The sequence below is a fragment of the Podarcis raffonei genome, chromosome 18 (genome assembly GCF_027172205.1).
Source record: "Podarcis raffonei isolate rPodRaf1 chromosome 18, rPodRaf1.pri, whole genome shotgun sequence".
In the NCBI taxonomy this organism is placed as follows: Eukaryota; Metazoa; Chordata; class Lepidosauria; order Squamata; family Lacertidae; genus Podarcis; species Podarcis raffonei.
The window spans coordinates 10,293,625-10,434,027 of record NC_070619.1 but is presented as its reverse complement, the minus strand read 5'-3'; the positions used below and the strand labels follow the sequence as shown (position 1 = coordinate 10,434,027).

Below are 140,403 nucleotides of genomic sequence, written 5' to 3'. Positions count from 1 at the left end.
CATACAGAGATACAGCGGGCAAACTCTCCCAAAGGGGTGTGGCTATAATCGCCCACCGCCCTCCAAAGCTCGACTGGGGGGGGCCCGGAGACCCTAAACAGCCACTGCCGGACTTTACTGAGCTAGGTGTTCTGACAGTCCGCCTTAGCGCGAGGCTGCCGGGGACTCGTCCATAGATACAGCGGGGAGCCTCTCCGCACTGGAAGCGAATCAACACCCCCCCCCCCGGGAAATACAGGACAAAAAGCGGCCGCCATTAGCAGGGGGGAAAGCTTGCCTCCTTGCACAGCAGAGACTCGCCGAGAGAGGCGACAGGGAACCTCTCCTACCTCCAAGGTCCTCAAATCACCCCTGATCTGAGAATGAAACCTTAAAAAACAAAATCCAATGTATGGAATCAGGAGGATATACAGAAGCAAGCAATTTTCTCCTGAAATGATGAAGCGCTTGTTTTCAAACTACTCCTGCCACTTTGCTAATAATAATAATAATAATAATAATAATAATAATAATAATAATTAATAAATAAATAAATAAATAAATAAATAAAATAAACTTCTCTCTCTCGCTCTCTCGTCCCATCTGGATTCCATCTGCTGCTGTTTGGTTTGCGGCTGATTCTTCTCCCCCCAAATTCCCAATGTATTTACAACTCGGACATCAAAGGAAGGCCAGTCCTCTAGGGAGAAGGCCCTTGCAAAGAGAGCGATTTCCTTCTCTTAACTCTACAGCTTTCCTGATTCAATACCCAGACCGCTGATCAAACAAGGAGCGAGAGCGCCTGTCGGAAAGAAAGGAAGCGTTTCTTTCTCCACAAAAAAAGGAAAAAAGAGTAGATTTTGGGGTGGGGGAGGTCAGAGCCGCTAAATTACTGCTTTCTCTTCCTCTCTCTCTCTCTGTGTTTCTGATCAGTTTGTTGCAAACGACATCTCTTGCAATAATTGCCGGCAGGAAAAAAACAGAAGAGAGAGAGAGAGAGAGAGAGAGAGGGAAAGGAAAGAGAGAGAATGAGAGAAAGAAAGAAAGGAGAGAGAGAGAGAGAGAGAGAGAGAGAGAGAGAGAGAGAAAGAGAGGGAGAAAGAAAGAGAGAAATAAAAAGAAAGAAAGGAGAGAGAGAGAGAGAGAGAGAGAGAGGGAGAAAGAGAGGGAGAAAGAGAGAAAGAGAGAGAGAGAAAGAGAGAGAGAGAGAGAGAGAGAGAGAGAGAGAGAGAGAAAGAAAGAAAGAAAGAAAGAAAGAAAGAAAGGAGATTCACGCAGATAACCGGATGCCTTGCAGGCCGCAATTCCAGCTATGTGACGAACGTTTGTCGAAATGCAAACTTCTCCGCGCAGCGTGCAGTTATGCTGCGAAGCTTGCTCTTTGCAGGAGGCGCCGATCAGCCACGCACCTCGACGGGTTCGAAATTCAAACCCGCAGGGAAGGAGAGAGCTCGCTGCGACCCAATATCCGAAGAAGCAGCGCCCAGTGCGATCCGAAAGCCCGCTACGCTGAAGAAGAGCTCTGTGCGATCCGAAAGCTTGCTAAACATGAAAATGTGGGCTATTTCCACACACACCCCAGGACGCCAGAAACACATGCGCCGTATCAAGAACGTCAAGAAAAGCACCATCTTATAATGCCCAGCTTTTCTTATGTTCTTAATACCTTGTGTGCATTCTGGCATCGTGGGGAAAATACCCCTGTTTTTATTTCAGCAAGCTTTCAGGCTGCACAGATCTCTTCGTCAGTGCAGCAGGCTTTCGGATCACACAATGCGCTTCCCCAGAGCAGCAAGCTATCGGCCGCAGAGAACTCTTTTTTCTCCGGACGCTGCCGTTCAAAGGGACCCAAAATGCTTTCTTTATAAAATAAAATACGAAAGCCAATCCCTATATTTTTGCTATATTTATGCTGTATGTTTGCTAGCTGAGATTAGAAAAGGGGACCTTTAAGGAAACCCAAGAACACCTATTTAAACTTCAGCACACATAAAGCAAAGTTGCGGGTCGAGGCAAAACCCGGCCGAGCTTGTTCCAAACAACCGTGGCGTTGTTGTTTTTTATTGCGGCACCCAGGAAAGTCTGGCTGACGCCGGTCCGTTTTGCCAGGGGATAAATATTTCCAGACTAGCAAGATTCTCCCCCCACACACACACTCTCGCGGACTTTGACACGGCTGAATTTCAAATGGAAAAATTCGGCTTATCTTTGTCGTAAACACACACACACACATGGTCTTAGCAAAAGCCACACAAAGGGAGGAGAGGCCGAAGAAGCCTTTTCAGATTTCGACAATCTCCCTTCAAGCCCCAAACCTTTATAAAAAAATACTGGGTTCACAAATCCCATCGCACCCACCCAGCGGGAGTTGTAGTTCCAATCGCAGCCCGCCGACAATCTGGGGGTGCGAGTCGGAGAAAGCAGCCCTCGGAAAATGCAGGTTTTGCAGAGCCCCTGGGCCCGTGCAGAGTGCTTTTCAGCAGTAATAATAATAATAATTTATTATTTATACCCCGCCCATCTGGCTGGGCTTCCCCAACCACTCTGGGCGGCTTCCAACAAAACACTAAAATACAATAACCTATTAAACATTAAAAGCTTCCCTAAACAGGGCTGCCTTCAGATGTCTTCTAAAAGTCTGGTAGTTGTTTTTCTCTTTGACATCTGGTGGGAGGGCGTTCCACAGGGAGGGCGCCACCACCGAGAAGGCCCTCTGCCTGGTTCCCTGTAACTTGGCTTCTTGCAGCGAGGGAACTGCCAGAAGGCCCTCGGGAGATGGACCCCGGTGTCCAGGCTGAACAATGGGGGTGGAGACGCTCCTTCAGGTATACTGGGCTGTTTAGGGCTTTAAAGGTCAGCCCCAACACTTTGAATTGTGCTCGGAAACGTACTGGGAGCCAATGTAGGTCTTTCAGGACCGGTGTTATATGGTCTCGGCGGCCGCTCCCAGTCACCAGTTTGTAGTTTCCGGGTCACCTTCAAAGGCAGCCCCACGAAGAGCGCATTGCAGTAGTCCAAGCGGGAGACAACCAGAGCATGGACCACTCTGGCCAGACAGTCCATGGGCAGGGAGGGTCTCATCCTGCGTACCAGATGGAACTGCCCTGGACACAGAACTGACCTGCGCCTCCATGGACAGCTGTGAGTCCAGAATGACTCCCAGGCTGCGCACCTGGTCCTTCAGGGGCACAGTCACCCCATTTAGGACCAGGGAGTCCCCCACCCCCGCCCACCCCCTGTCCCCCAAAAACAGTCCTTCTGTCTTGTCAGGGTTCAACCTCAATCCGTTAGCCGGCATCCATCCTCCAACCGCCTCCAGACACTCACACAGGACCTTCACCGCCTTCACTGGTTCCGATTTGAAAGAGAGGTCGATTTTGGCAGTATCCCGCCCTCCCCAGCCAAAGCCCGCCGAAACCTGGAAGGGAAAAAAAGAGAGTTTCCCGCGGAAACTTACCTGCTTGAACTGTTCCTCGTAGGTCCAGTCGCCGTGGTCCAGGGGTTGGGTCGGCACCTGCGACAGGTGGGGCAGTGAGGCCGAAAGTCTGTCGGGACCCCCGGCCAGCCTAGACGTCTCCCCTTTGTAGGGCAAGTTGGGCTGCTGCTTGCGGAGAAGCGGGGGGCCGGGGCTCGAGCGGGCAGCCTCCCCGGACATGGGGACCCCTTCCTCCTCCGCCATCTCCTCGTCTTCGTCGTAATCGTCCTCTTCCTCCTCGCCAAGGTCTTCGTCGAATTCCTCGTCGGCCCATTTGGCTTTCCTGGGGGGGGGGGTCCGGAAAGAGGAAGAGGTCAGGGGGGCGAAGGAACGTCTAGCTCTGCTGAATGGTATCAATAATAATAATAATAATAATAATAATAATAATAATAATAATTTATTTACACCCTACCCATCGCAGCCCGCCGACAATCTGGGGGTGCGAGTCAGAGAAAGCAGCCCTAGGAAAACGCAGGTTTTGCAGAGCCCCTGGGCCTGTGCAGAGTGCTTTTCAGCAGTAATAATAAAATAATAATAATAATTTATTATTTATACCCTGCCCATCTGGCTGGGTTTCCCCAGCCACTCTGGGCAGCTTCCAACAAAACACTAAAATACAATAACCTATTCAACGTTAAAAGCTTCCCTAAACAGGGCCGCCTTCAGATGTCTTCTAAAAGGTCTTTACCTCCTTGACACCTGATGGGCGCCACCACCGAGAAGGCCATTTGGCGATTAGCTTTTATATCTATCTATCTATCGAAAAGTTTGGGAGGAACCTTCCATAGCTTGAAACGCCTAATAATAATAATTGTTTTATTATTTATACCCCGCCCATCAGGCTGGGTTTCTTCAGAAGGTCGCAGGCTGTGTCCTGCGCTTAAAATTGACTTAATTGCAACCCTGAGGACCAGAAACTTGGAAAGGCGAAAGGTCGTTTTTTTAACGGCCGGGAGAGCTGTTGCCGGTCTGTGTAGACCAGGGGTCAGCAAACCTTTTTCAGCCGGGGGCCGCTCCCCTGTCCCTCAGACCTTGTGGGGGGGGCCAGACTATATTTTGGGGGGGGAATAAAATAATGGACGAATTCCTGTGCCCCACAAATAATTGAAATACATTCTAATACATCTAAGGGAATTTCCCTTTAAAAAAGGGAAACGTTGACAGCTATGATAATAAATAATAATAATAATAATAAACACTTAGTTGTTGCTTGGGTTTTTCCGAGGGGAGGGGAAATCTCTCCAAACTTCGGAAGACCCAGCCTCTTTCAAAACAGCTGGAAATTTTTCAGAGAGGGATCAGGAACTTAAATCGAAAGCTCTCCGGGCATTTAAGGGGGTGGCAGTGAGGGGGGGGCAGAGAACCTGCCAAACTGGTCTCTCCTCCCTGTTTTTATTGTCTCCTGACCCCAAGCAGATCAGGGTGGGGCAACGAAGCGGCAGAGAAACAGGAGGCCACTCGGGGAAACTGATTTTTCAAGTTATTTCCCAAGGATCCGAACTCCCTTTGCCCCCCCCTGCGATTTTCCCAAGCTGGGGAACAAGAAACCTTATTAAATTACCAAATCTGAGTCTTTTAAAAAACTTTTCTTCTTCTTAAATTAATTAAAATTAATGAATTTTATAATGAATGATTTTAGAGTGTTGTTTATGCTGTACTTTTGTACTGCTTTATTGTTGTTAGCCGCCCTGAGCCCGGCTTCGGCTGGGGAGGGCGGGATATAAATAAAAATTTTTATTATTATTATTATTATTATTATTATTATTCTCTCCTTTAGAGAAACACTTTCCAAAATAAATTAATAAAAATAAAAATCTGAGTCTTTTAAAAACTTTTCTTCTTCTTCTTCTCTCCTTTAGAGAAACACTTTCCAAAATAAATCAATTTTTTTAAAAATTGGGAGAAATACAAGCTTATTTTGTTTCCCTCCAACTCCGATCTTTCTCCCCCAGAAGCAAACGGCAGGTTATCCACCTTTTAAGGCGGCCTTTCTCAACCTGTGGGTCCCCAGATGTTGTCGGACTACAAATCCCATCACCCCTAGCTAGCAAGGCCAGAGCTCAGGGATGATGGGAGTTGTAGTCCGACAACATCTGGGGACCCACAGGTGGAGAACCACTGAGCTAAGAGGATAGAGGGGATGCTCTTCCACAGAGTCTGCATAAGCCGTAGGTCCTCCAGATGTTTCGAGACTACAATTCCCATCACCCCTGACCGCTGGTCCTGCTGGCAAGGGATCATGGGAGTTGTAGTCCCAAAACATCTGGTTGAGGAAGCCTGGTGTAAGCTGAGCTTAAGGCAGCCTTTCTCAACATCCCCAGGTGTTGTTGAACTACAACTCCCATCGTCCCTAGCTAGCAAGGACAGAGCTCAGGGACGATGGGAGTTGTACTCCAACAACATCTGGGGACCCACAGGTGGAGAACTGCTGTAATAACAGTTTTGCAATTCTTTTTATTGCAGCGAGGAGGGGAGATTCTCTGCGGCCAGGCCTGTTTATTACACGTATTCAGTGGGGCTCAGAAGTGCCTCGTTCTAAACCAAATCATGGGTCCCACCCATCACGCCCGCTCTGGCTGGCAGAGGCTCTCCAGGGTTGGAGGCTGCTGGGAAAGAGTTCCCGGCCCTACCGTTGGGGACTGAACCCGAGGCCTCCTGCTCGAGAAAGCTGGTGCTCAACCGTTGAATATGCAGCCCGTGATCAAAGCATCAACTAAGGCTGTAGTCCTCATTGTTTTCGGCTGGCTTCATAGGACGCTGCCTCTTCTGGAGCCAGCCCTAACCAGAGTTGCCGCCGGGGTCTTTGGAGAGCGCAAAGGTACAGCGGTACCTTGGTTCCCAAACTTTAATCCGTTCCGGAGGTCCGTTCCAAAACCAAAGCGTTCCAAAACCGAGGCACGCTGCTTTCCCATAGAAAGCTATGCAAAACAGATCGATCCGTCCCAGACATTTAAAAACAACCCCCAAAACAGCAATTTGACGTGAATTTTGCTATCTAACGAGACCGTCGATCCATATAATGAAAGCAATATACGATGTCCTGCAGTCACAAAAGCAATCAGGAGCTGAACTGGGTTCCACACAGTCACACACAAAAAAAGAGCCGCAAAAACAAAAACGCAAAATAGCAAAAACAGACAGACCTCAGCGTAACACTCAAAGTGGAGCACGTTTCATGGACCTAATAGGTACCGTATTTTTTGCTCTATAAGACTCACTTTTCCCCTCCTAAAAAGTAAGGGGAAATATGTGTGCACCTTGTGGAGCGAATGCAGGTTGCGCAGCTATCCCAGAAGCCAGAACAGCAAGAGGGATTGCTGCTTTCACTGTGCAGCGATCCCTCTTGCTGTTCTGGCTTCTGAGATTCAGAATATTTTCTTTCTTGTTTTCCTCCTCCAAAAACTAGGTGCGTCTTGTGGTCTGGTGCGTCTTATAGAGCGAAAAATACAGTATCTAACCAGTGATATTTTGGGGAGCAGGCTAGCAGGCGGGGCCCATGACTTACATCCTAGGAGCCTACGCAACACAAAACACTGTTCCTGGATGTAGGTCTTATTTCATTTGTTTTTTATCTTATATTTTGGGAATGTACATCCAGTTTTCTTTTCCCATTAAATTTTTTTGGGGGCCCCCAAGAGAGCGGGGCCCTAAGCTACAGCTTGTTTAGCTTATACAGTGGTACCTCGGGTTACATACACTTCAGGTTAGAGACTCCGCTAACCCAGAAATAGTGCTTCAGGTTAAGAACTTTGCTTCAGGATGAGAACAGAAATTGTGCTCCCTTGGCGCGGCAGCAGCAGGAGGCCCCATTAGCTAAAGTGGAGCTTCAGGTTAAGAACAGTTTCAGGTTAAGAACGGACCTCCGGAACGAATTAAGTAAGTAACCCGAGGTACCACTGTACGTAAATCCGGCACAGCCGGTCCTCATCGCTCCGGGATAAAGGCCAATACTCACATCTCCTCGTCTTCGGAGACCGTTTCCCGCGGGAACACCCCTCCATCGTCTTCCTCGTCCTCCTCCTCCTCTTCTTCCTCCTCCACTGAGCCGCGACTGGCCTCTGACGGGCCAGGGCTCGACGACTGGCTCAGGCCGGCAGCCGCCTCCCGCATGGCCGCCAGCGCCGCCATCTGCGCCCGCTGGATCCGGGCACTCTCCGGTTCCCCTGCCTCCTCGGTGGCGGCGGGCTCCTGGCTACGGCCGCGGGAGAAGGCCGTGGCCGCGGCAGGAACCGGAAGCGCGCCCGGCGGATCGGCCGGCGGAGGCTGGCGCGACTCCATTTCCTGCTGGAGCCGGGCTCTCTGTTGCCTCTGCAGGTTCTCCATCACCGCCTGAAGCTTCATGGCCCGGCCGGCGGTGGGCTTGGCGGGGGCCGCCACCGAGAAGCCCTCGCCCTGCAGCGGGGGCGCCGGAGGGCAGCGTCCGGGCGGAGGCAACGCCGTGGGGGACGCCGTCGAGGGGCCCTTCTGCCCCAGCGGTCCTCGGTGGCTGTGGGAAAGGAGTGCCGAATGGTGCCAAGCGGTTCCTCGCGGGGTTCAGAGGCCGGCCGCCATCCCGCGCCGGGGGTCCCCTCCGCGTCCCAGCCGGCGGGGCGGTCCTGAGGTGCTCCCGGGGGCTTTCCCGAATGGGGTCTTGGGTTCGAGAGGCGTGCTTCGAGGCCGGGGCCTCTTCTGCGTCATCTAGGCGTCAGGGAATGTGCTGCCTGGAAGAAACAGGGAGGTGGCAGAGAGAGACAGAAAAAACAGGCACATTAGCACACTGAGGACTAGAATCCTGACTTCGTTTCCCCCTCCCCAAGCGACAGGGACTAGAAACTTGATTTACAGCCGCTTCGTTGGGTTAGGGAACGAACACACCCAGAGCAAACCTCGACATTTTTCGCACAAAAAGAGGAAGGAAAGAGAGAGAGAGGGGAGGGATAATTTTTTTCTTTTCGTTTTTAACAAAAGGGAAGGAAGGGGAGGTTCGGCTTGGGCAGGAAGGAACGGACAGACGGGGCGACTCTAGTCGCCGTTTGAAGTTAGCAGAATCTGACCTTTCAACCCATGCTAGAGACTGAGATGGATAGATAGATAGATAGATAGATAGATGATAGATAGATAGAGATAGGTGACAGATGACAGATAGATAGATAGATAGATAGATAGATAGATAGATATAGAGATAGATAGATAGATAGATAGATAGATAGATAGATAGATAGATGACAGATGACAGGTGACAGATGACAGATAGATAGAGATAGATAGAGATAGATGACAGATGACAGATGACACGTGACAGATAGATAGATAGATAGAGATAGATGACAGGTGACAGATGACAGATAGATAGATAGATAGATAGATAGATAGATAGAGATAGATAAATAGATATAGAGATAGATAGATAGATAGATGACAGGTGACAGATGACAGATAGATAGATAGATAGATAGAGATAGATAGAGATAGATGACAGATGACACGTGACAGATGACAGATAGATAGATAGATAGATAGATAGATAGAGATAGATGACAGGTGACAGATGACAGATAGATAGATAGATAGATAGAGATAGATAAATATAGAGATAGATAGATAGATAGATAGATAGATAGATAGATAGACAGAGATAGATGACAGATGACAGGTGACAGATGACAGATAGATAGATAGATATAGATAGAGATAGATGACAGATGATAGATAGATAGATAGATGATAAATATAAAAGCTAATTGCCAAATGGCCTTCTCGGTGGTGGCGCCCATCCGATGTCAAGGAGATAAAGACCTTTTAGAAGACATCTGAAGGCAGCCCTGTTTAGGGAGGTTTTTAATATTTAATGCTGTATTGTTTTTAACACTTGAAGCTGCCCAGAGTGGCTGGGGAAACTCAGCCAGATGGATGGGGTATAAATAATAAATTATTATTATTATTATATTATCCCAACTTTTTCTGCAAGGAGCCCCATGGTTCGCCCCAGTTCCTCACTTAATTCCTACAACGGCCCACGAGCTAGGCCGCTCCCAGTCCCCAGTCTGGCTGCCGCATTCTGGATTAGTTGTGGTTTCCAGGTCACGTTCAAAGGCAGCCCCAGGGAGAGCGCATTGCAGTAGTCTAAGCAGGAGATAACCAGAGCATGCACCACTCTGGCCAGACAGTCCGTGGGAAGGGAGGTCTCATCCTGCGTACCAGATGGAGCTGCCCTGGACACAGAACTGACCTTCGCCTCCATGGACAGCTGTGAGTCCAAAATGACTCCCAGGCTGCACTCCTGGGGCACAGTGACCCCATTCAGGACCAGGGAATCCCCCACACCTGCCCGCCTCCTGTCCCCCAAAAACAGTCCTTCTGTCTTGTCAGGATTCAACCTCAATCTGTTAGCTGCCATCCATCCTCCAACCGCCTCCAGGCACTCACACAGGATATAAAATGCAGCGAATAATCTCTTTTGGCTGAGCCGCTTAAGAAAGCTGGAGAAGGCAGACAGGTCGCCAAAACGACAACCAAAATCTCCATGTGGTCACAACTGGACCCGCGCCAGTCATAAAACGCCAGTCGCTTCTCAGCTTCTGCGTAAAACAGGTTTCGAGAGTCGAAAGCCATTAAGCAACTGGTCCGGCTGGTGAGTCCAGAATTAAGTCGCCGGATCTCAAGGAATGCTTTTTTGACATGCACTCTCTCCTCTAATATTTATCCCAGAGGGCAGCTGGCAAACCAAAGACAGACACATAATTCTGCTCTGGGGTCCCCTGGAAACCCGTTGCTTCTCGCCATAGGCGACCGAGCCAAGCGGCCATATTTTCAAATATCCTGGACGGTTTCCTCTTTGGAAAGAGAACAGTCTCAAGGACAGTCTCCTGAAACCTCAGTTTTTCTGAGATGATGTTCCTCACCAGAAAGAGGAAAGATAATGTATGTTTTCATGTTTTGTTTTGTGTGTGTGTGTGTTTTTAAATATATCTTATATAGGTACAAGGGACGTGGGTGGCACTGTGGGTTAAACCACAGAGCCTAGGACTTGCCGATCAGAAGGTCGGCGGTTCGAATCCCCGCAACGGGGTGAGCTCCCGTTCTGAGCGCATTGACAAAGCGCATCTTATGGCACACCCTATAATAAGAGAGTTACTCAGAGGAGGACCCATTGAATTTAATGGGCACCTGCGTTAGCCGAGGCCATTTCATTTCGACGAGTCTCACAGCATTGGATACCTATGTTTATATATATATAGACGTGGGTGGCGCTGTGGGTTAAACTACAGAGCCTAAGACTTGCCGATCAGAAAGCCGGTGGTTTGAATCCCCGCGACGACGGGGTGAGCTCCCGTTGCTCGGTCCCTGCTCCCGCCCACCTAGCAGTTCGAAAGCACGTCAAAGTGCAAGTAGATCAATAGGTACCGCTCTGGCGGGAAGGTAAACGGCGTTTCCGTGCGCTGCTCTGGTTCGCCATAAGCGGCTTAGTCCTGCTGGCCACATGACCCGGAAAAACTGTCTGCGGACAAACACCGGCTCCATCGGCCAGTAAAGAGAGATGAGTGCCACAACCCCAGAGTCGGCCACGACTGGACCTAATGTTCAGGGGTCCGTCCATACACACACACACACACACACACACACACACACACACCATATTTTTTGCTCTATAAGACTCACTTTTCCCCTCCTAAAATGTAAGGGGAAATGTGTGTGCGTCTTATGGAGCAAATACAGGCTGCGCAGCTATCCCAGAAGCCAGAACAGCAAGAGGGATTGCTGCTTTCACTGCGCAGCGATTCCTCTTGCTGTTCTGGCTTCTGAGATTCAGAATTTTTTTTGTTTTGTTTTCCTCCTCCAAAAACTAGGTGCGTCTTGTGGTCTGGTGTGTGTCTTAGAGAGCGAAAAATACGGTATATATGCAGCCTGTAAATTTTCAGAACAGATAAAAGCATTGGGTGGCCTCTGCCAAGCAAATCGGCTATGGATACGAACCGGTTTTGATCCCGCGCGCAAGAAATAACATGGCCACACACCTCCTCCTCTTTCGCACAACTGCCACGGAAGGCGACCACGAACCTTTCTGATGTCAGAGGGCGCTGCGGCCAATCGGAAGCTTCCCCGCCTCTCCACTGACCGTGGCCAACAGCTTTCATTGACGGAGCCTCCCGAAGACGTTTTGAGGTTTCCGCCCTGCTTAACTTATATCAGGGAAGGTTATCGACGCCTCTGGAAAAATACCCAGCAGCTGGGAACTGCGATCGATAACAGTCACTTCCCAGTGGCTGAGCATCCAGTATCAGAGGCAATCTACCTTCCCAAAGGGACGCGGGTGGCGCTGTGGGTTAAACCACAGAGCCTAGGACTTGCCGATCAGAAGGTCGGCGGTTCGAATCCCCGCAATGACGGGGTGATCTCCCGTTGCTCGGTCCCTGCTCCTGCCAACCTAGCAGTTCAAAAGCACATCAAAGTGCAAGTAGATAAATAGGTACCGCTCCGGCGGGAAGGTAAACGGCATTTCCGTGCGCTGCTCTTGTTCGCCAGAAGTGGCTTAGTCATGCTGGCCACATGACCCGGAAGCTGTACGCCGGCTCCCTCGGCCAGTAAAGCGAGATGAGCGCCGCAACCCCAGAGCCGGCCACAACTGGACCTAATGGTCAGGGGTCCCTTTACCTTTACCTTCCCAAATATCAGCTGTTGGCAATCCAACCCAACCCAAGGCAGAATTGGTGCAGGTGCGCTCAGAGCCAGCTTGCAAATAAAACGAGCCACCCCCAAAGTACTGGTTATTCTCTAGCAGGGATCAGCAAACTTTTTCAGCAGGGGGCCAGTCCACTGTCCCTCAGACCTTGTGGGGGGCCGGACTATATTTTTCTTTGGGGGGGGGAATGAATGAATTCCTATGCCCCACAAATAACCCAGAGATGCATTTTAAATAAAAGCACACATTCTACTCACGTGAAAACACCAGGCAGGCCCCACAAATAACCCAGAGATGCATTTGAAATAAAAGGACACATTCTACTCATGTAAAAACATGCTGATTCCCAGACTGTCCGCGGGCCGGATTGAGAAGGCGATTGGTTCGGATCTGGCCCCTGGGCCTTAGTTTGCCTGTTCTTGAGTAACACACAGCTTTTAAGGTTCTCATCCGGTTGGCAGATTCCGTTTCTAGTTAACTATGCAATCTTCTTTCTTACAACCACCTGGAACCGACCAATTTATAAGTCCGCTTCACACCCCAAACCAGGCATAGGCAAACTCAGCCCTCCAGATGTTTTGGGACTACAATTCCCATCATCCCTGATCACTGGTCCTGTTGGCTAGCGGTCATGGGAGTTGTAGTCCCAAAACATCTGGAGGGCCGAGTTTGCCTTTACCTTTACCCCAAACCTTAAAATACAACTTGTTTCAGTGGGGGGGCACTCTTAGGAACAGCCTCGGCCCAGTATACTTGAAGGAGCGTCTCCACCCCGGACACCAGGGTCCAGCTCCGAGGGCCTTCTGGCGGTTCCCTCCCTGTGAGAAGTGAGGTTACAGGGAAGCAGGCAGAGTTTCAGTGGTGGCGCCCGCCCTGTGGAACGCCCTCCCACCAGATGTCAAGGAAACAAACAACTATCTGACTTTTGGAAGACATCCGAAGGCAGCCCTGCTTAGGGAATTTTTTAATGTTTGATGCTTTATTGTGTTTTTAATACAGTGGTACCTCAGGTTAAGTACTTAATTCGTTCCAGAGGTCTGTACTTAACCTGAAACTCTTCTTAACCTGAAGCACCACTTTAGCTAATGGGGCCTCCTGCTGCCACCGTGCCACCGGAGCACAATTTCTATTCTCATCCTGAAGCAAAGTTCTTAACCTGAAGCACCATTTCTGGGTTAGCGGAGTCTGTAACCTGAAGCGTCTGTAACCCGAGGTACCACTGTATCTGACTTTTAGAAGACATCTGAAGGCAGCCCTGCTTAGGGAAGTTTTTAATGTTTGATGCTTTATTGTTTTTAATATTCTGTTGGGAGCCGCCCAGAGCGGCTGGGGAAAACCAGCCAGATGGGCGGGGTATAAATAATACAAGTATTCTTAGTATTACAGAAAATCTGCAGATTTCGCACCCCGTAGGTCCCCTCGAATCCTCTGTACCTGGGACTCCCCAGCTGCTCAGTTCAGAAAAAAGAAGGAGGAAGGGAAAGAGAGAATTTAAAGAATGGCGGAGCTGGCTCAGTAGGAACATCTCTCTCCTAAACCACCCCGCGTGCTAAAGACATTAATTCTTTAATGATCTTGTAGGAGGCAGAGCCGACAGACAAAGGGGAACTCACAGAAGCCCCTTGCTAGCTTTCAAAAAAAGAAGAAAAACCCTACAGGCGTTTCCGCTTTTCCAGCAGAGTCCAGATGTTAAGCCCCTAGAGTGCGAAATAAGTTATAAGACATCTGGGAAGAGTGTGGTCTGAAAGAGTCCATCGCTCTCCCAGCTTTCAACTAAAGCTAAATAAAAATCGGTTCGACGGGCACAAGGATTCTCCCCATCTTCCCAATTCCAAAACGAATCACTTTTGAAATATTCCAAGCAAATCCTGTTGTTGTTGTTGTTGTTTAGTTGTTTAGTCGTGTCCGCCTCTTCATGACCCCCTGGACCAGAGCACACCAGGCACTCCTGTCTTCCACTGCCTCCCCCACTTTGGACAAACTCATGCTGGTAGCTTTGAGAACACTGTCCCACCATCTCGTCCTCTGCCGTCCCCTTCTCCTTGTGCCCTCCATCTTTCCCAACATCAGGGTCTTTTCCAGGGAGTCTCCTCTTCTCGTGAGGTGGCCAAAGTCTTGGAGCCTCAGCTTCAGGATCTGTCCTTCCAGTGAGCACTCAGGGCTAATTTCCTTCCGAATGGAGAGGTTTGATCTTCTTGCAGTCCATGGGACTCTCAAGAGTCTCCTCCAGCACCAGAATTCAAAAGCATCCATTCTTCGGCCATCAGCCTTCTTGATGGTCCAGCTCTCACTTCCATACATCACTGCTGGGAAAACCAGAGCTTGAACTATACGGACCTTTGTTGGCAAGGTGATGTCTCTGCTTTTTAAGATGCTGCCTAGGTTTGTCATTGCTTTTCTCCCAAGAAGCAGGCGTCTTTTAATTTCGTGGCTGCTGTCACCATCTGCAGTGATCATGGAGCCCAAGAAAGTAAAATCTCTCACTGCCTCCATTTCTTCCCCTTCTATTTACCAGGAGGTGATGGGACCAGTGGCCATGATCTTCGTTTTTTTGATGTTGAGCTTCAGACCATATTTTGCGCTCTCCTCTTTCACCCTCATTAAAAGGTTCTTTAATTCCTCCTCACTTTCTGCCATCAAGGTCGTGTCATCTGCATATCTGAGGTTGTTGAAATCCCATTGACGGACCCCTAAAAAGCATGTCACTTTGAGATCAGGGTTCGTAAATGGAATTCAGGCCGGAAAACAGGACGGGGGAGATGCGCTGAGATCGGCACATGCTTCAACTGTGAACACAAAGCCAAGCCAGCATTCTCCTGCTCCATTCATCGGCCCAAACCTCCTGGTTGGCGGCCTTGCCCCTGCCTCCTGTGGCAGGCAGTTCCACCGTTTAACTCCGCAAAGAAACCCTTCCTGAATCTTTATTAGCTTTATCGGACGGCCACAAATTCTAGTCTTAGGAGAGAGGCAGGAAAATTCTTCTCTGTCCTCTTTCTCTACGCCGGTATTAATTTTAAAGCGCAAAGAGGGCCCCTTGTTGTTGAAAACAGCTGTATTTCCCGCACTGCAAGGGGGCTGGACTAGATACCTCTGTGGGTCCCTTCCGATTTGGTCCCTTCTGTTTTTGGTGCCGGCCACCCCACAGTGGCGGCGAACATAAGGAGGGTTGCACATAGAAGACACCACTTCTTCTACTCTTTGGCAATCCCTCGTAGCCGAGTAAGATTGTCTTCCATGAACACAGTTTTAACAATGAGTCCGTAAGTGACTGTGGAGGCCAATTCTGGATCCCCACGTCCTTCCACAGTGGGGACATTGGTTTCTGGGCGGGAGTTGATCCCGGTGAGGGTTTGCCAAGCGTGCCTTCCTCTTAGCACGTTTTTCCCTTGCGTCCTGAGTTTGAGTCTCTTCAAAGCCCACGACACCTTTGGTAAAGGCTGTTCTCCAACTGGAGCGCTCGCAGGCCAGTGTTTCCCAGTTGTCAGTGTTTATACTACATTTTTTAAGATTTGCCTTGAGAGAGTCTTTAGACCTCTTTTGTTGACCACCAGCATTACGCTTTCCATTTTTAAGTTCGGAATAGAGGAGTTGCTTTGGAATACGATTACACAACATGAACAATCCAACAAAGTTGATGTTGAAGAATCATTGCTTCAACACTGGTGATCTTTACTTCTTCCAGTACACTGGCATTAGTTCGCCTGTCTTCCCAAAGTGATGTGTACAATTTTTTGGAGACACCGTTGATGGAATCTTTCAAGGAGCTGGAGACGGCGTTTATAAGTGGTCCGTGTTTCACAAGCATACAGTAAGGTTGGCAGTACAATAGCTTTGCAAACAAGCATTTTGGTTTCCCTGCCTAAGATAAAACAGGCAGCCATGCGCAGAGTGCATTCTCCGGACAGAGGAGATATTTTCACTGTCGAAATGGCGGGCCTCCCGTGCCGATTCTGCGCCGACTTGTAGGACCAGCTCAGTTTTAAGAGTCAGTTAAGAGGAGACGATTGCACCCAAGGAGGATGATTTTACTTCCTGGCTCGGACGGAAGTGTACCATTTCGAGAGCCGCATGGCGCACAGAACGTCCCCTCAAGTGGTTTGTTTAATTTTAGCTTCGGCCACGAGCCGGTTTAAGAAACAGGCCCAGAGACAGGAGTTTGCTTCCCTGCTCAGGTCCATATGCAAATGTCTCTAGCTGACACCTCAAGGTCTTTTCTCTGCAAACATCCATCTTAGAATCATAGAATCATAAAGTTGGAAGAGACCACAAGGGCCATCGAGTCCAACCCCCTGCCAAGCAGGAAACACCATCAGAGCACTCCTGACATATGGTTGTCAAGCCTCTGCTTAAAGACCTCCAAAGAAGGAGACTCCACCACACTCCTTGGCAGCAAATTCCACTGTCAAACAGCTCTTACTGTCAGGAAGTTCTTCCTAATGTTTAGGTGGAATCTTCTTTCCTGCAGTTTGGATCCATTGCTCCGTGTCTGCTTCTCTGGAGCAGCAGAAAACAACCTTTCTCCCTCCTCTATGTGACATCCTTTTATATATTTGAACATGGCTATCATATCACCCCTTAACCTCCTCTTCTCCAGGCTAAACATGCCCAGCTCCCTTAGCCGTTCCTCATAAGGCATCATTTCCAGACCTTTGACCATTTTGGTTGCCCTCCTCTGGACATGTTCCAGTTTATCTGTTCAATTGTTGGATTAGACGGGCAACGATGTGAGAATTTGCAAAGCAGGGAGGGGGGTGTTGCGCGACCTTGCGGGTGACTTTTTAATATATTTCCCCGGACCTCTAATAACGTTGTAAATCATTGCCTAACCAAGATTTCCCCCGTGAGGGAAATAAATAAAAGAACACACACCCAGAGGCAGTTTCAACATTCCGTCACACCTTTGCGTGACCAATAAACCCAGGACCGGAGGGGTGGGGCTCCGCTAACTAGTTGGAGGGTCACCTTTAAACTCCGTCACCGAAGCAAGCAATGAAGAGTCACCCCTATGGAGAAATACGAAGTGGAAAATTGGGGTTGGGGGTTGGGGGAAGCCTGGCAAAAACATCCCATTCGCCACTTTTTAAAATGTGCATTTCATCTGTCTTAATATGTAGATGGGATGCGGGTAGCGCTGTGGGTTAAACCACAGAGCCTAGGACTTGCCGATCAGAAGGTTGGCAGTTCGAATCCCTGCAATGACGGGGTGAGCTCCCGTTGCTCGGTCCCTGCTCCTGCCAACCTAGCAGTTCGAAAGCATGCCAGTGCAAGTAGATAAATATGTACCGCTCCGGCGGGAAGGTAAACGGCGTTTCCGTGCGCTGCTCTGGTTCGCCAGAAGCGGCTTAGTCCTGCTGGCCACATGACCCGGAAGCTGTACGCCGGCTCCCTCGGCCAGTAAAGCGAGATGAGCACCGCAACCCCAGAGTCGGCCACAACTGGACCTAACGGTCAGGGGTCCCTTTACCTTTAATATGTAGATAAGAGACTGCACTCCCCATGGCCACAGAGATATCTGCTAGCTGGCAACAGGGGACTCTGCTTATTCTACGCTGTGGCAAGAGACACAGCACCCCCGAATTATCTCAACGTTTCCTGCCTCAGAAGGACATCGGAAGAGTCTAGCTCAGGGGTCAGCAAACTTTTTCAGCAGGGGGCCAGTCCACTGTCCCTCCAACCTTGTGGGGGGCCGGACTATATTTGGGGGGGGGGTGAACGAATTCCTATACCCCACAAATAACCCAGAGACGCATTTGAAATAAAAGCACACATTCTACTCACGTAAAAACACCAGGCAGGCCCCACAAATAACCCAGAGATGCATTGGAAATAAAAGGACACATTCTACTAATGTAAAAACACGCTGGTTCCCGAACCGTCCACGGGCCGGATTGAGAAGGCGATTGGGCCGGATCCGGCCCCCTGGGCCTTAATCTGCCTACCCATGGTCTAGCTCTTGGACCCCCAATTCCAGCATTTTGCTCTCAAATGGCGAAAACCCCGTGACTGATTCCTAGCAGCTGACATTCAGAGGCATTTATTGCCGCGGACAGATGAGCGAGAACAGAAGTCACCATTAATAGCTTTATCCTGCATGCTTGGTGTATGGAACCCATTTAGAGTGGCCGAAGTCATTGTTTAAGTCTCTACAACACCAACACACACACACACACACACACACACACACACACACGACAACAACCAGTTGACTCCTTGGCTAGAAGACTTTTAACTCTAAAAACTCCTCACCCCAAGAAATAGGTGATAATCAAACGGGAAGGAGAGGTTCCCTGCTGCCCCTCTGAATGATTCACAGAGCCAAAGGACCTCCTCACCCCTCAAGAAATAGTTGAGGATAATCAAATGGGAAGGAGAGGCTCCCTGCTGCCCCTCTGAATGATTCACAGAGCCAAAGGACCTCCTCACCCCCCAAGAAATAGTTGAGGATAATCAAATGGGAAGGAGAGGCTCCCTGCTGCCCCTCTGAATGATTCACAGAGCCAAAGGACCTCCCCACCCCCCAAGAAATGGGTGAGGATAATCAAATGGGAAGGAGAGGGTCCCTGTCGCCTCTCTGAATGATTCACAGAGCCAAAGGACTCTGGCCTTGAGGGCAAGCAGACCTCCCCAGCTCAAGACACAGCCGCTCCTCGCCTCCTCCAAGAAGGAATCGCCTCCTTCCAAAGGAGGAGTCGCCCCCCTAAGAACAGAGACTCACGCAGGAGAACGCCCCAACTTTTTACATATTAAAAATAAAAAATAAAACCACTGTTCTTGGGATCTGCCCGCTTCTCTGTTATTTAAAAAACGAGGGTGCCCACATGGTGCTAACCGCCGACTTCCTGTCTTGGCAAGTTTGGGCCGGGTGTCCTTTGAGGAAACTTTTCAACTCTAGGATATTCTATGAGATAAAGATCATGTCAGAGAAGAAAAGAGAGGGAGCGGCTGATAGGTTTTGAAAATAAAGAGTTGGTTAAAGCTGAGAAGGTTGTGGTGGTTTGTGTTTTTTCAAAAATAAAGAGAGTCATGCTCTTATCAGAGAGGGGTGTGTGAATCAGCCATGAGGCCTTTAGAATAATCCAGTATGTACATTTAATTTCCCCTTCACCCAAGAGTTTAAAATAGCTTGTGTGTGGAGAGAGAGAGAGGCCACTATATATAAAAAAAACATTAACAGAGGAAGGATACAGACCTGTATATATATAATTTGCAAATATGCAAACCTTTTGCAAATAGATCTTTTTAAAAAGCACACGTAGTAAGCCGCACATTTTCTGCAAATTATCCCCCATGGCCATTGCAAAGCTAATAATAGTAATAGCAGCATATTGGGCCTAAACTCTGCATAGGAAAGGAAACAGGGGGTGGGCTGTCTAAAATAATTGTGCCCAGAAGGGGGTGGGGTGGACAGGAGAGGTTTAGGAGTGTGTGTGTGTGTGTGTGTGTCGCCTCCCTTCCCCCAGCTTAATCACATCAGATAAATTTGATGTGAAATGTGCTTTTCTTAAAAAAACACACCACAAAAAGCCAGCCACAGGGACAGTCTTAAGGAACAATATTTTGGGGGCGTAGCTCCATTAGAACTTCCACACTCAAAGTCCCTTCCAAGAAAAGCTACACTTTCAATTTTATATATATATACACAAACCAATACAGTATTAATTAAAATATCGACTCTGCTCGCAGGATCTTGGCCGATCTTTTAATGCACGCTCGCCTCCCGTTTCTCAGAACCTCCTGGAGAGCAACCCCACTTTAGTAAAAAGCCTAACTTCGGCGGGTCTACTCTTGCGTAGGATTCAGCTCCGCGATAACTGCGCGCTTGCAACTGAAGCTTGGCAAAAATGTATCCAGAGAGCCACGCACACGTTTTTGGGCTTCGTTTAGGAAGTTATTAGCCAACAGGCTGAGAAACATTTTAACTTGGGTAAATAAACATCCTAAGCCATTGCGAGAAAGTATCGCTTTTTTGAAAAAATATAAATAGATAAATGTTGGCACGACTTCGCCAAACACACGCCCGCGCGTATTTACGCACGGCACCCTACAACCCCAGCTTTGGAGGCGGAGGAGGGGGCTGGGGGGGAGAGGAAAAAATACACACACACAAACACCCCAATTCCCGGATCCTTATTTAGCAACTTGCAGAAGAAAAGAGGGTCTCTTACCCTGCAAAGGCGGCGGCTGGAGCAGCTTCATTTTTTTCCCCTTCTCTTTTCCTTCCAAAGGCTAAAATAATAAAATTACGCACGCCCTCCGCCCAAAGCAGGTGATCCAAGAAAAGGGAGGAAAAAAACCACCTTTCCAAGAGACCGGTCCTTACTGATCCGTCGCCGTTTGCCCTTGCCCTGCGCGCCCGCGCAAGCTGCGCCTCTCTTGTTTTATTTCAGCGCAGCCAGCCTCTTTTATCGGGCTCCTTTTACAAGCGAGGAGGCCATGGCGGCTGCGGCGGCGGCGGCTGGCTGGCTCCTTTTGCCACCACCTCCTCCTTTTGGGTCGCTGGGTGCCTAAGGCGTGCTCAGCGCAGGAGAGAGAAATCATAGAATGACAAAATAGCAATCAGATGCAAATTCCTAACCTCTGAATCAGGGCCCAGACACCGGAGAGGGGTTGGGTCCTGGGGCGCAAGGGGACGTCGCCCAATTCCGCTCCTCGCGGAAGGAGCGTGCGCGCGAGAGAAAAGGGTTTTGCAATTTCATTTCCCGCGCACAAGTTTCTAGACCTCATGGTGAAGCTTCTTTTGGGCGGCGGGAATGCGCTTAAAAAAAGCAAACGCGCGCAGGCCGGGAGCTACAGGTCCCAGCACCTTTAGCAAACTACAGTTCCCAGCTCCCTTGGCACGCTGCGGCTTCCAGAGAGAAGTCCGGGAGAAACTGTGGTTCCCGGCGCCCTTAAGAAACTGCGGTTCTGGGAACGCTTAAGCTACAGTTCCCAGAGCCCTGGAGAAACTGCGGTTCCCGACACCCTTAACAAACTGCGGTTTTTGGAACGCTTAAGCTACAGTTCCCAGAGCCCAGAAGAAACGGCAGTTCCTGACGCCTGTAACAAACCGCAGTTCTCAGAATGCTTAAACTACAGTTCCCAGCTCCCTTGGCACGCTGCGGCTTCCAGAGAGAAGTCCGGGAGAAACTGTGGTTCCCGGCGCACTTAAGAAACTGCGGTTCTCGGAACACTTAAGCTACAGTTCCCAGAGCCCTGGAGAAACTGCAGTTCCCGGCGCCCTTAACAAACTGCAGTTCTGGGAACGCTTAAGCTACAGTTCCCAGAGCCCGGGAGAAACTGCGGTTCCCGACACCCTTAACAAACTGCGGTTTTTGGAACGCTTAAGCTACAGTTCCCAGAGCCCGGAAGAAACGGCAGTTCCTGACGCCTGTAACAAACCGCAGTTCTCAGAATGCTTAAACTACAGTTCCCAGCTCCCTTGGCACGCTGCGGCTTCCAGAGCCCCGGAGAAACTGCAGTTCCTGGCGCCCTTAACAAACTGCGGTTCTCGGAACGCTCAAGCTACAGTTCCCAGAGCCCCAAAGAAACAGCAGTTCCTGACGCCCTGAACAAACTGCAGTTCTCAGAATGCTTAAACTACAGTTCCCAGCTCCCTTGGCACGCTGCGGCTTCCAGAGCCCTGGAGAAACTGCAGTTCCCGACGCCCTTAACAAACTGCGGTTCTCGGAACGCTCAAGCTACAGTTCCCAGAGCCCTGGAGAAACTGCAGTTCCCGGCGCCCTTAACAAACTGCGGTTCTGGGAACGCTTAAGCTACAGTTCCCAGAGCCCTGAAGAAACTGCAGTTCCTGGCGCCCTTAACAATCTACAGTTCCCAGCTCTCTTGACATGCCCTGGTTTCCAGAACCCTGAACTACAATCCTCAGCGCCCTAAATCAGCTCCCAGCACCCTTGAACTACAGTTCCCAGGATCCTTGGTTGGGGGCGCCTTAAATGTGCGGTGCGGCTAGCGGCATTGCAAAGCCAGGCTCACATAGATCCCAAATTAAGGGCAGCTTTAAGCAGGAAGGTGGAGAGGCAGTGCTGCCTGGTGGTTAGACTGCCAGACTAGGACCTGGGTTCAAATTCCTCGCTCGGCTATGAAGCTTACTGGGTGACTGTTGGGTCACTGCTCTGCTTGCAGCCAGCAGGGCCAATGGTTAGAGGGGATTATTCATCCATAGTTGTATTCATTCAACTTGTTTTTATTATTGCTTGTTAGCCGCCCTGAGCCCGGCCTTGGCTGGGGAGGGCAGGGTATAAATAAAAATTATTATTATTATTATTATTATTATTATTATTATTATTATTATCCCATGTTGTGTTGTACTGTTGTACCATGTTGTGTTGTACTGTTCTACTGTTTTATTGTTGTTAGCCGCCCTGAGCCCGGCTTCGGCTGGGGAGGGCGGGATATAAATAAAATGTATTATTATTATTATTATGTTTCCTCCAGACGGCCTACGTGGTCGTTTTAATTTCCCCGTGGGTGAGGTTCAGAGCTGAGCAGGGAGCAGCGGAGGGGCAAGGATTCAAAAGCTTCAGTCCCAGTCCAGTGCTCTAACCACTAGACCACACTTCCGCCCCCCCAATTGGAGTCCAAAAACAGCCACAGATGCCCCATATTCTCTGACTCGCTGAGATTGCCAACTGTTCCCATTTCTCTCCCTTGTGCAAAATAAAAAAGGGGGGGAGACCATGAAAAAATGTGACATTTTTGGTTCTTTGCAGACGCTCCCTAGAAGTCCTGGCAAAGTCAGTTCCGCTTCTCTCTCTCTCTCTCTCTCTCTCTCTCTCTCTCTCTCTCTCTCTCTCTCTCTCTCTCTCTCCATTTAAAGGAGCCGCATCCCTTTTCCCACCCACTTCCGCCCCCTCTCGCAGCTTCAAAATTTCCATTAATACCTAACTAACCAACCCCATAATTGGAACTGGATTAAGTAGATAGGTTTGTTTTTATATCGTGGAAATAGACGGGAGGAAAAGTGAATTTTGCAAAGGAAAGGAATTGGATAGGCTGGCCAAGATCAAACAAAGATTATTATTTGGGTTCTTTTTAAAAAATAAAAATGCCCCCCTCATGGATTTCAGAACAAATATGTCTTTTTAAAAAAAAATTACCCAAACATTATAATGCAAGGAGTTGTAGTGACAAGGCAGGGAAATCCTACTCAGAGTAAACCTATTGGAATGAATGGATCTGAATTAGTTGTGTCCTTTTATTTCCTGGATAATTCCTAGTTAGGGGGAGGGATTGGTTTGTTTCTGTTCTTGTTTTTATTATTTTGTGTTGTTGTTATTCCACAAATCCCACATCAAAATCCGATACATAAGTTTTTCCCCTTTTGTATTATCAGCTTCCCATCCCATTTCCTAGAATTTTCTTTTCTTTTCAACCCTTAGCTGCAACTTATCTTCCCTCTTTTATATTATAACTCTAATGCTCTGTTAGAGTTAATAGAGGGGGAAACCCAGCTGGATGGGCGGGGTATAAATAAGAAATTAATAATAATAATAATATTTGTGTTTTTATCTTGTACGAAAGATAAAACTCCTGCCAACCTAGCAGTTCAAAAGCACGTCAAAGTGCAAGTAGATAAATAGGTACCGCTCCAGCGGGAAGGTAAACAGCGTTTCCGTGCGCTGCTCTGGTTCGCCAGAAGCGGCTTCTTTCTGCTGGCCACATTACCCAGAAGCTGTACGCCGGCTCCCTCGGCCAGTAAAGCGAGATGAGCGCCACAACCCCAGAGTCAGCCACAACTGGACTTAACTGTCCTTTAAAAGATAAAAACACCAAATAATTACCAGAGTTGAAGCAAGAAGGTAAAGGTAAAGGTAAAGGTAAAGGTAAAGGTAAAGGGACCCCTGACCCCTGACCTAAATGGCCCTGTATCCCTGAAGGAGCGTCTCCACCCCCATCGTTCTGCCCGGACACGGAGGTCCAGCTCCAAGGGCCTTCTGGTGGTTCCCTCATTGCGAGAAGTGAGGTTACAGGGAACCAGGCAGAGGGCCTTCTTGGTGGTGGCGCCTGCCCTGTGGAACGCCCTCCCACCAGATGTCAAAGAGAAGAACAACTACCAGACTTTTAGAAGGCATCTGAAGGCAGCCCTGTTTAGGGAAGCTTTTAATGTTTGGTGCTTTACTGTATTTTAATATTTTGTTGGAAGCCGCCCAGAGTGGCTGGGGAAGCCCAGCCAGATGGGCGGGGTATAAACAATAAATAATAATAATAATAATAATTATTATTATTATTATTATTATTATTCAAGGACCTCATTACATGCAACCTGTCCGCTTAGTTTATCCTCACAGCAACCCTATGAGGTATGCCTGGCCTGGAAAGATTGTACGTTACACACACACACACACACACACCCTTGGTTTCATGGCAGATTGGAGATTTGAACCCAGATCTTATCATCAGACATTTAACAACTGGTGCCAAACCCCTGCTGTGCCAAGAGAGAGCCCTTCAGGGCTTATAGAAATCTTACTGACAGGAAGGGAAGTTGGCACAGGAAAGGGAATGAAGGGATATATATAAAAAAATCATTAAGTAAACAAGAAATACCGGTTTCTTTCTTTCTTCTTTCGCAGTAAAGAACGATAACAACCGCCCAAAGCTCTGCAAAACTCCATTGCAAAGTACCGTATTTTTCGCTCTGTAAGACGCACCAGACCACAAGACGCACCTAGTTTTTGGAGGAAGAAAACAAGGAAAAAAATATTCTGAATCTCAGAAGCCAGAACAGCAAGAGGGATCGCTGCGCAGCGAAAGCAGCAATCCCTCTCGCTGTTCTGGCTTCTGGGATAGCGGCGCAGCCTGCATTCGCTCCATAAGACGCACACACATTTCCCCTTACTTTTTAGGAGGGGAAAAGTGAGTCTTATAGAGCAAAAAATACGGTACTTCAGATTTTGAAAGGCCATTTTGGCTGATTAATCTATCCAGGCATGTGTAACAAGACAAGAATCCAATATCTCTACTCGGACCAGGTCTCTCCACAGTTTTCAGTTTAGGAATACCGGTAAGTTTTTAATTCAGCAACTTCTCTTTTCCAGTCTATTTCTGAAGTTCTTTTGTAATAAGACAGCTGCTTTGAGATCCCTGTATTGAATGTCCTGGGTCAAGGCATGTCCAAAGTCCGTTTTGGGGGTCTAATCCGGCCCGCCGGTCAGTTTAATGCGGCCCCTGCGGCAGTTGTTTATCTCCTGAGGTAAGGTAAAGGTAAAGTTAAAGGGACCCCTGACCATTAGGTCCAGTGGTGGCCGACTCTGGGGTTGCGGCGCTCATCTCACTTTATTGGCCGAGGGAGCCGGCGTACAGCTTCCGGGTCATGTGGCCAGCAGGACTAAGCCGCTTCTGGCGAACCAGAGCAGCGCACGGAAACGCCGTTTACCTTCCCGCCAGAGCGGTACCTATTTATCTACTTGCACTTTGAGGTGCTTTCGAACTGCCAGGTGGGCAGGAGCAGGGACCGAGCAACGGGAGCTCACCCCGTCATTGCGGGGATTCGAACCGCTGACCTTCTGATTGGCAAGTCCTAGGCTCTGTGGTTTAACCCACAGCCCACCTGCGTCCCTGAGGTAAAATCCCCCCAAAAGCTCAGCAACTTAAATCATAAAAAAGATCAACAACTTTGGGGTAAAATTGTGAAAAAAACTCAACAACTTTAATCCTCGAAAAAGCTCAGCAACTTTGGTCGGCCACATGCATGTTGACTTCATCAAATCTGGAAAAAGTTTGGGTACCCCTGGAGCTAATGTTTATTATTGTTATTGTTATTATGATACCACGCACCTCTGGAATTCGAACCCATGTATTTACTTTTTAAACCCTTAAAAACCACCTTAACCCTGGGCAGGTTTGCTCGGAAAGGAAGTTCAGCGGGACTTACTTGGGAGCAAGCGTTCGTTTGGAGCCCAAAATGCACCCAAGGTTCATTAAGCAAATGATGATGATAAGAAAAAAGGTCCTTTAATCCTTTGGCAAACTTTTTCAGCAGGGGGCCGGTCCACTGTCCCTCAGACCTTGTTGGGGGCCTGACAATATTTTGGAAAAATAATAATGAAAGGATTCGTACGCCCCACAAATAACCTAGAGATGCATTTTAAATAAAAGCACACGTTCTACTCATGCAAAAACACGCTGATTCCTGGACCGTCCGCAGGCCGGATTTAGAAGGCGATTGGGCCGGATACGGCCCCCGGGCCTTAGTTTGCCTACCCATGGTTGAATGGGTGTTGTTTAGTCGTTTAGTCATGTCCGCCTCTTCGTGACCCCATGGACCAGAGCATGCCAAGCACTCCTGTCTTCCACTGCCTCCCCCACTTTGGACAAACTCATATTTGTAGCTTTGAGAACACTGTCCCACCATCTTGTCCTCCGTCGTCCCCTTCTCCTTCTGCCCTCCATCTTTCCCCAACATCAGGGTCTTTTCCAGGGAGTCTTCTCTTCTCATGAGGTGGCCAAAGTCTTGGAGCCTCAGCTTCAGGATCTGTCCTTCCAGTGAGCACTCAGGGCTGATTTCCTTCAGAATGGAGAGGTTGGATCTTCTTGCAGTCCATGGGACTCTCAAGAGTCTCCTCCAGCACCAGAATTCAAAAGCATCCATTCTTCGGCCATCAGCCTTCTTGATGGTCCAGCTCTCACTTCCATACATCACTACTGGGAAAACCAGAGCTTGAACTATACGGACCTTTGCTGGCAAGGTGATGTCTCTGCTTTTTAAGATGCTGTCTTGGTTTGTCATTGCTTTCCTCCCAAGAAGCAGGCGTCTTTTAATTTTGTGGCTGCTGTCACCATCTGCAGTGATCATGGAGCCCAAGAAAGTAAAATCTCTCACTGCCTCCATTTCTTCCTGCTTTAATGGGTAGCAACCCTCAATGCCTACAGGACAAATATCGGGTCCATTTTCTCACTTCTGACCCTTCTTGATTCCCTCATATCGGGTGGGTTGGACTAGATAACCAATGAGGTCCCTTCCAACTCTACAATTCTCTCATCTAGAATTCCGACAGGTTATACCAATAATACAAACTGCATTTTCCCAGTTGATGTATGTATGTATATATATATATATATATATATATATATATATATATATATATATTGTAAGGAAAGGCATGCGGGTTTGTTTTTGGCTATTTGGAGATTTTTGTTTGGAACTCCTGACATCCAGTGGATGATGATTGCATGACAGCGGAAGTTACAGCACTGTAACGCTTGTCTCCCTGCTTATTTAACTTATATGCAGAATTCATCATGCGAAAGGCTGGGCTGGATAAATCCCTAGCCGGAATTATGATTGCCGGAAGAAATATCAACAACCTCAGATATGCAGATGACACAACGTTGATGGCAGAAAGTGAGGAGGAATTAAAGAACCTTTTAATGAGGGTGAAAGAGGAGAGCGCAAAATATGGTCTGAAGCTCAACATCAAAAAAACTAAGACCATGGCCACTGGGCCCATCACCTCCTGGCAAACAGAAGGGAAAGAAATGGAGGCAGTGAGAGATTTGACTTTCTTGGGCTCCATGATTACTGCAGATGGTGACAGCAGCCATGAAATTAAAAGACGCCTCCTCCTTGGGAGAAAAGCAATGACAAACCCAGACAGCATCTTAAAAAGCAGAGACATCACCTTGCCAACAAAGGTCCGTATAGTAAAAGCTATGGTTTTCCCAGTAGTGATGTACGGAGGTGAGAGCTGGACCATCAAGAAGGCTGATCGCCAAAGAATGGATGCTTTTGAATTATGGTGCTGGAGAAGACTCTTGAGAGTCCCATGGACTACAAGAAGATCAAACCTCTCCATTCGGAAGGAAATCAGCCCTGAGTGCTCACTGGAAGGACAGATCCTGAAGCTGAGGCTCCAAGACTTTGGCCACCTCCTGAGAAGAGAAGACTCCCTGGAAAAGACCCTGATGTTGGGAAAGATGGAGGGCACAAGGAGAAGGGGACGACAGAGGACGAGATGGTGGGACAGTGTTCTCGAAGCTACCAGCATGAGTTTGACCAAACTGCGGGAGGCAGTGGAAGACAGGAGTGCCTGGCGTGCTCTGGTCCAGGGGGTCACCAAGAGGCGGACACGACTAAACAACAACAACAGGTGTGTTTTTGTAAACATGGGATGTAAATCTCTAAAAGCAATCAGTCAATATAATTTTCAAAAATTATATTTTAGAAAGAAAATATGTGTGTTATTTTTAAATAAATGAATAAAGCATTGTGTTTGTGCCTTGATGTCAAGGGGCAGGCAGTTCCAAAATTGTCACAGTAACTATTGTGCAAATTTTGTTTTTTGTTGGTTTAAATATGAAAGTATTAGTTTTGCAATCGCATTGATCCCAGTACAGTATATCATTGTTGTTGCGCACAAAGCACAGCCCTAAGGCATCCCCTACCTGCGGCCCTCCAGCTGTTTTGGGACTACAACTCCCATGATCCCTAGCTAACAGGACCAGTGGTCAGGGATGATGGGAATTGTAGTCCAAAACATCTGGAGGGCCGATTTTGGGGGTGCCTGCGCCAGATGTTTTGGGACTACAACTCCCATGATCCCTAGGTAATAGTAAAAGTGGTCAGGGATGATGGGAATTGTAGTCCAAAACATCTGGAGGGCGCAGGTTGGGAATGCCTGCTTTAGGTTATTGCAGATAGGTCTGCGTTCCAATAGATTAGCTGCCTGTGCTTAAGGCTAGTTTGCATTCCAGCAATTCTGTCCCAACCGAGACACCGTAGCCTCCCTTTTCCCTTGCTTTCTCCTTTCATAGAGATAAGAAAAATCAAGACTGGCTCACCTTATTTAACGGCTATAGCACTTCCTCGCCCACGCGAGTGAGGAACCCGAGGCAACCCCCGATGCCACTGGATAGAATAAGGCTTTTATATTGTTTTGGGCTTAAGTCTTGGACCTCCTTGGCTCCGCGTGAAGCTTCTTCCTTCCCACATGAATCCCGGAATTCCGTCCCCGCGTGCGAGTCTACAGGAAAAGTCTATGTTCTTTTCTTCCCTTAGGCGCCCGCAAGCCGACGGCCGTCCCGTGACCGGCCGCGGTGGCCGACGGGAGTTGCAGTCCCGCCTCCCGCGACGCCCTATGAGGGGAGCCTCTTCGAGGACTACGACTCCCAGAGGCGCACCGCGGCGAAGCGGAGGGCCGGGGGAAAAGAGCGAAGGGCGGCGTTGGCGGCGGCGGCAGATGCTGGCAGAGGCGGCGGCGGAGGTAACGGACCCGGAGCCGCGGCTCCCGCTTCCCAAAACGCCCTCAGGCCCGGGGACGCCGCTGATTGGCTGGCTGGGGGAGGGGGAGGGGCTTGCACCAGGAGCCCGGGCAAAGGGCGCGTGTTGCACGCCCGGCGCGTGTGCAAGGGGGGGGGGGCTGGGCTGGAAGCACCCAGGGCATTGCAATTCCTCTTTGCAAGGGGTAATTGCATTTGCTTCAGTTGGTTTTGCAAAGTGGTGCATTTTGAGTTTGCTGTGCAACAGTTGGTTTGGGGTATTTAATAATATTTATTATTGTTGACATCATTATTATAATTGTTACTGTTATTATTTTTGTGCAACTGTATTGGTTAGATTTGACTTTGCAGCAATAATTGCATTTGCTTCAGTTGGTTTTGCAAAGTGGTGCATTTTGAGTTTGCTGTGCAACAGTTGGTTTGGGGTATTTAATAATATTTATTATTGTTGTCGTCATTATTATAATTGTTACTGTTATTATTTTTGTGCCGTTATATTGGTTAGATTTGACTTGTGCAGAGGGGGGGCTGGGCTGGAAGCTTCCAGGGTATTGCAATGCCTTTTTGCATTTGCTTTAGCTGCTTTTGCAAAGTACAGTAGTGCATTGAGTTGGCTATGCAGCAGTTGGTTTAATTAAAATAATTTTAAAAAAATTATTAAAATATTTAATTTTAAAATATCTATTATTTTTTGTTGCCATTATTATCATTGTTACTATTATTATATTTGTACACAGCCCTGAGACAAGTTCGTATAATAGTGCAATTATATTGGTTAGTTGCATTTGCTTTAGTTAGTTTTGCAGAAGTGCATTGAGATTGCTCTGCAACAGTTGGTTTTGGGTATGTAAATAATATTATTGTTCTTGTCACTATTACCACTATTATTGTTGTCATTTTCATTGTTACCATTCTTAGTTTGTTTTGTAGCAGTGCATTTGCTATGCAACAGTTGGTTTTGCTATGTTTTTATAATATGCTTTAATAAATATTTATTATCCTTATCATTGTTACTGTTATTATATTTGTACACGGCCCTGAAAGAAGCTCATAGAATCGTGCAATTGTATTGGTGAGATTTGACTTTGCAGCAATACGGTGATACCTTGGGTTACATACGCTTCAGGTTACAGACTCCGCTAACCCAGAAATAGTGCTTCAGGTTAAGAACTCTGCTTCAGGATAAGAACAGAAATTGTGCTCTGGTGGCGCGGCAGCAGCAGGAGGCCCCATTAGCTTAAGTGGTGCTTCAGGTTAAGAACAGTTTCAGGTTAAGAACAGACCTCTGGAATGAATTAAGCTCTTAACCCGAGGTAGCACTGTAATTGCATTTGCTTTAGTTGGTTTTGCAAAGTAGCGCATTGAGTTTGCTATGCAACAGTTGGTTTGGGTATGTAAATAATATTTTTTGTTGTCATTAATGTTACTATTGTTTTGTTGTTGTTGTCATTATTATCATTGATACTATTATTATATTAGTACACTGCCCTGAGTGAAGCTCCTAGAATAGTGCAATTATATTGGTTAGATTTGACTTTGCAGCAATAATTGCTTTTGCTTTAGTTGATTTTGCAGAAGTGCATTGAGTTTGCTATGCAACAGTAGGTTTGGGTATGTTTTCATTTATGCTGGAAGTTGCCCAGAGGTGGCTGGGTACAAACAGACAAACAAAAAAATATCACCATCATTTTCATTTTCATTATTACTATTACTAATTAAGTTCTATTTGTGCCCTGAGACAAGCTCATAAAATAGATTTGCTAGACTTGACTTTGCAGCGATATTTATATTTGCTTTAGTTGGTTTTTTGCTGTGGTGCATTGTGTTTGATGTGCAACAGTCGGTTTTGCTAGTTTTTTAGTTACACTTTCAACAACTGAGGCCGTGTTTTTGCTCTATAAGGGGAAACGTGTGTGCGTCTTATGGGGCGAATGCAGGCTGCGCAGCTATCCCAGAAGCCAGAACAGCAAGAGGGATTGCTGCTTTCACTGCGCAGCGATCCCTCTTGCTGTTCTGGCTTCTGAGATTTGGAATATTTTTTTTCTTGTTTTCCTCCTCCAAAAACTAGGTGCGTCTCGTGGTCTGGTGCGTCTTATAGGGCAAAAAATACATATTTAATGCTGCTAACATTTATTTAAACATCAGGTGCTTACTGCTTTTCTAAGCACCAGGCATATTAATTATTATTATTATTATTATTATTATTATTTATTATTTATACCCCGCCCATCTGGCTGGGCCTCCCCAGCCACTCTGGGCGGCTTCCATAGAAACCAAAAATACAGTAAAATATCACACGTTAAAAACTTCCCTGAACAGGGCTGCCTTAAGATGTCTTCTGAATGTCAGGTAGTTGTTTATCGCTTTGACATCTGCTGGAAGGGCGTTCCACAGGGCGGGCGCCACCACCAAGAAGGCCCTGTGCCTGGTTCCCTGTAGCTTTGCTTCTCGCAATGAGGGAACCGCCAGAAGACCCTCTGTGTATATATGGTGTGTGTGGATAATACGTAAAAACAAGCAGTTGGGGGAGATTATGTTGACTTGAGTCTTCTCTAGGACGGCTTTCTGGAGGTGATATTGATGTCATGAGTTGAGTTTGGATCTCACTTAGAAAATCTAAGAAGATCCCTGGCTGCTGTATCCGGTCAAAGTGATGTGTTGCACATTCTTGTTAAGAGGATGAGCAATTTTGTTTTTGAGTCACGGCTTCCTCCAAGAGTTCTGCAAATCGGTTGCCAGACCAAAATCCAGTTCTCTGGAAGGAGAAGGGGGAATCTGACAGCTCGTGTGACTTTTTTAAAGTCTTGATTTTAATTTATTATTATTATTATTAAGTCTGCAGTACAGGTCGATCCTCAAAAGTTCCAGGAACAGGTTATGATCTGGAACAAACTACTAACTCCTTGCAAGCTGCATGCTTGAAAACAGCTGACTCCCCAAAACCAGGAGACCGCGCTGAACCTCATTTACTACCACAATATTTGGGGAGAAACTAGCCAGGCATATGATCCTAGACCCAGCTTTTTGGGGGTTTTCGTTCCCAGCTAGAGGGACAAAACATCGGGGCGAGTTGAGCAGGCGAATAAGTAGAGGGTATTTAATTGAATTGAACCAGATGGTGTTATTTTATTTAATTGAACCAGCTGAGGCTAATCAGGACACTGTAAACTCAGCTCCAAATCCTGGAGCTAAATTTTAGGCGCCGGAAGTCCATAGGAAAGTCAGTGCTTTACCCAGTAGAAAAATTTGGGAGGCCTTGGGCTAAAAACTCCATTTTCTGGAGGAGTAATGAGAAAACTCCTTTAATATACCGAGAGGTCTGGAGGGGAGCAACAAGAAAACAGGATTTTGGTGGATTTTTGAACGCAGCTGTCGGAGCGAATGATGACATCCTCCTCTTTCTGCATGGATTTGTCCCTGTCTTTTAAAGCCTTCCAAATTGGTGGCCATTTCTCAGTCCTGCGGGAGCAAGTGCCACATTTTGGCTGCGCGAAGGCTTGCTATAGATAAATGTGCGCGGCTTGCACGCAAACCAACGGTGGAGTTTGCTCCCTTGGTTATCTTGAATCTGGGTTCGCAGTCGTGGAAAAGCTGTCGCAAGAAGGGTTGATTCAGAGTAAGCGGAGAGTTAATTTTATCCTTAGGGGTGTGACATCTGCTGTTGAAATTCCTTCAAAGCTTCCTGTTTTTAAACAGCCTTTCTGTCTTGTATGAACATACAGGGGTACCTTGGTTCTCAAACAACTTGGAACCCAAACACTGCAAACCCGGAAGGAAGTGTTCCGGTTCGCAAACTTTTTTCGGAAGCCGAACATGCTCCGTTTTGAATGCCACGCTTCCGTTTTGTGTGTTACGCTGAGGTCTGCCTGTTTTCGCTATTTATTTTGCTTTTTCGTTTTTGCGGCTCTTTTTCGTTTTGTTCTTGTGACTGTGTGGAACCCAGTTCAGCTACTGATAGATTGTGTGACTGCAGTACATTGTTTATTGCTTTCATTTTATAGATCAGTGGCCTTGTTAGATAGTAAAACTCATGTTAAATTGCCTGTTTTAGGGGTTGTTTTTAAAAGTCTGGAAAGGGTTAATCCGTTTTGCATTACAGTGGTACCTCGGCTTACATGCGCCTCAGGTTACATACGCTTCAGGTTACAGACTCCGCTAACCCAGAAATAGTGCTTCAGGTTAAGAACTTTGCTTCAGGATGAGAACAGAAATTGTGCTCTGGCATGGCGGCAGCAGGAGGCCCCATTAGCTAAAGTGGTTAAGAACAGTTTCAGGTTAAGCACGAAACTTCGGAATGAATTAATTGGTTTGGTTTTGGAGCGGACCTCTGGGACGGATTGAGTTTGAGAACCAAGGTACCACTGTATTTATGGGGGGGGGTTATGCTTCCCCAAGGACCCTCCTGAGAGTAAAAAGGGGAAAGGAATAAACACGCACAAACAAAATATAAGTTGTAGAATGTACGAGGGGAGAGGTTTTTGCCTCAATTCATTTTGCAGGTGGAGGTCCCGGTGCCTTTCAGAGCCAATCCTCTCCGTTGGTTTACTCAAACGCAAGTCCTCACCTGGAGTACTGTGTCCAGTTCTGGGCACCACAGTTCAAGAAGGACACTGACAAACTGGAACGTGTCCAGAGGAGGGCAACCAAAATGGTCAAAGGCCTGGAAACGATGCCTTATGAGGAACGGCTAAGGGAGCTGGGCATGTTTAGCCTGGAGAAGAGGAGGTTAAGGGGTGATATGATAGCCATGTTCAAATATATAAAAGGATGTCACATAGAGGAGGGAGAAAGGTTGTTTTCTGCTGCTCCAGAGAAGCGGACACGGAGCAATGGATCCAAACTACAAGAAAGAAGATTCCACCTAAACATTAGGAAGAACTTCCTGACCGTAAGAGCTGTTTGACAGTGGAATTTGCTGCCAAGGAGTGTGGTGGAGTCTCCTTCTTTGGAGGTCTTTAAGCAGAGGCTTGACAACCATGTGTCAGGAGTGCTCTGATGGTGTTTCCTGCTTGGCAGGGGGTTGGACTCGATGGCCCTTGTGGTCTCTTCCAACTCTATGATTCTATTCTATGATTCTAAGTCCCACTGTGACCAACTTGAATCAAGAATCCTGGGAACTGTAGTTTGAAGGTGCTGGGACTTGTAGCTCTGGGAGTTCGGCACCCTTGAGCTACAGTTCCCACGTGGAGCCACGACTTTCGGAGTGGTCTGAAGAGTCCGTGTCTCCTCAGAACGGTAGTTTTCCGAGGCCACAAACCTCCCAGAGCTACAGTTCCTTCCCGGCACCCTTGAACTACAATTCCCACAATTATCTGGGGCTGTTTAAAGTAGCCGAATCCTGGGAATTGTCACTTGTAAAGGAAGCTGTGAGTCCTGGCACCTTTAAGCTGCAGTTCTGTTTATAAGAGTCATTTAAAACACATAGCGTGGGGTTGACTGATTTAAGAAGAGATGTTGCCGTCGGCCTAGCCTGCCTAAATCAATTTAAAATACAGTGGTACCTCAGATTACAGACGCTTCAGGTTACAGACTCCACTCACCCAGAAATAGTACCTCAGGTTGAGAACTTTGCTTCAGAATGAGAACAGAAAGCGTGCGGTGGCAGCAGCGGGAGGCCCGATAAGCTAAAGTGGTGCTTCGGGTTAAGAACAGTTTCAGGTTAAGAACGGACCTCCGGAACAAATTAAGTACGTAACCAGAGGTACTAAAGGACCCCTGACCATTAGGTCCAGTCGTGGCCGACTCTGGGGTTGCGGCGCTCATCTCGCTTTACTGGCCGAGGGAGCCAGTGTTTGTCCACAGATAGTTTTTCCGGGTCATGTGGCCAGCAGGACTAAGCCGCTTCTGGCGAACCAGAGCAGCGCACGGAAACGCCGTTTTCCTTCCCGCCGGAGCGGTACCTATTTATCTACTTGCACTTTGACGTGCTTTGGAACTGCTAGGTTGGCAGGAGCAGGGACCGAGCAACGGGAGCTCACCCCGTCACGGGGATTCGAACCGTCGACCTTCCGATCGGCAAGTCCTAGGCTCTGTGGTTTAACCCACAGCGCCACCCGCGTCCCTCTAACCTGAGGTACTACTGTATAGCAAAAATAAAACAGTCCTTTTAAAACAGATTTAACTGAAATGGCGTTCCCTGATCCGGCCGTTTTCCCAGAACGTGACGGGTGTTTCCTTGGCTATCGCGACCTCGGCAAGGGATGTTTTTCATTCATCCGAGATGGCAGGAAACTAGGATATCTCGAATAGACCTTTCCTTTTTAAAGCAGAAAAACAGTTTGTGTGGGGAGACTATGCTTGACAGCTAAAGCGGCAAGCGGTTTACGCAGGGGTAAACACTCAATATGCTGACACTCAATATGCCAGCAAGTTTGGAAAACTCAGCAGTGGCCAGAGGATTGGAGAAGATCAGTCTACATCCCAATCCCAAAGAAGGGCAGTGCCAAAGAATGCTCCAACTACCACACAATTGCGCTCACTTCACACGCTAGCAAGGTTATGCTTAAAATTCTACAAGGCAGGCTTAAGCAGTATGTGGACCGAGAACTCCCAGAAGTGCAAGCTGGATTTAGAAGAGGCAGAGGAACCAGAGACCAAATTGCAAATATGCGCTGGATTATGGAGAAACCTAGAGAGTTCCAGAAAGACATCTACTTCTGCTTCATTGACTATGCAAAAGCCTTTGACTTTGTTGACCACAGCAAACTATGGCAAGTTCTTAAAGAAATGGGAGTGCCTGATCACCTCATCTGTCTCCTGAGAAATCTCTATGTGGGACAAGAAGCTACAGTTTTCCCAGCCGTGATGTAAGGAAGTGAGAGCTGGACCATCAAGAAGGCTGATGGCCGAAGAATGGATGCTTTTGAATTCTGGTGCTGGAGGAGACTCTTGAGAGTCCCATGGACTGCAATAAGATCCAACCTCTCCATTCTGAAGGAAATCAGCCCTGAGTGCTCACTGGAAGGACAGATCCTGAAGCTGAGGCTCCAATACTTTGGCCACCTCATGGGAAGAGAAGACTCCCTGGAGAAGACCCTGATGTTGGGAAAGATGGAGGGCACAAGGAGAAGGGGACGACGGAGGACGAGATGGTGGGACAGTGTTCTCAAAGCGGCCAACATGAGTTTGACCAAACTGCGGGAGGCAGTGGAAGACAGGAGTGCCTGGCGTGCTCTGGTCCAGGGGGTCACGAAGAGGCGGACACGACTAAACAACAACAACAAGCGAGCGTCGGTGCAGGGCTGCCTTGGGATCATCGTGGACCCCCATAAGTCTCTGAAATGTCCAGCCCACCGAATTCATAGTGCAATAGCTGTGCAGCTGTCTTAAAGCAGCCTTCTCCTGAGTCAGGATTCCCAGACGTTGGGGGGTGGCAAATTTGAGATACACTCCCTTTACCGCATGGAAAAGATGGAGGGTTGAATCAGTTTGGGAGAGCCATTCATTCCTAAGAGAAACCTGTGTTGTTGTCATTCGTCTCCTCCCATTGGAGGAATGCTTCTGTTCGAAATAATAGAATATTCTCTGCGGTTTGGGGTTTTTATGCTAAGATTCAGCCCTCCCACCCTCTAGCAGAGCTGCTCCTGTTTGCTTGGCAAAAAATTAAAAATAAAAAAATGGCAGAGAGAGAGACACACAAGCCTCTTTGTATTACTCTCCCTGGGTGTTTTTTGGAAAAAGGCACCCAGGACAAAGGGGTCTTCTGTCTGCCCCAATGAAAGGAGGAGGCTGTGGCTGGTTTCCGCGGAGCGTGGCCGCGTTAACCCGCTGCGTGTCGGAGTTTAAAGGGAAAGGGACCCCTGACCATTAGGTCCAGTCGTGGCCGACTCTGGGGTTGCGGCGCTCATCTCGCTTTACTGGCCGAGGGAGCCGGCGTACAGTTTCCGGGTCATGTGGCCAGCAGGACTAAGCCGCTTCTGGCGAACCAGAGCAGCGCACGGAAACGCCGTTTACCTTCCCGCCGGAGCAGGACCTATTTATCTGCTTGCACTTTGACGTGCTTTCGAACTGCTAGGTGGGCAGGAGCAGGGACCGAGCAACGGGAGCTCACCCCGTCGCGGGGATTCAAACTGCCAACCTTCTGATCAGCAAGTCCTAGGCTCTGTGGTTTAACCCACAGCGCCACCTGCGTCCCATGTATACAGGTGGGCAAATTGGGGGGGGACACCCCAGTTACCAAAGACCCTTTTTCCGCAACCTGTTCCACTGCCAAATGATAGGAAGTTACAGTGGTACCTCGGGTTACAGATGCTTCAGGTTACAGACTCCGCTAACCCAGAAATAGTACCTCGGGTTAAGAACTTTGCTTCAGGATGAGAACAGAAATCGTGCAGCAGCGGGAGGCCCCATTAGCTAAAGTGGTGCTTCAGGTTAAGAACAGTTTCAGGTTAAGAATGGACCTCCGGAACGGATTAAGTTCTTAACCAGAGGTATCACTGCATTCCTGTTGTTTAGTCGGAAACTCTATTCTTCTAACTTGTCCGGATCAAGGGTAGTCTTGGCTCCATTCAGCCTTGGTCAGACCACACCCGGAGTCCCGTGCCCAGTTCTGGACACCACAATTTAAAGGAGGGTGTTGACAGGCCGGAAGGTGTGCAGAAAGTTCTGGAAACCAAGCCTGATGAGGAACGGTCGAAGGAGCTGGGGACGTTTAGCCTGGAAAAGAGGAGACTGAAAGAAGATAGGAGAGCCGTCTTCAAATATCCGAAGGGCTGTCACATGGAAGAGGGAGCAAGCTTGTTTTCTCCTGCTCCGGAGGGCAGGACTCGAACCCGTGGCTTCAGGTGACGAGAGGTGATTCCGACTCAATGTCAGGAATAACTTTCTGACAGTAGGAGCTGTTTGGGCATGGGATGGAAGGTGACGGACTCACCGTGGAGGTTTTCAAGCAGAGGTTGGACGGCCATCTGTCAGCGATGCTTTAGTCGAGATTCCTGCATTGTACGGGGTTGGACTGGATGACCTTTGGGGTCCCTCCGAACTGTAAAATTCTTGACTTTAAATCATGGGTGGGGGCCGGATCCGGCCCATTCGCCTTCTAAATCCGGCCCACGGACGGTGTTTTTACGTGAATATAATGTGTGCTTTTATTTCAAATGCATCTCTGGGTTATTTGTGGGGCATAGGAATTTTGTTCCTTCCCCCCCAATATCGTCCGCCCCCCCACAAGGTCTGAGGGACGGTGGACCGGCCCCCTGCTGAAAAAGTATGCTGACCCCTGCTTTAAATCACCTGTGTTGCTAAGAATTCGGTTCGGGGGCAGAAGAAACCCTGCTTTGCCGTTTTGTTTCTTTGCCAAGTTAACTTTCTTTCCGTTTAGGTGGATGTCCTCTGCCCCGAATAAACGATAAATGTTCTGCTGAGGCTCATAATTTTTGTTTTTTCTCTCGTAGGGTCGACTCTGACTTGAAAACCGCCCCGTGGGAAACACCCGAAGGACAAAATGGCAGGTAATGATATTCAGAGGAACGGTTTTGAGCTTTCTACCCTACCGGTCTGAAAAACAGTGTTTGATTTCAGGGGTTCGGACTAGATTATTCTTGCAACCCTGTGATTCTCAGGCCACTTCGGACACCCGTTGCACTCCTGTGTGTTTTGAGAATTGTGCAAAAAGGCCTTCTGTTCACTGGGCTGAAATGTACACGTCTCCTACAGAATGCAGTGGTACCTTGGTTCTCAAACTTAATCCGTTAATGGAAGTCTGTTCCAAAACCAAGGCACGCTTTCTCATAGAAAGTGATGCAAAACGGATTAATCGGTTCCATACTTTTAAAAACAACCCCTAAAACAGCCATTTAACATGAATTTTACTATCTAACAAAACCATCGACCCATAAAATGAAAGCTATCATTAATTTACAGTTGTACCTCGGGTTAAGAACTTAATTCGTTCTAAATAAATTATTGACGGAAAGCAGGAAAATAAATTATTGACGGAAAGCAGGAAAGGTTAAATTATATTGTTGTAATAATTTATGGATAAAAAATTGGGAAAGATGGAAAGGATTTGCTGAAACAACAAATTGAAGCAGAATACAAAAAGGGAGGTGTGAGGAGGTCAAAGAAACAAGCTAATGAAAGCTATATTATAGAAGGTTTAATCTAATTTTGTGTATTTTTTTATTCGATTGTTTATTTTTTGTATTTGTGTTTTTTTGTTGTTGTTTGTGTTATATTGTTAAAACTTTAATAAATATTTTTTTTAAAAAAAAAACTTAATTCGTTCCGGAGGTCCGTTCTTAACCTGAAAATGTTCTTAACCTGAAGCACCACTTTAGCTAATGGGGCCTCCTGCTGCTGCCACGCCGCCGGAGCACGATTTATATTCTCATCCTGAAGCAAAGTTCTCAACCTGAAGCACTACTTCTGGGTTAGCAGAGAGTGTATCCTAAAGCGTATGTAACCTAAAAAGTATGTAACCCGAGGTACCACTGTACTGTACTGTAAAATAAATAAGACAGTATTTTGGATGATAAAAATAAAAATAATTATTGCACTGATGATAGTTGTTGCTTGGATGGGGGGGGGGCTTTTATCCATTTCTGCAGTCACACAATCAATCAATCAATCAATCAATAGCTGAACTGGGTTCCACACAGTCACAAAAACAAATGAACCGAAAAAGCCTCAAAAATGCAAAATAAAGAGCTAAAACAAAAGGGCCAAACTTAATCCGTTCCGAAAGTCATTTTGACTTTTGAAATGTTCGAAAACCGAGGCGCACAAAGGGCTGGCTGCAAGTTCAATTGGAAAAATGGGAAAACTCGCAGCGGAAGCCGTTTGGAAACGGAAGCAATTTCTTCCGGGTTTTGGGTGTTTGAAAACCGAAACGTTCAGCTCCTGAGACGCTCGAAAACCTAGGTACCACTCTACAGTGGTACCTCAGGTTACATATGCTTCAGGTTACAGACGGCGCTAACCCAGAAATAGTGCTTCAGGTCTAGAACTTTGCTTCAGGATGAGAACAGAAATCGTGCTCTGGCGGCAGCAGGAGGCTCCATTAGCTAAAGTGGTGCTTCAGGTTAAGAACTGTTTCAGGTTAAGAATGGACCTCCGGAACGAATTAAGTACTTAACCTGAGGTACCACTGTACATAGTTTGTAATAGACAGTTCTTCCTATGTGTTTTGTTTTGGGGGATTTTTGAGCCGGCGGCGGCAAAAGCGCCGTTTCGCAAACCCACCCTCTTTTCCCCAATTTGGTTTTTCTCGTTCTTTTCCCAGAGAAAGTCAACAACTTCCCCCCGCTCCCCAAATTCATCCCGCTGAAACCGTGCTTCTACCAGAACTTTGCCGACGAGATTCCAATCGATCATCAGACGCTGGTGAGACGGATCTATCACTTATGGATCTGTAAGTTTCCCCCGGAGGGAAAAACGACGTTCGGGGTGGATAAAAATCAATTATTTGTTTTTTTTAAAGTAAATAAAAAAAATGGGATTTTTTTTAAAAAAAATTAAATCGGGATTTTAAAAATAAAATGCTTTTCGGAGGAAAAATCTTTCTAAAGATAGTTTTCGATTCAAGTTACATGACTTTTGTCTTCTGGGTTTCTGGGGGGGTTCCTGTTGTTATTCTGTCTCTCACGGCTGCAATAAATGAGGGACTGCTCATTTCTTCGTCAACGGGCAAATTTAGCGGGGGATAAAATACTCCCCCCCCCTCGCTGTATTAAAATAAAATTCGAAATCAGAAAGTCAGAAAACTCATTAGTCGAGGTTGACAGAAGTCCTAGGCTGTGATAGCCAAAGGTTTGTTATGTTGTATAAGATGGGATGTTGTGTTTGGAAAACATGTGCAAAAATAAAAATTATAGTAAAGGTAAAGGGACCCCTGACCGTTAGGTCCAGTCGTGGCCAACTCTGGGGTTGCGGCGCTCATCTCGCTTTATTGGCTGAGGGAGCCGGCGTACAGCTTCCGGGTCGTGTGGCCAGCAGGACTGAACCACTTCTGGCGAACCAGAGCAGCACACGGAAACGCCGTTTACCTTCCAGCCAGAGCGGTACCTATTGATCTACTTGCACTTTGATGTGCTTTTGAACTGCTAGGTTGGCAGAAGCAGGGACCGAGCAACGGGAGCTCACCCCGTCATTGCGGGGATTCGAACCACCGAATCAGCAAGTCCTAGGCTCTGTGATTTAACCCACAGCGCCACCCGCGTCCCATAAAAATTATATATATATATAAAATAGAAAAAGGAATTTGCAGCTGTGTCCCGTAAGGGGATCGAACCCGCAACCCTGGCGTTAAATCAGCACCACGCCCAGCCAACGGAGCTATCCAAACCCGTTTCTATTGCCTTAAGACATCTATTTTCTTCCCTTTTTTCTCTCTCTCCCATCTTCCACAGTCTATTGCATCACCTTGGGCGTCAATCTCATCGCCTGCCTGGCCTGGTGGATCGCCGGCGGTTCCGGGGCCAACTTCGGCTTGGCGCTTCTCTGGCTCCTCGCTTTCAGCCCCTGTGGTTACGTCTGCTGGTTCCGGCCGGTCTACAAAGCCTTTAGGTAAATGACCTGTCCGTCTGCATTTAAGGTAAAGGTAAAGGGACCCCTGACCATTAGGTCCAGTCGTGGCCAACTTTGGGGTTGCGGCGCTCATCTCGCTTTACTGGCCGAGGGAGCCAGCATACAGCTTCCGGGTCATGTGGCCTGCAGGACTAAGCCGCTTCTGGCGAACCAGAGCAGCGCACGGAAACGCCATTTACCTTCCTGCCAGAGTGGTACCTATTTTTCTACTTGCACTTTGACATGCGTTTGAACTGCTAGGTTGGCAGGAGCAGGGACCGAGCAACGGGAACTCACCCCGTCATTGCGGGGATTCAAACCGCCGACCTTCTGATCGGCAAGTCCTAGGCTCTGTGGTTTAGACCACAACTCCACCCGTGTCCCTCCACCTGCATTTATCTCCCCCAAAATCTCCAGGACTGATGTTGCTCAGAGCCCTGTGGATGGGCTCCTTTTTGTTGTTGTTTTAAAACCTCTCTGCAAGGAGAAATCTAGTCCATCAAGAAACTGGCTCCTTTCTCCTTGCGGCGTTCAGAAACGGCGTCTTCCGCACTCACTGCCTTTGAAACCACAATAAAACATCAAACTTTTAATAATATTTATTATTATTTTATATTATTTCTCCCACGCCCATCCGGCTAGGACGCAGCCCTTCTGAACCGCCGGGGAGAATTTTTTATTTCTGTCAATTTGCATTTCTATTACATTTCAAAATCCTTACATATTCAGGTGGAAACGAAAACGTAGGACTTCCCTTCCCCTGTTTCCTCTTATTTTCCCCTTCCCAAACCTTTCTCTTATCTCCAGATCTCTTAATTCTAACTTAAAACATCTCTGAACTAAACTCGCAGCCTCCCAAACTAATTATCTGTCTATGTAATGATTTTCATGTATCTATATATATTTCCCTGCCCTCCCTTAAACCTTTTATCATCCCGATTCCCGAGTGAACTTTTGCATGCGTTGCGGAAGGGCAAAGATTATTGGCTAGTTTCCGTTCTTATTTTTTCTTATAGCCAACAAATTGTGAAATCACATTAAGACATCAAACTTTTAACAACAACAACAATTTTTTATTACCATATTTTTCGCTCTGTAAGGTGCACCAGACCACAAGACGCACCTAGTTTTTGGAGGAGGAAAACAAGAAAAAAAATATTCTGAATCCCAGAAGCCAGAACAGCAAGAGGGATCGCTGCGCAGCGAAAGCAGCAATCCCTCTTGCTGTTCTGGCTTCTGGGATAGCTGCGCAGCCTGCATTCGCTCCATAAGATGCACACACATTTCCCCTTACTTTTTAGGAGGGGGAAAGTGAGTCTTATAGAGCAAAACATGCGGTAACTATACCCCGCCCATCTGGCTGGGCTTCCCTAGCCACTCTGGGCAGCTCCCAACAGACTATTAAAAATACAATAAAACATCCAAGATTAAAAGCTTCCCTAAACAGGGCTGCCTTCAGATGTCTTCTAAAAGTCCAATTGACATCTGGCGGGAAGGCATTCCACAGGATGGGCGCCACCACCGAGAAGGCCCTCTCTATGCAGTGTTTTCATCCATTTGAGGACTCCTGGCCTCCGCTGAATCCTCCCTCTTTTCCCTTTTCTCCCGCAGGTCGGACAGCTCTTTTAACTTCATGGCTTTCTTCTTTGTCTTCGGAGCCCAGTTCGTCCTGACCGTCATTCAAGCCGTCGGCATCGGCGGCTGGGGAGCGTGGTAAGTTTATTCGTTTCTGAAAAGGTTGAGGGTACACAGCCGTACTTTGGAAGTCGGGACGGCAAAGTTCCCAGACGTCGCAAACCCGGAAGTGAGTGGGAACTGTTTGGGAACTGTTTTTGAAGCCAAACGTCCGGCGCGGCTTCCGAATGGCTGTGGGAGCTTCCTGCATTCAGCAGTGACCAGATGCCCTTTTCTTCTCTTCCAGCGGTTGGCTTGCGGCCGTGACGTTCTTTGGCACGAGCATCGGCGCTGCCGTGATCATGCTCATCCCGGCGATCATGTTCACGTTTTCGGCACTGGTGATGCTGGTTTGCCTTCTGCGGGTAAGCGAGGTTTTGTTTAAATTGCTTTAAGGAAACGGTTGTTTTTCTCCTTCCAACAAAGCACAGCGGAAAAGTTGCCCAAATGTAAACAGCTAACTTGTTAAACCTCACAATCATTTCATAGTTCTGTATTTCTAGTAAAGGTAAAGGGACCCCTGACCGTTAGGTCCAGTCGTGACCGACTCTGAGGTTGCGGCACTCATCTCGCTTTACTGGCTGAGGGAGCCGGAGTACAGCTTCCAGGTCATGTGGCCAGCAGGACTAAGCCGCTTCTGGCGAACCAGAGCAGCGCACGGAAACGCCGTTTACCTTCCCGCTGGAGTTGTACCTATTTATCTACTTGCACTTTGACGTGCTTTCGAAATGCTAGGTTGGCAGGAGCTTGGACCGAGCGACGGGAGCTCACCCCATCGTGGGGATTCGAACCGCCAACCATCTGATCAGCAAGCCCTATGCTCTGTGGTTTAACCCACAGCGCCACCCGCGTCCCACGTATTTCTAGTAATACCACCAAATCAGCAGTTTTTGATATAACTTTAAAAACTGCTCTGAAAATGTATCATTCTAAAAACGAAACCATCACCTGGTTGTAAATGTGAAGATTTATACCAGCAAGGATGAATCTTTCTGTAAATATATATGTGATTTAATTCAAGTCTTATCAACTGGAGTCTGACTGCAGTTGGGGCATGCAGAAAAGGGTGTGTGTGTGTGCCATAGCTGTCAACTTTTCCCTTTTCTTGCAAGGAATCCTATTCGGAATAAGGGTAAAGGTAAAGGGACCCCTGACCATTAGGTCCAGTCGTGGCCGACTCTGGGGTTGTGGCGCTCATCTCGCTTTATTGGCCGAGGGAGCCGGCGTACAGCTTCCGGGTCCTGTGGCCAGCAGGACTAAGCCGCTTCTGGCGAACCAGAGCAGCGCACGGAAACGCCGTTTACCTTCCCGCCGGAGCGGTACCTATTTATCTACTTGCACTTTGACGTGCTTTCGAACTGCTAGGTGGGCAGGAGCAGGGACCGAGCAACGGGAGCTGACCCCGTGGCGAGGAATCGAACCGCCGACCTTCTGATCAGCAAGCCCTAGGCTCTGTGGTTTAACCTACAGCACCACAATTTCTCTTTTAAAAAGGGAAACGTTGACAGCTATGATGTGTGCATGCATGCACAATATTTTTAACTGGTAACGGGGAATATTCCGTAGTTCTCGGCACTTCCTGGAAGCGCTGTCCGCGGGGTTTTGAGTTTGAGGTGCTCCCGTTCCGACCCGCCTTTTAAACTCCCCTCCCTCTCCGAAACCAGGTCCACCGGCTTTACCGCGGCGGCGGCGGAAGCTTCCAGAAAGCTCAGGACGAGTGGCAGACTGGGTCGTGGCGGGACCCCCCGAGCCGGGAAGCTCAGTTCAGCAACTTCTCTGGGAACAGTCTCCCGGAGTACCCGACCGTCCCCAATTACCCTCCCGGAGGCCGGTGGCCGTGAGTTCGAAACCGCTCCCGTCAGACTTGCGCCCGGATCGTTTGTTTTTTCGTATCGCTGTGCAAATTTTTATTTTTACATCTTGCAGTTTTTGCGGATTTTAAAAATCATTCCGGGTGGAAGAATAACATGCAAGACGTTCGTCTTTTCCCTGTTGTTTTTTTTCATCTCTCTCAATTTGTTTCAAATCATCTCAATGTTCTCCTTGCCTTTATGGCGACCGCAGAAGAATTTGGAGGAGCTTGCTGGTTTGGAACTGCAGGAAGCGTGGCTGTTGCCAACATTTGACTAGTTTGCCTGGAGGGATGTGAGCTGCCATTTCTATTCCTCTATTCTCCCTGCGTCCATCCTCACTTTTTTGCCAATGGATGAACGTCACAGGCCTAGGGGAAAAAGTCACATCCTTAAACCTTCCTAAAATCTGCCTTCACGGTCAACCTTTTGCCTAAAAGAGCAGTGGATCACCGCCACGTTCTTCGCCTGCAGGCTGTTTTGCATTTTCGGGAGCCTCCGCTCATGCAAATAGTTGTGAGAGGAGGAGAAAGAAGCCTTTGATTATTATTATTTTATTTTTTTGTTACGTGCCCAAGAACGGCATTGCCCATTCTCTGCCGTTCCTTTGAGGCCGCAGCGGTGAGAGAGAACTTGATAACGTTGTAGGGGAAGCGCGAAAAACTGAGGAAGTCCCCGCAGGTGGAAAACCAGAATCTCACTCTGTTTCTGCATGCAGGGATTTGTTTTGGGGCGACCGGAGAAATGCTGAAATGTTAACTCCAAGGGGAAAAGAGGTTGCATTTTTTTGAAGTCTTGATCTGTTGAGGACTTTGGGGCTGCGTATGTCTTTTCGATGTTTCCCTGCTACTCATACGTGTCCCAAACGCCAACTTACCTGAGCTAGACGAGGAAGACTTTGAGTTTGGCCTGGGAACCCCAAAACGCTAGTGGGCTCCCCGGTTCTGGCGGATCGCATCCCGGCAGGTTTCAACTCAGCAAAGCTTCGCCTTTCTGCTTCGGAGCTGAATCGGACCCGTGGCCGTCAGCCGAGACCCCCCAGCCACCCACGCTATAAGCAGGAAGCAATGGGGTGAGTTGGGTCCGCCGCACAAATTCTGAACAGCACTTAACCTTCTTACACCCAAATATCACAGCAGCCTTGAGCCCCACAGGACTGGGTGACGGAGCCTATGGAGTGGGGGCCTTCTCCTGCCTTTACCCCCTCTTGGAAACCCACCCGGATTTTGGCTATGACTCCCAGCACAACCAAGATAGAAGCCGTCTCTCCAGAACTGGACCCCTCGGTCGAAAATTTCATTTTGGAACCAGCACACGCTGTATGTCACCCCAGAATTTCGCTTCCCTTTATTCCCCCGCCCATTAAAAACGCCGTGGGACCGCTTCAAACCTCCGTGGCATTCCCCGCCCGCCCCCGCCAAAAAAATCCTGGGAGTTATAGTTTGCGGAGGGCGCCGGGGGTTCCCTTTGTGGAGCGGCAGTTTGCCGGTCAGCGCCTCTTGGAGGGGGATTCCAGGAACGGTAGTTGGGTGCGGGGGGGGGGGGATACAGGCGCCTCCGAACGGCTCCCGGTGCTCTTGGCGAACTATAACTCCCAGGATTACTTTTGGGGAAGCCACGAACTGTTTATGAAGTGGCATCGTCGTGCTTTAAACGTGTGGTGCGGGCATGCTGTTTTTCTTTTTTGCAGACATTTTGTGCTTTTTTTGGGGGGGTCTCATTTTCGCCTCCCCACGCCTTGCCGGAATCAAAACGCGCCCGTTCGTTTCCTTGTCTCGCCTTAGCTATTTTGCTCCCCCCTTTGAGGAGCGGAATTCGAATGCATTAACCAGGAACTTTCCTGGGGGGTACGTGGGTTTCTCAAAACACCCAGAGCGATTGGGAGGCGGCTGGGTGGAAACTACTAATGTAAAAACTTTTTTTACGGGGTGGAGCAGGAATTGGGGCATGGCTAAAAAGCAGGGTGGTCTTTTAGGCCCCCTAAACGCTCAAAGCGGTATCGTGCCCCCTTTAAGCCTTCCTGACTTCTCTCAAAGAATCCCAGGAACTGTAGTTTTCCCGGGGGCGCCCAGTGTGCTTAGGACACCCCGATTCCCTCCAGTCCCCAGCAAATTCCCTAGGCAAGATAATTAAACCGCCCTGCGAGTGGAATAGGACTTGCCTAACAACAACATCCTGGGGAGAACTATAGTTCCCAAGATTCCTTGGTTTCGGGGGGAGTATTTAGAGAATTTCAAAACTGCCTTAAAGTTCCAGTGCAGACTTTAGCGTTGGGGTCAGTGATCTTTTAACGACATGTGCCTTACCGGAGATTGCAAAAAAAATCCCTCCCTTCGTAACTTGATTTTTGCTCTTATTTTCCTTGCTACGGGGTGTGTGATTTTGTTTACACTTGGGGGGCGTCCCTCCCCTTCTTACTCAAAAGGACCAACGAAATACACTCTGAATTCTCCCCTCTCGCGGCGAAATCTTGCACCGGGCAAACCAAAAGTCCGAAAACCTCCTTACGGGGCGGCAACTCTCACCTCAAGAGTCTGCAAACCCGGCCTGTTTTGCACTGGGGGCAAGGAACCCGGCTGCCCCCCACCCCAGATAAGGACGGGCACCATTTTTGACCGTGGGGCCAGGGCGGCAGTCGTCGCCCCCCCTCCAACATCACCTTTCTCCTAAATAGAGGCGTTCCTACATACCTTGCAAACGGAGCCATTACTCTCGCACACTACGAAATGCTTTTGGGGGATGTGGGGAGCCCCCACCAGATTCAGACCCCAAAGACCCCTCAAGGTGTGTCGTCCGTCCGTCCGCCTCCTCCACCTGCCCGCTTCCTGGAGTTCCAAGCCCGGCCACGGTTTCCTCAAATCAGCCTTTCTCAACATCTCCAGATGTTGTTGTACTACAACTCCCATCACCCCCTAGCCAGCAAGGCCAGAGCTCAGGGACGATGGGAGTTGTAGTCCAACAACATCTGGGGACCCACAGGTGGAGAACCCCTCAGACGTCACCTGCAGTACCCTAAAGCAGGCATCCCCAACCAGATGTTTTGGACAACATGAGAACCGCCGCCTTAAATCAACACCTGTAATTATTATGATTATTTTGCAACTCCACCCCCCAAAAAAATGCCAAAGGCCGCCCCCCCTGGCAGGAACAGTACTAGGGTGCTTTCTCCTGAATTCCCGCACCCCTTTTTCCTATGGGGTGTTTTGGGGGGGGGTGTCGAAAGAGCGTCCGGGTGTTTATAAGACGCCTGCGGAATTGACGGGGCGGTCACACCCACCTCTCTGAATTGGCAGCGAGGTGCCTGGATTGTGGCCCCTTCGCCCCCCCCATATCTCTCGGGGAGGGGGGAGCGCTTGCAAATAGGGGTGCTGAGCGACCTCTGAGCTGTAAGCGGCGGGTTCGAATCCTGCTTGGTTGCAGAATTATGTAAAAAAGAAACCACATCGCTTTCCCATCCTGCAGCTCCAGTGTAAAGCCAAGTTTCTGGACTCTCCTGTTTCATTTTGGGGGAGAAGTCTCCCCCCATTTATACAAAACAAACCTACCTGACTCCTTAGAAGGAGGGACTTGGATTTTGGGGGGGTCCACGTTCCGCACACCGGGGGTGTTGTGGTTGTGTGTGTGGTTTTTTTACGTACCAAGCCAAGGCGGTAAACGTTCGCCAAATACTTTCCTAGAAATCTAGGAGAGCCACAAAACTGGCCTGTTTTTTCCTCCCTCCTGCACCCTTTTCTCTTGACCCCAGGGAACCCTGGGAAGTGTAGTCTTTTCAACGCCATGCCCCCCACGTTCAAGATCTCTGTCTCTCCCCCAAAACTGAAAAAAAAGATTGCTTTTTTCTAGCATCGCAGATCCACCTCCGGAGCCACGTGCGATCTGTTTTTCTTAAATCTCAAAAACTGGATCTCCACGCAGAGTGTACAGTCTCCCGTCATTGTCTTAATATAACCTACTGATAACTCTGTTGTTGTTTAATAAACAGGAAAATACGTTTGTAACACCATGTTTACACAAGGGAACTAACTGATGCCTTTTTTGGAGGGGCGGGTAAATGAGAGTGGGGTCTCAACTCTCTATCCGTCAACGTTGATTTTTTATTTTGCATTGCGGAATGATCTCGTTCGGCGATTTTTTGGTGACTTTAAAAATAAAAACGGAATTAAAAGTTTGCCTACTGGAAAGGAGGAGCCTTTGTGTGTTTTGTGCGATGATTAAATGGACGGGAAATTCAGGGAGGGTCCTGCAGCAGGATCAGGCCCAAGGGGGCTCATCTGGTTCAGCATACTCACAGTGGCCAACGAAGATGGCCGTACGCTTCCCGCAGACTGTCTGGCCAGAGTGGTGCATGCTCTGGTTATCTCCCGCTTGGACTACTGCCATGCGCTCTACGTGGGGCTGCCTTTGAAGGTGACCCGGAAAATACAACTAATCCAGAATGCGGCAGCTAGACTGGGGACTGGGAGCGACCGACGAGACCACATAACACCGGTCCTGAAAGACCTACACTGGCTCCCAGTACACTTCTCAGCACAATTCCAAGTGTTGGTATTGACCTTGAAAGCTTCCATCTCCTGGTCCCCCAATTAACTTCCATCTCCAGGGTCCCCCAATTAACTTCCATCTCCTGGTCCCCCAATTAACTTCCATCTCCTGGTCCCTCAATCAACTTCCATCTCCAGGGTCCTCCATCATCGGTTGTGCTAGCTAGGACTGATTGGAGCTGAAGAACCAACAACCAAACTCCTGTTGTTTCCTTTCCCTGTAGTCCAGCCCCATTCTGTCTCCCCAAAAATACCCCACAGCTTTGGGCTGCTGGGTTGTTCCTAACAAACAAAAACTGCCCTTCCACTTTCGGATTAAAAGGGATCTGGGGCAGCCCAGCCAGGCTGGCAGGGTAACAGATTACAAAATTATTATCCTTATTCTTACGTGTCCCAACTTCTTCCACAACTTGGACCCGGACCTGATTTTTGTTATTAAACAGGGAAAAAACAATGTAAGAACAAACCATTTCTCTTGCGACACTTCCAGGACAGACGAAAAGGTTTATTAAAGAGATATATAGGGTTAAGATAGATAGGTGCGGGGGCCTAGCCCAGATCCACCAAAGTCTTGCTATTTTTTGATGCCCAAAAAATGAACGGCGGTGAGTAGAGGAGACTGGGAGAGTTGGGGGAAAAACAGCTTTATTCAGTTGAGAAGATTGTACAAATGGCGGCTCAGCTTTTTTTACACACAGGGTGAACCCGTTGCGGAAGCTGGGATGGATACGGATAGCAAAACGACCCAAAATTATATATCCGCCCCCCGGCTAACTGCCTTCCACACCTGATATTTGGGGACACGTTTTTTTAAAGAGTGTCATCGCTTCAGAAGTTACGGACGGCAAGGGCCACCTGACGAGGGTGGGAGAAAGAGATTGAAGGAGGCGGGAAATAAGTTAAACCTCTGTACAAGAGAAACGAGCATTAGGCGAAATGTACAAGCGATCAAAGCTGGCGTGTGGCCCCCTCTTAAGTGCCAGGAGGGTCACGGGTTGCGTGCCGGGAGGGGGGTAGGAGATGGGGACACCCCCCCACGGCGGACATCAGTGCAAAACGGAACAAAAAACGGGCACCATCGAAAACGACACAGGTTCCGAATGATATGAAGGGGACGTTCGCACCCAGGCCTTGTCGGGACCTGAACTCGGGACCTCCCGGACTCTGAGTTGCTGAGCTCGGAAGCGAAGCAAGGTTCTCATCCTCTTTCGTTCCGAACTCAAGCAGGGACGCTGCCTTAATACTGCGCCGAATCGCCTGTCGAGTTCGGCATCGTTCCAGGCGGTGTGTGTGTGTGTGTGTGTGTGCCTGCCCCGTTCATAGACACGTTGATTTGAACCCAGGACCGGAGCAGGCCAACTCTGCCTACCCTTCTGCGGCCTTTGCCCAGAGAACGGCGAGTTGGTTTCAAATTGTGGTTTCGAAAACCACGACAACCTGCCCCTTGCCAACCCGCAAGATGTCACTGTTAAAAAATAGGGGGCCCTGCCTTCTCCTCTGCCAGTAAGGTACCGAGTTCAAGAAACCTGGGCGAGACAGCAGGTGATGTCGGAAAGGGTGGTGTTGCGGCGAGGGGCTTGATGGGAAACAGGAGGAAATCTGGGGTGTTGGGGGTACAAGGGGAGGTTGTGGTGGAGGGGTTTAAGGTGGGATATGGGGCAGGGGGCGTCCTTAGAGGGCGGTCTTGTCTAAATCTACTTTGACGGGCAGGAGCGCCGCTTCCTCGTTCTCCGCCGGGCAGATGGCGACGGCGATTACGGGCCGGAGGGAATATGGAAGGGAGCTATCCAGGTCTTCCAGGTATTCCTTGTCCCCGTTGATACTCAGGGGCTGAGGGGAAAGAGGAGAGAAAAAAGATTTGCCCGTTGATTTTCCTTCGAAATAATATTTTGCTAACGCCACAGGGAGTTCTACTCGGAGCAAAACCAACTTCACCTTGAGAGCCTGTTCTTCACCGTGATTATTTTATTTTATTTATCGTATTTTATAAAATGCACACACTGCTCAGTTGTTGAAAAAGAAACATTGCAGCGGTCCCTTGGTTCTCAAACGCCTCAGTACTCAAACAACTTGGAACCCAAACACTGCAAACCCGGAAGGAAGTGTTGCGGTTTGTGAACCTTTTTCGGAAGCCGAACGTGCTCCGTTTTGAGTGTTACGCTTCCGATTTGAGTGTTACACTGCGGTCTGTCTGTTTTTGCTATTTATTTTGCGTTTTTGTTTTTGCGGCTCTTTTTGTTTTGTTTTTGGGACTGTGTGGAACCCAGTTCAGCTACTGATGATTGGAGTGTGTGACTGCAGTACATTGTTTATCGCTTTCATTTTATGGATCAATGGTCTCGTTAGATACCAAAATTCATGTTCAATTGCTGTTTTAGGGGTTGCGTTTAAAAGTCTAGGTAAAGGTAAAGGGACCCCTGACCGTTAGGTCCAGTCGCGGATGACTCTGGGGTTGCGGCGCTCATCTCGCTTTACTGGCCGAGGGAGCCGGCGTACAGCTTCTGGGTCATGTGGCCAGCAGGACTAAGACACTTCTGGCGAACCAGAGCAGCGCACGGAAACGCCGTTTACCTTCCCGACGGAGCGGTACCTATTTATCTACTTGCAGTTTGACGTGCTTTCGAACTGCTAGGTTGGCAGGAGCAGGGACCGAGCAACGGGAGCTCACCCCGTCATCGCGGGGATTCGAACCGCCGACCTTCTGATCGGCAAGCCCTAGGCTCTGTGGTTCAGACCACAGCGCCACCCGCATCCTAAAAGTCTGGAACGGATCAATCCATTTTGCATGACTTTCTATGGGAAAGCGCGCCTTGGTTTTGGAACGCTTTGGTTTTGGAACGGACTTCCGGAACGGATTAAGTTTGAGAACCAAGGCACCACTGTATATATATATATATAGAGAGAGAGAGAGAGAGAGAGAATATATTGGAAATAGAAGAAAACGCTCACTGCCCATCTCCCCCTTTGGCCCCCAAACCATACCTGCGTCTTGATGTGTTGATCAGGAGCTGTCACCAAGCTTGCGCAGCTGAGCCACAACATCACCATGATGGAAAGGAAGAGACAAGCGGCCAGGATCCATCGCGGCAGCCCCGAACGTCTGTAACACCCAGAGGCCCCCCGCCAGAGAGAGACGACGAGATTATGGCCGGCCATGGAGGGGGCGGACGCTTCGAACTGGCTGGTGGGGGGAGAGGGAAACGGGGAGGGGGGCCCGGCGGCGGGTGGGTGGGTGGGGAAAGGGTGGGGGGAAAGGACCGTCAACAACGTGGAAGAGGGGAACAGGTGAGTCTGGCCAGATGAGCATCCCTTCCGTGGGAGCTCCGCCCCTCCGCCATCTGTGCCCCGCCCACTTCCCCAGCTGGCCCCGCCTCCTCGCCTCTGGCCCCGCCCCTCAAATGTCTGCTTACAATACAATTTCCAATGAAATACGGGAAAGGAACCCTTTTCGTGTGCGCAGCCACAGCGGCTAGGTTTTTAATAGCTGGAAATTGGGAAGGCGATAGAATTCCCACCCAAAAAATGATTGGCAAGCGAATATTTAGAACTTGCGAAAGGACTGGGAGAATAAGAGGAAAATCAAACCAGGAAGTTAAAAAAGATTGGATATATTAAAAAGTACTGCAGCCATGCAATGCTTGTGACAGATTTAGATTGAATCTGGAAGGGTAAGGAAATTATAAAAATGAAAATTTCTTTTGACGAGTAACAGGAAATAATAATAATAATAATAATAATAATAATAATAATAATAATAATAATATAATAATAATAATGAAGTGCTTATAGGATAATAGGGTGCAAAAAGCACAATGAGGTGAGTCGGGAGTTAAAGTACGTGTAATGTTAAAGGATTGTGTTGTTTGTTAGTGCCTGTGGTTTGTTTATGTTGTTTGCTGGTGGTGATAAGGTGGGGGGGCAAAAATGGGAAGATTTCTCCCCCCACACACACCACCTTGTCGCCCAACCGCTTTGCAGACCCTCAGGCAGCAGCCACAGACTTTGAGCCTAACTTTGCCTCCATGAAGACTAGGAACTTGACATTTCAAACAAAAAACCAAACACAAAAATAAAGCGGATATTGGCGTCCTTTTTAAAAAAAAAACAACGATTCCTCCTATCCTCTGGGGCCTGTCTGCACATTTATCCTCAATCCCACCCCCCCATTCCTCTCCCTGTACCCCAAATATCGCCTCCCCTCCCCACTTCGTTACTTGGACATGCAGCCCAGAAAGTCGTGTTCTGGGGGCGCCTGGGTTTCCGCCGGGGGCGACGATTTCGCTCTGGCTTTCGGCTCCTCCACGGGGGGTTTCTCCCGAAGGCCTGAAGGGGCGAAGAAAACGAACGGGTAGGGAAATACGGGGCAGAAAAGGTGGAGGACCAGGGAAATAATGCAAACCGCCGACACCAACCGTGAGAAGGAAAGTTTGCAATAAACCCAGGAGCGGTTTTGCGGTGTCCCCAAATTCCCCCGGCATCCTGGGTTTTGCAAGGGTGTTAAAAATCTTTTCCAAACAGGCTGGCCGTCATCCGAAGGCTCCAGCTGGGGGAAATCGCCATGCGATAAATCACTGCGACCCCTAAGCTGGGGAGACCCCTCTCCACAGAGGTGTGTTGAGCACATACCATATTTTTCACTCTATTGGACGCACCGGACCATGGGAGGGGGAGAATAGGGGGGGGGGAATTTTTCTTGTTCTCCCCCTCAAAAACAAGGTGCGTTCAAGAGCAGGCCTTGCCGCTGCCCCCTGAGCTTGTGGGGCTGGTGGGGGGGGAGCGCTGCTTTCCCCCACCGCCAGCCTCAAAGATCCCTGAAGCCTTGGAGCGTGGCTGCGCCAAGCCCCGTCTCGCTGTTTTGGAGAGCCGCCCGAAGCCCGGGGTGCACAGCGCCGCGCTCCCTGGGGTTCGGGTTGCAGGAACTCCCGCCGGGCTCCGCAGGCTTGCGGATAGCTTCCTGAAGCCTGGAACACGAGAGGGGTCGGTGCGCACCGACCCCTCTCTCTCTCCAGGCTTCAGCGAAAGCCTGCATTCGCCCCATAGGACGCACACACTTTCCCCCTTCATTTTTGGAGGGGGAAAAGTGCGTCCTATAGAGCGAAAAATACAGTATTTCAGTGAACGCAGAAAATGCACCTCTGTGGCCTTCCGACACATGAGATGTGTCTTTTCCGCACGTGCCATATTTCTGCGATTGTTGTTTAAAACTGCTTTCTGTCTTGCTGTCAGGGAACTGCCATCAGTGCCGGAGGGAGAGAGCAAAATCCATAGGGATTCCAGAGAGCGTCCCGGGAGTGGGAGAGGCAGCCCATCTTCTGGGGAAGAGAATCAGCGTAGCACCAGTGGAGAAGGGGGGCAGATGGGGGAATCGGCGAGGCGGTCCCATGACTCCTTGCCGGGGACCAGCGGGGAGAGTAGAGATCCTCTGCTGCCTACGCCCTCCTTGCGCAGAAGGCTTCCGCGCAGAGAGAGTAGGAGGAGACTAGGCGTCAAAGCGCTTCTTTGCTGGAAGAAGTTCAAGAAACGCCCACTGACGGATTCTGCCAGCGATTGAGACAGCCACGAGAGAGTGGCTGTCCAGACAGAAAAGGTTCACTCAGGCAACCCAGCCAGGTGTTGGCACCGGTTTACGCACGAGCAACCCCTAGAACCATTACACTTGCCTTTTAAGGCTTGCAGCCTGCCCTGGGATCTTGGCTTGAAGGGCAGGCAATTAAATAATTATAATAAATAATAGGTTTTTATTTATACCCCGCCCTTCCCGGTTCAGCAAACCGGGCTCAGGGCGGCTAACAACAAATTAAAAACGCTTAATTAATGCAACAAAAAACAGCATGAAATACAATATAAAACGTGAATAACAATAAATTCAGAATTCAAAAATCAATTCAGGGGGGAAATCCATCCAATAGACATTAGATGATCCCCAGGGCTAGCTGGCTAAATTAGTCCTATTTGGGCCAGCGAGGAGACCAGGGGAGAATTAGCTGTGGGATCCCAGAGCGGGGAATCTTCATAAAAAGGGGAGGGAAGGAAGGGGAATAAAAGATCAGGCTGAATTCAAATTAAAGGCCAGGCGGAATAGCTCTGTCTTACAGGCCCTGCGGAAGGAAGTTAAATCCTGCAGGGCCCTGGTCTCATGGGACAGAGCATTCCACCAGGTCGGAGCCACCACTGAAAAGGCCCTGGCCCTGGTGGAGGATAGTCTCACTTCCTTAGGGCCCGGGACCTCTAAACTGTCCATGGACCTTAAGGTCCTCTGCGGGGCAGACCAGGAGAGGCTATCAATAATACTAGCAAAATCAATATTCTCTTTTACCTGTGTGGGGCTTCAAAGTGTTGGAGGTCGATGGTGCCCAAGCCTTTTCCAAAACCTCCGATTTGGGCGCCTGGACCTCTGGAACCGGATATTCGATCTCTGGCTGAGACTGAGGACAAAAAGAAGGACAGTCTTTAGAATGGCAGAATCGGCCGGGGCCCCAAGAGGCATCTAGTCCAACCCCATGCAATGCAGGAATCTGGTTACGTATGAAACCTTCGAAATGCACAGGGAACGCTTCTGCAGAGCATGTTTTCCATATATTGCGGTTTGCCTCCTAAGACGGGGAATTTATATCTATCTATCTATCATCTATCTATACACACACACACACACACTTTTACTTTCCCAGTAGTGATGTATGGAAGTGAGAGCTAGACCATAAAGAAGGCTGATCGCCGAAGAATGGATGCTTTTGAATATTCTGGTGCTGGAGGAGACTCTGGAGAGTCCCATGGACTGCAAGAAGATCAAACCTCTCCATTCGGAAGGAAATCAGCCCTGAGTGCTCACTGGAAGGACAGATCCTGAAGCTGAGGCTCCAAGACTTTGGCCACCTCATGAGAAGAGAAGACTCCCTGGAAAAGACCCTGATGTTGGGAAAGATGGAGGGCACAAGGAGAAGGGGACGATGGAGGACGAGATGGTGGGACAGTCTTCTCGAAGCTACCAGCATGAGTTTGACCAAACTGCGGGAGGCAGTGGAAGACAGGAGGGCCTGGCGTGCTCTGGTCCAGGGGGTCACCAAGAGGCGGACAAGACTAAACGACAACATCACTTTGTGAAAAATAATAATAATAATAAAGCACCCTTCCTCTGTTCCGTTCGAGTCTTCCCCGCCCCTCACTGCTCCCTGGTTTTGCCACCCGCCCCCCAACCCTGCCAGCAGAACCCACCTGAAAAACGACGACTTTCCCATCGTCTGCCTGAAGGTAGAAGGTCCACGTGGAGGAAATGAAACTCTGCGCCGAGCTGACGATATCGTTGCAGAAGCTGGAGACGAGGTCAAAGACGGAGAACGAGGCGGGCTTTGGGTCCAGGACCTGTGTGAAGATAGGTGTGAGTCAGTCTGAAAACTCCCCAAACCCTGAAAGGTTGGTTTCTTACAGGTGTGCGGTGCGGATTTCTGTACACAGAGGTAGTTGGGTTACATACACTTCAGGTTACAGACTCCGCTAACCTAGCAACAGTACCTCGGGTTAAGAACTTTGCTTCAGGATGAGAACAGAAATTGCGCACTGGTGGCAGCAGGAGGCCCCATTAGCTAAAGTGGTGCTTCAGGATAAGAACAGTTTCAGGTTAAGAATGGACCTCCGGAACGAATTAAGTACTTAACCTGAGATACGACTGTATATGGGGAAATGTCCCCAGCCACTCTGGACAGCTCCCAGCAGACTATTAAAAGCACAACAGAACATCAAACATTAAAAACTTCCCTAAGCAGGTCTGCCTTCAGATGCTTTCTAAAAGTCAGATAGTTGTTTATTTCCTTGACATCTGATGGGAAGGCGTTCCATAGGGCGGGCGCCACCACCGAGAAGGCCCTCCGCCTGGTTCCCTGTAACTTCGCATCTCGCAGGGAGGGAACCGCCAGAAGGCCCTCGGAGCTGGACCTCCATGTCCGGGCTGGACGATGGGGGTGGAGACGCTCCTCTAGGTATACAGGGCCGTTTAGGGCTTTCAAGGTCAGCAACTACACTTTGAATTGTGCTCAGAAACGTCCTGGGAGCCAATGTAGGTCTTTCAGGACCGGTGTTATGTGGTCCCGGCGGCTGCTCCCAGTCCCCAGTCTAGCTGCCGCATTCTGGATTAGTTGTAGTTTCTGGGTCACCTTCAAAGGCAGCCCCACGGAGAGCGCATGGCAGTAGTCCAAGCGGGAGATAAGCAGAGCATGCACCACTCTGGCCAGACAGTCTGCGGGCAGGGAGGGTCTCATCCTGCGTACCAGATGGAGCTTCCCTGGACACAGAATTGACCTGCGCCTCCATGGACAGCTGTGAGTCCAAAATGACTTCCAGGGTGCGCACCTGGTCCTTCAGGGGCACAGTGACCCCATTCAGGACCAGGGAGTCCTACACACCTGCCCGCCCCCTGTCCGCCCAAAACAGTCCTTCTGTCTTGTCAGGGTTTAGAAAGGCAATCCCTTCAGCCCACGGTGCGATCCAAAAGCCTGGTGGCAGGATGAGTTGTCTGGGCACAGGATGTTTCCTGCCCACGGCTTGGCATTGGAGGAAATGTCTGGAGGAACCAGCCTCCTAATCTGTTTTTAAGACTAAAGAATGGCTCTCTAATCCCCCAACACACATATATTTCCCCCCTGACACTTTGATCGGTCTCACAAAAGTGGCGAAAGCAGCGACGCCATCCCTCTCGGCTGAGATTTCGATGCCAAACCCACACAGGGGCCAGTTTAGTAGTAATCTGAATCCCGTTCTTTCGAAGTGAGAGGTTTGGGGTTCCAGCACCCCTTTTAGGCGTGTTTGCGTACTCCCAGAGGACGGTTTAATTTATTTATTTGTTTTAAGTTTGTTTATGCTTTTCAAATTTATACATTTCACCGATTTTGCAATCATTTCAATGTTTCGAAACTTGACTTCCTTCTCCCTTCTTTCTGTGGTCCCTTATTTTTAATATCCTCTGCATTTGCTCATTTATTCTTTATTTATATTTATATTATGCTTTATCTTTTATATTATATGCTTTTATATTTAATATGATGCTTTATATTATCATTTATATTATGCTTTAAATATATACTCTTATAAAACTGCAATAGCAGTTGCAATAATTGTTGAAATAATCCTGCCGATGTTCTTATCTGTTTACAATTTACAGTGGTACCTCGGGTTAAGTACTTAATTCGTTCCGGAGGTCCATTCTTAACCTGAAACTGTTCTTAACCTGAAGCACCACTTTAGCTAATGGGGCCTTCTGCTGCTGCTGTGCCGCCGGAGCACAATTTCTGTTCTCATCCTGAAGCAAAGTTCTTAACCCGAGGTACTATTTCTGGGTTAGCGGAGTCTGTAACCTGAAGCGTATGTAACCTGAGGTACCACTGTATCTGCAAATTATCCAGGGTCTCTGCACATTCGCCGTTAGAAAAAGGCTTAGGACAGGGCCAGATTTAGGTCTGATGAGGCCCTAAGCTCCTGAAGGCAACGGGGCCCTTTATATGTCCAGCCGTCCTTTGTCAACAACAAATTTTGCCTTTTTTTTGTGTTGAATATATGCCATATGGCAATTTATGGACCTAATAGGTATCTCAAGTCATTTGCACATGTTGCCCTGCAACCAGTCCATGCAGAATGTAGGCACCCTATATATAGAAAGGAGCAAAGCAGTGATATTTTAGGGAGCTGGCGGGGCCCGTGACTTACATCACTGATGGCTAAACTTGGCCCTCCAGCTGTTTTGGGACTACAACTCCCATCATCCCTAGCTAACAGGACCAGTGGTCAGGGGTGATGGGAATTGTAGTCCCAAAACAGCTGGAGGGCAGAGTTTGGCCATCACTGACTTACATCATAGGAGCCTAGACAACACAGGTAGGTTTTATTTTACTTGGTTTTTTTATCTCATACAGTGGTACCTCAGGATGTGAACGGGATCCGTTCCGGAGCCCCGTTTGCATCCCGAACAGAACGCAAGACGCGACGGAGTGTCTGTGCGTGCGCGGGCTGCGTTTCGCCGCTTCTGCGCATGCGTGTGACATCATTTTGAACGTCTGCGCATGCGCGAGCGACGAAACCCAGAAGTAACGCACTCCGTTACTTCCGGGTTGCCGCAGAGCGCAACTTGAATGCGCTCAACCCAAAGCACATTCAATTTGAGGTATGACTCTATTTTGGAAATATGTATGACTCTATTTTGGAAATGTACATCCAGATTTTCCCCTTTATTTTTGGGGGGGACCCCCCAAGAGAGTGTGGCCCTAAGATATAGCTTGTTTAAAGGTAAAGGGACCCCTGACCGTTAGGTCCAGTCGTGGCCGACTCTGGGGTTGCGACGCTCATCTCGCTTTACTGGCCGAGGGACCCGGCGTACAGCTTCCGGGTCATGTGGCCAGAAGGATTAAGCCGCTTCTGGCGAACCAGAGCAGCGCACGGAAACACCGTTTACCTTCCTGCCAGAGCGGTACCTATTTATCTACTTGCACTTTGACGTGCTTTCAAACTGCTAGGTGGGCAGGAGCAGGGACTGAGCAACGGGAGCTCACCCCGTCATTGCAGGGATTCGAACCACCGACCTTCTGATCAGGAAGTCCTAGGCTCTGTGGTTTAACCCACAGCACCACCCTATAGTTTGTTTAGCTTATACGTAAATCCGGCACTGGTTTAGGAGACAAATTACCTTCTCTCCCCGGCTGTCTGTCTCCGGCACCTGAGTCCTGCATCCTGTCGTACAGCCAAACTGTTCATCGCCGCCAGCGTAAGCTTCCATACAGGCTAAATTGTCGAGGGGGGGGTAGGGAGAAAGAGATGGAGGGGAGAGAGAGAGGTTACCCACCGCGTCTCTGCGTGAGTCTGCGCTCTTTCCGATGGGGCGAGGAGTACTGTCGCATCTCTTCAATTGGCTGCGAGTTTGGGGGGAATTTCCCAGCGGGAACAACCTGCCTCCAAAATAGTCATAGAATCATAGAGTTGGAAGAGACCACAAGGGCCATCGAGTCCAACCCCCTGCCAAGCAGGAAACACCATCAGAGCACTCCTGACATATGGTTGTCAAGCCTCTGCTTAAAGACCTCCAAAGGAGGAGACTCCACCACACTCCTTGGCAGCAAATTCCACTGTCAAACAGCTCTTACTGTCAGGAAGTTCTTCCTAATGTTTAGGTGGAATCTTCTTTCTTGTAGTTTGGATCCATTGCTCCGTGTCCGCTTCTCTGGAGCAGCAGAAAACAACCTTTCTCCCTCCTCTATGTGACATCCTTTTATATATTTGAACATGGCTATCATATCATCCCTTAACCTCCTCTTCTCCAGGCTAAACATGCCCAGCTCCCTTAGCCGTTCCTCATAAGGCATCGTTTCCAGGCCTTTGACCATTTTGGTTGCCCTCCTCTGGACACGTTCCAGTTTGTCAGTGTCCTTCTTGAACTGTGGCGCCCAGAACTGGACACAGTACTCCAGGTGAGGTCTGACCAGAGCAGAATACAGTGGCACTATTACTTAGTCCCTGGTCTGGTTTTGCTACCTCCCAACAGAAAGACTTTACTGCCTTCAAAAGTACAGCGTCTATTGCAGAGTTAATCACATCCTACGAGGGGAGGGTTTTCCCCCCTTGTTTTGCGCCTGTCCCCACCTGCAATTTTCCATTATCCTTCCCCTCCGCTCAGCTGTCTGTGGGAATCGGTTGCAGAATATAGGCGGTGCGGAGATGACAGCCGTTTAAGTGGAAAGGAAGTTCTGGATAATGTAACTGAGCAAGGTTTGGGGGGGTTGTTTGTAAGGAGGAGGGGCGCGGGCTCACCCGATTCGCACTCGACTCTCGTTGCGTTCAGGTCGGCCGTGGCGTCCACGAAATGACAGATGGAAAACAGCCGGCAGCCCCGGTAGCAGGCGTTGAGGACCGCATCCTGGAAAAAAATATTTTTGTGGGGGAGGGAAGAGTGGAGAGAGAAATTAAAACATTGTGCATGTCCCGCACAATGACAGCATCTTAAAAAGCAGAGACATCACCTTGCCAACAAAGCTCCATATAGTTCAAGCCATGGTTTTCCCAGCAGTGATGTATGGAAGTGAGAGCTGGACCATAAAGAAGGCTGATGGCCGAAGAATGGATGCTTTTGAATTCTGGTGCTGGAGGAGACTCTTGAGAGTCCCATGGACTGCAAGAAGATCAAACCTCTCCATTCTGAAGGAAATCAGCCCTGAGTGCTCACTGGAAGGACAGATCCTGGAGCTGAGGCTCCAAGACTTTGGCCACCTCAGGAGAAGAGAAGACTCCCTGGAAAAGACCCTGATGTTGGGAAAGATGGAGGGCACAAGGAGAAGGGGACGACGGAGGAGGAGATGGTGGGACAGTGTTCTTGAAGCTACCAGCATGAGTTTGACCAAACTGCGGGAGGCAGTGGAAGACAGGAGTGCCTGGCATGCTCTGGTCCAGGGGGTCACAAAGAGGCAGACACGACTAAACGACTAAACAACAACAAATTATTTTGACATTGCAACACACCGCTTCCAGAGAGCTTTCTGAGTGAGTGTTTTGCAAATGCTTGCATATAAATAACACAAGAATATATATATATATATATATATATATAATATCCATGCACATCGCTTAACGCAGGCAACCCGGAGATACAAAAACTCCAGGTTAATGTCTCGCTTGTCAAATTGCTCTCACCTAATGTTCAACCCAAATCTACCCTCCTTGTTAACCTAAGCGCATTGTCCATTTCTGCACTAACTTCGAGGGTTTTTGGGGGGTTTTTTTGCAAACTGCCCTAAGGTTTTTCCCATTTGCTTTCCTTTTTACAATCCAGCGGTCCAAGCATCTTATGAAACAGATAAATAGATGCCTTTCGACGGCAGGTTGGCAGGGGAACGGGATAAGTCTTCTTTAATGAATAGAAAATTCGATTTGAAGACAGAAAAATGAAATCAAAGCAAGCCCAAAGAAGACGTTTTTTAAATTAATCCGACAGAGACAAAAAAAAAATTTATTATTTTTAAATTGCCTTCCTATGGGATCAGAGGGAGGGTTTAAAAAGTCTTCTCTGCATCACTTTTGCGATTGTCTCAGGAACATTTGACTGACAGGAAGGACATGAGAGTAGCCTCTTTGACCCGATTCATCAACACAATTCACGCCCCTCCGTTGGCTCCGGATCAGCACCAAGGAGAGAGGGGGGCGGCTGCACAGAACCTCCATGGCCAAGAGCAGTCTAGCAGGAAATTGCCAGCAAGTGGCGGAGGAAAACGGGGGCACACACACACACACCAGTCACACACACTGACCTCCAAACCAGAGGCCGTATTTAAATGGGCCAAGAAATCTTAAATGTCTTAAAGAATTTAAGGATTTAAATGCCTTCAAGAATAATCATAGCATAGCTTGCAAACTCGGCCTGCTTATTTTAATCTCGTCCCCTTCTCTAAATGCATCCCATACTCCTTTTGCAGCGCTGCACAAAATTAATTGTGTACGTCGCAAACATGCCTTATGCAAACCCACCAAAATAAAAATTGAATGCAGAAGAACAAAAGATGTTTTGGGAGATGAAATCCCCTGGACGGTTAGGGTTCTCTGCAGCTAAATCCTACGTAGCGTGGACCCATTATCAGAATGGCACACAGGTCGTCTCCTTTTGTTCCAGTGGGACTACTCTGAGTATTTGGGCCCCCAAAGGCAGAGGCCAAAAGCCCCAGGAAATTGGAAGCAAGTATAGGTTGCCTGTCTGCGAAAAAGATATGGGCGGATTTTAACTGGGGGGGGGGGGGAGCTATAGACAAACAAAAATAAAAATCAGACAGAGCGAGGCTTCTTTATCCGAAGCGATTTTCTGGCGATGGACGAGCGGGAGGGGGCAGTGATGGATTGGTACCTGCAGAAAGCAGATCCCACATGCAGGAAAAAATAAATACAATTAAATTAAAGAGCCTAGCACCTAAATAAAGCAATACACCAGATATGCACCCCCAAATCAAAACGGATCGTTTTAAAATGGCATTTTTCATTTTTATTTAAAGATTGCTTTCCCCCTCCTTTTTCTTCTTCTTCACTTAAACCTTTTCCGTCTCTCTTTCCTTCCGGCCTGGAAAAGATGGATGCTGGTATTCTTCCCAGTTTAGGGGGCCACGAGGAGCGGGGGGGGGCGCAGGCAGAGACAGGCATCAAAGGCTATTTATCTGCGTTATTTTTGATTCTCCTCGGGAATTTCTGGGTGCGTTTGAACCGAAAACAAGACCCTGGCGGAAAAGGCCACCTTGGAAAGAGCAGGAACCCTAGACGCTAAAAGACCAAATTTATTCCTGCTTTTAAATACAATAATCGCTTTTAACTGAGCACGAATCTTGGGTTGATTCAAGGAGCAAATCTACCCCTGCTTTTCAATGCGATGGCTTTTAATGGCGCACGAATTTCGGGTGCTCAGAGGAGCAGCAAAATCTACGCCTGCTTTTAAACAGAATCGCTTTTAATCGCGCGCACATCCCGGGCGCTGAAGGAGAGGATCTTTTGCTGCTTTTAAAATATAATATTCGCTTTTAGCCGTGCACGGATCTTGCGCGTTTGAGGCGTGTGCGTCCTGGGGTGCCATTTCTCTGGAATGGCTTGCTTGCAACGCCATCCCCGACTCCGAGTAGACCCATTGGAACCACGGGGCGAGCTTGGACCTGGGTTTCCCCCCTCTCTTTCCCTTTGGGGGCAAGGGGTCTACTCGGAGTAGGAGCCTGCGCCGCGCGCCCCTAGGTGGGTTACCTTGGCCCCGGGGGTCTGGAGACGGAGACTAGGCGCGCAGCGCGCTTGGCAAGCGGAGATATCGCCCAGCTGAGCCGAGAAAGGGTCGCCGTCTCCCGGCGGAGGAGAAGACGAAGGAGGCGGCGGAGGAGGAGGAGAAGAAGAAGGGGATGATGATGAAGAAGGAGAAGAAGCGCCGGCGCCGAGGGCCGCCAGCCCGGCCCGCGGGAGCAGCAGGAAAAGGAGCAGCGCCGCGCCTTCGGCCATCCTGTGCGCCTGCGATGGAGAAGAAGATGGAGAGGCCCGAGGAAGAAGAAGAGGACCAGGAGGAGGAGGAGGAGGAGGAGGAAGGCAGCCGAGGGAGCCCGGAGCGCGCGCAGGAGGAGGAGGAGAAGCGTCGGGGGCGCGCCGGGCGAGCAGCGGAGCAGCCTGGGAGAGAGGAGGAGGAGGAGGAGGGGGAAGGAGGGAAGAGGTGCCGGGGCTTGAGGAAATATGATATAGGTGCTGGGGCTCAAGGGAGGGAGGAGGAAAGGAGGGAGGAGGAAATAGGTGCCGGGGCTCAAGGGAGGGAGAAGTAGGTGCCGGGGCTGAAAAGAATGCGGGAGGGAAGAGGAAATAGGTGCCGGGGCTCAAGGGAGGGAGGGAGGAGGAAATAGGTGCCGGGGCTTGAGGAGGGAGGAGGAAATAGGTGCCGGGGTTCAAGGGAGGGAGGGAGGAGGAAATAGGTGCCGGGGCTCGAGGGAGGGAGAAGTAGGTGTAGAAGACTCTCTCCACACAGCCCCCCCAATATACAACGGGGCAGGTTCCCCTCTCTTCCTCCAGAAGTCCAACACCCGTTGCTTGGTCCCTGCTCCTGCCAACCTAGCATTTCAAAAGCACACCAGTGCAAGTAGATAAACAGGTACCACTCCCGCGGGAAGGTAAACAGCGTTTCCGTGCGCTGCTCTGCTTCGCCAGAAGCGGCTCAGTCCTGCTGGCCACATGATCCGGAAGCTGTATGCCGGCTCCCTCGGCCAGTAAAGCGAGATGAGCGCCGCAACCCCAGAGTTGGTCACGACTGGACCTAATGGTCAGGGGTCCCTTTACCTATTCTCTAATGCAGGAATATGCAGCTGCGCCGTACGGGGATCGAACCTGCAACTTTGTCGTGATCGGCACCAAGCTCTAACCAACAGAGCTGTTTGGAAATAAACAAGAACGCAAACACGTTGGCTCAGAAAAGAGATTCTGCCTCGCAGAAGGCAGAAGGGGCTTTCTTTGTTCTCCGGTTTAATATAGGAATCCATGTGGATTTTAACGATTCATTAGACGCCACCTCTGATGTTTTATGGCCAACGCAAGATGGGGAGGCAAGGAAAGGTGCCAAACATGCCTCAGGGCAACGCAACATATGCATCTCAAATTCTAAATCAATCCTTTGCATATTGGCGATGTGTGGTGGAGAATTTGTGGCACCGAGAGAGAAAAGTAATTTTTAAGCTTTTAGATTCTGCATGCATACGTTAACAGCAAGCATCAGTTAACAGCAAGACTGTCTTGTTGTTGTTTAGTCGCTAAGTCGTGTCCAGGCTCGCTGTGATGTCTATTTCTTTCCTTTCCTTTTCCCCCTGTTTTGTTGTTGTTGTTTAGTGGTGTCCGCCTCTTCGTGACCCCCTGGACCAGAGCATGCCAGGCACTCCTGTCTTCCACTGCCTCCCGCAGTTTGGTCAAACTCATGCTAGCACCTTCAAGAACACTGTCCCACCATCTCGTCCTCCGTCGTCCCCTTCTCCTTGTGCCCTCCATCTTTCCCAACATCAGGGTCTTTTCCAGGGAGTCTTCTCTTCTCATGAGGTGGCCAAAGTCTTGGAGCCTCAGCTTCAGGATCTGTCCTTCCAGTGAGCATTCAGGGCTGATTTCCTTCTGAATGGAGAGGTTGGATCTTCTTGCAGTCCATGGGACTCTCAAGAGTCTCCTCCAGCACCATAATTCAAAAGCATCCATTCTTCGGCCTTCAGCCTTCTTTATGGTCCAGCTCTCACTTCCATACATCACAACTGGGGAAACCATAGCTTTAACTATACAGACCTTTGTTGGCAAGGTGATGTCTCTACTTTTTAAGATGCTGCCCAGGTTTGCCATTGCCTTTCTCCCAAGAAGCAGGCGTCTTTTAATTTCGTGGCTGCTGTCACCATCTGCAGTGATCATGGAGCCCAAGAAAGTCTGTCTTGGGATGGGACATTACCCCCCCCCCCCCGTTTTCTGCCCCACACAAGAGGGAGAATACCTTCCTCTTTTTAAGAAAACACATTTCTGTTTAAAAATAATAAATAAATGCAAGAGACAAGGCATGCCAGTTTTGCAGAGGGCCTTCTCGGTGGTGGCACCTGCCCCGTGGAATGCCCTCCCTTCAGATGTCAAGGAGATAAACAACTATCTGACTTTTAGAAGGCATCTGAAGGCAGCCCTGTTCAGTGAAGTTTTTAATGTTTGATGTTCGGTTGTGCTTTTAATATTCTGTTCGGAGCTGCCCAGAGTGGCTGGGGAAGCCCAGCCAGATGGGCAGGGTATAAATAAATAAATTTATTATTATTATTATTATTATTATTATTATTATTATTATTAACCTTGCAGATAGGCAAGGGGATGGAGAAAAGGCCCACCCATTAGGACCCCTCACTTATTTGCAGCTCTTGAGCCAGCCTCAGGAAGAAGAAGAAGAAGAAGAGTTTGGATTTGATATCCCGCCTTTCACTCCCTTTAAGGAGTCTCAAAGCGGCTAACATTCTCCTTTCCCTTCCTCCCCCACAACAAACACTCTGTGAGGTGAGTGGGGCTGAGAGACTTCAGAGAAGTGTGACTGGCCCAAGGTCACCCAGCAGCTGCATGTGGAGGAGCGGAGACGCGAACCCGGTTCCCCAGATTATGAGACTACCGCTCTTAACCACTACATCACACTGGCTCTCTTCCGATGGTCTTAACGCCTCTAAGTGAATGAACGAATCAGTCTTTATTTGCACCAGCCATCAGCCATAGCAATAAAACAACAATACGATATACAAAGAATAGAAATAAAAAGTCAATTATAAACAATACATCTTAGGGTTTGGAATCAGTAGTCAAATAGTGGACTTTATTCCGATTGCCCCAGTGAAAAACCTTGCCACCTTTGCCGTCACCTGCTCATCTAGATCTGCCAAGAGAAAGGACCCTGGGGCAGTGGCTGGGCGACCCGGAATGGACGATAAAAGAGGAGTGATAATCTCATTCCTCAAGTCTTTATCAAGAGGGCAAGCCAGAAGGGCATGCGCCACCGATTCGGGACTGCCGTCTCCACAGGGAATCTGTCGGAATCTTCCCTCAAGTCCAGCCGAGGGCAAGACTTTCAATCTCGCGAGAGTCAAAGCGTGTCTATATTTTAGAATTGCTAAGTTATGCAGAAAAGCAATGACAAACCTAGACAGCATCTTAAAAAGCAGAGACATCACCTTGCCAAAAAAGGTCCGTATAGTTCAAGCTCTGGTTTTCCCAGTAGTGATGTATGGAAGTGAGAGCTGGACCATAAAGAAGGCTGATCGCCAAAGAATGGATGCTTTTGGATTCTGGTGCTGGAAGAGACTCTTGAGAGTCCCATGGACTGCAAGAAGATCCAACCTATCCGTTCTGAAGGAAATCAGCCCTGAGTGCTCACTGGAAGGACAGATCCTGAAGCTGAGGCTCCAAGACTTTGGCCACCTCAGGAGAAGAGAAGACTCCCTGGAAAAGACCCTGATGTTGGGAAAGATGGAGGGCACAAGGAGAAGGGGACGACAGAGGACGAGATGGTGGGACAGTGTTCTCGAAGCGACCAGCATGAGTTTGACCAAACTGCGGGAGGCAGTGGAAGACAGGAGGGCCTGGCGTGCTCTGGTCCAGGGGGTCACGAAGAGGTGGACACGACTAAACGACTAAACAACAACAGGTTATGCGGTTAGGGTGTCAGAGAGTCGAAATGGGAAGGTGGAAAATTGTCATACCATGGGCAAAATTTCCTTATTGCGGCCAAGTCGTTCCGACGCTTGATACCATTTCGGCACTGACTAATGAGACGGTTTGCTTTACTAGAGTACAAAGTGATGTCATGCGGATGCCAGGTGCCCCGCCGCTTCAACACCCCGGGCGATGAAGTCACCGTGCCTGGCTCCCCCATTTTTCACCAGGCCAGTGCCGACAGCTCGGCCGCCCTCATCCGTCTTCCGAGGTGGCGAAAGGCCCGTCCGGGAACGCCATGGCATCATGGCCAAGGAATGTGGCTCGGATCCTGTTCCCCGATCGCGAACATCTGTTTGGCTTGCCAACAGTCCGTGCGAGACGAGGGCAGAAAGCAGCGGGCGCCTTGGCATCCCGCTCTGAATTCTCAGCGGGTGCCCGGCTTGCCAAAACACCAACCAGTGGGGGTCCGGACTGGCCTCCCGTACTTTTTTGACCACCCTGTTGTCGGGGGGGTCTTCTCCCCCACCGCACCCCACCCCACTGCTTCCATCCCTGGGTCCATCACTCGCTTCCCAAGGAAAGAGGGAGCCGTTAATTTGTAATCACAATCAAAGCATAGCTGTCAACTTACAGATTTGAAAATAAGGGACCAGCAGCCAAAATAAGGGATTTTGCTGTTGTGAAGAGTTGCATACATTGGTAGGATTGACAGATGCTGTCAATCCGGCATGAGGCGGTTGTGGCGGCGCCGCAGCCGCTGAAGCGCCGCCCTTCTGCGTCCCTCCCTAACCCTCTTCCTCCTCCCTCAGGCCGCCTCCTCAGCCGCCGCCACCGCTGCCGCCTCCGAGCTCGCGGGCGGCGTGGGTGAGAGTCTCTCTTCCTCCCCCCCTCTCTCTCGGTCGGGGAAGGGCCAATGGAACTCCTTGCACCAGGACGACGGCTCCAGCGCACGCTCTCTCTCACAGCGGAGGACCCCGAGCCGCTGCTTCCCTCCCGAGCCGGGCGAGCATGAAACCCGGGAAATTTAAGGGACATCATCAATAAGGGATAGCAGCGGGACATGGCGCTGGGATAAGGGAGTTTCCCGCCAAATAAGGGACAGTTGACAGCTATGGATCAAAGACATTTTGCAATCGCCTCGTATTTCCCCTCCAGAGCATCTGAGCATTCTTGGATGTGCCATTGTCGTGTTGGGTGAGTATTTAGGGAATCTGCACCCTGCGTTTCTAGGGTGTATGGGGAAATTATTTATTGAATTTATACAGAGCCTTTTCCCCCAGGGGTACGCGTACCCCTAAACATTTTGCGAATCCTTGTCCTTTTGTCTATTTACTGTCTTTACTTTCCTTGATTTGAACTATAAAACGGTGGTTTTCTTGAGTCAAAATGAGAGTACAGTGGTACCTCTGGATACGAACTGGATCCGTTCCAGAGCCCCGTTCGGATCCAGAAGTGAACGCAACCCGTGTCCACGAATCGCAATTCGCCGCTTCTGCACATGCGCGTGACGCCATTTTGACCATCTGCGCATGCGCGAGCGGCAAAACCCAGAAGTAACATGCTCTGTTACTTCCGGGTCGCCGCAGCGCACAACCCGAAAATACGTATCCCGAAGCTACTTCAACCCGAAGTATGACTGTAGCCCTAAACATATTTTTTTTAGGAAGAAAAGCACTGAATTTATATATTTGTTTGGTGTTACCTCTTAACCTATTTGTTAGTTGAGCCATTTCCACGTAGTCTAATAATTTATTTTGCCATTCTGTTAGTGTCGGTATCTTTCTCCCTTTCCAATTAGATGCTATCGCTAGGCGGGCAGCCGCTGTTGCATATAAAAAGATTTCTCTTACATTTTTCGGAATGTCTCTACCTAATATTGGTAACAGAAAGGCTTCTGGTTTCTTTAAAAATCAGGCACCGATTCTTGATACCTGCTGAGACGCAGGGAACTCCGACATGTGTCAAGTAGGGCAATTTTTTAAAAAAATGCTTTAAAAATCCAAGAGAAGCCCAAAAACACATTTCTGAAAAGTTCAACAACTTTGTGCAAAAAGTTCAACAATTTTTTGCAAAAAGTTCAACAACTTTATGTGCAAAGTTCAACCACTTTGTGCGAAAAGTTCAACAACTTTGTCCGGATTTTTGTGACTATGGCAACCCCTAGTTGGGCTATTTGTCTAGCACTCTGCTGGGAGGGAGGCGACATTTTGAAAAACGTAACGTGATAAAATCAGAGCTCGACTCTGTCCCCCGCAAACCCGAAATATGGCAAGTTCCCGCTCTTCTGATCCACCCTGGCTTATGGAAGTTTTGAAGACACTCCCCCTTGCCCCTTTTAACAGGCCACCCCCTGTCTCAGAAAAATCGTTAACCTTAATTGAGCACCTTAATTGAACCGGGTGCGCTGACAGCAGCTGGACACGCCATGCGGGGAGAGGAAGTTAGGAGGGGGGGGGAGTGATTTAGAAGCCCGGCCTGTGATGTCAAAGTTCTTCCACGTTTTCATAAGTTTAATTTCTTTAAAAGATTTTTTTTTAATGGTTTTCTGCGTGAGCCATCACTTCTGTATTTTGGGTTTTACTATTGTCATATTATTTGGTGAACTCAGATCTGGCTGGTTTGGGGCGGTATACAATTTTAATAAATCACCATCATTGATCTTGGGAGTTTAAAAAATTATTGGTTAGGCTTGCCCAAGGCTCAGACAGAGCTGCGACAGATAGGCTCTTTAATTCTCAAGGTTGTGGGTTTGAGCAAAAGATTTCTGCATTGCAAGGGGTTGAAGAATAGATTATCTTTAACGGTTCCTTCCAAACTCAACAGTTCTCTCCCCTCTCCTCTGAGTGTCCTGTTTTTCCAGGGACAGTCCCGGAATTACAGAAGCCGGTTTCTCTTCTGTGATCGAATGGCGGGTGAGTTTCATGAAATAAAGCTGAGCCGCACCTGATATTCAGTGCCGGATTTACGTATAAGCTAAACAAGCTATAGCTTAGGGCCCCACTCTCTTGTTGTTGTTGAGTCGTTTAGTCGTGTCCGACTCTTCGTGACCCCCTGGACCAGAGCACGCCAGGCCCTCCTGTCTTCCACTGCCTCCTGCAGTTTGGTCAAACTCATGCTGGTAGCTTCGAGAACACTGTCCCACCATCTCGTCCTCTGTCGTCCCCTTCTCCTTGTGCCCTCCATCTTTCCCAACATCAGGGTCTTTTCCAGGGAGTCTTCTCCTGAGGTGGCCAAAGTCTTGGAGGCTCAGCTTCACGATCTGTCCTTCCAGTGAGCACTCAGGGCTGATTTCCTTCCGAATGGAGAGGTTGGATCTTCTTGCAGTCCATGGGACTCTCAAGAGTCTCCTCCAGCACCAGAATTCAAAAGCATCCATTCTCCAGCCATCAGCCTTCTTGATGGTCCAGCTCTCACTTCCATACATCACTCCTGGGAAAACCATAGCTTGAACTATACGGACCTTTGTTGGCAAGGTGATGTCTCTACTTTTAAAGATGCTGTCTAGGTTTGTCATTGCTTTTCTCCCAAGAAGCAGGCGTCTTTTAATTTCGTGACTGCTGTCACCATCTGCAGTGATCATGGAGCCCAAGAAAGTAAAATCTCTTACTGCCTCCATTTCTTCCCCTTCTATTTGCCAGGAGGTGATGGGACCAGTGGCCATGATCTTCGTTCTTTTGATGTTGAGCTTCGGACCATATTTTGCGCTCTCCTCTTTCACCCTCAATAAAAGGTTCTTTAATTCCTCCTCACTTTCTGCCATCAAGGTTGTGTCATCTGCTCTCTTGGGGGCCCCCGAAAAATTTAAAGGGAAAAAACCTGGATGTACATTTCCAAAATATAAGATAAAAAACAAATAAAATAAGGCATACATACGGCAACAGTGTTTTGTGTTGCCCCGCCTGCTCCCTAAAATATCCCTGGTTTGCTCCTTTCTATATATAGGGTGCCTACATTCTGCATGTACAAATGGCTTAAGATACCTATGAGGTCCATCAATTACCATATAGCATATATTCAACACAAAAAACATCGACTATTTGTTGTTGACAAAGAGCAGCTGGACTTATAAAGGGCTCCATCGCCTTCAGGAGCTGAGGGCCTCATCAAACCTAAATCTGGCCCTGCAGATATTTGATGCAAGCATCAGTAATATCTAAGGCAACACGACGACAAAGCACAACAATGCAATATCAATATCAACTCTTTATATAATCTATACGGAAGATTGAACCATATATATGAAATACGCGCTCTCTGCCAAACCAAACAAATCTTATAGTATCTCTGAAAGTTACAAAATGTGCACTCTTGATGGATTCTCTTGAAAACATAGAACCAAATAAACAATAAACCAAATAACAAGAGATTGTTCAATGTTCCGTATAGATTATATAAAGCCGTATAGATCAATATAAAGTTTATATTGATATTGCATTGTTTTACTTGGCCATCATGTTGCCTTGGATATTACTGATAATGGTTTGCATTGTTTGGGATATTTGATGCTAGGCGCTCCCTTCTGGGAACTGTAGCACCACGATAGGAAAACTACAGTTCTTTGGGGGGAGTGCCACACACTTTCCCAACGCGCTTCAGATGTCTGGTGCAAGCCGTGTTTTTCACTGGGATCTGCAAAGTTCTGCAGCCCCCCCCCCCGCAAGACACATGCACCCTTGACCTCAGAAGGTGTGTGATTTATGACTCCGGTTCCGCAACACATGTGAACGGGAGAACAAGACCATCTCTCTTCCCACCTGCGCCAGCCCGCCTCGCCCCCCCCCCGGCAGCGTCCGACTCCCTCCAACCTCGCTTTCCCTTTCATGTCCACCCCAACCCCCGCTGCGGATACCACCCTTTCTCCACCAAGCCTCATTAACGTAATTTATTGCCTTGCGCAAACCCCTCTTCTCCCCGCGGCTTAATGGGGAACACATGGGAGGGGTTAAGAAAATTGGAGCTGGCGCAATGGCCCGAGGAGAAGGAAGGGGGCGCGATGTGGTTTTGCAATCCTCGTGGGTTCCAGTTCTGAATAAGTCTTCTTTTTGGGGAGGGGGTGCGCCTCCACTTTTGCAAAGTTCCCTCTCTCCAAATAATAATAATTTTTTATTTGTACCCCGCCCATCTGGCCGGGTTTCCCCAGCCACTCTGGGCGGCTTCCACAAAGACCAAAAATACACTAAGATGTCACACATTAAAATCTTCCCCGAACAGGGCTGCCTTCAGATGTCCTCTGAATGTCAGGTAGTTGTTTATCTCTTTGACATCTGATGGAACGGCGTTCCACAGGGCGGGTGCCACCACCGAGAAGGCCCTCTGCCTGGTTCCCTGTAGCTTTGCTTCTCGCAATGAGGGAACTGCCAGAAGGCCCTCGGAGCTGGACCTCAGTGTTTGCTCCCCCAAATAATAATAATAATAATAATAATAATAATAATAATAATAATACCCTGAAGTACAAATTGAGGTAAGGTCCTGGGACGAGGAGGGGGCAGGTACTTGATGTTTTATTCTGTTTTTAGTGTTCTGTTGGGAGCCGCCCAGAGCGGCTGGAGATACCCAGCCAGATGGGCGGGGTATAAATATTATTATTATTATTATAGATTTTGATGATTAAAGAGCATAACTCTGTCCGTTTCCCACGCAGGCTTAAAAAGCAAAGGAGCAGGGCGGTTTTAGACGCTTGCAGGTCAGTTGGCAACCTTTAACGCCGCCCTGGCCATTTGTGTGTTTGGGACGAGCGGTGAAGATGAGAGGAATTGAGATTTATGCGCCCTGGCAGGAAAACCGCTCTGTGCACCTGCTCACAATATGCACAGCTCGCAGGACTGTGCTGCCAGCCTCCTCAACTCCAGAACTAGTAAATCTGCCTGGGTTTTAATAGGAAAAACCTTCCCGTCTCTTTGGAAGAGGCTAATATTTACAGTCTGTTCGCCTCGCGGCCTCCCCTCTTTTTCCAGGCAAGATGGCTCGGTTTTGCGGCTTTCCTTTCCAGAGATTAAATATTATTATCTTATTCTCACGAATAGGGCAGCTGCCAGCCCCAGGGTTCAATTTTCCACCATCTTCGGTTTATTCCAGAACCTTGAGGACCAGAACCTTAGCTTATTTTTAAAGGACGAAGCTTTGCATCTGCAGAAGAAGATTTCAAGGTAGGGCTGTGGAAGACTCGCCGTCTGAACGCCCGATAAGCAGCTGTCGGTCAATACTGATCAACACTGAATTGCGGTTCTTGCATTGAGAGGGGTTGGGATGGATGACCCCCCGGTGTCCCAACTCTATGATTTCCAGGTAGGGCTGTCCCCTGCCTGAAACCATAGAGACCCACCTGCTGCTGCCAACCAGGGAAGGAAGAAGTATTGAGCCAGGCTGGCAGAATGTTTCCAACGAAGTGAGATGACGTTTGCTGTTTGAACAAGCATCCGTTCTTGATATCTTGTGAGTTGAGGTTAGGCAACGTTTTGTCAATAAAAAGGTTGCCCCACTCCTTTCGGTGCGGTGCTGTCAATTTCCTTATTACTCCTACTCCTACTAATAATAATTTATTATTTATACCCCGCCCATCTGGCTGAGTTTCCCCAGCCACTCTGGGCAGCTCCCAATCAAGTATTAAAAACAATACAGCGTTAAATGTTAAAAACTTCCCTGAACAGGGCTGCCTTCAGATGTCTTTTAAAGATAGGATAGCTACTTATTTCCTTCACATCTGAAGGGTGTTCCACAGGGCGGGCGCCACCACCAAGAAGGCCCTCTGTCTCGTTCCCTGTAACCTCACTTCTCGCAATGAGGGAACCGCCAGAAGGCCCTCAGCGCTGGACCTCAGTGTCTGGGCTGGACATGGGGGTGGAGACGCTCCTTCAGGGATACAGGACCGAGGCCGTTTAGGTCTTTCAAGGTCAGCACCAACACTTTGAATTGTGCTCGGAAACGTCCTGGGAGCCAATGCAGATCTCTCAGAACCGGTGTTATGTGGTCTTGGCAGCCGCCCCCAGTCCCCAGTCTAGCTGCCACATTCTGGATTAGTTGTAATTTCCGGGTCACCTTCAAAGGCAGCCCCACGTAGAGCGCATGGCTGTAGTCCAAGCGGGAGATAACTAGAGCATTCACCACTCTGGTGAGACAGTCTGCGGGCAGGGAGGGTCTCATCCTGCGTACCAGATGGAGCTGCCCTGGACACAGAATTCACCTGCGCCTCCATGGACAGCTGTGAGTCCAAAATGACTCCCAGGCTGCGCACCTGGTCCTTCAGGGGCACAGTGACCCCATTCAGGACCAGGGACTCCCCCACACCCGCCTGCCCCCTGTCCCCCAAAAACAGTACTTCTGTCTTGTCAGGATTCAGCCTCAATCTGTTAGCCGCCACCCATCCTCCACCAAGTTTGGGGTGGTTTTTTTGTGAGTGTGTGTAAGAGAGAGAAGCCACTTTTATTACCTAAGAGCATTAAAAACCCGTTTTAATTGCACAACGGGGATTTGGCCAGGAGGTGAATTGGCAGTCGTGTCCCGAAAGGCTCCTTTGGGGATGGTTAGACACTCCGAGGAGGAAAGACAGCAGGCATTTGGGCCTTCCCCGTTGAAAGGAAAGGCGACTGGGAAGTTTGTGGAAATCATGCAAAACCCTGGAGGTAAACAGAGAGAGGAAAGTTTCCCCTCCCAATCTCATTACGCTAGAAGGCATGGAAATCCGAGAAAGCTGAACCCTAGGAGATTCAAGATGGAAAGGTTGTCTCATGTTTTGATGGAACTTCCAGGGCCACAGGCAGTCTATCTTGATTCCTCCGTTCTCTCTGGGCATCTAGTTATCTCCCGCTTGGACTACTGCAATGCGCTCTATGTGGGGCTCCCTTTGAAGGTGACCCGGAAACTGTGGCTAATCCAGAATGCGGCTACCAGACTGGTGACTGGGAGCGGCCGCCGAGACCACATAACACTGGTTCTAAAAGATCTTCATTGGCTCCCAGGACGTTTCAAAGCACAATTCAAAGTGTTGGTGCTGACCTTGAAAGACCTAAATGGCCCAGTATCCCTGAAGGAGCATCTCCACCCCGGACACCAGGGTCCCTCTCCCAAGGGCCTTCTGGCGGTTCCCTCCCTGCGAGAAGTGAAGTTACAGGGAACCAGGCAGAGGGCCTTCTCGGTGGTGGCGCCCGCCCTGTGGAACGCCCTTCCAGCAGATGTCAAGGCAATAAACAACTGTTTTATTTTTAAAAGACAACTGAAGGCTGCCCTGTTTAGGGACGTTTTTAATGTCCGACGCTGTATTGTTTTTAATATTCGGTTGGAAGCCGCCCAGAGTGGCTGGGGAAACCCAGCCAGATGGGCGGGGTATAAATAATAAATTATTATTATTACAGTGGTACCTCGGGTTAAGTACTTAATTTGTTCCAGAGGTCCGTTCTTAGCCTGAAACTGTTCTTAACCTGAAGCACCACTTTAGCTAATGGGGCCTCCCGCTGCGCCACCGGAGCACGATTTCTGTTCTCATCCTGAAGCAAAGTTCTTAACCCGAGCTACTATTTCTGGGTTAGCGGAGTCTGTAACCTGAAGTGTATGTAACCTGAAGCGTATGTAACCCGAGGTACCACTGTATTATTATTATTATTAGAACAGATTGCCCGGCTAGGTGGGCCACAGGCCCTGATCCTGCAAGGCTCTTCGGCGCAGAAGGTAAAAAGGGGATTTAAGAAGAAAAAGGAGGAGGTCAGGTTCTGCACAGCCCCCAAACCAAGCCCTGTTCTTTCACTCTGGCCCCTGTCCAGACCCCCCTGCTTGCCAAATGCAAAATGTAGTTCGTCTCGAAGGGATGAGGAGAGAGACCCGTCGGGCTTGCAGGGAAACGCAAACATAACAGCTCCTTCGGAGGGATAAAGCAATTTTCCACATCGCCCCCGCACTGTGCGCTAGCAAACAAAACAAAAACCTCTCCCGTCTCTCTCTGTGCCAACCGCCACTTCCTTGAAGGCCTTTTGTCAAGACCCGGGAAGGGCAGTTTTATTTTATTTCGCTCCGTCATCACTTATCTTCTGTCCCAAAATAAGTATGGCCACAATAGTGTCACAGAAACTCCAAGTGTCCCTGTTTTCCTGTGACAGCCCTGGTTTTACAGAAGCCGGTTTCTGACTTGATTCTGGAACGTCCCACTGTTCCTTAGGACGTCCCTATTTTCATGGGAGAAACATTGGAGGGGATGGAATAGGACATCCCTATTTTCAGGGGATAAACGTTGGAGGGGATGGAATAGGACGTCCCTATTTTCAGGGGAGAAACGTTGGAGGGGATGGAATAGGACATCCCTATTTTCAGGGGATAAACGTTGGAGGGGATGGAATAGGACGTCCCTATTTTCATGGGAGAAACGTTGGAGGGGATGGAATAGGACGTCCCTATTTTCAGGGGAGAAACGTTGGAGGGGATGGAATAGGACGTCCCTATTTTCAGGGGAGAAACGTTGGAGGGGATGGAATAGGACGTCCCTATTTTCAGGGGAGAAACGTTGGAGGGGATGGAATAGGACGCCCCTATTTTCAGGGGAGAAACGTTGGAGGGGATGGAATAGGACGTCCCTATTTTCAGGGGAGAAACGTTGGAGGGGATGGAATAGGAGGTCCCTATTTTCATGGGAGAAACGTTGGAGGGTATGGAATAGGACGTCCCTATTTTCACGAGAGAAATGGAGGGGATGGAATAGGACGTCCCTATTTTCAGGGGAGAAACATTGGAGGGAAACTCCTCCTGTTTCTCCTCTGTTTCTCGTTTTGTTGGAATTATTTCATATTTCATAAGATGCTGAACCTGTGCCTCAGACTGGCGTATGTCTTACCACGGACCTGATTGGCTGCATCAGTCGATGTCTCTTTCAAAGGACCTTCTGTAAGTAAAGTTTTGAATTATATCTAACGGGTCCGGACGATGCTTCGTTTGCAAAAGGAGCTGGTTTTTATGCATCCCGCGCAATATTAATAACTGCCAGAGACACGGCATAAAAGGAATGTGATTTGGGAGGGAAGAGGAAATACAAAAGCTCAGGCCCTTCAGAGATAGACTGTCTCTGAACCCGGAGGCTGCATTTAGCATCAATTCCATTTTTTGATGCATCCAGTCGCTTCAAACTGCAAAATATTAATACCTGCAATGGACACAGCATGAAAGGAACGTGGTTTAGGAGGGAAGAGGAAATAAGAAAGCTCAGGCAGTTCAGAGATAGACTGTTTCTGATCCTGGAGTCTGCATTTAGCATCCTGTCCGACGGAGATGAAGAGAGCGACTCCGTTTATAATCCTTGAATTTTGTCTCACCTGCAACGGATCTGCGCCCACCAGGCCCCACCCACCCCAAAGCCCCACCCCTAACTGAATAGCTCCACCCCTCGACACTTCCAGGCACCGCCCCTTTCATGCCCATTGTATTGTGGGGGGAAATGGGGTTTTCCGCCACGTTCCAAAAAGAGAAAAGTTATTTTTCATCCCCTGCTTGGGGAGAAAGGAGTTAAAAGGGGGAGAGGAGGTTAATAAATGAGCTATTAATCTGGCAAGGGTAGTGAGTAAAGATTTCAAGTGGGAAACAGGCTAAGTCTGCAGGATTCTTCGCATTTCTGCCTCTTTTATTTGCCTCAAAAGTCCTTTAATAGAAAGGAAGGATGTAGCAAACAAAAGAGAGATTGGCTGAGTTGTCACGCCACAAAGTCAGATGTTTCTTTCTAATAGCCAAGAGTTTTGCGAGGGCCACGATTCCTGGCACACGCTTACCTAGGAGCGGGGTGTCTCATCGAACACAGCGGGTCTTACTTACGAGTAAACGCCGCAACCGTGAAATGAGAAATGCATGTTTGCGCTATGTTCAGCGAAGCACGTACTTTCTTCTTTTTTCCAATAATAATATTTTTATCAATTTTAGCATACAAAAATTTTTAAGCATACCACACAATTATTATACATATGTCCTTGTTTGGACTTCCTGCAGCATCTCTGATAGTCTTCCATCTTGATTATTTCTCCTGCAATTCTTAACTTCATATTGCCTTTACCTTTTCTAACAAATCATTTCTCCCTTTCCATTTTTACAATATTTCTTAAATTATTCCTCACAGAACTTCTTGTAGTACTACAAACGTAATCTGATCATCACAAATACATTTAAAATACTCAGTAAATTTAGTCCAGTCTTCCGTGAATTTATGGTCCCGCCAGTCTCGGATCCTTCCTGTTAGTTTGTCCAATTCTGCAAAGTCCATCAATTTCATCCTCCATTCTTCTAATGTTGGTAGTTCTTCTTGCTTCCATTTTTGGGCCAATAATATTCTTGCTGCTGTTACTGTTACTGTTAACAGCGAAGCGCCATACTTTCAAAGCACATTTCCCACTCCATCCCGAAGAACCCTGGGTAGTGTAGTTTGCTAAGGGCTCCGGGAGTTGTAGCGCCGCAACTATAACTCCCAGAGTTCGTGGGTGCGGGGGCTTTCAATGTATGTTGCGCACGCAGCCAGGGCACAATTGGGGCAGACTCGCACTACGCAAAAACACACCCCGTCCGGAGAATTCTGGGAACTGTAGTTTAAGGGTACAGGGGGGCGGACTTCAGTTCCAGGAACTTTTTGAGGGGATAAGTCATGTGCATTGGATAGGCTTTAAATGTATAGCGATTTTATTCAGAGAGTTGGATGGGCCCCCCTGAGTAATCTAGTCCTTCCCGCCGGAGCGGTACCTATTGATCTACTTGTGCTTTGACGTGCTTTCGAACTGCTAGGTTGGCAGGAGCAGGGACCGAGCAACGGGAGCTCACCCCATCATTGCGGGGATTCGAACCGCCGACCTTCTGATCGGCAAGTCCTAGGCTCTGTGCTTTAACCCACAGCGCCACCCGCATCCCACTTTCCACACATACCTGCGGTTTATCCTCAATTGCGTATGGGCTGTGCAAATTGTCACTATAGGAGTATAGCATCTAGATCAAGGGAAGTAATAGTGCCACTGTATTCTGCTCTGGTCAGGCCTCACCTGGAGTACTGTGTCCAGTTCTGGGCACCACAGTTCAAGAAGGACACTGACAAACTGGAACGTGTCCAGAGGAGGGCAACCAAAATGGTCAAAGGCCTGGAAACGATGCCTTATGAGGAACGGCTAAGGGAGCTGGGCATGTTTAGCCTGGAGAAGAGGAGGTTAAGGGGTGATATGATAGCCATGTTCAAATATATAAAAGGATGTCACATAGAGGAGAGAGAAAGGTTGTTTTCTGCTGCTCCAGAGAAGCGAACACAGAGCAATGGATCCAAACTACAAGAAAGAAGATTCCACCTAAACATTAGGAAGAACTTCCTGACAGTAAGAGCTGTTCGACAGTGGAATTTGCTGCCAAGGAGTGTGGTGGAGTCTCCTTCTTTGGAGGTCTTTAAGCAGAGGCTTGACAACCATATGTCAGGAGTGCTCTGATGGTGTTTCCTGCTTGGCAGGGGGTTGGACTCGATGGCCCGCTTCTCTGGAGCAGCAGAAAACAACCTTTCTCCCTCCTCTATGTGACATCCTTTTATATATTTGAACTTAGCTATCATATCGCCCCTTAACCTCCTCTTCTCCAGGCTAAACATGCCCAGCTCCCTTAGCCGTTCCTCATAAGGCATCGTTTCCAGGCCTTTGACCATTTTGGTTGCCCTCCTCTGGACACGTTCCAGTTTGTCAGTGTCCTCCTTGAACTGTGGTGCCCAGAACTGGACACAGTACTCCAGGTGAGGTCTGACCAGAGCAGAATACAGTGGCACTATTACTTCCCTTGATCTAGATGCTATACTCCTATTGATGCAGCCCAGAATTGCATTGGCTTTTTTAGCTGCCGCGTCACACTGTTGGCTCATGTCAAGTTTGTGGTCAACCAAGACTCCTAGATCCTTTTCACATGTACTGCTCTCAAGCCAGGTGTCACCCATCTTGTATTTGTGCCTCTCATTTTTTTTTGCCCAAGTGCAATACTTTACATTTCTCCCTGTTAAAATTCATCTTGTTTGTTTTGGCCCAGTTCTCCAATCTGTCAAGGTCGTTTTGAAGTGTGATCTTTCCATCGTAATGTTATGACCTACATCTTGTGCCCATTTAATCATAACTGATTTTACCTCTTCATCTTTCGTCTCCCATTCTAATATTAAATTTTTATTTTGGAAGCAGGGGGGTGGGTTCCTCTTTTGAGGCCTGGCTAAAGAGAATAACTCGGCTGGGAGGTTTTCCTCCTCGTCCGAGATTTCTCCCGCTTGGTGTGGGATGGGTGATTCATCCGGCGAAAGGTCGAGAGAAGAGAAAATAGCCACTAAAACACATTCCCGGCAGCTGGGTGACTCAGTGGGTGTGTGATGCACCAAACCGGCCCCCCCAGGATAAACCGTGCACAAGTGGTTTTTGCAAAAAAAAAAGGGGGGGGGAGACTGTCATTGCCTGACCTTACAAACAATTGTCTGCCTGCCTCCCACCAAATTTTTCTTCCTGGAAATTTGCTCATTGTCGTTCACGCCGTTTTTCTCGCTTTGGGTTCCTTGCAGACTGCAAATCCAGCTTTCTGGCCTGGCTGCGTGTGGTGTGTGTGTGCAGAACTCTGCCCATGCTCAGAAGCACCCCGGAAAGCAGTGGCGTAGCGTGGGGGGTGCAGGGGGGGCCGGCCGCACCAGGCGCAACATCTGGGGGTTAGGGTTAGGGGGTGCAAATCCACGGGTTAGGGGGCGCAAATTACTTGCCTTGCCCCAGGTGCTGACAACCCACGCTACGCCACTGCCGGAAAGTAAGGATGGGGAAGGGCTGTCACTCAGACCTTAGGCCTGCAGAGGATGCCAGGTTTAAGGGGGTAAGAGAGACAGAGACCCTGGCCTGGAAGTTTGAGACAGGTGGACCGACGATCTTATTCGGTGCAAGTTAAATCGGTCCTTCATTCAGAATCATGAGGACTTTTGTTGTTGTTTAGTCGTTTAGTCATCCCCGCCTCTTCGTGACCCCCTGGACCAGAGCACGCCAGGCCCTCCTGTCTTCCACTGCCTCCCGCAGTTTGGTCAGACTCATGCTGGTAGCTTCGAGAACACTGTCCCACCATCTCGTCCTCCGTCGTCCCCTTCTCCTTGCGCCCTCCATCTTTCCCAACATCAGGGTCTTTTCCAGGGAGTCTTCTCTTCTCAGGAGGTGGCCAAAGTCTTGGAGCCTCAGCTTCAGGATCTGCCCTTCCAGTGAGCACTCAGGGCTGATTTCCTTCCGAATGGAGAGGTTTGATCTTCTTGCAGTCCATGGGACTCTCAAGAGTCTCCTCCAGCACCAGAATTCAAAAGCATCCATTCTTCAGCGATCAGTCTTATTTATGGTCCAGCTCTCACTTCCATACATCGCTACAGTGGTACCTCGGGTTACATATGCTTCAGGTTACAGACTCCGCAAACCCAGAAACAGTGCTTCAGGTTAAGAACTTTCCTTCAGGATAAGAACAGAAATCGTGCTCCGGCGGCGTGGCAGCAGCAGGAGGCCCCATTAGCTAAAGTGGTGCTTCAGGTTAAGAACAGTTTCAGGTTAAGAACGGACCTCCAGAACGAATTAAGTACTTAACCCGAGGTACCACTGTACTGGGAAAACCATAGCTTTGACTATACGGACCTTTGTCAGAAAGGTGATGTCTCTGCTTTTTAAGATGCTGTCTAGGTTTGTCATCGCTTTTCTCCCAAGAAGCAGGCGTCTTTTAATTTCGTGACTGCTGTCACCATCCGCAGTGATCCACAGGGCAGGCACCACCACGAAGAAGGCCCTCTGCTTGGTTCCCTGTAACCTCGCTTCTCGCAATGAGGGAACAGCCAGAAGGCCCTCGGAGCTGGACCTCAGTGTCCGGCCAGAACGATGGGAGTGGAGACGCTCCTTCAGGTCTACTGGGCCATTTAGGGCTTTCAAGGTCAGCACCAACCCTTTGAATTGTGCTCGGAAACGTCCTGGGAGCCACTGTAGGTTTTTCAGGACCGGTGTTATGTGGTCTCGGCGGCCGCTCCCAGTCCCCAGTCTGGCTGCTGCATGTTCTCACAATGGCGAACTAGTTGCCGCCACGGGGAAGCCAAAAGCAGGATTTGAAACGAGAGCAACTCTCCCCGCCTGCGGTTTCCAGCAACTGAGATCTGGAAGCAAACAAAAAAACCCCACCGTTTGAAAATATATATGGAATTTGCCCTTAGCTCATCAGCGCCATCTAGTGTCACATTTGTATAATACATTTACAACACACTTAAAATGTTATATAGGAAATTCCTTGCAGACCAGTTAAGTTCCTTGGCATAAATAGGGAGCATTTCCCAGGCCTCATAGAATTGTAGAGTTGGAAGGGACCCCGTGGGTCATCTATCCCAACCCTGCAGGAATTGCAGGACTTGAACCCAGAACCCTGGGATTAAGTGTCTTGTGCTGTACCGACTCAATGACAGATCTCTCTGTGTGATTCTAAAAGCCAACTTTATCTGCATTTTTTTTTTAATGGGACAGGTTTCCTGAGGTTAGCAACTGATATGTGGAGGCAGAAAGGTTTTCAGGGAGGGAGGGAAACCGAAGCAATTTGCAAGCTTTTAACTTACTCAGAACTCTTCGTCCAGCCCTGTGTTACTCAAAAGCTGACAACGTTGAATCAGCCCCAATTAGAGAGAGAAAGAGAGAGAGAGAGAGAGAGAGAGAGAGAGAGAGAGATGGAGGAGGTGTAGATTTCAAGTTCAACACAGAATTGTCCTGAATACTGGAAAAAAACAAAACCACCCATTTCACCCTGAGATATTCTTTTTCTTGACCTATCAATTTTGGGGGTGCTTGTTGACAAACAGGTCTCTCAGGTTAGTTATATGGAAGCAGAATAAGGGGTTTGGGTGGGGGGTTTGGCGGAAAAGAGGAAGGAAGCCAAACCAGTTTGCAAGCTTTTAAAGTCACACAGAACTCTTCAGCAGTGCCTGCGGCGGAGCCCTGCGCCACCATAAAGCCTGCACAGTTGAGTCAGTCCCATTAAAAGAAAAATCAAGTTTAGACATACCCAAAAAAAAAAACACGCGCGCACCTTTTCGCCCTGCGCTGGGAAGCTTATTCGAACTGCATTGGCACGCGAATGAACCCAGGCGTCCGGTTCCTCTGTCTTGCTGAGGTCAGAGAGGGTGGCAGGGGGTTGCAAGACTGGACTGCGCCCCCCCCTCCAGTATTACTCACCTCAGCCATTGCGCGGAGAGCACAACGGGGGTGTTTGCGCACGAGAGAGAGAAAGACCTTTTTTTCCCCTTGCGAGATTTCTTCCCCAGCTCCCCAAGAAAGAAATGATTTTCCTTACAAAAGAAAGCAGTTTTCAATAGATGAGCCAAAAGGATTAGGGCGGGGCGGGGCGGGGGGGGAGTTGAATAGGTATTTATTGCCCTGAGTCAGAAATGATCTTTACAGCTTGCTGATTGAGCAACAGGCGGGATTAAAAAAAAAAAGGTGGTTTTTTGCGGGAGGAGAGAAATGGAAAGGGGTTTTTAGGGTGGGGAGATTTTGAGAGAGAGACGCCCCTCTTGCAAAAAGATGGGACGCGTCTCCAGGAGGGTTTCTCGCCTCGCAGGTCCATTTCAGAAAAGGACTTGCTAATTTCAACTTCATTGACTCTCACCGCCACCCAAAAAAATAATAAAAAGACCAGAGGGGCGGGGATGGGCGGGGTGTAAAAAGCGCATTAAGGAACTTGTCAAGTTGAACTGTTCAGACTTGCTTAGGAAATCTCTTGTTTGTCTCTCCATAATTTTCTCCCTTTTTTTGGAGGAAAGGAGGAAGAAAAAAAAGCTTTGGGGGCAGAAAAAAACCCTTATCTATTTAGCTGCGCTTTTTTTTTAAGGGACTGGTTTTCTTCCTCCCCATTTCATTTTATATATATAGTTTTTTTAAAATGTTCTGCATCATGACCAAAGTATTTGTTCTGTGCCTGTGGATTCTCCTCCGAGTGGATTCCCTCACGTGTGAGTACAGCCCTCCGGAATCTCTCCTGCGTAATTTCTAATCTATCTATCTGTTCGTTTATTTTATTCCTGGTGGGCAGATGGGCGCCTGGCGCAGCCGGAATTGCAAAAGATGGGGGAATTAAGAAGTTGGGCGCCCGGAGGCGAGGGTGATGGGCGCGTTTGTTTTTCTTTTCTTTGCGGCACAGGAAACCGTGGCTATTTAAATACTTTTTAAAAAGCAGTCTCTCCCACTTAAGAAACAAATAGATGCCCAACGGTCTTCTTTGGGAATGTGTGTCCTTATTTTTATTTAAGAGGGACACCGCGTTGTCCAGCTCGGGAATGAGAAAAAAGGCTAATACCAGCCCTTATAATACCTGTTTTTAACAAGAAAATTGATTATTATTTTTGGTCGTGGGGGGCTGGAGGGATGACTCTAAGCCGTGCCAGGCAAAAAGTCCCATAAATAAGGGATTGGAAGGGAAAGCGCCACCGGGAGTTTCGAAGCGCAGTGATTTTCTCTCTGCGTGAGAGAGAAAGCGCAATTTTTAAAAGATCTTCTCCCTCTCTGCTTTAAAACGCCTCTAGGGATTAATTCCTTTCCCACCCGGCTCCGAATCTCCCTCCCTCTTTCCTTCTTCCTCCTCCTCCTCCTCCTCCTCCTCCTCCTCCTTCACTCCCTCTCTCAAAAATTATAAACCACCTTTCAGGGTAACTGCGCGTGGCAAACTTAGGCGTGCGTTTTTGGGGTTGGGTGGGCATTGATTTAAGAAAAGAGGGGGGTGTTGCAATGTGGGGAGGGGGTCCACCAAAGGCAGGACCACCTTCCCCATCTCTTCCGCAAGCCCCCTCAATCCTTGAATCTAATCTTCACCTCCAAAGACTTAACATCTCCGCTGTTCCAGCAGAGTTTTGCTTTCTGGCTTGGTTTGTTTATTTTTTTATTTACCAGCTCGGAATCCTCTCCCCCGCACGCTCCCCCCCCCTTCCCAAAAAAATGCATTAAAAAATAAATAAACCTAAGCATGCCAGTGGTTGGAAAAATCGGTAGGGAGGGGGCATATTGAAAGACACCCCCCCCTCTCCTTTGCGTCTTTGTCTTCGTCTGGAAATTCACTTGCGTTAAGAGGAAAGTGAAGTCTTCCTTAATTTAGCTGTGTAGGCTGTGGGTGGCCAAGACAGGCCAGGGGTTTTGTGTGTTTGTGTACACACACACACAAATTGTTTTATTTATTATTTTTAACCCTTGGGAGAGGAGGTGAAGGGAGAAAGGATAGCCCCCAAAATTGTGTGTGTCTGTGTCAAAGCCAGACAACAAATGGAGTTGAGTTAAGCTGTCCCTCTTTTTAATTCAGGTGAAGAAAATTGTCTGTTTTTCACACACCGGAAAGTGTCAGGATAGGGACCCCCAAACCTCAGAATCAAACCTGTTGCATGTTCCGAACAAAGACATCAGTCCTCATGTACATGGAGTATTGGAGATTAATTTCTCTCCCTGATTTTTTTGGGTTGGGGAAAAGAGTATCTAAAAACCTGAAACCCAACCCCGCCTTGTTACAACCCAGAAATATCGAATATTATTCTTTTTTCCTTAAGCCTGCTGTTTTTAAGCAATCGCCTTCCACTTTGCGATTCATTTTCTCTCTCCCCCTTTCCGGCAAGAATAAAACTCCTTTGTGCAACCTTCATATATATAGTTTCTGCCAGTCACAAAACCCCTGCAAAAGGGACCTGTTATTTATTCCTGTATAAGGGTGTGTTAAAAAATCCATATAACAGTACCCCCAAAAAACAATATTTTTTCAGGGAGGGGGGCAGGATCTTGGAATGGAAGGTGGAAAATTGGCATCTACTTTTGCAGCCGAATCAAAATGGTTAATCAGTCTGGATGATTTTATTGCAGTCCATCAGAATAGAACAATTCCCTCTCCGAAACCCAGAACTTCCCAAAGCGATAATGACTAATGCACATGAAATCCTGGGCCAATCCTACCCTATAATTTACCGTACACCCTCCAGAAGTCTTGGAGCAAAAGAGAAAAAATCTACGCACCCGCCAAAGAATTGAAAACCCCAGCACTGATCCATCACTTGCTGTATCTTCCATATAATCCCTTAGACAGATCTCTAGGGGCAGCAAACTGCTGCGTCGCTCTTGATTTATCGTTCTTATACCTGAAACACTTTTATTTTCAGTGTTGCTTTCTTATAGAGAGACCTTTCGTCAAACCTCGCAGATCCCTGGGGCCAAAGTTTGCAGCAAAAAATGTCCTGTTTAAAAATATATACTCTGCACCTCATCATAATAATAGCAATCCACACACCTCAACTTTCCGTAGGGCAATTCCGCACAGAGGGGGCAATTCTTTGCTTCCAGAATAATAATATAATTTTCCGGTAATGTGAGAGAATCAGTCTTCTTACTGCATAGCAGAGGATGCGAGATAATCCACTGGATACCTTGGTTCAAAATAGTGGAGAATCTTCCTCTGTTCTTTGCAGTCCATGAAACATATATATTTATTGTTTGTTTGTTTGTTTGGGGGGGGTCATTGGAGTACGTACACAATGATTTACAGAAGTATATATATCTATTTTTCCCTAAGAGAAGGCCAGGTTTCTTTCCCCTGTTGGTTGGAGTTTATGATCACCGGGAAACAACAGAGGAAAATGGAAGTTTGAGAAGGAAAATGAAGAATGTGTAAACCTTGCAGAGTTGGAAATGGCGAGATATTCCTACACGCCGGAAACAAGGGCAAATCTGTCCCATATTCTTACACACAGACAAAACTACCCTGTTCCTTTGTCTTAAGAACAATGAAAAATCTTGATCAAAGTAAATTCTCTACAGCGAATTCTTCTTTTTAATCCCAATAATTAATGTTAGAAAGTCGTGAGGGTGGCCTTCTCTCATCCTCCAACTGTGGCCCGTTGCCAAATCACTCGGGTCTTTGCCAGAAATCTCTCCAAACAGGGGGGGAAAGTTGCTTTAAAAGCCTTAAAAGCTTTATTTTAATTCTTTCTCCCACTGTTTTTTTAAAAAAGGCCTAGATGGCCCTTTTAAATTTCTGCAAGGAGGACTTTCCTCGGCCGTCGAATTTTGGCATTTCGGTCCTCGAACTTTCTCTAGCTCGCAGAAAAAGAGAAAGTGGATTTTCCACACACACACACCAGACCCCTGAGGGTTGTAAACGCAAAATTTAGCTTTCGTTCTTGGAACGGATCTCGTCCGTCCCGCGCCGAAAAGACAGGAGGTGATTCTCTTTGGTAAGCACAAAAATGCTCCACTCCTGATACAGGAAGTTTAGATTTCCTCTTTAGGGTGAGAGGTTTGTCCAAGGAGTTGGTGGGGTTTTACCACACACACCCCAGGAAAAAAGGAGTGCAATGGGCCAGCGCAGGCCAATAAAAACTCCTTGTCGCTGGTGGGACAGTTGCAACACAAAAAAAACGCAGCTGAGAAGTTTGTTTGGGGGGAAAAACACAGTTTCTGCACACGTACAAAGCGAGGATCTGGAGTGAAACTGAATACCGTGACAGTGCCGGCTCAGAGCTACACCTGTGTCCGTCCGCAGCTGGGCCCTCTCTGGGAGATTTCGGCAAAAAGGCTCCCTTCCTTGACCACCTCTGGGTGGCTCGGGGGGAGAGACCTGCTTGGCATGTAGAAGGCCTGAGGTTCGATTTCTGGCGTCTTGAGGTTGGGCCGGGAAAGGCCTCCGTTCAAAAGCGTTTATTCCCTTGAGGACTAGAGACTTGGTTCACTTTGAAGGAAGGGCAAGAGGGTGGACACCTGCTTGGTATGTAGAAGGCCACAGGTTCGATCTCTGGCAACTTCAGGTAGGGCCGGGAAAAGGCCTCCGTTTGAAAGCGTTCATTCCCTTGAGGACTGGAAACTTGGTTCCTTTCAAAGGAAGGGCAAGGGGGCGGACACCTGCTTGGCATGTAGAAGGCACCGGGTTCCATCCCTGGAGACTTCAGGTAGGGCTGGGACAGGCCTCCGTTCGAAAGCATTTATTCCCTTGAGGACTGGAGACTTAGTTTGTTTTAAAGGAAGGGCAAGTGGGAGGACACCTGCTTGGCATGCAGAAGGCTCTGGGTTCAGTCTCCAGGTCTTTTTTGCATGATGCTACCAGCCAGTGCAGGCAATACTAAGCTGCAGGTCTGTCTTGGTATAAGCAGTGCCTATGTCCCCAGTAGTGATGTATGGAAGTGAGAGCTGGACCATCAAGAAGGCTGATCGCCGAAGAATGGATGCTTTTGAATTCTGGTGCTGGAGGAGACTCTTGAGAGTCCCATGGACTGCAAGAAGATCAAACCTCTCCATTCGGAAGGAAATCAGCCCTGAGTGCTCACTGGAAGGACAGATCCTGAAGCTGAGGCTTCAAGACTTTGGCCATCTCATGAGAAGAGAAGACTCCCTGGAAAAGACCCTGATGTTGGGAAAGATGGAGGGCGCAAGGAGAAGGGGACGACGGAGGATGAGATGGTGGGACAGTGTTCTCAAAGCTACCAGCATGAGTTTGACCCAACTGCGGGAGGCAGTGGAAGACAGGAGTGGCTGGCGTGCTCTGGTCCAGGGGGTCACGAAGAGGCAGACACGACTCAACAACAACAACAACAATGTTCCTGTTTATCCAGAACCATGAGGACTAGAATCCTTATTTTTAAGGCCTTGAAGCAGGTGGAGGAAGGCCTGTTTTGCATGCAGAAGACGCCGGTTTCAATCCCTGTCGTCTCCAGATTTTTAGCTGAAAGAGCTGGAAAAGACAGGGCCTTTTCTGTGGTGGCTCCTCGTTTGTGGAATCTCTCTCCAGGATGTACCGTATTTTTCACTCTATAAGACGCACCAGACAAGGCACACCTAGTTTTTGGCGGAGGAAAACAAGAAAAAAAATATTCTGACTCTCAGAAGCCAGAACAGCAAGAGGGATTGCTGCGCAGCGAAAGCATAAATCCCTCTTGCTGTTCTGGCTTCTGGGATAGCTGCGCAGCCTGCATTCGCTCCCTAAGACGCACACACATTTCCCCTTACTTTTTAGGAGGGAAAAAGTGAGTCTTAGAGAGCAAAAAATACGGTATTTTGTGGGGGCTTTTATTGTAATTTTAGTTGGTGAGATCTGTGGATGAAGGGCGGTATACAGATGATAGTAATAGTAATAATAATAATAATAATAACCCCTATGAAAAATCAATAATTTATGGTTTCCAGAAACCTGAAATAATGACAGACTAAGAAACAGATTAAAACGTGCATCAAATTTAATCAATCAATCAATCAATTAATAATAATAACAACACCTATGAAAACTCAGTAATTTATGTCTTCTGGAAAACTGAAATAACTACGGACTAGGAAACAGATTAAAAAGTGCATCAAGTTTAATAATAATAATAATAATGCATTTTCTCCAGGCCAGGACAATAAAATTACCACCTTGAAAAAGCAAGAAGGTTGATATAACAAGAGGCTAGCAAACAATGGAAATGTTTCAACTGGGGTGTCAAAAAACAGCACAGAGATGAAGCCTGTTATCATGAGGCAGGGAGTTGCACAGGTTAATTTGGCTCCCAAATTGCAAAATGCAGAACGTCTTGTAAGCTCTCTCTCTCTGAGGCCGTAACCTTGTTGTCTTCGGCTGGCCTTCCACCTCCTGAATTCAATTAGCGAGACGTCCAAACGAGCTTCCGTCGGGATTAGGTTTCTGTGACGCTGCCGTTTTGCCAGGGAAATGGAGACGTTGAACGTTGGGGGGGAGAACAAAACCCCAATAGTGACCCCTTGCCCCCTTAAATCCCACATTCTAGGAATTGACCGTCGAACACCTGGAAATCCTCCAAATTAATCAAGATCACGAAGGCCGGATTAACTCCGTGGCTAAATCTGTGTCGAGTCAGACATGGCAGACCTTGTCAGGTTGTCGTGCAATCCCTGGGGTCAGATCCGCGGAACTGCAATTTGGGAACGGACACCTTTCTCATGTTTCTTGAGAGCTGAGTCTCAGGAGGAGACCTTATTCCATTTTATTTTTTATTAATTTTTCTAAATTTATAACAAACAGAACAAAAAAACACATTACAATATAAAACACAGACAAACAAACATTTATCCTAACTATTAAAACCCCAATTTTGTTATCATTGTTAGATGACTACCTCGAATCCCCCTAGCTAACTAAGCCGCTTCTGGCGAACCAGAGCAGCGCACGGAAACGCCGTTTACCTTCCCGCCGGAGTGGTACCTATTTATCTACTTGCACTGGTGTGCTTTATAACTGCTAGGTTGGCAGGAGCAGGGACCGAGCAACGGGAGCTCACCCCGTCATTGCAGGGATTCGAACCGCCGACCTTCTGATCAGCAAGTCCTAGGCTCTGTGGTTTAACCCACAGCGGTTAGGGTTAGTCAAATCAGTCAAATCAGCTGAACTGGGTTCCGCCCAGTCACAAACACAAACGAACCGAAAAAGCCTCCAAAATAAAAACACAAAATGAATAGCAAAACCAAAAGAGCGTAATACAGTGGTACCTTGGTTATCGAACTTAATCCGTTTCTGAAGTCCGTTTGACTTCTGAAATGTTCAGAAACCGAGGCACGGCTTCTGATTGGCGCAGGCGCCCCGGAAACAATAGCCGACAGCCGCGTTGGATGTTTGGCTTCCGAAAAACGTTCGAAAACTGGAGCACTCACTTCTTGGTTTTCGGAGTTTGGTAACCAAGGCGTTTGAGAACCAGGATACCACTGTACTTTGCATCTAGGTGATGCATGCGATTTTAAATCAATAAGTGCAACAGATCAATACTTGAAAGGCACTCTTAAAAAACGCAAGCAGTCCATTCATTCTCTTGGCTAGCACAATAAAATTACTTGGATTGGACTGGCAAACCGGCTGCGATCTGTCTTCCTTCCATCCGCCAAGCTCATAGATAATAAAATAAGAATATTTTCCCCAAAACATGTATTTGTTGATTTAGAATCTGGCTGCTTCCCCCCTTTTAAAGGACTAGTCCGGCGCAATAAAAGCCGAAATAATAAAAGGGATGTCCGTCATGTTTTATAGAACTATAAACGTCCTGGGATTAGCGGACGTTTCCGTTCAAATAAACGCAGGGTTAAATATATGTGGCGAGGAAAGCTTTTGGAACTTGGGAGATTTTATAGATGCGTATAGTTTTAAGCCCATCAATGTTCGAAAAGACTGGTTTTAGGGGATCTTATTTTTGTCTATAAGCCGCCTTGAATCCCATCAGGAAAATAGTGGGGAATAAAAATTAATAAATAATAATAATAATAATAATAATAATAATAATATTTCCTGCTGTTGCCTCTGGTGCAGCTTCTGAGAGAGTTTTGTTTGAAAAAATGACATTAACTCTCCTCGTTTCCTGTTCTTAACGCTTGCAATTTTTGAACCTTGCGAATTCTCGGTCCCTCAATCCAGCCCAGTTACACTCAGAGTTAGGGTTGCTGTATTTCAGGAAGTTAAAATCCGGACACAAAAGTTATTGACCTATTTTTTGGCGGGGGGGTGTCAAAGTTCTTGTGCTCCCCCCCAAAAAAACCCCAGTTTTTGAGCAATTTTAAATGGCTGCCGAAAATTTCACACGGACGCGACTTTCGGATGCCGAATCCTGGGAAATTCTGGACATACGGCAGCCCTACTCAGAGTAGACCCATTGAAAGGAACAGGCTTACTGCAAGTTAGTCCTGTCCGCTGATTTTAGGGGGCCTAGCCCAGGAGGAGGAAACTGAGGGCCAACATTCCCTTTCAGGGGCCGTATGTTATTGGTGGGTGGGGCCAGAGGTGAAAGTGGGAGGAGCAAGAAATGTTAATTTGCTCACGCATCGTTTTCTGTCCGGAAAAGTAAAAAGCTAATAAATCTAGAAAGCTTCCATATTATGGCTTGAGAGCAGTACATGTGAAAAGGATCTAGGAGTCTTGCTTGACCACAAACTTGACATGAGCCAACAGTGTGACGCGGCAGCTAAAAAAGCCAATGCAATTCTGGGCTGCATCAATAGGAGTATAGCATCTAGATCAAGGGAAGTAATAGTGCCACTGTATTCTGCTCTGGTCAGACCTCACCTGGAGTACTGTGTCCAGTTCTGGGCACCACAGTTCAAGAAGGACACTGACAAACTGGAACGTGTCCAGAGGAGGGCAACCAAAATGGTCAAAGGCCTGGAAACGATGCCTTATGAGGAACAGCTAAGGGAGTTGGGCATGTTTAGCCTGGAGAAGAGGAGGTTAAGGGGTGATATGATAGCCATGTTCAAATATATAAAAGGATGTCACAAAGAGGAGGGAGAAAGGTTGTTTTCTGCTGCTCCAGAGAAGCGGACACGGAGCAATGGATCCAAACTACAAGAAAGAAGATTCCACCTAAACATTAGGAAGAACTTCCTGACAGTAAGAGCTGTTTGACAGTGGAATTTGCTGCCAAGGAGTGTGGTGGAGTCTCCTTCTTTGGAGGTCTTTAAGCAGAGGCTTGACAACCATATGTCAGGAGTGCTCTGATGGTGTTTCCTGCTTGGCAGGGGGTTGGACTCGATGGCCCTTGTGGTCTCTTCCAACTCTATGATTCTATTCGATTTTTATTTAGCAGCTTGACCTCAACCCTAAAGGTGCGGTCCGTTGTCTCCCGACGGATGCCAATATTTTTATTATATTATATCATTGACAGTATTATTGTTATGATTATTAAAGCTGGGGTGGCACTGTTGGTAGCGCATGAAACATCTCATCTAAGGGTTGTGGGTTCAAGATTCTATGTTGGGCACAAGATTCCTAAATTTCAAGGGGTTGGACTAGGTTCCAGCCAACTCTGCGATTCTGTGATTCCAAAACTGCCCTTCTTTTTGTCCTCAGCTGCCTTCTAATCAATCTCATGCCAATGCACAACTGAAGACAATTTGAAAACAGCTAATAACACAAAAGCGGAAATTGCATTTACGGTGGCGCCTTGGTTCTCAAACTTAATCCGTTTCGGACATCCGTTCCAAAACCAAAGCGTTCCAAAACCAAGGCACACTGCTTTCCCATAGAAAGGAATGCAAAACGGATTAATCCGTTTCAGACTTTTAAAAACAAGCCCTAAAACAGCAATTGAACATGGATTTTACTAAGGAGGTCATGGATCCATAAAATGAATGCGATAAACAATGTACTGCAGCCGCACAATCAATCCATCAGTAGCCGGACTGGGTTCCGCACAGTCGCAAAAGCAAAACGAAAAAGCCGCAAAAACAAAAACGCAAAATAAATAGCATAGAGAGACAGACTTCAGCGATATACTCAAATCGGAAGTGTAACACTCAAAACAGAGCACTTTCGGCTTCCGAAAAAAGTTTGCAAACTGAAACGCTTACTTCTGGGTTTGCAGTGTTTGGGTTCCAAGTTGATTGAGTACCAAGGCGTTTGAGAACCAGGGCACCACTGTAAAACCAAATGGATGCCCTTGCAAATAGACACTCGTGGTAAAAAGACCCAATTATCCAAACTGGGAAATCTCACCAGGACAAAAATGTCTTGAGATTGTGGATTGCAGGGGCCAGAACAGGGGCAGCCACACTAATAATAATAATAAATAATAAAAATAATAAAAATAAATAATAAAAATAATAATAAATCCTGCCGTTTCTCCAGGTCAGGGCTTAATCTGTGGCTTGCAGATAAAATACAAAAGCACGGATAAAAGGGAAAAAAACTGCTTTACCCTTATTGGGAATGTGGGCAAGGCCTTATCGGTGGTGGCTCCTCTCAGGGCAACTTTGGAACTCTCTGCTTAGGAAAGCCAGACTGGCTCCTTCCTTGCTGTCCTTTTGCCGGCAGATGAAGACTTTCTTCTTCCAACCGACCGCTTTTAAGGAAAGAAAAACGCGGCGATGTTTTTACTGCCGCCGTTATCTGCATTTTCAACAGATTTTTTTGTGATATTGCTCGGATTCCGTTATCGTTTGATTACTTGCCAACGGAGATCTCGCACATGTTTTTAGCTTTTTGTGTTTTACCTCTGCCGTGTTGCTTTGTGCAAGCAGACTTTGGCTCCCGGGTCTGGGGGGAAAGGCTGGATAGGAATAATAATAATAATAATAATAATAATAATAATAATAATAATAATATAATTCAAGGAGGGATAGAGGAGGGACAGTTTGCAATTTCAATTGCTGCATTCTGCTCTCCTCCAGCTGTTTTGAAAAGTACCAATAATAAAAGAGAGGGAGAGAGAGAGATGGAGGTGCCGTAAAAGCCAGCCATTCGAAAAAAGAAAAAGCAAATAAATGTCTCTGACACCTTGGAAATCTGGTTTCACTTCCCGGCATAACTTAACACCTGATCAGTAGGAGAAAATAAATAAAAATAGAAGGAGAAAGTGATAAAATCCTTCACAGGTATAGTGGGACTGAAACTCCCCATAATCTCTCCAGCGCAGCTCCAAGATTTTCCTCTCCAAGTGCGAAAATTTCACACCTTTCCCTTTTAAAACACATGTTTTTGGGGGGTTCTTGCATCTGGGGGAAGGAAGGAAGGAGGACTATGGGAGGAAAAAAGCAGGCGTCCTCCGGACCACTGGGGTTTTTTTGGTTTTTGCTAGCATTTAGAACGGCGGGTGGGAAATTTGGGGTCCCCTACAGAGGGGCTCTCCATCTCCGCCGGCCTCGAAATCCCTCCGGAAAACAGATCCTGGAAAGATTTTGGCCTGCGTCGCAGATTTGTGTAGACTCCTCCGCTGTTTTCCTGCCCCATCCCTCCCCTTCTTCGTCGGGGACGGATGGGCCTGACATCCTTTGGTAATTGCTGTGTTTTGGGGACGTCCTGTACTCTGTTGTTGTTGTTGTTTAGTCGTTTAGTCGTGTCCGCCTCTTCGTGACCCCCTGGACCAGAGCACGCCAGGCACTCCTGTCTTCCACTGCCTCCCGCAATTTGGTCAGACTCATGCTGGTAGCTTCGAGAACACTGTCCCACCATCTCGTCCTCCGTCGTCCCCTTCTCCTTGTGCCCTCCATCTTTCCCAACATCAGGGTCTTTTCCAGGGAGTCTTCTCTTCTCATGAGGTGGCCAAAGTCTTGGAGCCTCAGCTTCAGGATCTGTCCTTCCAGTGAGCACTCAGGGCTGATTTCCTTCTGAATGGAGAGGTTGGATCTTCTTGCAGTCCATGGGACTCTCCAGAGTCTCCTCCAGCACCAGAATTCAAAAGCATCCATTCTTCGGCCATCAGCCTTCTTGATGGTCCAGCTCTCACTTCCATACATCACTACTGGGAAAACCAGAGCTTGAACTATACAGACCTTTGTCGGCAAGGATTGTCCTAATACATATACTTTTGTTGTTTAGTCATTTAGTTGTGTCCGACTCTTCGTGACCCCTGGACCAGAGCACGCCAGGCTCTCCTGTCTTCCACTGCCTCCTGCAGTTTGGTCAAACTCATGCTGGTAGCTTCGAGAACACCGTCCCACCATCTCGTCCTCCGTCGTCCCCTTCTCCTTGTGCCCTCCATCTTTCCCAACATTAGGGTCTTTTCCAGGGAGTCTTCTCTTCTCATGAGGTGGCTTGGAGCCTCAGCTTCACGATCTGTCCTTCCAGTGAGCACTCAGGGCTGATTTCCTTCAGAATGGAGAGGTTGGATCTTCTTGCAGTCCATGGGACTCTCAAGAGTCTCCTCCAGCACCAGAATTCAAAAACACCAATTCTTCAGCGATCAGCCTTCTTTATGGTCCAGCTCTCACTTCCTGGCTAGGCTTGCCATATTTTGAATATGGCAAAAAAGAGGACACAATGGCCAAGTTTTAACTGTGGATCGCTATGACGACTCTCGTTTTACCCATGAAAAAGAGGACGCATCTGGGGGGGGGGAACTGGCAACCCCATGAGGGCTGGAATCTTGTTTTGTTTTTAAGGGAAGAACTGCCACTCTATATGGGCAGAGCTTTTGCTCCGTATGCGGAAAGCCCTGGGTTCAGAACCCGCCATCCCCAGACAGGCTAGAGGCTCCCTGCCTGAAACCCTCGCAGGTCTGCTGCCAGTCCGTGTGGACAATACTAAGCTGTATGGAACAATCGGAACAACCAAGGAGGAGGCTTTCCCCATCTGCTGCTACGGACACTCAGCAGAATTCGTCTTGGCTCTCCGCAGACGGAACCAATTACCTCTATATTTGGTTGCCCTTTCGCTGAGTGGGTCCAGATGTTGCGGGCCGTATTCCCACCAAAGGATCAATTAGCCTTGCAAAGGATCAGGGCATGGGGTTTTTAGGGGGGAGAGAAGAATCGGAGCTTTCCCTCCAGATGCTCCGAGCGGCGGTGGAAGCTGGCATCCCGCAAGATCGAAAGAAACCTCTGTATGTTTACATCCTGCTGTTTCCTCCAAAGGGGACCAAGGTGGGCTGTGCGTTGCTCTCCCCCCCCCCATTTAACCCCCCCCAATAACTCTGCGAGGTAGTTTGGGCTGGGAGGCAGTGACCGGCCCCTGAAGCCACCCACATGAGCTGGATTCAAATTCGAGTCTCTCCCAGGTCCTAGTCTGAGACTCCAACCCCTTTCACCCTCCAGATGTTGATGGTTACAACTCGCACCCCACACTTGCGGGGTCATAGCTCAGGAACATTGCGAGGGCCAAAGGTTCCCCACTTTTAATCTGGGGGGGGCAGCATATTCAGCTGAGCTTCCTGCACTGCAGAGGGTTGGAATAGATGACCCTGGTTGTCGCTTCTGAATCTACAATTCTATGATACTATGATCTCATTTTTGAGCATCCAAGTATTAAGATTGCCAGAAGAAATATCAACAACCTCAGATAGGCAGATGACACAACCTTGATTGCAGAGAGTGATGAGGAATTAAAGAACCTTTTAATGAGGGTGAAAGAGGAGAGCGCACAATATGGTCCGAAGCTCAACATCAAAAAAACAAAGATCATGGCCACTGGGCCCATCACCTCCTGGCAAATAGAAGGGGAAGAAATGGAGGCAGTGGGAGATTTTACCTTCTTGGGCTCCATGATCACTGCAGATGGTGACAGCAGCCACGAAATTAAAAGACGCCTGCTTCTTGGGAGAAAAGCAATGACAAACCTAGACAGCGTCTTAAAAAGCAGAGACATCACCTTGCCAACAAAGGTCTGTATAGTGAAAGCTATGGTTTTCCCAGTCGTGTTGTATGGAAGTGAGAGCTGGACCATAAAGAAGGCTGATCGCCGAAGAATTGATGCTTTTGAATTATGGTGCTGGAGGAGACTCTTGGGAGTCCCATGGACTGCAAGAAGATCAAACCTCTCCATTCGGAAGGAAATCAGCCCTGAGTGCTCACTGGAAGGACAGATCCTGAAGCTGAGGCTCCAAGACTTTGGCCACCTCAGGAGAAGAGAAGACTCCCTGGAAAAGACCCTGATGTTGGGAAAGCACGTTTAAAGATGGCTTGGAAATGTTGATTGAATATATGGGTGAAAATTGTGTTCATTGAGCATTAAGATAAACTCAGCAGCGTAAATAAGTTTTGATGGATGTAACAATGGATTATAGAATGGGTTAGTTCATGTAAAATATGCGGCGATGGATGATATGCAGATGAAGAAGGGAAGCCATTGATTTAAGGTTGTTTAAATAAATATTTTGAAATGTAAATTATAAAATCATATATATATATAGGGGAGAACTTACTTTCAATGTACGGTTTGGAATATTTATTACTGCTAATATTTGTTTGTTTATTCTTATTAATCCAAACCGTACATTTAAAGCACATTTAAAGTGCAAATAATAAACGTAATAAAAGAGGAGGAGTATTAATTCATTTAGTCGGTAGAGCACGAGTCTCTTCATCTCAAGGGTCGCGGGTTCGAATCCCAAGTTGGGTAAAAGATTCCTGCATTTCTGGGGGTTGGGCTGGATGACCCTCAGGGTCCCATTTAGCTCCAAAATAACTCACCCTTCGCCAGCAGTCCCAAGGTGGGTTGCAACATTTTAAAATGTCAATAGCAGCAGTTTTGTGTTTTTTAAATTGTTTACAGCCAATGGCCATAGCAAGACCATATAAGCTCAAATCATCCAGCTACAGAACGGAAGCCTTTGCATGCACTGAACCAAGACAAATCTAAAATATCCAGAATTTCAAAAAACATCCCTTCTGGTCAGCCTAATCCTGGGGTTTGGCACTTGTATTCCCCAAAAAGGTTGCCCCGATCTTCCTTGCACCTAGTGCAAATATAACCGATGCGTTTGCCGACATCTGCCAGAGCGGCAGATGTTAAAAAAACATCTGGTTGACCTTCCGAAATCCAGAATTAAAGAACAAATTGCAGTCGCAGGAATAGGACGTCTCCTGAGCTTTCGGTCAAGAGATCTTGTCTTTGTAAACCGCTCTGAGGTTCTCGTTTCGTTCTGGCAACCCAGCGAGGAACAAATCTCATGAAAGAGATACGTACGGTAGAATCGCGATGGAAACAATCTGCAAAGCGAGGGACGCCCCGTACGTCCGAGAATGTCCTGGGATATGGCTTGGGAGCTGAGCAATAATAATAATTTATTATTTATACCCTGCCCATCTGGCTGGGTTTCCCCAGCCACTCTGGGCGCCTCCCAGCAGAATATTAAAAACACGATAAAAGATCAAACATTAAAAGCTTCCCTAAGCAGGGCTGCTTTGAGATGTCTTCTAAAAGTCAGATAGTTGTTTATTTCCTTGACATCTGACGGGAGGGCGTTCCACAGGGCGGGCGCCACCACTGAGAAGGCCCTCTGCCTGGTTCCCTGTAACCTCACAACTCGCAGGGAGGGAACCACCAGAAGGCCCTCGGGAGATGGGCCCAGGCGTCCGGGCTGGACAATGGGGGTGGAGACGCTCCTTCAGGTCTACTGGGCCATTTAGGGCTTTCAAGGTCAGCACCAACACTTTGAATTGTGCTCAGAAACGTCCTGGGAGCCAATGCAGATCTCTCAGGACCGGTGTTATGTGGTCTCGTCGGCCGCTCCCAGTCACCAGTCTAGCTGCCGCATTCTGGATTAGTTGTAGTTTCCGGGTCACCTTCAAAGGGAGCCCCACATAGAGCGCATTGCAGTAGTCCAAGCGGGAGATAACCAGAGCATGCACCACTCTGGCCAGACAGTCTGCGGGCAGGGAGGGTCTCATCCTGCGTCCCAGATGGAGCTGTCCTGGACACAGAATTGACCTGCGCCTCCATGGACAGCTGTGGGTCCAAAATGACCCCAAGGCTGCGCACCTGGTCCTGATCTTCCTTGCCCAATTTTCTTTCTCTCTCTCTCCCCTCCTCTCCCTTGCAGACCCGGCCGTCATCCTCCCCCAAGACCCGACTCTCCGCATCGGCTCCTCGCTCACGGCCAACTGTTCAGTTGCTGCCGACTCGAGCCTGCGAGCCGAAGACCTTTACTGGACTCTGAACGGCCGGCGGCTCCCGTCGCAGACGTACAAGGTCCTCAGCGCCAACACCCTGGGTGTCACGATCTCTAACCTGAACGGATCGCAGCAGCAGTCGGGGGACAACCTGGTCTGCCACAGCAAGGAAGGCGGAGGCATTTTGGCCGGATCCTGTCTCTATGTAGGATGTACGTCTGGAAAAAAAAAATCTCCCCTCTCCTGCAACAAAATTTTGCAGTATAGCCAGCCAGCCGGCCTTGCCCATTTCTAGGCAACTCCATTCCGTTCCACCGTCCGGCGGGATCTTCAATGGCCGAGTCTGTGACCCTCTGCTTGCAAATGGGGGTGTGGGGGGGACCCCTAACATTTCCTTGTGTTTCTGCAAAATTTGGGACGCAGGTGGCGCTGTGGGTTAAACCAGAAGGTCGGCGGTTCGAATCCCCACAATGACGGGGTGAGCTCCCATTGCTCGGTCCCTGCTCCTGCCAACCTAGCAGTTCGAAAGCATGTCAAAGTGCAAGTAGATAAATAGGTACCACTCCGGCGGGAAGGTAAACGGCGTTTCCGTGCGCTGCTCTGGTTCGCCAGAAGCGGCTTAGTCCTGCTGGCCACATGACCCGGAAGCTGTATGCCAGCTCCCTCGGCCAGTAAAGCGAGATGAGCGCTGCAACCCCAGAGTTGGTCACAACTGGACCTAATGGTCAGGGGTCCCTTTACCTTTATGATTTCCCTTGATCTGGACACTAGCCTTCTGTGGATGCAGCCTAGAATAGCATTCGCCTTTTTTGCTGCTGCATCGCCCTGTGGGCTCACGTTCCGCTTGTGGTCCACTAAGACCCCCAGATCCTTTCCCCATGTACTGCTAGTAAGCCAGATGTCCGTCCCCTCCATCTTTATATTTGTGTTCTTCCTGCCTAATTGCAGAACCTGACGTTTGTCCCTGTGAGAGCCAGTGTGGTGTAGTGGTTAAAAGCGGTAGTCACCTAATCTGGGGAACCGGGTTCGTGTCTCCGGTCCTCCACCTGCAGCTGCCGGGTGACCTTGGGCCAGTCACACTTCTTTGAAGTCTCTCAGCCCCACTCACCTCACAGAGTGTTTGTTGTGGGGGAGGAAGGGAAAGGAGAAAGTGAGCCGCTTTGAGACTCCTGAAGGGGAGTGAAAGGCGGGATATCAAATCCAAACTCTTCTTCTTCTTCTTGAAATTCATTTTGTTCTCCAGTCTCCATTTTGAATCCCGATTCTGCCTTCTGCCTCGTTATGATCACACAACCACCTCCAGATTCAACTTCTCCCATTGCCAGACCCATCAGCCCCCTTTTCCCACGCTAACACGCCCTGGCCGTTTATTCCCAGGCCTTTGGGTAATAAAAACGCTTTCTGGTCTCCGGAGTTTCGTAGCAAGGCCTGCCATCATTAGCCAGCAAGGGCTCTTTCCCCGGGAAAAAGCTATTTTGGCGGGGCGCTGCCAAATTGCAGTTGTCCAAATCAATATTCGTAAGATTTTTATCGCAAGCTATTTTTAAGACCCTCTTCTCAGAAAGATGGGAACCTCTGGCTGGGAAAAGGGAAAGATTTTGCTCCAACGCCCACCTTGCCGCAGCGACGCACAAACGCCCCGGTCCAAATCGTTGCTACACAGAGGACAAGGTTTTAACATTGCACTGGTGCCAAGCATGAGAAGAGTTTCTGTTTCCCCCCCAAAAAACGGGCTGTTCTTTTTCAAGAGCTGAGCATGTTTGTTTCCCTGTTAACATCACATTCTGATGACTTGTATCTCCCTGGTCCTGAATGGGGTGACTGTGCTCCCAAAGGACCAGGTGCGCAGCCTGGGTGTCATTCTGGACTCACAGCTGTCCATGGAGGCGCAGGCCAGTTCTGTGTCCAGGGCAGCTCCATCTGGTACGCAGGATGAGACCTTCCCTGCCCGCAGACTGTCTGGCCAGAGTGGTGCATGCTCTGGTTATCTCCCACTTGGACTACTGCAATGCGCTCTGTGTGGGGCTGCCTTTGAAGGTGACCCGGAAACTGCAACTAATCCAGAATGCGACAGCTAGATTGGGGACTGGGAGCAGCTGCTGAGACCATATAACACCGGTCCTGAAAGACCTACATTGGCTCCCAGGACGTTTCTGAGCACAATTCAAAGTGTTGGTGCTGACTTTGAAAGGCCTAAACGGCCCAGTATACCTGAAGGAGCGTCTCCACCCCCATTGTCCAGCCCGGACACCTGGGTCCATCTCCCGAGGGCCTTCTGGCGGTTCCCTCGCTGCGAGAAGCGAAGTTACAGGGAACCAGGCAGAAGGCCTTCTCGGTGGTGGTGCCCGCCCTGTGGAACGCCCTCCCACCAGATGTCAAAGAAATAAACCACTATCTGACTTTTAGAAGACATCTGAAGGCAGCCCTGTTTAGGGAAGTGTTTGATGTTTTATCGTGATTTTATTATTCTATTGGGAGCCGTCCAGAGTGGCTGGGGAAACACAGCCAGATGGGCAGGGTATAAATACATCATCATCACCACCATTATTCTATATTTTCATCATCTAGTGCCGCCAGAGAAACCGACGAACATCTCCTGCTGGTCCAAAAATCTAAAGGACCTCACCTGCAGGTGGGCCCCTGGGACAGAGGGAGAGACTTACCTGCACACCAATTACACCCTGAAGTACAAATTGAGGTAAGGTCCTGGTACGAGGAGGGGGCTTAGCCTGGCAAAGGATTGGAAGGTCTCTTTAAGCCCGACAGAGTGCAAATGTCTCCCAGGTGAAACAAAATCCAGGGATTAGTTAGATAAATCGAGTCGCTCTATCCGTGTCAGTTGGCCAGGATGCTAAATGCAGCCTCTGGGTTCAGAGGCAATCTATCTCTGAAGTGCCTGAGGTTTCTTATTTCCTCTTCCCTCCCAAAGCATGTTCCTTTCATGCTGTGTCCATTGCAGGTATTAATATTTTGAAGCGACAGGGTGCACATAAAAATGGATGTGATGCTAAATGCAGCCTCTGGGTTCAGAGGCAGTCTATCTCTGAAGTGCCCAAGCTTATTTCCTCTTTTTCATGTTATAAAGTTAAAGGGACCCCTGACCATTAGGTCCAGTCACGGCCGACTCTGGGGTTGTGGCGCTCATCTCGCTTTATTGGCCGAGGGAGCCGGTGTACAGCTTCCGGGTCATGTGGCCAGCAGAACTAAGCCGCTTCTGGCTCACCCCGTCGCGGGGATTCGAACCGCCGACCTTCTGATCGGAAAGTCCTAGGCTCTGTGGTTTAACCCACAGCGCCACCTGCGTCCCATGTTGTTGTTGTTTAGTCGTTTAGTCGTGTCCGCCTCTTTGTGACCCCCTGGACCAGAGCACGCCAGGCCCTCCTGTCTTCCACTGCCTCCTGCAGTTTGGTCAGACTCATGCTGGTAGCTTCGAGAACACTGTCCCACCATCTCGTCCTCTGTCGTCGCCTTCTCCTTGTGCCCTCCATCTTTCCCAACATCAGGGTCTTTTCCAGGGAGTCTTATCTTCTCATGAGGTGGCCAAAGTCTTGGAGCCTCAGCTTCAGGATCTGTCCTTCCAGTGAGCACTCAGGGCTGATTTCCTTCCGAATGGAGAGGTTTGATCTTCTTGCAGTCCATGGGACTCTCAAGAGTCTCCTCCAGCACCAGAATTCAAAAGCATCCATTCTTCGGCCATCAGCCTTTTTGATGGTCCAGCTCTCACTTCCGTACATCACTACTGGGAAAACCAGAGCTTTAACTATACGGACCTTTGTCGGCAAGGTGATGTCTCTGCTTTTTAAGATGCTTTCTAGGTTTGTCCCAAGATTATCACAAAGTGATAATCATGCATAAATAAGATGCTGTCTAGGTTTGTCATTGCTTTTCTCCCAAGAAGCAGGCGTCTTTTAATTTCGTGACTGCTGTCACATCTGCTTTAATGTTGTACTTGGCTGCTATTGCCGTATCACATCCCACGACGACGGTATCCTGGCGCTTCCATTCTAGGTGGTACGGGCGAGACAACGTCTGCCGGGAATATCACACGGCCGGGCCCTACACCTGCCACATCCCAAAGGACTTGGCGCTCTTCACGCCCTACGAGATTTGGGTCGTAGCCACCAACCGGCTGGGGGAATCCACGTCCGACGTGGTCATGCTGGACATTGTGGACGTAGGTAAGGAAGTCCCGCGAGCTCTTTCTTCCAGAGACGGTGCTTCTGTTGCGGGTTATCAGCCGTTCGTTCCCAGAAAACTGTCTTAGTGAGTTTCTGCATGTAAAAAATGTGTGTTTTCCCTCTATCAGGAACAGGCAGAGAGAGAGAGAGAGAGAGAGAGAGAGAGAGAGAGAGAGAGAGAATTTTCTTTTAAAGGAGGACTATTTTCTCCCCCAGACAGTGGCTTGTTTTTGCCACTTATATTTTTATAGATGATAGATGATAGATAGATAGATAGATAGATAGATAGATAATAGATAGATAGATGATAGATAGATAGATAGATAATAGATAGATGATAGATGATAGATAGATGATAGATGATAGATGATAGATGATAGATAGATAGAGATAGATGATAGATAGATGATAGATAGATAGATAGATAGATAGATAGATGATAGATGTAGATAGATGATAGATAGATAGATGATATAGATAGATATAGCTAGTGGAGGAGATAGCAGATCTTTTCTTTCTTTTTTAAAGTTTTCCTTTTAAAAAAGGAAAGATAAAACATTTTCGCAGAAATCTGCAAGTTCTGTTGCTGGCGCAGGGCTGCAATCAGAAATCACTTGCAAATCATTCGCTGGTTCAAATGTCATAACTGGGATATCAGGTTATGGGGGGGTAGATCAGCAGGGGGCTGAAGGGGACCCCTGGAGGAAATCTAGTCCAACCCTCTGCAATGCCAGGATTACAGCTGGAGAGTCCCTGAACTGTCTGCCCGAAACTCTCCAAGGAAGGAAAGTTCCACCACTTTCTACAATTGTCAAACAAGCTCTTGAGGTCAGAAATTTCTTCCTAAAATTCAGGGCGCATCTCCTTTCTTGACATTTAAACCGCTCAATTCTGGTCCTACATCTGAAGAAATATTGGGAAGTTTTTCCCCATGTTTGACATTTTATTTTATTTTTTAATATTTTGCTGGAAGCCGCCCAGAGCCCATGGGGAAACCCAGACAGATGGGGGCTGGGTATAAATAATTAAAAATAATTAGAATAATTAGAACAACAACAACCGTCTGGAGCGGCTGGAGACAAGCTTTCAGATATCTGAAGATGACTCCCATATCATGTCTCAGCCTCTGTCTTCTCCATGTGGAAATCGCACGCCGATAACCCCGGCTAAATGCCGCCGGAGGCAAAATGTTATTTCAACACCTGGCTTTCCCGTCGATTCCCGAGCCCGTAATGCTGGAGAGGGTGCACCTCCACAGGCACATACCTCCACATGTGGTGGGAGTGCCCCAAAATCCAACTATTCTGGACAACAGCCATACGAGAAATATGTAAAATAACTAAGCAAGTATTAGACATCAGCCCAGAATTGGCCCTACTAAACATCTTCCAAGACAATAATGCCCATTTACACCACAAAGAACTCATAACCCACCTACTTTCAGCAGCCAGAAACACCATAACCAGACACTGTAGAGACCTGTCAGGAGTAAGCATGGACCAATGGTACCAAATAGTATGGGAAACAGCCCTACTAGAAAAATTAACTAATAAACTGAAACTGACACGGGGACAAACAGAAGAAGACGCCTTCACCCCGGTATGGCTCCCCTTTATCACATACACAGCCCAACAAGACAAGGACAATAATCCACCAACAGCATACAAATCAATATGGCTAACCTGATCCAAAACACCCACTCACCGCACTCACACACGAAAACAAAGACCACCACAGCCAACCACAAACAAACAACCACACCCTAGGCCAACCCCAACCTCTCTCACCACCAAAGGAACACAAGTGAACAGCGCAAGCAACACTGACATCAAACCCTACATACATTAAGCATAATAGAAACATCGCCACCCGACCCCCCCATCTCCCCCCTCCACCCCCAATGTCTCAAACAAATGAAACAGATTTGTAAAAATATTACATGGAAAAAATACGAGAAACATTACACTCACTTCTGTAAAACAAGAAAATCTTTAATAAAAACAAAAACGAGAAGGAAAAACCCCCCACTTCCGCCGCCTTCCGCAGTGCAGTGATGTCACCGCTGGGCACCGGTGACATCACGCGGAGGGGAGGCAATGACCTCATTAGCAGAGCCAGGAAACGTGCCGGGGGGGGGGAGAAACAGGGATTGTCTGGGGCGTCCCGGAGAGGAGAAGCAGGAAATATATTGTATGTGAGCGGAATTGGTCTCTTAATTTAATTAGGAGCTCTCTCTCCTGGATCGCACTCTCCCTTTCTGGCTCCTTCCAGACATCTGCTTCTCCTTAACCCTTTCCTTTTGTGCCTGGACCCCCGCTGAGGTCAGATCCTGCACGTGCGATCGCCGGGAGTTGCCTGCGGGCTGCGATGTGTAACGGCTGCCCCATAAGCGGGGGAGATGTGTAGGTCCCAAGTCTGTGAGAAGCAAGGTTAACTCCCTTAAAAGGCAAAAAAGAAGTCTGTTCTGGAGATATCTTGGTTTCATCTGCAACAATTATACGATACAATATCTTTATCGTCACTGTCCCGTACAGAACAACGAAACTGAAAAGAACAACAAAATTGAACAATTATTTTTGGGGGAAGAATTTGCATCTATTAGAAAATAAAGAAAATATTTACACGGAGGAACGGAACCGTCTGAGCACTTTTTGCGCAATGGAAACTTAACGGTAACTCAGCAAGACGAACTGTTCGGTCCACGTATTTTACAAGAATACAGTGGTCCCTCGGTTCTCAAACTTAATCCATTCGGGAAGTCCGTTCCAAAGCGTTCCAAAACCAAGACCCATAGAAAGGAATGCAAAACGGGTTAATCCATTCCAGACTTTTAAAAACAACCCCTAAAAAAGCAAATTAACGTGATTTTTTTGAAATGTACATTCAGGGGTTTTTTTCCTTTAAATTTTTCTGGGGCCCCCAAGAGAGTGGGGCCTTAATCTATAGCTTGTTTAGCTTATACGTAAATCTGGCACTGCCTGTTGCGTTCCTCCGACAGTCACGACCGACCCGCCCTCAGACGTCCACGTCAACCGCGTCGGCGACCTCGAGGACCAACTGAGTGTCCGCTGGAGTGCCCCTCCGGCCCTGAAGGACTTCCTCTTCCAAGCCAAGTACCAGATTCAGTACCGCGTAGAGGACAGCACCGAGTGGAAGGTGAGGGTCTCGCCCGCCGGTGGGGGCCTGGCGCCCACGGGAACTCCTTGGGGGGCGACGGGAGGGGCAACCGAAGGGAGGCGGAGCCAGAGGCAGTGATGTGCGGAGAGCAGAGCCAATGGCGGGCAGTGCCAGCTAAAACCAAAATGTTTGGGGGCAAAAGCACACCCTCCAACTGTCCCGAATTTCCAGGGACGTCCCTGATTTAGAGAAGCTGCCCTGGTTTCTGATTTTATCCCGGAACGTCCCGCTTTTCATGGGAGAAATGTTGGAGGGGATGGAATAGGACGTCCCTATTTTCAGGGGAGAAACATTGGAGGGGATGGAATAGGACGGGACGCAGGTGGCGCTGTGGGTAAAATCTCAGTGCCTAGGACTTGCTGGTCGTATGGTTGGTGGTTCGAATCCCCGCAGCGGGGTGAGCTCCCGTCGTTCAGTCCCAGCTCCTGCCCACCTAGCAGTTCGAAAGCACTCTTAAGTGCAATTAGATAAATAGGGACCGCTTCATAGCGGGAACGTAAATGGCGTTTCCGTGTGCTGCGCTGGTGCTGGTTCGCCAGCCGCAGCTTCGTCACGCTGGCCACATGACCCGGAAGTGTCTTCGGACGGCGCCAGCTCACGGCCTCTAGAGCGAGATGAGCACGCCACCCTAGAGTTGGACATGACTGGCCCATACGGGCAGGGGTACCTTTACCTATTTTCATGGGAGAAACATTGGAGGGGATAGAATAGGATGTCCCTATTTCCAGGGGAGAAATGTTGGAGGGGATGGAATAGGACGTCCCTATTTTCACGGGAGAAACGTTGGAGGGGATGGAATAGGACGTCCCTATTTCCAGGGGAGAAACGTTGGAGGGGATGGAAGAGGACGTCCCTATTTTCAGGGGAGAAATGTTGGAGGGGATGGAATAGGACGTCCCTATTTTCACGGGAGAAACGTTGGAGGGGATGGAATAGGACGTCCCTATTTTCAGGGGAGAAACGTTGGAGGGGATGGAATAGGACGTCCCTATTTTCAGGGGAGAAACATTGGAGGGGATGGAATAGGACGTCCCTATTTTCAGGGGAGAAACGTTGGAGGGGATGGAATAGGACGTCCCTATTTTCAGGGGAGAAATGTTGGAGGGGATGGGCATGCCTGCTTCACCTAGACCTCAACCCCCGACATTTCCAGGTAAATCTGGCCAGGTCTCCGTCCTGGTAAAAAGGCCCCCTTTCCGACGCCTCTTTCTCCCCCACCGCAGGTGGTTGACAACGTGGGCAACCAAACCTCGTGCCGGCTCGCGGGGCTGAGGCCCGGCACGGTCTACTTCGTCCAGGTGCGCTGCAACCCCTTCGGCATCTATGGGTCCAAGAAGGCCGGTATCTGGAGCGAATGGAGCAACCCCACGGCCGCCTCGACCCCTCGGAACGGTGCGTGGCCCCTGTCCCTCACCCCGGCGGTTTGGTCCTCGCAGCTGCATCCGCGATCCCCTCACTCGGGGGTCTTCCCCGGCCGCGGCTGCCTCTTCCCCCCCCCCTAGAAACCCGAGCAGGCGTCCGGAGAACCGGACCCGTGCCAAACTCAGGCTTTGGGGACGGGGAGAAATCGTCTCCAGAGAAATCCCAGCCTCCTCGTATGCCCAGCACCTGGATATTTTGTCCTGGGGCCAGACTGGAGGTCTTGTTCTTATTTCCCAGCTCGGAAGTCGTCCCCAAAAGCTCACACCCTTCGCAGGCCAGACTTTCGCAAATGATGTCATTTTCCTGGTTACTGGAGGGGACACCTGATTTTCGCTTCACGGCGGGGAAAGCGAAAGGTTCAGGAAAGGGCAATTCAAAATGATCAAGGGGGAAGGAGCAGCTTTCCCCTACAAGGAAGAGTGTCTGCCTTTTTCTGGTTCAGAGAAGCCATTCCCAGACTTTTTAAGGGCCTCATCAAACCTAAATCCGGGCCCGGACGTTTGTCTCGAACCCACAACCCTGACATTCAGGAGTCTTGCATTCTCCCGACTTGAGCTACGCCGGCGAGTTCCTTCCTGCCTTCCTCACATCTCTTTTTTTTTATTTTAAGGATATTTATTAAGATTTTCAATTTTTTATACAAACAAAAAACAAACAAAAAAACTAAAAAAAACATATAGTTCATGATACAATCTTTTCAATAACATATTTCTCTGACCTCCTCATACCCCCCCTTCTTGTATTCCCTTTTAAATTCTTTGTTCAGCAAATCCTTACCTTAAAGCATTACAGCTTATAATATCACCTTATTTTCTATCCAAACCCTTTTTTCCCCATCGTATTCCTTTATATCATTACAGCTAGAAACCACTCAATTTCAATCCAACATCATTCAGCATTCCTTAATTTTACAATATTTCTGTAAATAGTCCTTAAATTTTTTCCAATCTTCTTCTGCCGACTCTTCTCCCTGGTCACGGATTCTGCTCGTCATTTCTGCCAGTCCCATACAGTCAATCAGTTTCATCTGCCATTCTTCCAGAGTGGGTAGATCTTGCGTCTTCCAATACTTTGCGATGAGTATTCTTGCTGTTGTAGCATACATGAAAAAAGTTCTGTCCTTCTTTGGCACCACTTGGCCGGCCATGCCCAAGAGAAAGGCCTCTGGTTTCTTCAAGAAGGTATATTTAAATACCTTTTTCAATTCGTTATATATCATTTCCCAGAAAGCCTTAATCCTGCCTTCCTCACATCTCTTCCCTCCCTCTCCTTTCTAAAATACATTTTTATTGGTTTTTTTAACATATCATTTCCAACAATCATATAACATAACTTCTTAGCTTATACAACATTTTAGACTTCCGTCAACACCTCTGATGATTTTTCGTTCTTCATCACTTATTCTGCATTTCTTAATTTCTCTGTTACTCTTAATTATCTTTAACTAACAATTCTTCTCAGAGTCTTTCTTGCAATATTTCAAAATAGCCCTCCTTACAAAACTTCTAGCGCGATCTGTTCGTTACCATCACTTTTCAAATAGTTCATATATTTACTCCAGTCTTCTGAGAATCTCAGGTCCAGCAGGTTTCGAATCCTTCCTGTTAATTTATCAATCAATCAATCAATCAATCAATCAATCAATCAATCAATCTTTATTACAGTCCAGAGACCCAACAAATCGTTACAAAGCAATACACAATTCAGACAGCCTGCCTCCAGGTTAAACAAGCATTTTGTTCAAAAGATAGGGATCATTTGTTCTTGCAACCACCGATAAAAACTTCACCACTGCTAATGTTCTAGCGTTTGTCCGGTCTTCCAATAGGAGCCTGACATAGTGAGCCTCTGATTTTCCCGGGAAAGGTACCAGCAAGGGTAGTATCAGTTCAGCCCTGGCTTGCTCGTATTTCGCACAGTGCAACAAAATATGTTTTATGGAGTCGATGTCTTGAGCACACGAGCAAAGTCTGTCCTGGTAGGGAACTCCTCTCAACACTGCAGAAGGAAAGACGTTTAGTCTGGCTTTGGTGAAAAGCCTTCGATAGTTTGGTAAAGGTAAAGGGACCCCTGACTGTTAAGTCCAGTCGTGGCCGACTCTGGGGTTGCGGCGCTCATCTCACTTTATTGGCCAAGGGAGCCAGCGTACAGCTTCCGGGTCATGTGGCCAGCAGGACTAAGCCGCTTCTGGCGAACCAGAGCAGCTCACGGAAATGCCGTTTACCTTCCCGCCAGAGTGGTACCTCTGTATCTACTTGCACTTTGGCGTGCTTTCGGACTGCTAGGTGGGCAGGAGCAGGGACCGAGCAACGAGAGCTCACCCCATCGCGGGGATTCGAACCGCCGACCTTCTGATCGGCAAGTCCTAGGCTCTGTGGTTTAACCCACAGCGCCACCCGCATCCCGATAATTTGGTACTGTCAGGTTTTTAGTGTAAGGTGTTAACTTAAAGACGTGCCCATATTGTACTCCTACTGCCAGCGGACTACAGACTGCGTGTGATCGAGAGCGCAAGTCACTGTGTGCATTATGCCATAATCTTTGCTTTAATGTCTTTAGGGCGCCTTCATAACCCAGGTAATAAGGTTAATTTATCTAATTTTCTCCCTCTCCCAACCTTCTCAGGACGGGCGCCGGGGGTCTGCGAACCCAAAAGCGGGGAGCACAACAACACGTTGCGCCGGGAGCTGAAGCAGTTTTTCGGCTGGATGCGCAAACATGGAAGTTGCGCAAGCCTGAGTATCAAAATGTACGATCAGTGGCGGGTCTCGCTCCAGAAGTCACACAAAACACGGAACCAGGTAGGTAAGGAAAACAACCCCCTGTCCGTCCGTCCCCCCCGAGTTGTCCTTGTAGGAAGGAGAAAGGATCCGTGCGGCGAATTTGGCGCTGTTAAAAAGAAACAAAATCAGCCGCTCACCTATGGCGAGTCGGCTCATGCCGATGGCGAACAAGCGAGGCGGAAGAAAAAGGTCCTCTATGACCTGCCTTTTGCAAGCAGGGGTGTTCCAGTGAAAACCGTTGAGGACCAGTAACTTCTGCCGCAGAGCTTGCTTCCAACAGATGGTTAGATTGTAGAGTTGCAAGAGACCCCAGCAGTCATCTAGTCCAACCTGCTGTAAGGCAAGAATCTCGGCCAAAGCATTCCAGACAGATGGCCATCCAAGCTCTGCCTAAAAATCTGCAAGGAAGCAGCATTCACTACCTCCCGAGGGAGAACGTTTGGCTATGTTTTAATTGCTGGCCCTAAATGCTTTGGTGCATTTTATTGTTTTTAATGAGCTGGTTTTTATTACTAAACGGCCTCGGCCCAGTAGACCCGAAGGAGCGTCTCCACCCCCATTGTTCATCCCGGACACGGAGGTCCAGCTCCGAGGGCCTTCTGGCGGTTCCCTCCCTGCGAGAAGTGAGGTTACAGGGAACCAGGCAGAGGGCCTTCTCAGTGGTCGCACCCTCCCTGTGGAACACCCTCCCATCAGGTCAAGGAAATCAAGAACTATCTGACTTTTAGAAGACATCTGAAGACAGCCCTGTTTAGGGAAGTTTTTAATGTTTTATCGTGCTTTTAATATTCTGTTGGGAGCCGCCCAGAGTGGCTGGGGAAACCCAGCCAGATGGGCAGGGTATACATAATAAATTATTATTTCTAAGGACAGAAAGAAACAGTATGGGCAAAATAAATAAACACAAATAGAAAACAGCAACAATAAAGGATATAGAACTTCGCTTGCAGGATTACAAATTATTAAACGTGTTAATACGAATGGAAGTCCAATACATTGTAGCTGTTGTATAAGGGATCATGACGAAGGTTGAAATGCAATGGAATTTCAGTAAGACTCTGGAAGCAGAATTAAATGAAATTATCTTCCCTTGAAATCTGGCACGCCATCTAAAACGTGTAATTGGCTTTTAACTGATTGAGAACTTGAATTGGAATGGCAATTTGGTATTGATACAATGTAGCATATATTGGATTTTTTTGCAACTGGAAATTAATAAAAAATCATTTTCAAAATTAATACTAATAATACTAACGTTATTATTATTATTAAGTTGCTCCATCCACTCTGGGCAGCTTTCAGCAAATTACAAAACCACAGTAGGACATCAAACATGAAAATCTGCCTTCAGATTCCTTCTAAAAGTCAGATAGCTGTTTCTCTCCTTTATCATGTTTTCAAATGTTGGAATCTTCCTTGAATCCTCCTATCTTAAGACATAATAACGACGATGGTCACACCCCTGGGATGGCTCCGTTGATAGAGCACGAGACAATTAACCCATGGGTCGCGGGTTCGAGTTCCGCTGCAGGGGGTTGGACTAGATGACCCTCGCCTCCCAACACTGAAATTCTACGGTTCCACAATTTTGATGCAGCCTACCGACCAGCCAGGTCGGCGGAAGCGAACCTCGCAGCGACCGGACATTTCACGGGCTCTCTCTTTCCTTCCCAGGTCCTCTCCGGCGATAAGTCCTAGCGGCATCCGAAAAGGGCAGAAGAGGAGTAAAAGCAGTGGGGCGGCCGGTTCTCCCGGGTGGCGAGCCGAGGAATCGGGCAGCATCGTCGGAAAGGGGGGCGGAAGAACCGCGTGGAGCCGTGTCGGCACCCAAACCCGTCACCAACCGGCCAATCACCCCCAGGCTCCCCTTTCGAAATCCGGAAAAAGGGAGAGTCGCAAATGTCCCCGGCTTTCCCCCTATATATATACACCGTATTTTTTGCTCTATAAGGCTCACTTTTCCCCTCCTAAAAAGTAAGGGGAAATGTGTGTGCATCTTATGGAGCGAATGCAGGCTGCGCAGCTATCCCAGAAGCCAGAACAGCAAGAGGGATTGCTGCTTTCGCTGCACAGCGATCCCTCCTGCTGTTCTGGCTTCTGAGATTCAGAATATTTTCTTTCTTGTTTTCCTCCTCCAAAAACTAGGTGCGTCTTGTGGTCTGGTGCGTCTTGTAGAGCGAAAAATACGGTATATGCTGCAGGGAGGTTTTAGGTACCACTGAAATTTGGGGACTGGTATGGCGAAGAAGCCCTTTCTCCGAGTTGGGAGACGGGGATAAAAGCCAACCCAGAAAAAAGAGGCCCCGTGGATTTCGTTTTATTCTGCAAACTTCTCCAAATAAATGTTACGACGTGTGTGTTGTGTGTTTGTCTCTCAGCCGAGTTTCCAAGTTGTTTCTGTGTGTCTTATGGTCTTCTTTTCCCAAACCCCATAATCTACACAGGCTCCGTCGGAGCCCAAAGCTCCCCTTCGTTACCGAGAGGGTCTTACCAAGACCACAGGAATCTGGGCGTAGGAAATCATCTAGCTAGTGAGACCAGGAATGTCTCTAAACCAAAGAGCCCAGGCTCCGGATGAGGCCAAAGCTCAGGTCTAGACAGGAAAAAGGTAAAGGGACCCCTGACCATTAGGTCCAGTCGTGGCCGACTCTGGGGTTGCGACGCTCATCTCGCTTTACTGGCCGAGGGAGCCGGCATACAGCTTCCAGGTCATGTGGCCAGCAGGACTAAGCCGCTTCTGGCGAACCAGAGCAGCGCACGGAAACGCCGTTTACCTTCCCGCCGGAGCAGTACCTATTTATCTACTTGCACTTTGACATACTTTTGAACTGCTAGGTTGGCAGGAGCAGGGACCGAGCAACGGGAGCTCACCCCGTCATTGCGGGGATTCGAACCGCCGACCTTCTGATCGGAAAGTCCTAGGCTCTGTGGTTTAACCCACAGCGCCACCCGCGTAGGTCCAGACAGAGGGGGCGCCATATGGGCCACTTGGCCCAGGCCTCCGATTCCAAAGGGGGCCTTGGTCAGCCTATTCACAATCGCAGGGGATGCACTGGGGCGAACAAGGAGGCGCAAAGACGGTGGCGGGCGGATTCCCCATTATTTGTCAGCATAACTTTTGTGAAAAGTATTTATATACAGTACTTACTTATTTGGGACGTGGGTGGCGCTGTGGGTTAAACCACAGAGCCTAGGACTTGCCGATCAGAAAGTCGCCGGTTCGAATCCCCGTGACGGGGTGAGCTCCCGTTGCTCTGTCCCTGCTCCTGCCAACCTAGCAGTTCGAAAGCACCTCAAAGTGCAAGTAGATAAATAGGTACAGCTCCGGCGGGAAGGTAAACTGCGTTTCCTTGCTTCTTGATCCTTGGACCCCTGACTTTGTGACTCCTGGCTTCTTGATCCTCGGACCCCTGACTTTGTGACTCCTTGTTCCTGACCCTCGGACCCTCGGCTTCCTGACTCCTGGACCCCCGTTCCTGCTCCCACTCCGCCATCTTGCCCCCGGTCCTGACACCCCCCGCCGGGACTTCGACAGCCCGTGAACTGGACCGTGCCAGTACCGTCTCTGTGAGGCTGGGTAGCCCAGGACCTCCCAGACCTGGCTTGCGCCCCGGGGACATCACTTCCCTGCCACTAACACAGCCGTTTTGGCTTCACCCCCGGAAGCGCACTCCATTGCCTCTCGAGCCGCACGGCTGCCAATAAACCTCTAACAAGGGGGGGGGCAAGCAAATGGCCGGCAAAATCCGCCTTCCCACCTTGTCCGCCCGCCCACATCCTGCCCAACCATTGCACGGATTTGGGTTTGGACAAAGAGTCCCGCAGATACTCAAGTAAACAAGCAGCTTTTATTGACTCCAAACGAACGAGGAGAACGTTCCCTTGCCCCACATCTCCAGCTCCAGCCAAGCCCCCCCAGTCTAGGGAGAAGTCTTTATTGGGCTCGTTCGGCGTGGGTCTGGAGTCTTTCGTGCCGGGCGGAGGGCCAAAGCACGTCTGGCCGAGCCCCTCGCATCGGGGCCTGCGTGCGAGGCAGGTCAGAACCCAGACCGGGTAAGGAAGGGGGCAGAGGGGCTGGGGGCTGGGGGGAGAGAGCGATCCGAACGTTGCTGGCTTGCAGGGGGGTTTCCTCTCCCCCCCCTCCGCCGAAAAATATCCTTCCTCCTCCTCCTGTGGGACGTCCCGTCAAGAGCTTTCTTCAGAATCGTACTTGAAATCTTGGAGAATTTCGCTGATTGCCTCGATGGTTTGAATTAGCCTGTTTGGGGTGGATGGAAACGATAAATAAAGGAGCATATGGAGGCGATTAGGCACGCTCTTGGCTCGGGCCGCCCGGCCCTGCCCGCCTCCCTCCCCGGCCCTCGCTGCTTGTTTATGAAATGCAGCGATCCAATTGCCCGTGGGAAGCCAAAAATCCCCAGTGCCGAAGCAGAGCAATTGGGGGGGTGGGACCTCTCCAAAGACCCCCAAGCCAAGAGCGTGCCTCTTCTGCAAAAATAAAAAGGCTTTTTTTCCAGGTGCTGAATCTGAACACCAACCCGCACCCCGCAAAATCTATCCTGTAAAGGGCTCTGGGTCTTGAAAGAGAGCGGTTCTGCCCCTCCACGCAAGGCATTATGGGAGATTGCAGCCAAGGGGGATTGTGGGAGATTGCAAGCAAGGGGGATTGTGGGAGGTTGCAAGCAAGGGGGATTGTGGGAGGTTGCAGCCAAGGGGGTTGTGGGAGGTTGCAAGCAAGGGGGATTGTGGGAGGTTGCAAGCAAGGGGGTTGTGGGAGGTTGCAAGCAAGGGGATTGTGGGAGGTTGCAGCCAAGGGGATTGTGGGAGATTGCAGCCAAGGGGATTGTGGGAGGTTGCAAGCAAGGGGATTGTGGGAGGTTGCAAGCAAGGCGGATTGTGGGAGGTTGCAGCCAAGGGGGTTGTGGGAGATTGCAGCCAAGGGGGTTGTGGGAGATTGCAGCCAAGGGGATTGTGGGAGGTTGCAAGCAAGGGGGATTGTGGGAGGTTGCAGCCAAGGGGGATTGTGGGAGATTGCAGCCAAGGGGATTGTGGGAGGTTGCAGCCAAGGGGATTGTGGGAGGTTGCAAGCAAGGGGATTGTGGGAGGTTGCAAGCAAGGGGGATTGTGGGAGGTTGCAGCCAAGGGGATTGTGGGAGATTGCAGCCAAGGGGATTGTGGGAGGTTGCAAGCAAGGGGATTGTGGGAGGTTGCAAGCAAGGGGGATTGTGGGAGGTTGCAGCCAAGGGGGTTGTGGGAGATTGCAGCCAAGGGGGATTGTGGGAGGTTGCAGCCAAGGGGATTGTGGGAGGTTGCAGCCAAGGGGATTGTGGGAGGTTGCAGCCAAGGGGGTTGTGGGAGGTTGCAGCCAAGGGGGTTGTGGGAGGTTGCAAGCAAGGGGGATTGTGGGAGGTTGCAGCCAAAGGGATTGTGGGAGGTTGCAGCCAAGGGGGTTGTGGGAGGTTGCAGCCAAGGGGGTTGTGGGAGGTTGCAAGCAAGGGGGATTGTGGGAGGTTGCAAGCAAGGGGGATTGTGGGAGATTGCAAACAAGGGTGGTTGTGGGAGATTGCAAGCAAGGGGGATTGTGGGAGATTGCAAACAAGGGGGATTGTGGGAGGTTGCAAGCAAGGGGGATTGTGGGAGGTTGCAAGCAAGGGGGATTGTGGGAGATTGCAACCAGGGAGGATTGTGGGAGATTGCAAGCAAGGGGGATTGTGGGAGGTTGCAGCCAAGGGGGTTGTGGGAGATTGCAAGCAAGGGGGATTGTGGGAGATTGCAGCCAAGGGGGTTGTGGGAGATCAGGCCCCGAGATGTGGAAATGTTCCCCTTTTCTTGGAGAGATTTGTCATGGCAGAAAAGACTTGGGTGCTATATTACAGCAGGGAGGTGTGAGTTTATCAGGTAGGATCCTATTTTGCAGCGAATCGTAGGGAACCCGAGGGTCATCCAGCCCACCCCTCTGCAATGCAGGAACCTTTCGCCCAGCATGGGACTCGAACCCATGACCGTTGAGATTAAACAGCCTTACGCTCTACCGACTGAGCTGTCCGCATAAACAGATTTAAGCTTGCTTTTTCTCAAGGTTACGTTTTTGTGAGAAATGAACTGGGGTTGCCAACGGATTGAAAGGGACGTGAATTGGAGTTGGGCGCGTGGAAATTAAATCTAATCGTTTCCCCAGGATGACTTGGGCAGGAAAGGAAGCCGGTTTGTCTTCTGAGCCATTTTTTAAAAAATTGGGGCGATTTTGGTGAGTTTCATGCAGATTCGGGTCAAATCTGGAACTGGCAAGAAGCAGCCACCCATCTTCTGACAAATCAACACGGATTCCTGAACTTCTGTCGCAGCTCTATTTGACAAAATATACAGGATCTGGGCAAAAAAAAGAAACCGAACCCATGCAGCCCTCCACAGATATGGCAGGGGCTCCACAGGGGGGGCGTTTAACCCCCCCCCGACAATGAGCTCCCCTTCTACTTTCTCCCCAAATCGTTAATTTCTACTTTTGTAGCACGAAATTAAAAGATGCCTGCTTCTTTGGAGAAAAGCAATGACAAACCTAGACAGCATCTTAAAAAGCAGAGACATCACCTTGCCAACAAAGGTCTGTCTAGTTAAAGCTATGGTTTTCCCAGTAGTGATGTATGGAAGTGAGAGCTGGACCATAAAGAAGGCTGATCGCCGAAGAATGGATGCTTTTGAATTCTGGTGCTGGAGGAGACTCTTGAGAGTCCCATGGACTGCAAGAAGATCCAACCTCTCCATTCTGAAGGAAATCAGCCCTGAGTGCTCACTGGAAGGACAGATCCTGAAGCTGAGGCTCCAAGACTTTGGCCACCTCATGAGAAGAGAAGACTCCCTGGAAAAGACCCTGATGTTGGGAAAGATGGAGGGCGCAAGGAGAAGGGGACGACAGAGGACGAGATGGTGGGACAGTGTTCTGGAAGCTACCAGCATGAGTTTGACCAAACTGCGGGAGGCAGTGGAAGACAGGAGGGCCTGGCGTGCTCTGGTCCAGGGGGTCACAAAGAGGCGGACACAACTCAACAACAACAACAGGCCTCAAACTAACAGGACTCCCCTCTTAAAACAAGGATGCATGCAGACACTTTGTGAGAGTTATGGTCGAGTTTTCGGGAATAAAAATAAACGCATTTGTTTTTCCCGGTTGGAGAGCCTTGATGCGATCCGGGGGGGGGGGGACACACGTTTAAAAGCAAAAGCGTCACACCCCTCTTTCCGATTTGCAACCACTCACTTACCTCTGCTTGAGCTCCCGAACCTCTTGCGGGTGGGCTTCCTCGCCAGGGTGGTCCTGAGCGTTCTGTTTGGCAAGCTGTAGCTGAGCCGTCTGGGAAGGGGGGAAAACGAGGAGGTGAGACCCTCTCGGAGGAGACGAAAGGGGGCGCAGAAATCACCAGCCCCCCCTCCCCAGTTTGCTGGGACGGCAGTTTGCAAGAGGGGCAGTGCCGTGCAGTGGTTAGAGAACCGGACCCGAAAGGCAGGAGGAGAACTGGGTTTGAATCCAACCTCCGGCTGGTCGCTAGCCAACCTTGCAGGTCTGTTGTATGAAATTGGGAGGGAGAGAGGGAAGTAGCCCCTGAGGCAGGCTATAAATGCAATAATATTCATTTATAAATAATATTTTTTTTAAAAAAAAGAAATGTTTTATTATAGAACGAAATAAGCCAGTATTTCAGGATTTACCTAACAAAATAATGTTTTTGCTATAGCTTTCTTTTCCCCCTTTTATATTTTTATTAACATATCATTTCCAACAACCACATACGTAACTTATATGTTATTTTAGACTTCCGTCAACACCTCTGATGATTTTCCGTCTTTTATCGCTTTCTCCCCTGCGCCCCCCCCCCCCCCCGTTTTTGCTATAAATAATATTTGTTCGTTCGTCTGAAGAGAGATCAGGCCGGTTCGCAAAGGCGAAAACGACGGCAAGCGGTTGAAATGGAAACGGCGAAACGATAAACGAGGCGTTTATTGCGCAAGGGGGGGGTTCTGACTTTTTGCGAGCTGTGTAGCTCAGTGGGTTACAGAATTAAAGAATCGTAGGGCTGGAAAGGGACCTCCAGAGTCATCTATTCGAACCCCCCTGCAATGAAGGAAACTTTAAGCCAAAGCATCTGTTGCAGATGGGAGACAAGGCCAGGGTGGCGGGTTCGAATCCTGTACGGGACGGCTGAATATTTCTGCATTGCGGGGGGGGTTGAGCTGGATGACACTCAGGGCCCCTTCTAGCGGCATGATTCTATGAATACATACAAGCCTCTCAAAAAAACCACAAAGCTCTCAAGGGACGTCCGCACCTGAAATTCCAGACACCACAGATCCCGATTACAAGATCAAAACACTCTTCCGGCACGAAACCGGAAGGGGATCAGTTTTGCACCTGTAAAATGGGCGCAAAGTAGAGACCGGCCTCTGCACACCCCTTCTCTCTCTCACCAGCTCGAGTTTCTCCTTCTCCTTCTCCTGGAGGCGCCCCAGGTGCTGGGCGAGGTCGGGCCGCCCGCGGGGTCCCTCCAGCTGCTCCTTGATCTGCAGGATCTCCCGCGAGATCCCGCTGAAGGCCTGGGTGATCTCGTGCACCAGGTGGCGGTAGCGGGCGAAGTCGTAGTCGGGGCCGCTTCGGAGATACGCCCGGTGGCCCCTGGAGGGAAAGAGGGGGGAGAAAACAGTCGAGAGAAGCAGCGGTGTACCCATTGCCTGGACTTGAAGACCGAGGTCTGGGCCAAATGCAGAACGTCCCGGCTTCATGTCTCCTAGCACAGAATCGCAGAGTTGGAAAGGACCTCAATGGCCTCTTTTAAATCAGGCGGTGAAGGTCCTGTGTGAGTGTCTGGAGGCGGTTGGAGGATGGATGGCAGCTATCAGATTGAGGTTGAATCCTGGCAAGACAGAAGGACTGTTTTGGGGGGACAGGAGGTGGGCAGGTGTGGAGGACTCCCTGGTCCTGAATGGGGTCACTGTGCCCCCGAAGGACCAGGTGCACAGTCTGGGGGTCATTTTGGACCCACAGCTGTCCATGGAGGTGCAGGTCAATTCTGTGTCCAGGGCAGCTCCATCTGGTACACAGGATGAGACCCTCCCTGCCCACAGACTGTCTGGCCAGAGTGGTGCATGCTCTGGTTATCTCCCACTTGGACTACTGCAATGTGCTCTCTGTGGGGCTGCCTTTGAAGGTGACCCAGAAACCGCAACCAATACAGAATGCGGCAGCCAGACTAGAGACTGGGAACGGCTGCGAGACCACATAACACCGGTCCTGAGAGATCTACATTGGCTCCCAGTATGTTTCAGCGCACAATTCAAAGTGTTGGTGCTGAGCTTGAAAGCCCTAAATGGCCCAGTATACCTGAAGGAGCGTCTCCACCCCCATCGTCCAGCCCGGACACCTGGGTCCATCTCCCGAGGGCCTTCTGGCGGTTCCCCCCTTGTGAGAAGTGAGGTTACAGGGAACCAGGCAGAGGGCCTTCTCGGTGGTGGCGCCTGCCCAGTGGAACGCCCTCCCGTCAGATGTCAAGGAATTAAGCAACTACCTGACTTTTAGAAGACATCTGAAGGCAGCCCTGTACAGGGATTTACACAAAAACCCTGTATTGCAGACGGTAGGTCCAGTCGTGGCCGACTCTGGGGTTGCGGCACTCATCTCGCTTTACTGGCCGAGGGAGCCGGCGTACAGCTTCTGGGTCATGTGGCCAGCAGGACTAAGCCGCTTCTGGCGAACCAGAGCAGCGCACGGAAACGCCGTTTACCTTCCCGCCGGAGCGGTACCTATTTATCTACTTGCACTTTGAGGTGCTTTTGAACTGCTAGGTTGGCAGGAGCAGGGACCAAGCAATGGGAGCTCACCCCGTCATTGCGGGGATTCGAACCGCCGACCTTCTGATCAGCAAGTCCTAGGCTCTGTGGTTTAACCCACATCCCTCTCCCAAATCTTACGATTCTACAAAAAGCCCCCACCTCTTTGGCGTGACCTCGCTGGGCTGGGTTTGCAAGAGGCATGGGTGAATTAGGAACCGTCCCCCAGCCTGCCTGGCAAGGGGGGGCGTCACCCCTGCCGTGTGGGTTGGCGGGAGGGGGCTGGTTGGGAAGCCAGGCCCCCTCGGTCGGAGTCGTGGGGGGTTGCCGGAGGGTCTCGGTTCTCGATTCCCCAGAAGTCAATTACCGCCCCCCTGCCCAAAGACCCCGCTCCAGAGCGCCTTCTCTCTGCAAATCGAAGACAGGTGTCTAGGGAGGGAGGTTTTTCCACCCCCCGTTCAGCTCATCTGGTGTTCATCAGGGGCACCCGAGCCAGAAAAAGCCCTGGGTGCGGCAGGAAAAGCGGGGAGGGAACCCCCCCATCCCTTCTGGGCCTCCTTCCCCCGTTGGACGGAGAGGCACGGAAATTGAGGGCAGTACCAAAAAGAATAGGGATGGGGTCCTTGGGGGGGTCTCGAAACCACCTTTCTGGGGTCCTGAAAACGGGCCGACGGTGAACGTGGGTTGCCGGGATCCTGGCATTTTCAAGTCTATTTGTTGTTGTCGTTTATTTGAAAACGAACCATCCAAACAACCGAAGCAGTAATAATAAACAGCCGTTGAGAGCAGGAAGAGTAAGATCGCGGGATTAGTATATTAGGAAACAGCGCAAAACGCACCCCATAGTGGGACGTGCATATATGTACCCAATGCGTCGTCGTGAGCACTGCACAAGGAGATTGTATTTAGAAGTTGGATTACAATGCCCATCGTCCACTGCGACTGGCCGAGCTGGCAGTGGACGATGGGCTTTGTAGTCCCATAGCATCGGTTCCAGGCCAGGCATCCTCAATTGGGCGCCTCAACGGGAAGCCCGTGAGCGGGACACGAAGGCCGCTCCTCCTCTGGAAACCTGGCTACGTCCCCTGAACCCACCCCAAATAAATAAAACCCCAACCGGTCAGCGATACTCACTCTTCGAAGAGGTGGTAGGCTTCAACCCGTTCGCTCTGAAGGGCATAGAAGCGGTGGACGAGGGTCTGGACGTCCGCTTCCAACTGCAAATGGGGGGGAAAGGGAATTAAGCTTGGGAGATGCGTTTCGATGGAGCGAGGGGCCGAAGCTCTTCGTACCGTGGCAGGATTCGAACACAAGAGCGGCTCTCCTCTCCTGTGATTCCCAGCCACCAGGAATTCAGAAGCATCACTGCCTCTGTACATGGTCGTCGACCGACTTTTCTTCCTCCAGGTCTAAAGGTAAAGGGACCCCTGACCGTTAGGTCCAGTCGTGGCCGACTCTGGGGTTGCGGCGCTCATCTCGCTTTACTGGCCAAGGGAGCCGGCGTACAGCTTCTGGGTCGTGTGGCCAGCAGGACTAAGCTGCTTCTGGCGAACCAGAGCAGCGCATGGAAATGCCATTTACCTTCCCGCCGGAGCGGTACCTATTTATCTACTTGCACTTTGACGTGCTTTCGAACTGCTGGGTTGGCAGGAGCAGGGACCGAGCAACGGGAGCTCACCCCGTCATTGCGGGGATTCGAACCGCCGACCTTCTGATCGGCAAGTCCTAGGCTCTGTGGTTTAACTCACAGCGCCACCCGCGTCCCTTTCCTCCAGGTCTACTCAGCGTTAAAAAACTCAGATAATACCCGCGATTCACCAAACGGCAACTTGAACCTGGTTTGTGGCCACTCCCCAACGGAATGTCAAAGTGCCGTTATTTTTTCCCCACGGTGACATTCGCCAATATTTTTATTTACATTTCATTTCTTTATCGCGTTCAATTTCAAAGGCAAAATACAGTGGTACCTCGGGTTACAGATGCTTCAGGTTACAGACTCCACTAACCCAGAAATAGTACCTCGGGTTAAGAACTTTGCTTCAAGATGAGAACAGAAATCGTGCTCTGGCGGCAGCGGGAGGCCCCATTAGCTAAAGTGGTGCTTCAGGTTAAGAACAGTTTCAGGTTAAGAACGGACCTCCGGAACGAATTAAGTTCTTAGGTACCTCTTTATCGAAGCGGATAAAGCATCAAATAAAACAAGCTTCAATTAGAATATTTTTATGTACCGGGTTCCGTTTGCGGGTCTTTGGACTGCGATAAAGAACTGATTGATTGATTGATTGATTGATTGATAATATTTCAGATCCTTCTCTAAGGGACGTTTTGATTCCCCCCCTACTTAATTTATAGAGTTGCCCCATAGCAGAAGAAGTCTAGGAAGGTGGAGGGGGGTAGTGGTTAGAGAGTGTCGAACCAGGACATTGGAGATCAGGGTTCGAATCCTGACTATGTCATGAAGCTCTCTAGGCAAAGGATTCCTACATTGCCGGGGGTTGGTTTGGATGACCGCCGTGGTCCCTTCTGATTCTACAATTCTCTGATAATGTGGTCACGGGCGACCCAGAAAGTATAAAACCACACAGCCCCATGAGAACACGAGTGATTCTCAAAATACCATTATAAATTAGCCTCTTGCCTATGTATCTTAAATACGTACAGAAACTCACAGAGAGAGGCCTAATTTATATCAGGTCTAATTTGAGACGAACAAACAGAACAAAGAGCCTTTCACTTTTCTGAGCTTTCGTATTCGCACAACTGTTCTGTAGCAGAACAGCCAGCAGCTCTCTAATATCTACCCATATCCTGCAAACAAATTAAAAAACCATTTCTACAATGAAATGCTTGAATGTTATTCTTTTATTGTCTTTAAATCTTCCTGCCACGCTTTGGCCATGTTCTCCTTGCCAAAATCAGCTCTTGCCAGACCTTGGCTCTGTATATTTTTCGGCACATTAAAAGTCTCTCTCTTTCTATTTTATTAAAAGACTCTCCGTTGCAGAAAACAAAGCGATGGAAGGAAATAGGAGGAGAAGAAATAATCATTTTTAAAAGTTTCTCCTTTTTTTGCGTGTGTGCAAAACAAGGAACCCTTGGGCTTCAAGAAATATAAATATATATTACGTGCAAATCGTGGGCTGGAAGGGGTTGGGGATATAGGTTATGGGGATATGAGCTGGCAAGTCCACAAACCTAAAATTCCTGCCCCCATTTCCCAAAAACCTGAGCTTTGGAACGGACGGAGTCCGGTTTGGCTGCCGTGCCAAATCCGGCTTTCGATCACACTCCATAAGGAAGTTTCTGCTGGGCTGTTTTGAAGCCTGGCCTGGGCCAAAGGAACACGCTGGCGGCACAGAATTGGGGGGCTGGAATGGGATACCTGAGGGTCATCCAAACTAACCCCCTTGCGATGGGGGCAGGAATCGCAGGCGAAAACCGCAGCTGTGTTTCTCCTTCTTCTACTACGGCGAGGAGGATGGTCTTCCATGATGGTGCTAATCAGGGGCTAGCAAACTTTTTCATCAGGGGGCCGGTCCACTGTTCCTCAGACCTGGTTGGGGGGCCGGACTATATTTTGAAGAAAAAAAATAATGAACGGATTCCTGTGAGAACCAAGGCATCACTGTATTTCGCTTTCCAGACTGTATTTTGGAAAGCAAAAAAATGAGCGAACTCCTATGCCCCACAAATAACCCAGAGATGCATTTTAAATCAAAGGACACATTCTACTCGTGTAAAAAAAATGCTGATTCCCGGACTGTCCGCGGGCCGGATTGAGAAGGCGATTGGGCCGGATCCGGCCCCTGGGCCTTCATTTGCCTACCCATGGTCTTAATGGTGTTTTCCAGGTGGAAGTTGATCCTGGAGAAGATCTGTCAAGCGTGCCTTCCTCTCAGATCGTTCCCCCCTTCGTCTTGAGTTTGGGCGCCTCCAAAATCCACGACGTCTTTGGGTAGAGGCTAATCTCCCATTGTACAGTGGTCCCTTGGTTCTCAAACTTAATCTGTTCCGGAAGTCCGTTCCAAAACCAAAGCGTTCCAAAACCAAGGCGCACTGCTTTCCCACAGAAAGCAACGCAAGACGGATTAATCCATTCCAGACTGTTAAAAACAACCCCTAAAATGGCAATTTAACACAAATTTTACTCTCTAACGAGACCGTTAATCCATAAAATGAAAGCAATAAACATTATACTGCAGTCGCAGAATCAATCCATCAGTAGCTGGACTGGGTTCCGCACAGTCACAAAAACGAGACAAAGAGAGCTGCAGAAACGAAAAATAGATAGGAAAAACAGACAGACCTCAGCGTAACGCTCAAGACCAAAGTGTGGCACTCAAAACGGAGCACATTCAGCTTCCGAAAAATGTTCACAAACCAGAACACTTATCTCTAGGTTTGCAGTGTTTGGGTTCCAAGTTGTTTGAGTACCAAGGCGTTTGAGACGGGATGGGAAGGTGGACGCTTCTCCTTCCTCTGAGGTCTTGAAGCAGAGGTTGGGTGGTCCTCTGTTTAGCCGAGATTCCTGCCTTGCAAGCGGGTTGGGATGGATGACCCCCGGGGACCCCTTTCCAACTTTTCTTTTAAAATTTTTATTAGAAATTTCAACACAATAATCGTCGGATTGTGGAGCTGGATAGCACCATAAGGTTCGTCTCGTTGAATATTAATTTTTAAATATAAATAAATAAGAGATATGCCCCATAAACACAGACTCGGCAGCTTCCTGGTCTCTGTCCCGTTTCTCCAACAAACTCCCGGCCTTGCGGCAGACGGCATCAATTCAGAGACACCTCCAGGACGCGGTTTTGGCATGCGCAGACAAATTTTCCCCCCATCTCCTGTTGCAAAGAAGGTTGTGGGTGGGTTGCAGGAGAAATTGACAGCCTGCGCCAAACCCCCAGGCCCAACAACGGCAGCTGGGGGGGTGTTTCCGTTCCCCCACCCAATTAAAACCGACAAGTTTCCATGCTCTTTCCAGGCTACAGGGCTCCAAAACGCCTTCGTGGCAGGCCGCCCAAACCGCCCGGATTTAGCGGAAACATCTATCCCGCCGAAAAACATCCATCCTGGGGCGGCATTTGGGGTCTGTGTGTGCCCCATCTCAGACAAGCTAATGTTTCCCCCCTTTCCTGCCCCGCTGGTTGATTGGTGCTGGGTTTGAGTTTCGCCTCCCGACACCGAGCCTTTAGTGCGGGTGAGAAGGAACAGCCAGCCAGGCTGTGTTTGCCCTCAGTCTGGAATATGGGTTTAAAGGACGCCAGCCAGCCTTAAGCCGAGGTAGACTGCGCCTTCACTGCAGATGGCGACAGCAGCCACGAAATTAAAAGACGCCTGCTTCTTGGGAGAAAAGCAATGACAAACCTAGACAGCATCTTAAAAAGTAGAGACATCACCTTGCCAACAAAGGTCCGTATAGTTCAAGCTCTGGTTTTCCCAGCAGTGATGTATGGAAGTGAGAGCTGGACCATAAAGAAGGCTGATCGCTGAAGAATGGATGCTTTTGAATTCTGGTGCTGGAGGAGACTCTTGAGAGTCCCATGGACTGCAAGAAGATCAGACCTCTCCATTCTGAAGGAAATCAGCCCTGAGTGCTCACTGGAAGGACAGATCCTGAAGCTGAGGCTCCAAGACTTTGGCCACCTCATGAGAAGAGAAGACTCCCTGGAAAAGACCCTGATGCTGGGAAAGATGGAGAGCGCAAGGAGAAGGGGACGACGGAGGACGAGATGGTGGGACAGTGTTCTCAAAGCGACCAACATGAGTCTGACCAAACTGCGGGAGGCAGTGGAAGACAGGAGGTCCTGGCGTGCTCTGGTCCAGGGGGTCACAAAGAGTCGGACACCACTAAACGACTAAACAACAAAACACCAAACATTAAAAACTTCCCTAAACAGGGCTGCTTTGAGATGTCTTCTAAAAGTCAGATAGTTGTTTATCTCCTTGACATCTGGTGGGAGGGCGTTCCACAGGGCGGGTGCCACCGCCGAGAAGGCCCTCTGCCTGGTTCCCTGTAACTTGGCTTCTCGCAGTTAGGGAACTGCCAAAAGGCCCTCGGGAGATGGACCCCAGTGTCCGGGCTGGATGATGGGGGTGGAGATGCTCCTTCAGGGATACTGGGCCGTTTGGGGCTTTCAAGGTCAGCACCAACACTTTGAATTTTGCTTGGAAACGTCCTGGGAGCCAATGGAGGTCTTTCAAGACCGGTGTTATACGGTTTCGGCGGCCCTGATGTTGGGAAAGATAGAGGGCACAAGGAGAAGGGGACGACGGAGGACGAGATGGTGGGACAGTGTTCTCGAAGCTACCAGCATGAATTTGACCAAACTGCGGGAGGCAGTGGAAGACAGGAGGGCCTGGCGTGCTCTGGTCCAGGGGGTCACGAAGAGGCGGACACGACTAAACGACTAAACAACAACAATAGACTGTGCCCCTGCATAGAGGCTCCATTCCAGCTACAACTCCCGGACAGCCATGGACTGCGCTGGCAGGGGTTTCATGTGTCGGGAGACATAGATATCGCCCCCCACTCCAGAGTCCACCATCAGCGGGAAGGCTAATTCTCCTCCGATCAATTAGCCTAACCCGAGAACATCGGAACTGCTCCCTGAGAGCCCAGAAGTCAAGTTTCCAGTCCTCATTGTTCCGAATTAAAAGACCCAGTTTTCAATAGGAAGAAACAGCTTTGGACAGAGTCAGAGGCGCACTGGAGGTTGAATCTGGAAGCTGGAATAGAATTGTGGAATCGTACGGTCGGAAGGGACCCGATGGTCATCTAGTCCACCCCCGGCAATGCAGAAACCGCCGGCTTCAAATAAAAATGAACCGAGGTTCTGGTCCTCATGGATTCGAGCTCTACTGCCCCAGTCGGCTCAAGCAAGGGAACTGGCCTACATGTCAGTACAGCATTCGAATCTTAGATCTCAAGGTCCCGGGTTTGAGTCCCACTGATGGTTCCCTTTCCAATTCTATTTGACACCCCACCAGATGTCAAAGAGAAAAATAACTACCAGACTTTTAGAAGACATCTGAAGGCAGCCCTGTTTAGGGAAGCTTTTAATGTTTAATAGGTTCTTGTATTTTAGTGTTTTGTTGGAAGCCGCCCTGAGTGGCTGGGGAAACCCAGCCAGATGGGCGGGGTATAAATAATAATAAATAATAATAATAATAATAATAATAATAATAATAATAATTAGCGCATTAATGGTTCCCTATGTCCCTTCCCTGGTCCCCTTCCTGGCTCTCCACCTCCGATTCCCGCAGAAAAGCTGGCAAAAAAATAAAAAATAAAGCTTGTCTGAAAGCTAGGCTGCCGGTCAGTGCTGGCAATCATAGCTTAGATGGGAAAGGAATGAACAGAACGAGGAAGTTTATAAAGTGCGCGCGCGCGCGCCCTCCGGTGGCCGCTGCTGGTATCGCCACTTTTAATTCCAAATTTCCTTTTACTGTATTTGGTGTGGTTTTTTGCAGGGTTTGCAGCAAAAGCCTCTTAAATTTTGGACTCTGCTCTCCCCCCCCCCCCCGCAATTGCTGCCCATTGCAATTTTGCAGCGCCTTTGGCCCCCCCATGCAAGCAGAGGGGAGCCCCCAGCCTCATTTAAAGGGGTCCTTTGCTCTCACCATTGCAGCAATTGAGGTTCTTCCCAGCCTGTCCGCCACCGGCACCGTAGACTCACGAAATTATAGAGATGACCCTTCCTTCCACCTAGGCATGGCATTTCCTGGATCACTATAAAAAGCCTCCCCCCAAAAAAAAATAATTGTGCCCCTCCCCCACTCAGAGACCAATGCATTCATTCATTCCTCTCCTTGATTTAATGCTCGGTTTTTGATCTGATCCCAATTCATCTTTACTTCTCCAACCAAGTGCTCTTGAAAGTGATGGTTGGGGGGAAATGCAGGCTCCTCTGATTTTTAAGATCTATGTTCAACACCTCTATGGTCAACCCGGCACTTCCGGCTGCAGCCACGTGGCTGTGGCACAAGGCCCTCTGCTGCCCTCTGCAGGCCTGGCAGCGTCACTGCAACCCAAGGTTTACCCCTATATAAGAAATTAAAATTAAGAGACGCCTGCTTCTTGGGAGAAAAGCGATGACAAACCTAGACAGCATCTTAAAAAGCAGAGACATCACCTTGCCGACAAAGGTCCGTATAGTTAAAGCAATGGTTTTCCCAGCAGTGATGTACGGAAGTGAGAGCTGGACCATCAAAAAGGCTGATGGCTGGAGAAAGGATGCTTTTGAATTCTGGTGCTGGAGGAGACTCTTGAGAGTCCCATGGACTGCAAGAAGATCCAACCTCTCCATTCGGAAGGAAATCAGCCCTGAGTGCTCACTGGAAGGACAGATCCTGAAGCTGAGGCTCCAGTACTTTGGCCACCTCATGAGAAGAGAAGACTCCCTGGAAAAGACCCTGATGTTGGGAAAGATGGAGGGCACAAGGAGAAGGGGAGGACGGAGGATGAGATGGTGGAACAGTGTTCTCGAAGCTACCAGCATGAGTCTGACCAAACTGCGGGAGGCAGTGGAAGACAGGAGGGCCTGGCGTGCTCTGGTCCAGGGGATCACAAAGAGGCGGACACGACTAAACGACTAAACAACAACAACATGGGACGCAGGTGGCGCTGTGGGTTAAACCACAGAGCCTAGGACTTTCCGATCGGAAGGTCGGCGGTTCGAATCCCCGCGACAGGGTGAGCTTCCATTGCTCGGTCCCTGCTCCTGCCAACCTAGCAGTTCGAAAGCACGTCAAAGTGCAAGTAGATCAATAGGTACGGCTCCGGTGGGAAAGTAAACGGCGTTTCCATGCGCTGCTCTGGTTCGCCAGAAGCGGCTTAGTCCTGCTGGCCACATGACCCGGAAGCTGTACGCCGGCTCCCTTGGCCAATAAAGTGAGATGAGCGCCGCAACCCCAGAGGCAGTCACGACTGGACCTAATGGTCAGGGGTCCCTTTACCTTTACTTAAGGAGTCTCTATGGGAGTATATTGTATTTAAAAATAGGGTATCAGAGTTTTCAGGGGGCTAACCAGGCTGGGATAGCAGGCTTGTTGGTTTCTGAATGCCTGATGTAGATTTTTGCAATTTCATTGTTCTGTGCGGGACAATGACAACAAAGATTATCATATCGGCAGAGGATCGGGGCTCAGCAACCGGTCCAAGCAAACCATTTAAGAGACAGACACACTCTTTGCTTGGTGCAATGGAAGTTTTATTCTAACGGGCAAGAACCAAATGCCCAGAATGAACAGGTGTTAGTTTCGGCAAAGTTGCACGATACCCAGATTTTGGGAGGGGCCGGGGGGAGAAGAGACGCCTCGCCGCGTGCTCTGTCTCTCTCACTCTGTTTACTTGACCTTCTTCTTGGGGCGCAGGTTGTTGGTGTGCCCGCACTTTTTCTTGCGGCAGTTGACGGCCCGGGGGTGCAGGCGGGCGTAACACCTGGGAGGGGAACAGCGCAGAAACAGTGAGGCTCGGGATAATAATAATAATGTATTATTTATACCCCACCCATCTGGCTGGGCTTCCCCAGCCACTCTGGGCGGCTTCCAAAAAATATTAAAATACTATAATACATCAAACATTAAAAGCTTCCCTGAACAGGGCTGCCTTCAGATGTCTTCTGAAAGTCTGGTAGTTGTTGTTCTCTTTGACATCTGGTGGGAGGGCGTTCCACAGGGAGGGCGCCACCACCGAGAAGGCCTTCTGCCTGATCCCTGTAACTTGGCTTCTCGCAGCGAGGGAACCGCCAGAAGGCCCTCAGCGCTGGACCTCAGTGTCCAGGCAGAACAATGGGGGTGGAGACGCTCCATCAGATATACTGGACCAAGGCCGTTTATGGCTTTAAAGGTCAGCACCAACACTTTGAATTGTGCTCGGAAACGTACTGGGAACCAATGTAGGTCTTTCAAGACCGGTGTTATGTGGTCTCTGCAGCTGCTCCCAGTCCCCAGTCTGGCTGCCGCATTCTGGATTAGTTGTAGTTTCCAGGTCACCTTCAAAGGCAGCCCCACGTAGAGCGCATGGCTGTAGTCCAAGCGGGAGATAACTAGAGCATGCACCACTCTGGAGAGACAGTCCGCGGGCAGGGAGGGTCTCATCCTGCGTACCAGATGGAGCTGCCCTGGACACAGAATTGACCTGCGCCTCCATGGACAGCTGTGAGTCCAGAATGACTCCCAGGCTGCGCACCTGGTCCTTCAGGGGCACAGTGACCCCATTCAGGACCAGGGAATCCTCCACACCTGCCTGCCCCCTGTCCCCCCAAAACAGTACTTCTGTCTTGTCAGGATTCAACCTCAATCTGTTGATTAGAGGATAAGGATCCGTCCCGGCAAGCAACCCACCCACCCAGACAACTTACTTGCGGCAAATCATCTTGTCGCAGTTGTATTTCTGGGCCAGCTGGCGAAGAGAGGGCTCGATGATCCCACCGCGGAGACGAAGAACCAGGTGGAGAGTGGACTCTGATCGAGGGGGAAGGGGGAAAAGCAAGATTAGCAGATCCTATACTGGTGTTTCAGGGTGTGTGCTTTTGGGGGGGGGGCGAGAGACTAGGAGCAGCCAGCCTGGAAAACCAGCTTCACAGGGACTCCAGGAATTCTAAATCAGAGTCGCCAGTTATGGGGGACATCAGGAATTAGGCAGAAAGGAGCAGAATGAGACACAAGACAGAAGAAGTAAAAAATAAAATGAGATCACACATGGGTGAAGGGGAACAGGGGGTATAGGGGAATTTGAAGCATTATTTATAATCTAAAAGCTTTAATATAAAATTTCTAACTGTGTTGTATTTGTATACAGCAAAGGGAAGTTTAGAGTAATTAGGTATATTTTAATTTCGTTAATTGGGATGCAGGTGGCACTGTGGGTTAAACCACAGAGCCTAGGGCTTGCTGATCAGAAGGTCGGCGGTTCGAATCCCCGCGATGACGGGGTGAGCTCCCGTTGCTCGGTCCCTGCTCCTGCCAACCTAGCAGTTCAAAAGCACCTCAATGTGCAAGCAGATAAATAGGTAACGCTCCGGCGGGAAGAGAAATGGTGTTTCCGTGCACTGCTCTGGTTCGCCAGAAGCGGCTTAGTCCTGCTGGCCACATGACCCGGAAGCTGTACGCCGGCTCCCTCAGCCAGTAAAGCGAGATGAGCGCCGCAACCCCAGAGTCGGCCACGACTGGACCTAATGGTCAGGGGTCCCTTTACCTTTAATTTAGTTAATTAATTAATTAATTATGTAATAGGTTTATATTAGAAAATGAATATGGATGTTGAATTTGATGTTTGTAATTTTTCATTTTTGGAAATAAAAAAATAAATAATAATAATAATAAAAGACTGCCGTCTTGTGTGGCAGAAGGGGGCAGGGTGGGGTGTTCTCCGCCCCAGAAGCGTACCTTTCTGGATGTTGTAGTCGGAGAGCGTGCGGCCGTCTTCCAGCTGCTTCCCCGCGAAGATCAGACGCTGCTGATCGGGAGGGATACCTGCAAAAGGAGTCTGTATGAAAACCCTGCCGCAGGAACGCAGGAGAGCCCTATGCAGAGTCAGACCCAGCAGCCCAGTATTGGCTACACTGGCTGGCAGAGGCTCTCTGAGGTTTCAGGCTCTTCCTCTATATCAACAAAGCGAGATTGTAGTCCTCATGGTTCTGAAGAAGCAATACAGTACAGTGGTACTTCGGGTTAAGTACTTAATTAAAGCAAAGACTATGGGATAGTGCACACAGTGACTTGCGATCTCGATCACGCGCAGTCTGTAGTCCGCTGGCAGTAGGAGTACAATATGGGCATGTCTTTAAGTTAACACCTTACATTAAAAACCTGACAGTACCAAACTATCGAAGGCTTTTCACCAAAGCCAGACTAAACGTTTTTCTCCAGTGTTGAGAGGAGTTCCCTACCAGGACAGACTTTGCTCGTGTGCTCAAGACATCGATTCCATAAAACATATTTTGCTGCACTGTGCGAAATACGAGCAAGCCAGGGCTGAACTGATACTCCCCTTGCTGGTACCTTTCCCGGGAAAATCAGAGGCTCACTATGTCAGGTTCCTATTGGAAGACCGGACAAACGCTAGAACATTAGCAGTGGCAAAGTTTTTATCGGTGGTTGCAAGAACCAATGATCCCTATATTCTGAACAAAATGCTTGTTTAACCTGGAGGTAGGCTGTCTGAATTGTGCATTGCTTTGTAACGATTTGTTGGGTCTCTGGACCGTAATAAAGGTTGATTGACTTAATTCGTTCCGGGGGTCCGTTCTTAACCTGAAACTGTTCTTAACCTGAAGCACCACTTTAGCTAACGGGGCCTCCCGCTGCCGCCATGCGATTTCAGTTCTCATCCTGAAGCAAAGTTCTTAACCCGAGGTACTATTTCTGGGTTAGCGGAGTCTGTAACCCGAGGTAGCACTGTACAGGAATCTGCCTTGTTCTAAGCTAGGACGTTGGTCAAACTAGCTTGCTACTGTCTGCCTTGACTAGCAGAAGCTCTCGAGTTTTTCAGAAGCCGTTGGGGAGGTCGAAACGGGGACATTCTGCATGCAGAGCAGGTGTCCTGCTACCCCCAACAGAGTCAACCATTCTCACCTTCCTTATCCTGGATTTTCGCCTTGACATTCTCGATAGTGTCACTGGGCTCCACTTCAAGGGTGATGGTCTTGCCCGTCAGGGTCTTCACAAAAATCTGCATCCTGGCAGTTGAGCGTCACCTGAAAGGGGGGGGGGGGAGAGATGAAGCGGTTAAACCAAATCAATATCAGGATCGCCGCTTCACAGATGTGGAAGCAGAGAGGTGCTTCCTTAAACCCTCCTGGTAAATTCAGAGGCACACGAATCTCACCGCTTAAGATGGGAACCTATATATTAAAATCCTGCATTGAATATTAACCATGTTATGCCCCCTGCCAAATAATGACACAATAATGGTTGTCAGCAACATTGGGGGGGGGTAAAGAAAATCAAACTGCTTTAAAGGCTGAGATCCCCTGCTTGCTTACCTGGGAGTAAGCCCCCACTGAACAAACGAAATCCATTACCTTTATAAGATTTAACCACCAGCCCTTCAAACCATTTGAGTCCCAGGGCAACGGTTCAGATGGCAATGTATAAAAAGCACAGCGCAAGCACATTAGGTTATATCTGTGTCCCCCAAAAATTGGGTGGTTGTTTTTTTTTGTGTGTGTGTGTAGACACACGGGTGGGTGGATATAAAACAAATGTAGGACATGATGTAATTTACAGACATGAATAAAATGAAGCAGAATGCAGAAAAGCAGCTGTATCAAGTCTTTCTCGATACTGCGTGTGTATCGTGTGAAGAGGCGAAACGTAAGGTGTGTATATGTAAACGAACAACAAACATACATACATATACATACCTTTTCCGTTTTGGGGTTTTATGTCATATTCATTATATATACACACACACACACATATATATATATACCCAGAGACCAACAAGGTTATAGATAGATGATAGATAATAAAACGCAGAATTAGAAATGTAACATAAGTTATGACTATAACATAAAACCCAGAAACAGAAAAGGTTATATATGTAGATAGATATACACACAGAATTACAAATATAACGTAAAACCCAGAAACATATGTTATATATAAAAAACACAGAAATATAAATATAACAAATTATGAATATAAAACCCAGAAACTGACAATATCAATATACACACACACACACACAAATATACATATATAGTATAGTATATCCTTGTCTGTTTCTGGGTTTTATGTCCTATTCATAATTTATGTTATATTTTCTCTCTCTCTCTTCATTTCTCTATAGAATAAAACTAATAATAATAATAATAATAAATTTATATTTATACCCTGCCTTCCCCAGCCAAGACCGGGCTCAGGGCGGCTAGACCTTATAAATGTAGCCCTCTAAGCGGGGGAGAGAAATGAGATTTCTCTTTAAAAGGCACAGGCCGTTTAAAGAGGCCGCCCGACTCGCGAGGAGACAAGAATTCAAAAGTAAATTATATATATATATATATATATATATATATACACACACACACACATATTAAAAGTAAATGATAATTAAGAAAAAGTAAATGATATATATATATATATATATACACATATCAAAAGTAAATAATTAAGAAAAAGTAAATGATATATATATATTTTTAAAAAGCAAATGATAATATTTTTAGGGAAAAAAAGTATTTTTTAAAAAAAGTAAATTACAATTAAATAGACAAAAGGACCAAAACGTCTCCCTCCTCCCCCTCCCCCTCCCGAAATGAAAGGGACCCAGGCGTCCGAGGCGAGGCCACCGACCTCCACGCGGCCCTCCTGCTTCACCTCCTGCCTCGCCGAACGGAAAGAGAGAGAGGAAGAGCCCAGGCCGGAAGCGGAAGCCGAGCTCCCACGGGCCACTTCCGGCGCCGCCGCCTCTTCCTCCTCCTTCTGCGCCTCCTCCCTCTCTCTCTGTCGCTAAGCCACGCCCACCTCCGGCCTGGCGTCACAGACGTCGCCCCGCCCACGGATCCAAGCGACGCCGCGCGCAGCACGCACGCGCACGCACCTCCCTCGCTCAACTGGGACCGCAGAGCTATGAAAAGTCAAGAGCGGAGGTATGGTGGGAAGTTTCCGGGTTCAACATGCATCTTTATATATATTTTTTTCCCTTAAAACGCCCCTCCCCCAAAGCAGCACGCATTTAATTGCTATTTTTAATTTAATTTTTGTTAATTGCATTTAGATACAGCCCTATACCCGCGATTCCTCCTCCTCTTCTTCTTCTTCTTCCTATTAATATTATTATTAGCTGTTATATACTGCCCTATACCCGCAGTTCACATTATTATTATTATTATTATTATTATTATTATTATTATTATTATTATTATTTGCATGTATATACCTCCCTATACCCGCAGTCCACATTATTATTATTATTATTATTATTTGCATTTACATACTGCCCTATACCCGCAGTATATTTTTAATTTAATTTTTATTAATTGCATTTAGATACCGCCCTATATCCGCGATTCCTCCTCCTCCTCTTCCTATTATTATTATTAGCTGTTACATACTGCCCTATACCCACAGTTCACATTATTATTATTATTACTGTTATTAATTTGCATTTATATACTGCCCTTGTTACCGGAAAAATCTGAGGGCTCCCTTGGACAAAAAGTAAAGACACCAACCAGGATAAATTGGAGCAAAACAGCAGCCTGTAGGCTTGGCCTTTATTGAACTGTTGCAACAGGGTGCTCCCCTCACTTGCAAGAGAGAGGAAAGACCCCGAAAAATAGTGTGCAAGGTCTTATAAAAACTTTTTGAAATTCCCCTCCTCTAGGTCAAGCCCACCCCCAGAAACATCATGCATACATTTCAGAAAGGAGGGGTTGAGGGAGGAGTTGGTGGTAACCTGAGTGTCTTGTCACCTGGCTAGTTCCTCCTTTCCCCCCTCCCCATGAGTCACTTCCAGGAGACAAAGGGGAGTTTGCAGTTTCCTGCCCCCAGAGGGAAGATCTGATCATTGTCCTTTGTTTCAGTCCATGCTGAATCCACTCCCATATGCAAGTTCTTTGTGATCTTGATTGTCTTCTGTCTGGGATCATCAGGGTTGGCGTAGCAACTGGGCAGGGCTCCTGTGGATGTGCTGAGACGGTGAAGGGATTATGGCTGACCAGGACCAAGGCACCCCCCTTTGATAGTTCTTGTCATATGGAGTAAAATAAAATGGAACAGTGCAAATCCGATGTATGGTTGATTTTCTATGAATTTATAACAGAAATGTGGCGTATGTAGTGTGTGAGTGTGTGTGTGTGTGAAGTTTGTACAAACAGAATGATTGGGGTGGGGGGTTCCTGCTACACCCTATACCCGCGATTCTTCTTCTTCTTAGCATTTATATACTGCCTTATACCCGCAACATAACGACACAAAAAACAGTGACAATTTGTTGTGGACGAAGGACAGCTGGACATATAAGGAGCTTAGGACCTCATTAAACCTAAACCCGGTGCCGTTATCACCCATCTCCTCGGATCATAGAGGTGTAGAGGATGGGACCCCCAAGGGGCATCCATCCTGACCCCCTGCAATGCAATATTCCCCCCCCACGCCATCTGGGACTTGAACCCGCAACCCTGAGATTCAGAGTCCCAGGCTCTGCCGACTGAGCTACCCATGTTGGAGGACGAAGACAGGAGTTTGGGGTTTCAGTGCGCAGGGAGGCGATTACGTTTATGTTGTTGTGGTTGAGTCGTTTAGTCGTGTCCGCCTCTTCATGACCCCCTGGACCAGAGCACGCCAGGCCCTCCTGTCTTCCACTGCCTCCTGCAGTTTGGTCAAACTCATGCTGGTAGCTTCGAGAACACTGTCCCACCATCCCGTCCTCCGTCGTCCCCTTCTCCTTGTGCCCTCCATCTTTCCCAACATCAGGGTCTTTTCCAGGGAGTCTTCTCTTCTTCTGAGGTGGCCAAAGTCTTGGAGCCTCAGCTTCAGGATCTGTCCTTCCAGTGAGCACTCAGGGCTGATTTCCTTCCGAATGGAGAGGTTGGATCTTCTTGCAGTCCATGGGACTCTCAAGAGTCTCCTCCAGCACCAGAATTCAAAAGCATCCATTCTTCGGCGATCAGCCTTCTTGATGGTCCAGCTCTCACTTCCATACATCACTCCTGGGAAAAACCAGAGCTTTAACCATACGGACCTTTGTTGGCAAGGTGATGTCTCCACTTTTTAATACGCTGTCTAGGTTTGTCATTGCTTTTCTCCCAAGAAGCAGGCTTCTTTTAATTTCGTGGCCGCTGTCACCATCTGCAGTGATCATGGAGCCCAAGAAAGTAAAATCTCTCACTGCCTCCATTTCTTCCCCTTCTATTTGCCAGGAGGTGATGGGACCAGTGGCCATGATCTTCGTTTTTTTGATGTTGAGCTTCGGACCGTATTTTGCGCTCTCCTCTTTCACCCTCATTAAAAGGCTCTTTAATTCCTCCTCACTTTCTGCCATCAAGGTTGTGTCATCTGCATATCTGAGATTACATTTATACAGCTGCCCAAATACCGGGTGCTCTGGAAAGCCATCGGCGATCTTAACATGCCCAGAGGCCCACTTGTCATCCCGTGCCCTTAAACACCTAAGAAACCCTCTCACAGAAAAACTTTGAAACGTTGTCTCTCGAGACAGATGGATGCCAAGAACAAAATAGCTGCATTTCTATAAACAGTCAGTGCCTTCTCATTTTAAAAAAAACCTTTGGAACTCCCTACCTATTGATGCCAGCCTTTGCAGTGTTCTTTTTGGCACCCGTTAACATTTTTTTTGGAGAAGCCTGCCCACATGTTTACAAAGCTGGTGAGAGTTTCTGTTTTTAGTCTCTTATTGCAACTTTTTTTGAAAGTCTTTGATTGTTGCTGCTGATGTTTCAAATTGATGGTTTTAATGTTTCCTTGAGGTTTTCCTTGTTTGCAATCAAGTGGTGTGTAAGTTTTGTGATACAAATGAACGGGCCCAAAACTGGAAATCATAGTCGTATCGTTTCCAGCAAACAGATTAGACCCGGGGTCAGCAAACTTTTTCAGCCAGGGGCCGGTCCACCGTCCCTCAGACCTTGTGGGGGGCCAGACTATATTTGGGGGGGGGCTATGCCCCACAAATAACCCAGAGATGCATTTTAAATAAAAGCACACATTCTACTCATATAAAAACACGGCTGATTACAGAATCTATCTATCTTTATTTTTCTTTCTTTCCTTCCTTCCTTTTCTTTCTCTCCTTCCTTCTTTCCTTTTCTTACCTTCCTTCCTTCCTTCCTCTTTCTTTCTTTCTTTCTTTCTTTCTTTCTTTCCTTCCTTCCTTCCTTCCCTCCCTCCTTTCCTTCTTTTCTTTTCTTTTCTTTTCTTACTTTCCTTCCTTCCTTCTTACTTACTTAACCTTCCTACTTTCCTTCCTTCCTTTTTTTTCTTCCTTCCTTCCTTCCTTCCTTCCTTCCTTCCTTCTCTTTCTTCACCTTCCTTCCTTCCTTCATTTTCTTTCTTTCTTTCCTTCCTTCCTTCCTTCCCTCCTTCCTTCTTCACCCCCCCCCCAAATTACAGGTGAGTGGATCAGATGGAGCCTACGGGCTCTAGCCAACGCTAGCTTCTCCTCAGAGGAATCCCACTGAAGCTAATGGCTAGGACTCACTCAGCTCCATCCATGTCAATGTCTCT

At 48.6% G+C, this 140,403-nt stretch overlaps 6 protein-coding genes across 11 annotated transcripts in view; 2 read left to right on the top strand and 4 right to left on the bottom strand.

The window, feature by feature from the left end:
- ARID3A (AT-rich interaction domain 3A) overlaps nt 1-7,957 on the bottom strand; it is a 44,180-nt gene extending 36,223 nt beyond the window's left edge. Inside the window, exons 1-2 of the mRNA XM_053372312.1 lie at nt 7,410-7,957; nt 3,437-3,737 (exon numbers count right to left, since the gene is read on the bottom strand). Coding sequence (XP_053228287.1) covers nt 3,437-3,737; nt 7,410-7,795 — 687 coding nt within the window. The 5' untranslated portion in view covers nt 7,796-7,957. The remainder of the gene's footprint in view (nt 1-3,436; nt 3,738-7,409) is intronic.
- A 21,241-nt stretch (nt 7,958-29,198) lies between these two features.
- SCAMP4 (secretory carrier membrane protein 4) lies at nt 29,199-46,003 on the top strand. 2 transcript variants are annotated; one of them, XM_053372322.1, is made up of 7 exons: nt 29,199-29,314; nt 38,723-38,779; nt 40,552-40,680; nt 41,678-41,834; nt 43,446-43,547; nt 43,756-43,873; nt 45,173-46,003. In XM_053372322.1, the coding sequence occupies exons 2-7, from the start codon at nt 38,773-38,775 to the stop codon at nt 45,347-45,349; spliced, it is 690 nt and encodes a 229-aa protein (XP_053228297.1). In that variant the 5' UTR covers nt 29,199-29,314; nt 38,723-38,772; the 3' UTR covers nt 45,350-46,003. The 2 variants fall into 2 exon arrangements, with proteins under 2 accessions (XP_053228297.1, XP_053228298.1); XM_053372323.1 differs by lacking the exon at nt 29,199-29,314 and adding an exon at nt 29,731-29,755.
- A 5,256-nt stretch (nt 46,004-51,259) lies between these two features.
- TMEM59L (transmembrane protein 59 like) lies at nt 51,260-65,010 on the bottom strand. Of its 3 annotated transcripts, none has more exons than XM_053372316.1 (8): nt 64,636-65,010; nt 61,684-61,789; nt 60,566-60,660; nt 57,112-57,258; nt 56,216-56,324; nt 54,114-54,222; nt 52,882-53,023; nt 51,260-51,729 (listed from the first exon to the last, which is right to left on the bottom strand). In XM_053372316.1, exons 1-8 carry the CDS (start codon nt 64,879-64,881, stop codon nt 51,571-51,573), a joined length of 1,113 nt encoding a protein of 370 aa, XP_053228291.1. In that variant the 5' UTR covers nt 64,882-65,010; the 3' UTR covers nt 51,260-51,570. The 3 variants fall into 3 exon arrangements, with proteins under 3 accessions (XP_053228291.1, XP_053228290.1, XP_053228293.1); XM_053372315.1 differs by having other exon boundaries at nt 52,882-53,080; nt 64,636-65,009; XM_053372318.1 differs by having other exon boundaries at nt 52,882-52,999; nt 64,636-65,008.
- Nucleotides 65,011-85,395: 20,385 nt separating this feature from the next.
- CRLF1 (cytokine receptor like factor 1) lies at nt 85,396-114,249 on the top strand. Of its 2 annotated transcripts, none has more exons than XM_053372313.1 (8): nt 85,396-85,513; nt 100,766-101,047; nt 103,404-103,533; nt 104,844-105,013; nt 108,012-108,169; nt 109,414-109,582; nt 112,238-112,413; nt 114,070-114,249. In XM_053372313.1, exons 1-8 carry the CDS (start codon nt 85,444-85,446, stop codon nt 114,091-114,093), a joined length of 1,179 nt encoding a protein of 392 aa, XP_053228288.1. In that variant the 5' UTR covers nt 85,396-85,443; the 3' UTR covers nt 114,094-114,249. The 2 variants fall into 2 exon arrangements, with proteins under 2 accessions (XP_053228288.1, XP_053228289.1); XM_053372314.1 differs by having other exon boundaries at nt 112,238-112,417.
- Nucleotides 114,250-116,229: 1,980 nt separating this feature from the next.
- Nucleotides 116,230-129,894, bottom strand: REX1BD (required for excision 1-B domain containing; the record flags this gene model as incomplete). Its single annotated transcript, XM_053372864.1, has 5 exons — nt 116,230-116,653; nt 119,655-119,743; nt 120,856-121,060; nt 123,346-123,428; nt 129,835-129,894. Coding segments are annotated over 5 exons (510 nt in total), but the record flags the coding sequence as incomplete, so codon positions are not given.
- A 1,658-nt stretch (nt 129,895-131,552) lies between these two features.
- UBA52 (ubiquitin A-52 residue ribosomal protein fusion product 1) lies at nt 131,553-136,646 on the bottom strand. Of its 2 annotated transcripts, none has more exons than XM_053372328.1 (5): nt 136,537-136,646; nt 134,791-134,912; nt 133,603-133,689; nt 132,576-132,678; nt 131,553-131,653 (listed from the first exon to the last, which is right to left on the bottom strand). In XM_053372328.1, exons 2-5 carry the CDS (start codon nt 134,891-134,893, stop codon nt 131,560-131,562), a joined length of 387 nt encoding a protein of 128 aa, XP_053228303.1. In that variant the 5' UTR covers nt 134,894-134,912; nt 136,537-136,646; the 3' UTR covers nt 131,553-131,559. The 2 variants fall into 2 exon arrangements, with proteins under 2 accessions (XP_053228303.1, XP_053228302.1); XM_053372327.1 differs by having other exon boundaries at nt 134,791-134,913; nt 136,513-136,619.
- Nucleotides 136,647-140,403: the final 3,757 nt, after the last annotated feature.

Bases quoted from the DNA above. Each gene is read 5' to 3' on its own strand.
- TMEM59L (XM_053372315.1), bottom strand. From the start codon at position 64,881: ATGGCCGAAGGCGCGGCGCTGCTCCTTTTCCTGCTGCTCCCGCGGGCC. The intron at 56,325-57,111 runs GTGGGTTCTGCT...TTTTGTCCTCAG, and splicing joins GGAAAGTCGTCGTTTTTCAG to TCTCAGCCAGAGATCGAATA. The intron at 54,223-56,215 runs GTAAAAGAGAAT...TCGCCCCTTCAG, and splicing joins CACTTTGAAGCCCCACACAG to GCCTTCGGGAGAAACCCCCC.
- SCAMP4 (XM_053372322.1), top strand. The intron at 41,835-43,445 runs GTAAATGACCTG...TTTCTCCCGCAG, and splicing joins CCGGTCTACAAAGCCTTTAG to GTCGGACAGCTCTTTTAACT. The intron at 43,548-43,755 runs GTAAGTTTATTC...CTTCTCTTCCAG, and splicing joins ATCGGCGGCTGGGGAGCGTG to CGGTTGGCTTGCGGCCGTGA.
- CRLF1 (XM_053372313.1), top strand. From the start codon at position 85,444: ATGTTCTGCATCATGACCAAAGTATTTGTTCTGTGCCTGTGGATTCTC. The intron at 85,514-100,765 runs GTGAGTACAGCC...TCTCCCTTGCAG, and splicing joins CCGAGTGGATTCCCTCACGT to ACCCGGCCGTCATCCTCCCC. The intron at 101,048-103,403 runs GTACGTCTGGAA...TTCATCATCTAG, and splicing joins ATCCTGTCTCTATGTAGGAT to TGCCGCCAGAGAAACCGACG.
- UBA52 (XM_053372328.1), bottom strand. From the start codon at position 134,893: ATGCAGATTTTTGTGAAGACCCTGACGGGCAAGACCATCACCCTTGAA. The intron at 133,690-134,790 runs GTGAGAATGGTT...CTCCTTTTGCAG, and splicing joins GAAAATCCAGGATAAGGAAG to GTATCCCTCCCGATCAGCAG. The intron at 131,654-132,575 runs GTAAGTTGTCTG...TTCCCCTCCCAG, and splicing joins GACAAGATGATTTGCCGCAA to GTGTTACGCCCGCCTGCACC.